General features: G+C 41.1%; 1 protein-coding gene and 1 long non-coding RNA gene across 3 annotated transcripts; one reads left to right on the forward strand and one right to left on the reverse strand.

Annotated features, from left to right (window-relative positions):
• Positions 1 to 15,424: 15,424 nt before the first annotated feature.
• Positions 15,425 to 21,778, reverse strand: LOC122564550 (uncharacterized). Its single transcript, XR_015752775.1, has 4 exons — positions 21,676 to 21,778; positions 20,324 to 20,377; positions 16,886 to 17,034; positions 15,425 to 15,503 (listed from the first exon to the last, which is right to left on the reverse strand). It is a non-coding gene; the product is annotated as an uncharacterized LOC122564550 (long non-coding RNA).
• Positions 21,779 to 38,594: 16,816 nt separating this feature from the next.
• zcchc2 (zinc finger, CCHC domain containing 2) lies at positions 38,595 to 104,541 on the forward strand. 2 transcript variants are annotated; one of them, XM_043719603.2, is made up of 14 exons: positions 38,595 to 39,398; positions 56,501 to 56,606; positions 58,412 to 58,482; positions 68,302 to 68,373; positions 70,034 to 70,146; positions 74,461 to 74,555; positions 79,261 to 79,344; positions 80,051 to 80,105; positions 80,817 to 80,949; positions 85,163 to 85,230; positions 86,406 to 86,509; positions 95,432 to 95,557; positions 98,277 to 99,683; positions 102,372 to 104,541. In XM_043719603.2, the coding sequence occupies exons 1-14, from the start codon at positions 38,787 to 38,789 to the stop codon at positions 102,422 to 102,424; spliced, it is 3,099 nt and encodes a 1,032-aa protein (XP_043575538.2). In that variant the 5' UTR covers positions 38,595 to 38,786; the 3' UTR covers positions 102,425 to 104,541. The 2 variants fall into 2 exon arrangements, with proteins under 2 accessions (XP_043575538.2, XP_087834605.1); XM_087978479.1 differs by lacking the exon at positions 79,261 to 79,344.
• Positions 104,542 to 121,896: the final 17,355 nt, after the last annotated feature.

Consider the following 121,896-nt stretch of genomic DNA (forward strand, 5'->3'; position numbering starts at 1 on the left):
CAATAAAAATATGATATAGCCCAATGGTGACCATGTAACACTGTTGATTGTTACTTGAAAACAAAACAAACCCATCTGGTGCACGAATGTCCTTTAGGAAAGGAAATCTGCCATCCTTACCTGGCCTTTTCTACTTGTGGCTCCAGAGCCACAGCAATGTGATTGACTCTTAGCTACCCTCTGGCCAATAAATACCCAAATCCCATGAAACAAATAAATAAAACATTTTAGAGTATGTTCTCATAACTTATTCCAGGGATGAAGGGCTTATTTTATGAAGTAAGATTGGGCCTATACCCATTGGGTTTTAGAATAAGCAGTAATCTTATCAAAACATATAAGATTCTGAGTGAACTTGACTGGAAGGATATTTCCGCTTGTGGGGAGTCTAGAAATATGAGACACAGTTCTGAGTTCATTGTTCCTTTGAGAGTTTTTGTGGGGAAACTAGACAAAACTGATTACTTAAAAGGGAAGAGGCACATGTATTTATATTAGGGAAGAGGAAGCATGCATTCAGGAAAAGTAAACAAGTTCAGTATTAATCTGGTAATTCATTGTGCTTTGTCTAAAATGCTAATAAAATGATGTGTGGTGAACATTTTCTGTGATGACAAAACAACATCACCTGTTTGATACAGATTTCCTTAGTTCCTGGTACATTTTTACTTTGTTCCAGTCATCTCCTCTGAGATAAATTGAGATAGTTTGCTGTTAGGTCATTTCACCTACAGATGCAGACAATGCTTACAATTTGAATTTGTTGTTTCCCACGATCTGTTCCCATTTTACTACAGAGAACAATGTGATGTGCACTGAGTCTCCAGGCTGAAAGAAATATTTGTCTCTCCTGTTATTTCATAACACTGGCATTTTAATCAAAATGTCATGTTACATTATGGTATAATTATCTCCTCAAAAACAATGTATTTCTTAATGAGTTGCCAACTTTTAACTGATTCTTTTGCTACTTATAGGTAGAAATGTTATTGTGTGTCAAAAGCTCAAATGATTTTCACAGTTCAAACTTGTGGGCTGTTGGTCAGAATCTTATTATCATGTTTTACCCTGCTGAAATGCTCTCTTTTATTTCAGCAGTCCAACATGATGAGTTTGCATATCATCATGAAGACATGGGTGAGCGATGTTTTGGCCAGTCTTTGTTTAGTCCAGGAACACCCAATTCGGTGAGCTAAAATCGTTCAACATCGCATATGTACAAACTTGAGAAGCAGAAATGACAAATACTGTATAGTTCAACACAAATATCACCAAATGTTTTACTTTTCAGCTTAAAGGTACAGTAACTTTTTGATGATTTGAATGAATTGAATTAAATTTTATGAAGTTTCTTTGATGCTACACTCAGTCAAATACTGCCTGGTGTCAATGGCAGAGACAAAAAAAACTGCAGATGCTGGAATCTAAGGTAGATAAGCAGGAGGCTGGAAGAACGCAGCAAGCCAGGCAGCATCAGGAGGTGGAGAAGCCAAAGTTTCAGGTGCAACCCTTCTTCAGGTTTGGGGGGGGGGGGTGTAAGGGGAGCTGCAGATAAAGGGGATGATGCGAGGGGAAGGATGTTGGGTGGGGAAAAAAGCAGCGGGGCAAGGTAGTGATGGGTGAATACAGGTAGAGGGTACTGCCTGGTTGGTCAATGGGAGGAATGAATCCAGTTGGTAGCTAGAAGGAAAGGACTGGAAGAGAGAGGGGTATGGACTGGAAAAGGAATCGGGCAATGGGTGGAAAGGTTATTTGAAATGGGAGAACTCAATGTTGAGTCCTGTAGGCTGCCCAGGTGAGACGTTCCTCCAATTTGTGGTTTGATTCACTGTGGCAATGAAGGAGGCCAAGGATGGTCATGTCAGAAAGGGGAATTAAAATGGGCAGTGACTGGGAGGTCAGGTCAGCCCCTCAGACCTGGCTGAGATGCTTGGTGAAATGTGCCCTTAGTTTACGTTTGGTCTTACCGATGTAAAGAAGGCCACATCGAGAACACCGGATACTGCAAACTAGGTTGGAGGAGAGGCAGGTGAACCTCCGTCTCACCTGGAAGAACTGTTTGGAGTCCTAGATGGAAGTGAGTGGGGTAGTGTGGCAACAGATCTTTGCATCTTTGTAACTGTACCGAGGGGGTGGGTTTGGGTGGGTGTGGTGTTGGGTTATGGTACAGGGGATTGGTGGGGAGAGTGATGCTAACCAAGGTTTGGCGAAGGGATCAGTCCTTGCAGAAGACAGAGAGGGGCAGAGAAGGGGCGATGTTCTTGATGGTCAGTTGGAATGGCAGTGGCAGTCAATCACACCTTGCCATTGGAATTTAACCCTTTTGCCCATGTTCAGACCAAGGCTGTAATGAGGTTTGAAGTTGAGTGATGTTATCATCTAATAAGGTCTGGGAGGGATGGCTGAAGCCTTCTGTATTTAAGGAACAGTTGATGGAAGTACAGTTATTAAGGTTAACCAGACCTGGCAGAAAGCAATCAGAGCATCAGGGCACAGGCTATAGGTGAGCAAGTGCTCATTATTGGCACTGTCAATGGCATCTTCTGTCACTGGACTGGATTGCTGTTGCTTTTTGTATACAGGACATATCTCGACCTTTCTATTTGTCAGACATTATCAATGCTGTAGTTATACTAAACACATTGGCTGGAGATACAGCTACTTATAGAGCACAATTTTTCAGCTGTACAGCAAAGTTATTCTCAGACCAATACAGTATTCAGTGTATTTAACAATTCCTTAATATGGCACAGAGTGAATTGGATTGGCTGAAAACTGCTTCTGCAGTGGTGGTGACTTCAGGAGAAAATTGAGATGGATCATACACTTGGCTCTTCAGGCTGAAGATGGTTGAAAATACTTCAGCAATGTCTTTTCAACCAATGTGCTGGGTCCCATCACTGAGGTTGTTCATTGAGCCTTTTACACCTGTTAGTCTTGGATTATCCACAACCAATTACAACCGGCTATAGCAGAAACACAAAGTCTTGTTAAGATCTGTTGCTTGTGGGATTGCTCCACTTCCATTTATAGCAGTATTTATCAGTTCCATTATTTATTTTGTATCTAGTCCTTCCTTGTAGGTCCACCACACTGCCAATTCATGTTAGGGTTAGGAGCTTTTCCTAGCATGCACGTCTATATTTGCTAAGTTAGATCTGATGTCCCAACATAATGGTAATGATAGAATGAGGAATGCACTGAGCCAAGAGGTTACGGATTGTGTTACAAATCTACTCCTGATGATTCAAGGTACCTTGTCACTGTCAATTTTCAGATGATAAATCTGCTCTGAGTCAACTTCATTTAGCATGGTGACAATGTCACACACTACAGGATGCCCTCAGAGCAAAACTATGACTTTGACTCCACAAGGATTGTGCAGTGCTCACTCTTACCAATAATGTCATGGAATAATGCAACTGTTACAGGTAGGTTGGTTGGAGTGGCATCAAGCATGCTTTTCTATGTTGTTGGTTCTCACATCAGTCTCACAAGATGTAGCAATAATTCTACCAAGCCCCTCTTAAAGATGGACACTGACTTACCTCCGCAGTTCTGCGTCCTTGCTAATCTTAATGTTTCTTCCGAGTGTTATTCACCCTTGAGGAGGACTAATTGACCAGCTAGGGAGAGCAGGATGTGATTAACATTCTTCTCATTCTACACTGCTTTGTGACCAGGGCCTCAGTCCAACAATGTCCATCTTCTAAATCATTCACCTTCATTAAAGTAAAACATGCATTTATATAGCTGCTTTCACAACTTTGGAATGCCCCATAGAACTTTGTAGTGAATTAAACTCCTTATATAATCATATTAATGACGTGTTTCTGAAGTCAAATATTTATCCATAAAGCCAGTGATTAGTTTCTGCACCAGTAATGTGTTTGAGGAGTTGAAATCCATTCTTTCCCATCACCTTGCTACATCACCCTTTAATGTGTGATGAAGTCCATTTCCAGCATTCTATGAGATTATAACATTCAGAGAGCAGAACATTCCAAAAGATTTGGGTAGCAACATTTAGTTCTGCCTTGTGATAGGCCAGGGCTTATTGTAAGGGCTTCAATAGGACAAAAAGGACAGTATGCAGGTCACATAAAAGCAGTTCCAGACACAGAGAAGGAGAGACAGAAACAATCAGAACATCTTTGTTCAGTAGATCTGCTAGAAGTTGGATTGCTAAGGTGTCGAGTAGTAGAATATTTCTGTGTTTTCAAAACTAATTCAGGACGAAGTTCTAGGAATTAATAACCAACCAAGAGTTGGAGTTGAGATTCAGAAGAAGTGTTGAGGAGCTGAGAATGTGGGAAGATTGCTGACTCCATATTGGAGCAAGAAGAGAGGGCCATGGACGAAACCTGTGAGTATTAATATTTCAGTGCTGCTGAAATAGTAGGGATCGAAAACCTGATGAAGGGCTTTTGCCGAAACGTTGATTTTCCAGCTCCTCAGATGCAGCCTGACCTGCTGTGCTTTTCCAGTACCACTCTAATCTTGACTCTAATCTCCAGCATCTGCAGTACCCACCTCTGCCCAGTATCTACTTGGTAAAACTGAGCAAAGTTAGAGTTCAGGGAATACTCAGGGATAGTTGTTAACTTGGTAAAGGTGGCTGTCATTGAAATGCTGGAGTTGTGCCTGTGACTAATCACTGGAGTGCAGTTCCAGAGAAGGAAATATAAACCCAGAACAGTAAGGTGATTGATGAGAAACAACTAATTGTTGAGACATTTGTGATGGAATGGCTCTTGAGAGAGAGCTTCGAGGCCATATCAGCAAAGTGAAGAGTTGTAATCTCTTGTGAACTTTATGTAGATTTGAGATTATAATCTTGGTGGAGAGGGGGGGAGGGAGAAATGTTGTTGAAAAACTCATGGAATCTGTCCTGATTGCATTCGATATTTGATATGTGCTGTGGAGTCTTCCATCACAGTCCATTACCCATGTTTACTACATTCATTTAGGGCATTAGAAATAAGGAGTGAACAAATTGTCAATTGTATTATTGTTCTAACTTGTATAGAAAGGTTATTTTAAAAAAACTTCATTTATTGCAGGACCAGCATCTATTGCCCATCTCTCACTGCCTTCAATCTGATTGGCTTACTAAGAGTGCATGTGAGAGTCAACCTCATTGCTGTTGGTCTAGAATAACATGAAGGCCAGTCCTAAGGACAGAAGATTTACTTTAAGATTGGCCTTATTCTCTTACTAAATTCCCTAGATCTCACCTACTGTGTCCTTTAATGAAAAAGGTTCCTAACCAGATTGTAATGTAATTTAGTGATCTTAACCAGAATCATATCATAAAGTTGCAGATGTTTCTGGGATCATATTGTGTGGTACATCAGATGATCACAGAATTCCAGGTCCAATCTCCTGTCAACCTAAATATGTCGCAAAGGAGCCAAAAATTATTTTATTATTTGTACAAAATAAAAGTGCCTTGGAGTCAGCCATTAATTTACTTATTCATGGACTACCTACAGATTGTGTGATTTTTGATCAAAATCTGTAGGTGGTCAGTCCATGTGACATTTTATAAATAGAAATAGAACCGGTCTGACTCTAGGTTGGAATACAGACAGGATCTAAGCTCACACCTTTAATGCATTGTCTAAGCTGAGATGTCACCTTTATTTATAAAACCTTAAGTTATCTTGGAATGTGACTTGAATGAAGTTCTAGGAATTAAATATTAATGAATCAAAACCTGGAACCAGTTCTGAGTGATTAAAAACTTAACAGCAATCTAGGTTTGTTCAATACATCACATCAGTTGTATGACACTTTGATCTTTTACTATAAATGCTGTGACCTAGGATCCTGCTCCACTAACTACCTGACGAAGGAGCAGTGTTCCGAAAGCTTCTACTTCCAAATAAACTTGTTAGACTATAGCCTGATGGTCTGTGATTTTTAACTATATCCTAGAATAGAAGACTTTTTCTCAATATATGCCTTGATGGGCACTCCAAATTTTCCCCAACTATGTTTTGAAGATGTCTTCATCATTAGTCAGTTATAGAGATGTACAGCATGGAAACAGACCCTTCGGTCCAACCTGTCCATGCCGACCAGATATCCCAAGCCAATCTAGTCCCACCTGCCAGCACCCGGCCCATATCCTTACAAACCCTTTCTATTCATATACCCATCCAAATGCCTCTTAAATGTTGCAATTGTACCAGCCTCCACCACTTCCTCTGGCAGCTCATTCCATACACGTACCACCCTCTGCGTGAAAACGTTGCCCGTAGGTCTCTTTTATATCTTTCCACTCTCACCCTAAACTTATGCCCCCTAGTTCTGGACTCCCCGACCCAGGGAAAAGACTTTTGTCTATTTGTCCTATCCATGCCCCTCATAATTTTGTAAACCTCTATAAGGTCACCCCTCAGCCTCCAACGCTCCAAGGAAAACAGCCCCAGCCTGTTCAGCCTCTCCCTATAGCTCAAATCCTTCAATCCTGGCAACATACTTGTAAATCTTTTCTGAACCCTTTCAAGTTTCACAACATCTTTCCGATAGGAAGGAGACCAGAATTGCACGCGATATTCCAACAGTGGCCTAACCAATGTCCTGTACAGCTGCAACATGACCTCCCAACTCCTGTACTCAATACTCTGACGAATAAAGGAAAGCATATCAAACGCCTTCTTCACTATCCTTTCTGCGACTCCACTTTCAAGGAGCTATGAACCTGTACTCCAGGGTTTCTTTGTTCAGCAACACTCACTAGGACCTTACCATTAAGGTATGTAAGTCCTGCTAAGATTTGCTTTCCCAAAATGCAGCACCTCACATTTATCTGAATTAAACTCCATCTGCCCCACTTCTCAGCCCATTGGCCCATCTGATCAAGATCCTGTTGTAATCTTCGCTGTCCACTACACCTCCAATTTTGGTGTCATCTGCAAACTTACGTCTCTGTGACAAAACCAGATTAACCATATTGCAATCAGAAAACAATAAATAAATTATCATGAATATGTTATAATGAATATGGATGACTACCCCTCTTGTAAATTGTTTTGCAAGGATATTTTCTTGAATATTACCATCAGTTTAAACATTCCCTGTTGTCCAAGCATGACAAATAATGGGAAATCAACTCTTGTCTTCACTAACACTGATTTTTCTGCAATCTTGCTCACCATTTGAGTGGGGCTGGCATTCAAATTCTTTTTTCTCAGTTTGGTACTATAGTTAACTCCTTTTGTTAATCAGAGTCTGTATATCCCCTTTCTAGAATCCTTCCTCCTTGCTGCAAGTTATGAACTATTTTAAACATCTGCCATTGTTCTTCAGCTGTTATTTCTATTGAACTCCTTTCCTGGTCCACTGTCCCCTCATCTCTATGTAATTAATCTTATTTAAGTCCAGCTCAGTTGTTTCTGACTCAAGTTTCTCACTCTCAAAGTGCATGCTAAATTCACTATGTTATGGTCACAGTTCCTGAGGGGACCTTCTACTTTGAGATTATTTTTAAACCTCTCTCATTACTCACCACCAGATCAAAAATCGCTTGATTGGATCCATAACAGAGTGAACTACAAAAATGTCCTGAGTACACTTCATGAATTGTTCCGTGTGGCTACCTTTGCAAATTTTATTTTTCTAATCTCTGTGATGATTACATCACCCATGCAAATGTGCAACCTTTTTTTAACATACCATCATTATATCCTGATTTATTCTCTTTAACACAGAACAGCTTCTGTTAGACAGCCTATAGACTACTCCCACCTTCTGTTACTTCTTTGGTTGCCTATATTGATTCTGCAACATTCAATCCTCAATACTTTCTTCCAATTGCGCTTATTCCATCTCATACTAACAAAACTACCCTGCCATCTCTCCCTTCCATCTTTCCCTTCCTGTCTATTCTTTCAAAATGTAATTTATGCTTCATTATTTCGTTCCCAACTTTGATCTCCTTGTAATCCTATCTCCCTAATGGCTAGAAGATTATACCAATTAACCTCTATTTGTGCCATTATTATTATTGTGTCATCTGGATGGCTACACGAATAGGAAGGATTTAGAGGGATAGGGGCTTATGCCTATGCTGTTAAATGGGACTAGGTTAATTTAGGATATCTGGTCGGCATGGACAAGATTGACTGAAGAAGTTTGTTTCCGTGCTGCACAACTCTATGACTCTATTAGTAAAGATGTTAGAGCAGGGTACTGGAAAATTCAAGGTAACTAAACAGGGTCAATGCAGTTTTGTGAAAGGGAATTTATATATAACCAGTAGAATTTTTGAGGAAGTAACATGAGCTGAGAACAGAACAGAACCAGCAGATATACAGCTTTCTGATTTCCAAAACATGTTTGATGGGGTGTCACTTCAAACGTTAGTGCAAAAAGTAAAAAAAACTCATGGTGTAGTGGATCACATGTTTGCACAGATTAAATAATGACAAGCAAATGGGAACAGAGAATAGGCAATAAATGGGCCTGCTAGTTGGTAAGATATAATGGGTGGTTTACCATACATATCAATGTTAAGGCCTTTAGCCTTTCTCACTTATGTAGAAAGGAATAAAGTGAAAAATGTAGGCTGCAAAGTAAATTGTTAAGAGGACATAATGAGGCTACAAAAAATATATAGATCGGCCAAGTGAGTTGGCACAAGTCTGGTTAATGGAGCTTAATGTTGGAAAATGTAGAATTATCAGTTTGACAGAAACAATAAAATAAAGCATATTATCTAAATGGTGAAAGATTCCAGAGCTTTGAGATAGAATGGGATCTGGGATTCATAGAGCTTAACTCACTGAAAATTAATGTTCATACACAGCAAGTAGTTAGGAAAGTGAATACAGAAACATCAGTTATTACAAGGGAACCTGAATACAAAAGGAGGGAGGCTAAAGAAATGAAGAAACAGAGAAAAAGAGCAAGTGCAGGTAATTTGGCCGATTGGGCCTGCTCCACCATTCATTGCTTTTACTCTATCTCAAAACCTTATTCCAACTCTCCACCCAGGTCCTTTGATACTTTTAGTGTCTAGAAAAATAGTGTTTTCTTTGTTAAATATATTTAATGATTTCTCCCAATGCCTTATGTGAGTATCCCACAGGATCATTACCTGCTGAATGAAGAAATATCTCTTCATCTCAGTCCTGAGACTGTGACCTCTTTGTTCTACAAATCCCAGCCAAGGGAACATCATTCCTGCATCCAGTCTGTCCAGCCCTGTCAAAGTTTTGTGTGTTATACTTCAGTTTTACAGGGTATTGGTGAAACCACATCTTGAATAATATATACAGTATTAGTTGCTTTATTTAGATAGGGATGTGAATGCATTGGTAGCAGTTCAGAGGAGGTTTACTACACTTCTACCTGGAATGGTTGGATTGTCTTATGGGGAAAGACTAGGCTTGCATCCACTGGAGTTTAGAAAAATAAGAGGGACTTGATTGAAATGTATAAGATCCTGAGGGGTCTTGGCAGGATGAATGTGGAAAGGATTCTCTTATTGGAGAATCTAAAACCAGGGATCACTGTTTCAAATAAGGCTCATCCATTTGAGACAGAATTAGGGAGCGATCTATTTTCACAGAGAGTGATGAATCTTTGGGACTTTCTTCCTCCAAAAGGTAGTGAGACAGAACCTTCAAATATTGTTAAGACAGAGGTCAGTAGATTCTTGATAAGATAGGGGGTGAAAGACAGAAATGTGGAGTAATCGGATCAGCTATAATCATTTTGAATGGCACGGCTGGCTTGAGGTGCTGAGAGGCCTGTACCTTTTCCTAATCCATATGTATGTATGCAGAACCTTCTCAACTGGATGGTGTACATTCACCAGTATTATCTTCCTGTAATAGAAACAGCTGCATAAGCATATTCACAGTTTCTGCATCCTGCCTCTGACTTATTTAGCCTGCCTGTACTGCACCATTGGATTAATCGATGGTACAGCTGGGCTCCAATGCCCCTGCATGCCTTCACGCCTCAAACAGCTTCAGTCCATCCGTACAGTTAAGTTTTCAAATCTCAGGTTTTGTTTTTGCTTCCTTATACACTAGAAGGGCCAGTTTCCTTTCCCAGTTTCCTTTTGCCTTTTCAGTTTCTTTGAGGGCCTGCCTCAAAACATGTCAATCAGATTCACTCACAACATTATGGACATGTGATGCAATTTCCAGTTACCACTGCAGATTTAACAACCAAACTATGGAACGGGGGCCAATAAATCTAAGCTAAATTGTTCAAATTTATTTGCATGCAGAAAACAGACTTTTGGGCTAAGACATTGAAGGGCTTTTGTTCACGTGGAATTGTATTCCATTAGGAGTTGGTAGTTTCAGCAGAGAAAGGAATCTGGAAAGTAAAGCAGAGGATGTTTTTAGACTAGGAGAAAGTGAGGACTGCAGATGGGAGATCAGAGTTGAAGAGTGTGGTGCTGGAAAAGCACAGCTGGTCAGGCAGCATCCGAGGGGCAGGAGAGTCGACGCTTCGGGCATAAGCCCTTCATCAGGGATGTTTTAAGACTGTTCTGTTCTAGAAACTGAAAAGTGATGACACCACTTTAAGGAATCAGTGGAGAAATATGAAAGGGTGCTGAGAGCCAATGTGGACAGAAACATGCTGGAAGAATTGAAAGTAAGACAAAAAAGAAAACATTTGATATATTAAGTGAAACAAGCTAACCAAATTGAAATGCTAATGTGCTTGGAACTGGGTGTGAATGCAATTCTAATCCCCATTTTATGGTGAAAGATTTTTGTACAGCTTCAGTCATTTGTTCAGCATTGGGAAATACCAGGAAATGCCTGTGTTGCCCATTCAGAACCAGTGAGCAGCATAATTGTTAAAACACAGATGTTGAATATTACTTATTGGCTCAGTTTTCTCGTGAAAGGTAGAATTTCATATTTTACCCACAACAGAAGAAGACTGTATTATCTTTCTCTACTGGGAATCTCGCTGGAGGAACTTGCAGATTACATTAGCAGTGTGAAAAAAGCTGTTTGAATGTGACCTTCCAGCTCTTTCAACGTGACCTGCTGATCCTTTGGGAGTTCTTGTGTATTTGTGTGAAAGTAATTTTTGGGAAAAGGCTGCTTCCTGAAGGGTCTGCTTAGCAACGTTCAGCAGCAGCCAAGAGCAAATAAATGAAAGACTAGTCAAGCAGTCCAAAGAAAATACAGGAGCATGGCGCTATTAGGCTAGGGAGAGCTTAAACTATGCGTGAGGCAAAATTCTGTGTGTGTATGTGTGTGTGTGTGTATGTGTGTGTTTATCTCTGCATGTGTTGTGTGTGTCTGAATTTGTATCTGTTTGTGTGTGTATTTGTATGTGTGGCTTTGTATGTGTACCTGTGTGTATGTGTGTTTCGGAGAAATAATCCATTTTAAGTATTCAATCACTGTTGGTCTTTGGTTTTTAATCTGTTTTAATCCATGAATCAACCATGTGGATCTGGTTCCAGTTCTAAAAAGAATTGTGGATTGTGGACTACATGAACAGGATGTTCAGGGATTTGGAGCTGGCCAGCATTCTCAGATTAGATCAGATGGAGAGACCAAAAATCTGTTAGCAACTCTACTTCCAACAATTTCCAACGTCCGAGGTAAATACCTAAATCTCAGTCATCTGAAGTGCCACAATAGCTGGGTGTTGGTCTTCTAAAGGTGGGGGGACATGGAGGAAGGGATGAGAAATAAAGACTGGGCAGTCATGTGTGAGCCTTGCAGCAGGCTTTTTATTTCACATGTACATCATTGTAGGCATCACCATCGAGGGCAGCATTTATTGGCCATCCCTAATTGTTCTCAGAGACAGTGGTGACGTGCCTTCGTGAAAACCTCTGCCAGTCCTTGAGGTGTAGGGGTACCCACAGTGCTTTTAGGAAGGAAGGTCCAAGATTTTGTCCCAGTGACAGTGAAGGAATGATGATGTAGTTTCAGGTTAGAATGGAGTGTGGTTTGTCCAGGAACTTGCAAGTGTAGGTGTTTGCATGGACCTGCTGTCCTTGTCCTTTTTTCAAACAATAGCAGTTGTGGGTTGGGAATATGCTGTTCAAGAAGCCTTGATGAATGGCTGCAATGCATCTTCTAGATGGTACACACTGCTGACACTGAAATGCTCCTCAACCACCTCTCAGAAACAAAGCAGTAGGTGTAGCTATCTTCAGCCTTGATGATTCCCACCTCAGCCCACCCAGGCAGGACTCAAGCCCAGACCTTTATCAAGTTTTTCTGTGTTGAAAGCCAACAAGCATGATTGAAGACCACTTGGCATAACCTAGACAAAAATGAAAGAATTTTCTTACCTAAGAATTTGCCCCCAGTGTCCAGCTCTTGCTAATGCAGAGGACTATGTCAGGCTGGGCATTGGTTGTGGCCAAAAGAAACCCAGTGGAAACTTGGAAGCCCATAAATCCAGGCATATCTGCACCATAATGCCAATCACTGATGCTCTCTGCCACACTCTTGACAGATATATTTTAAGATTGTAAGTTTAAAAAAATCACAAAACAACATTAGTTTATAGTCCAACAGGTTTATTTGTAAGTACAAGCTTTCGCAGTGCTGTTCCTTCATCAGGTGGAACTTTAACCTGTTGGACTATAACCTGGTGTTGTGTGGTTTTTAACTTTGTCCACCCCAGTCCAACACCAGCACCTCCGCATAATTAAGATTGTAAGACTAACAGCACAGATAGTCCATTTCCATACTTCTATATGTTTTCTTTCTTTGCAAAATTACTACTAGGCTGCCAAAACTACACCCCTGTGTTTGGAAGACCTGAGTTAGCTTGGACTGGCAGCTAAGGTTATATTGTATAATTTGTCTCAAAAGTAAAAAGATATTTAAGTACATAAATAAGCAGAACATTTAAACCACTACAGTGTGATATGATTCACAATTTACAACTCAGACTAAGCAACTGGGATTATACAATTCACTGCAAAGGCTATGAAAATTGAAACAAGCCAGTATCTGGAGACTTAGGTGCAAAACTGAAGGTAGGATTCTTGTGCATTACTGAAGGCGTGCCAAACTGGTGGAGTGCTGTCTTTTAGATTAAATGTTAAAGGGTTCCATCTGCTCTCACAGGAGAATGTAAAATATCTCATGACAAAATTTGTGAAGTTATCCTTATCCTAGCTAATAATGATCCCTCAACCAGATTGCTAAAAACAAATTGATCGTTATCATATTGCTCTTTATGGGAACTTGCTGTTGTATTTTCTAAATTACAGCTGTGACTACACTTCAAAAGTACTTCATGGCTCCTTTTATGTGACAAGAGCAAAGTGCCAGGATAATGTCTTCAGTTGAACCTTCACTGAGGCAATAAATTGAAAGATTCTTACATAGTATTTTCGAGTATTACTGAAAAAAGAAGTTTGCTAAAGCTTTTTGTTTTGCACTCATCAGGACAATTTGCTAGAAAACCAATTTGAGAAAAAAAATCAGCATATTGCGTGAGAGGAGAACGCTGATTGATTAGCAAGTGCACTTTGATTGGTGAATGTGTTGCCATGGATGATGCACTAATAAATGGTAATTAACAGTTAACTGTCATACTTAGTTTACATTTCAAATGTAGACTAAGGCATGTTGTTTCTGATTAGTCAGGGAATCGTCTTGAGGCTGAACCTGGTTTCAGTGTATGTAGCTTCAGCACATGCAAGTGTATTACCTGCTTGGTCTGAAGGTGTAACAGCTCACTAAGATGAATCATCAACAGATCTTGCTGCATCTCCATGCCAACTATGAGCCAACCAATTTGCACCTCTTCACATGTTGTATAAATTGTTCTTTCCTCTCCTCTCTAAAGTTGATTTTGTTGTGTTTCAGTCTAGATCAATGTAAAAAGAAAAGATTCAACTCTTTTTTTCCAATATTAAATTTTGTACTACCGAGCAATATTATATCTCTCTTGCCAATCAATCTGGTCATTAATTTTATCTTGAATATAATAGTTAAGAGTGTTGAACTACTCACCTTTCAGAGTGCAAGAGAATTTGATGAACTTCTTACATTATCTCTCAATGCATCGTGCCATAGTAAAAGAGGAACTGGTATTCTCATGTCAAGCTAGCTCCTGTACAATACCTATTAGGATACAGCTTCCATTTCCCAGGAGACTGGCAATACCAATAAAAACTGTCTGCCTGAGGTGAACACGTGATAAAGGATTACAATATTCTGAGGTGGAAAAAACATACAGTGAACATATTAGGGTGAGAACTGAATGCTTCAGTAGGTCAGAGGACGTTTTACAGTATGCTTCTGGATTCGTTAGAAAATTTGTGGTAGCCTGCTGCAAGTTATAGTACTGTAAAGGAGAGAAGCAGTCTAGTTAATAAGGTATCACACTTAGAGCTTGACAGAGGGGAGGAAGATGGTGAAAAGAAATCAGATGCAAATGGTTATTTGGCATAGGAAAGAAGCCATGTTTGTTAATTTTGTTGCTCATTTAATTATATGTTTTCAATAATAGGGCAAGTTTGAGAAGCAGCAAGCCATAGTATGTATTTCTAGTAAAGTATTTCCAAAGACATGGCATTGGGCTTGTAATGAAACACAGGCACCAGGACAAAAAGACTCATTTTGCAAAGACTTCTCCACAACCTACAAAACCAGATGGATATCCATGCACTATTCTGAAAAATATACGGAGCCAATAGATAGGAGTGTATGTTTTTTAAACAAAGACTGACAGTAAGTTTGCTTTTGTCAAAGCAGCTGAACAACAAAAATGTCAGCAGACAAAAATGGCAAAAGTGCCCTAAAATGAGTGGAAACAAACAACGTAGCGATTGTGAGCTAAGTTTCCTTGTCAGAGCAATGCTTCTCAAGCAGTGCTTGTTTTCTGCAGAGAATCTAGGACAAGGCTTCTCAAAGTGGGGGCCTCGATCCCATGAGCTGAACTTTTGGGGTCATGAGCTCAGAGACAGAAATGGCTGCCATGGAGTGCACCCCTAACACCCCCACCCCACCCCCACCTATCACTCTCTCAGATCTCCTTTCTCCTACAATTGCTCTTATAGTACACACACACACCATTGTTCCAAATACATGATAGAACTTTTCCTTAAGATGCCTAGTTCACAGCTTAGTATACAAACAAAATGGTCAGCTTTTGTACTCCTCCCTAATTCAAATTAGAATTCCTATAGTGTGGAAATAGGCCCTTCAGCCCAACAAGTCCACACCAACCCTCCAAAGGGTAACCCACCCAGACCCATTCCCCTAATCAATTATCCTATATTTACCCGAACTAATGCACCTAACCTACACATCTTTGGATTATGGGAGGAAACCGGAGCAATGACACAGGGGAGAACATGCAAACTCCACATTGACAGTTACCCAAGGCTGGAATCAAACCCTGGTCCTGATGCTGTTAGGTAGCAGTGCTAACCACTGAGCTACTGTGCCACCCCTAATTAGTCTGGTAGCTTCCACACTCACCACAATTCTGAAATGTCCTTATATTTCACATTCTTCCTACTTCTTCAAGTATACCTTAGAAATAAAGCAATTAATTTAAGTTCAGCATCCTTCCTGATCAAATCAAACCTTTACTTAATGTTTACTTCTCATAAGATACACGAGGCACTAATTCTATCTCTAACAGTGTGTATGATACAAAGGCCATGTGTGGTGAAGGAATCCTAAGAGCAATTTAATGATTCATTTTCTCTTTACACATGTCAGCATTGTCTTTCCCATGTGTATCATACTATGTGATGTTGTTGATTTGCTACAACTAAAGTAGGTTTAATTCTAATACTGTTGGAGTATTTCTTAAAACCGTTCAATATGCTGATGATAACAAGAGGTCATGCTTTCAAGGCGAGAGGTAGAAAGTTTAAGGGGGATACATGCGGCAAGTACTTCACACAGAGGGTCGTGGGCATTTGGAATGTTTTGCCAGCAGAGGTGGTAGAGGCAGGCACGTTAGATTGATTTAAGATGTGTCTGGACAGATGCATGAGTAGGTGGGGAGCAGAGGGATACAAATGCTTAGGAATTGACTGACAGGTTTAGACAGTACATTTGGATCGGCTCAGGCTTGGAGGGCCGAAGGGCCTGTTCCTGAGCTGTAAATTTTCTTTGTTCTCTTTGTTCTTTATGATTTATAAAAGGCTCATAAATTTAATATACATGTGCCACCACTATTGATTTGTCCTGGAACTAACTGTGATAATTTGATGGTGGTAGATAAGTTCTTCCTTACTTTTTCTGGAAGCAACTTGTCCTGAACATATTAGTTACTTTGTTTTGCAACCATGCTTGGCAAGTTATGTTCAGCTCTTTGAGTTATCCCCATGAGCCAAATATTTGTGATGCTGCATCCTGTGAATAATAATAATGCCTGCTGGAAATCAGCCTCTGTCTTTTTTTAGATACTTTCCTTATTTGTGTTATTACTACATCACAATACAGCATTCTGTGCAAACTAACTTCAGCTTACATTAATTAATTGGTTATTAATGTTTTTAAATCAATTATAATCTTAAGAGCTGCAGTTTTCCATGGCTTCTTGGGTTTGAATGAGAGATCCTGAAATGAATAGTGTATTACTCGGTGTATTATTAAGAAGAAAATTATTAAGGTACAAGTGTTAAGAATAATCTTGGGACAATACTTTGTTTGTGCATCTAATCCATTAACAGAGAATAGTGGATTGTGAAGGCTGGAGCACTCTTGGGTGTTCACCAGTCTGGTATTTTCCAACCTTTACTTTGCTAAACTCACGCACTAGCCCAGATGTAAACATTTTGTTTTGGTTTGTAAAATCATCATTTTTGACTTTGGAGCATTACTTTACAACTCATCCTAATTTTTCTAAGAATTACTTGAAATATCACATTGTCTTTATTAGAATGACATACAATGCTCACCATTAATTCTAATTGATTGCTATGTGAGTTCTCTTTAGATCCAAATATGAATATTCTTATTTTCAAGCCTCCTTCATTTACCACTTCAGGAAATGATCATAGCCTGTCATTCTCTTTCCCAATTGATGGTCCATTTTAAATTTTACACACTGCAACAGATTAGAAATCAAATTTATAATCTACATAACATGCATCTGTGTAACAGAAACCATATTCCATCAGGCTGTTTAATCATTGCCCCCAATAAGAACATATACATCTTAGAGTAGAGTACAGCAGCCTTAATTGTCCTTTCTACCATATGCAGCTGGCAGATTAAAAACGAGACAGTGTTCCTCTAGGACTAAGGTGCTATATGAACACACAGACTACACGAGAGTACAGTCATACACAGGGCAGCATAAAGTGCATTGAAAAGTGTAAACATGCAAGACAGTACAGTAATTCCTGACAAGACAACAGGGAGAGTGGTGGACAAATTACAATGTAACAATGACTGATCATTAATAAAACATTGTTTTAGCAACAATTTAAAATGGAATTGAGCCTAATGGCATAGGGGAAGAAACTATTGCACAGTCTGGCCGTGAGACACCAAAAGCTCCGGTATCTTCTGCCAAATGGCAGGAGGGAGAAGAATTTCAATGAAGAATGTGTGGAGTTGTCCAGAATGCTGTTAGCCTTTCGGATACAGCATGTGGTGTAAATGTCTGTAATGGTGGGAAGAGAGATCCCGATGATCTTCTCAGCTGTTCTCACTATCCGTGGGGTCTTATGATCTGAGATGGTGCAATTCCTGAACCAGGCAGTGATGCAGCAGCTCAGGGTACTCTCAATAAACCCTCTGTAGAATGTGGTGAGGGTGGGGGACGGGAGGTGGGCTTTCCTCAACCTACGCAGAAAGTAGAGACGCTGCTGGGCTTTCTTGGCTGTGGAGCTGGTGAGATTCTCTGCCAGGTATACGCCAAGAAATTGGGTGCTCTTCACAATCTCCACGAGGGAGCCATCGATGTCCAGTGGAGAGTGATCGCTCCGTGCCTTCCTGAAGTCAACAACTTCTTTAACCCATTTTAAGACAGGAAACTCTGCCAAAGTGCTTTAACTGCTGTTTTTAGTTTTGTCATTGTTAAGTTCCCTCATTGTCAATCACATGAGTTTCTTCTCTAAGCAAAAACTGAAACTAAAACTCATGTCAATATCATGCCTAGAAGAATATTGCAGAGGTATTATGTGACTTTGTTTGAGTGACTCACCACTTGACCATTCCAAGTCCTTCCACCAGCTATGAAGCTTGTCAGGAGTGATGTGGTTTTTGGTATATAATATGATCTCAGTGTTCTTAAAATATTAGCTTTTGTAACTGATACCACGAAGACTGGGCTCTTGTTGAGAGAGAGAGACGTCTTGAGGTTTATTAACAACACTATTTCCGCTTATGTAAGATTTCAGGCACACTAATCTGGGGTCTGTGTTTATTGACTACAATGGGCAAAAACATAATAATGCTGTTTTGGGCATGAGCCCTTCATCAGGAATGTGGGGGCAGTGGGATGGGAAGGAGGCTGAGAGATAAATAGGAGAGTGGGTGTGGGGCTGAGGGAAGATAGCTGGGAAGGTGATAGGTATATGCAGGTGGGGGTGATGGTGATAGGTCAGAGGGGAGAGTAGAGTATATAAATGGGAAGGAAGATGGACAGGTAGGACAATTCAAGAGGGCAGTGCAGTGCCGAGTTGGAGGGTTGGATCTGGGATGAGGTGGGGAGAGGGGAAATGAGGAAACTGGTGAAATCGACATTGATGCCATGTGATTGGCGTCAATTTCAACAAACGTAGTGACTACATAACCATTACTACAGCTGTGAAAGATAAGTTGGATACCTCTTTATACATCACATATCCTGTCATCATCTACATGCCTGTCTGGTCTGGATCCATGGAATGAAAAAAAGGAGGAGGATGAAATACTCACTGTTTATTTCGATATAGATACTACTGCTTCAAGGTACAAGACGTTAGACAGCATTTAGATAAAGCAGTAGGTGTGACCATCACCTTGTCACTGGATTCAGATATCCTCCCATCTACCACTGGCACACTGTAGCAGTTTTTTTTATAGTCATTTACAGGAAATGGACATAACTGGCTGGGCCACTATTGCCCATCCCTAGTTGTGCTCAAGAAAGTGGTGGTGATTTGGGTGTCAGTAGCTGGCAAGCAATTAGTGCCCATTCCTAGTTGTTCTTGGGAGGGTGGTGGTGGGTTGTCTTCTTGAGCTGCTGCAGTCCATGTGGCTTAGGTGGAACTGCAGTGCCATTTTGGAGGGAATTGCTGTATTTTGTCCCAGGATTATTTAGGAAATGGTGGTATGTTTCCAGGTCGGGATATTGAGTGGCCTGGAGGGGAACATCCAGATGGCGGCATTCCCATGTATCTGCCGCCCTTCTCATGGATGAAAATGATTGAATTTGGAAGGTGATGTTGAGGGAGCCTTTGTGAATTTTTGCAGTGCTATAGTGTGGATCGTGCACATTACTGCTACTGAGTGTCAGTGGTTGAGCGAACGGATAGTTGTGGATATGGTGCTAATCAAGGGGGCTGTTTTGTCCTGGATGGTGCTGGAGATTGTCTTGGAGAGCTGCATTCAAACAGATAGGTGGGGATTTCATCACACTCTTGAGTTGTGCCTTGTAGATGGTGGGCAGAGTGTGGGAGTCAGGAAGTGAGTTACTCAGTGCAGGATCCTTAGAGTCTGAGCTGTTCTTCTAGCCGTTTTATTTCTATAGCTGGTCCAAACCGGTTTCTGGTCAATAGTAACCCTCATGATGTTGATAGTTGTTCAACATGATTTGAATTTTATAGTGGCCCAGCAATGGCTTGTTGATCTAAGGATATGATGCCCGCTTAGCACCTTGTATAATGTCGAGGTGCGAGAGGTCCCGGGTTCAATTCCCAGACGAGCCCTCATATCTAGGGCAGCATGGTGGTTCAGTGGCCAGCACTGCTGTCTCACCATGCCAGGGACCAGGGTTTGGTTCCAACCTCCAGCGACTGTCTGTGTGGAATTTGCACATTCTCTCCGGTGCTCCGGTTTCTGTCAGGTGCTCCGGTTTCATTCCACAATCCAAAGATGTGCAAGCGAGGTGGATTGGCCATCTAACTTGCCCATAGTGTCCAGGGATATGAGGGTCTGGGTGGGATGCCCTTCAAAAGGTCGGTGTGGACTTGTTGGGCTGAATAATCTATTTCCACACTGTAGGGATTCTATGATTCTATAACTATCTTACCTACATTTACATTATTGCCATTCTTAGCAACAAGGTAGTTCAGAGCAGTGAATGAATTTAGAGTTTGTTGCTCCATGTCACAGATATCAGAAACAATAAGCTGCAGCTTCATACACAGAGTTCTCATTGTTTTTTCTCGTGCTCTGTAACATACCTGCTTCTCTCTTCCAATTTCACGTTCATTTCCAAATCGCCAGTTGCTGCAGAACTGTTGGAGGAATGAGTTTTGCTTTAATTTTTGTTCTCTCTCAGATTGTCAGGCAGGACTGAGAATTGTAAATATCTGTGATATTCAGATCTATATACATGTAGGCCTGCAAATGCTGTCAGGGGATAGGTACAGATTGGGCCAGCCCAATGATGAAGAATCAATCCCACACATCGGTCCTCTGTGTCCCTCCAGGTTAAAGTGGAGCCAGCTCTCAGTTATGTACACTGGCAGCCCATACCCATTGGGAGCACAACCAGTAGATTTCTCCTCTCTGATACCAATCAAAATACCATACAGATACAAAATACCTTCTATTTCAGACTCTACCACCTGAGGATCTGGTTGGCAGGCATTTGAAGGGAAGTGCAGTTAATCCTTCTTTTGTTTTATTACTTGGAACTCATCTACAAAAGTCCCAAATTTAAATAACAGTGAAACCTCTGGAGATGGCTTTCACACAACTGCTTATGTTTTAATGTAACTACTAACATCTTTTCTCCACACCCTACACCTGCTACCCACACCACCACCCCCCCCCCCCACACCCCCAAACTATAACATAAATGCTGACACTCCACACTTCACTTCAGCCCTGATGAAGCGTCATCTCGACTCAAAACGTTAGTTTGCTCTCTCTCCGTGGATGCTGCCTGACCCGCTGTGATCTCCAGCCTTTGTTGTTTTCAATACAGATTCCAGCGTCTGTAGTAATTTGTTCCTACATTTTGCCTTTGTTCGGTGTTGCTGCAGATTACTGAATCAGCAGTGAGATAACTGAGGTGAACTCAGAAAACAGGCCATGTATCATGCGCAAAATTTGACACAATTGCATTGGCCAAGTTCCTTAAAGGAGCTGAAGATATCACCCATCTCATGCTCCCAGAACTGAGCTGCATTCATGGGACACACACATCAGAGATTTCCTAGTGACACTAGCTCTCAATGTGTGCTCTCTTTGAGGTCAATGATGGGAATACAGAATTGATCCTTTTGTTTACAAAAGCTACATAAAAAGTCGCCATGCAACATCAAACTTTTGTAACTTTCAATGTACAAATGACAGAAGAAAACTATAGGTAATATGCAACAGCTTAATTGTTAACTTTTAAAATATTTAATGACGCTGAAACTAATTGAAAATGACTGTAGAAGAACAGGTGAGCAGTAGGGAATTCAGATTTAAAAATTAGCCCCAAAACATTGTCCTTTAATTGTGGCCTAGAAATTTAAACTGCATTGTGTTAAAACGGTATGATTTAAACTTTCACATACGATATGACTGTAATGGTATTTACCTTTAAGGAAGAGGTCCTCTGTGCTGTTTCTCTTGCAGAGAGGTGTTGCAGAGATTTTTCCTTCAGACAGGCAATTGGTTAACAGTTTTTGAGGTCTCCCTGGGTGTTTTTCTTAAATTAGGCAAAAGAAGCATCAATGTGGCAGGGTCAGGCCCACACAGAACCAAGGAGATTGGACTTTGCTTTCAGTTTGATTTTGAGTTAGCTGGCTGCTGGAGTTAATCAACAGAGCTCCCTCACTCTCCCTCTCTGCTACTAGCGAAGACTTAGACAGAAGATTTTGCCTCTTAGAAATAAAAGAGGCAGGATGTTTTTGTTTTCAGGATTTCTTTCAGCTGGACTGGAGAAAGACAGCATGTGAGAATAAAACTGTTTTGCTAAATTGCCTTGCCAAGGGGGTGTTTATGGGATGCTGCTCATATTGGAACAGTTGATGATTAGTGGTTAAATCACATATTAGCTTGTTAAGTATTTCAATAGAGTTAAAGTTATGCCAGTTTTGTTTTCCTTTCGTATTTTAACTGTGTCATAAGAAGAATGCGTGTTTTGCTTAAAGCCTAGTGGTGGACATTCAAATTACATCTGGAACACAGCGCCTTGCACTTGCCTTTAAATAAATATAAAAGTTAAGGTCTAGGTAGCCTTTTTACTATGTTTTGGCAGGGCGTCTAGTCTGGTCTATAATGATGACTATAAGACACTGGAGTAGAAGTAGGCCATTCAACACGAATCTACTCCACCATTCAATAAGATTATAGCTGATGTGATAATCATGTTAATATGCTATTTACAATTTGTTTCTACTTGATGTACTTACTAAATTATTAAAGTCTAATATCAAACAAGGATTTTATTTGCACAATATATTAATGACAAGACTGTGGATTTTCTTTAGAGATAACACTGCTTTGCCAAACCGTAATGTCAATTGTCATTTATTTTGCAGCATCTTCTCCTGGTATGATTTATTATTGCTGAATATTTCTTAGAAAACAGTGGAATGTTAACCTGAAAGCAAGAAAGGCAGATTCGCAGGTGAGTGAGAATGTGGAGGTGGTTCATACAGCATTTCCACTAATTTCTGAACTTGAAGTGCCACTGAACCTTATAAGAGACATGGAAAAGCAAGCAAAAGGGAATGTCCATCTATTACTTTAGACAGCTCTTGACCTCAATCCAAATCATGACAATGGAGTCACTTGAAAATTTGGGAGAAGTGCAGAACAGATTTATCCACCCAAATGAAAAGGTGGAAATCGGCATGGCATCATACTATCCTGAAAAGATGCACCTGAGGCCCACAGTTCTCAAAATTCTTTAAAAGATCTCTAGTGGGAGAATCCTGAACTATAGGATATAGTTACAGAAGAAGGGGGCACTCATTTAGATCTGAGATGGAAAAGAATTTCTTCTTTAGTGGAAGTAAGTATCTGGAATTCCTTACCCCTTAGTTGTGGAGGCTAGATCACAAATATTTATTGAGGAGGTGGATAGAGTTTTGAAATATCGAGTTGGGAACTATGAGGAGCTGGCACAAAAGAGGAGTTGACGCCTGGGGCAGACGAACCATGAACAGTGGGACAGAGGCAGGCTTAAGGGGCTGAATGGCTTACTTCTGCTCCTATTTCATATGCCTTTATGTTCTCCACTCATCAAGGAGCAGAGTGTTGGATTACCAGCTCCTTAGAGTCCCACTGGGTTATTAAGAGTAATCTGGGTAGAATTTCAATATAGCCAGGAATACTACTACAGATCTTTCTATAAAAGAATTTTATTGAGATTTGAAAATAAAATTGTAGTTTTTCAAGTTTTATGTGACCTGGAGATAACCCGCCTATCAGCAACAGAATGCTCTCTATATGACCATAAGATGTAGGAGCAGAAGTGACCATTCAGACCATTGAGTCTACTTTGCCATTCAATGAAATCATGGCTGATCTGATAATCCTCAACTCGACTCTTCTGCCTTTTCCCTATAGCCCTTGATTCAATTCTTGATTAAAAATCTGTCTATCACAGCCGTGTAAGCTCTTAATGTCCTACTCACTATCCTCCGAGAGAAGAAATTCCTCTTCATCTCAGTCTTAAATGTGGGAGCCCTTATTCTGAGATTATGCTCTTTCGTCCCAGACTCTCACACAAGGGGAAATAACCTCTCTGTAGCTATACTGTCAAGTCCCTCAGAATCCTGTATGTTTCAAGAAGGTTGCCTTTCATTCTTCTAATCTCTGATAAGTACAGTCTCAACATCTCCCTTATAAGAAAATCCCTCCAGGCTGGAATCAATCTAGTGAGCCTTCTCTGCACTGCCTCTAATGTCAATTTATCTTTCCTTAGATAAGGTACAAAAACTGTATACAGGATTCCAATTGTGGTCTGACCAGTGCCAAATATAGTTTTAGTAAAACTTCACTGTTTTAATACTCCATTCCTTTGAAATAATGGCCAACATTGCATTTGCTTTCCCTATTAACTATTGAATTTGGATGCTACCTTTTTGTGATTCATGGATGAGGACCCACAAATCCCTCTTTTCTGTAGTTTTCTGCATTCTTTCTCCATTTAAATAACATTCAGCTCTTCTAATCTTTCTACCAAAATGCATAATCTCACATTTTCCTGTATTATATTCTATCTTTAGATTTAGATTTTATTGTCAGATGTACAAAATACTGAGATACAGGAGTACAGTGAAAAGTGTATAATGTCACCATAATATGGTGCCATCTTAGATACAAAGTAACCTAGGTACCAAAAACATAGGTACAAAGTAGTAAGAGAAACAAAGTTAAAAACATCTTACTTGACCTTTGTGTTTTTCACATCACTAGCCTTCCCACCTATTTTTATGTCATCTGTAAACTTAGCAATAGTGCATTCGCTTCTGTCATCCATTAATATATATTGAATAGAACTGTGGCCCCAACACTGATCCCTATGGTACTCTACTAGTGTCTGGTTGCCATCCAGTAAATACCCCATTGATCCCAATTCTTTACCTTCTATTAATTAGCCAATTCTCTATATATGTGAATATACTACCTCTAACACCATGCATTCTTAGGCTTATCTTACCTGTCAAAAACCTTCTGGAACTTAAAATATATAATGTCAACTGTTCTCCTTTATCTGTCCTGCATGTTACATCCTCAATGAATTTTAATAAATTTGTCAGCCATGATTTCCCCTTCATGAAGTCACAATAATGCTGAGATCATATTATGTAGTTCTAAATGCTCTGCTGTTATATCCTTTTAATAGAATCTAACATTTTCCCAAGAACAGATGTTAAACTGATTGGTCTATAATTACCTTTTTCTTTATCCCTCTCCCTTTTTGAATAACTTTTCTGATAGTCTGGAACTTCAGATAGGGTTGACCGTGAGAACCTTTTTCCACGTATGGAGTCAGCTATTACGAGAGGGCATAGCTTTAAATTAAGGGGTGGTAGGTATAGGACAGATGTTAGGGGTAGGTTCTTTACTCAGCGAGTCGTGAGTTCATGGAATGCCCTGCCAGTAGCAGTGGTGGACTCTTCCTCTTTATGGGCATTTAAGCGGGCATTGGATAGGCATATGTAGGTTAGGTGGGCTTGTATCGGCGCAACATCGAGGGCCAAAGGGCCTGTACTGCGCTGTATTCTTCTATGTTCTATAACTTCATCCTGAATCTGTGGATCCTAGGAGGTTAACTGTCTCTGTATCAACTTCCTTTAGTATCCTAGAACACAACCAATGTTCCCACTGAGCTGTGTGGCCACACACAGTGTTTGATGTACTGATGCATTGAGTTCCTGTTTTGGAAGTAACTGGTACACACAGACCTCAGACTAGCTTGTATCCATTGTTTCTTTATGGGGTCCAGGGAATTTATTGGGCCTTAGCCCCATTACTTTCCATAGACCTTTTTTTGTGATAATTATTGCATTCATTTCCTCCCACCTTTTGTCCCTTGATTTTTTTTTTTATTTTTGGGAAGCTATTAATTTCCTCCACCATGACAATTACAGAAATTATTTATTCAACTCCACTGCCATTTCCTGGTCCCTTATTCTTTATTGTCTAGAGTTCTCTATGTTCAATTTACTTAATAAAGCTTTTCTTATTCTCTAAAGCTTTTAATTCTAGTGACATTGAGTATATTAGCTCTCAGCTATGCCACAGTGTCAGGATTTATCTAAATGATTGTCCTTTATTCTGTGCCTGTGCCCTGTATTCTAGATTCCCCAACAAGTAGAAACTCCAGAGAATAAAGGCCCAGTTTTACTCAGTCTGTCATCATAGGACTACCCTCTTATCTCAGGGATCAATCTAATAAACATTTGCTATATATATATACTTTATTAAATATGGAGATCAAAAATACGCACAATACTCCAGGTATCATTTCACCAAAACCTTCTACAATTGTGGCAAGAGTTATTTATTCCTGTATTCCAATCCTCAGCAAGAAAGGCCAACTTGCTATTTGCCTTTCCAATTTTTATTTGTACTTGCATGTCAACTTTGAGTTCCTCATACCAGCACACCCAACTGTCTATAAACATCAAGATTTACAAGTTTCCCACCTAGTAACAAGTATTGTTGTCCTTTGCTATTCTTTCAATTACATCATAATCCATTATACTCATTATACATTATTATACACATTATACTCCATTTGCACTTTGTTGCCCATTCACTTAATCTCTTGTATTTCTTTACAGTTTCTGTGTCCCCTTTGCAGTTCCAATTTAGGTTTGTATCATCCACAAACCAAGATACTTTGAGCCAGATATTCCAACGCCAGATAGTCATCAGAACAGAGCAAAATGGAGTTATGTGTTGAGAGCATGTGGAATTCTAGTTCCAGTCAACTCTTGGAATTGCCTGGAAATCTCTGGGACACTCGTCCTGACGCTGAACACTTTAACTCCCCCTCCCAAGGAAATGCAGGTGCTGGGCCTCCTCCATTGCTAAACCCTAACCAGCTGACGCCTGGAGGAAGAACGCCTCACCTTCCGCCTTGGGACCCTCCAACCCACGGGATCAATGTGGATTTCACCAGTTTTCCTACTTCCCTTCCCCCCCCACACACATTATCCCAGTCCCAACCTTCCAACTTGGCACCACCCTCTTGAGTGATCCTACCTGTCCATCTTCCTTCCCACCTATCTGCTCCACCCTCCTCTCTGACCTAACACTTCCACCCCTACCTATCGCATTCCCAGCCACCTTCCCCCAGCCCCACCCCCTCCCATTTATCTGTCCGCCCCCTTGGCCCACAAGACTCATTCCTGCTGAAGGGCTTCTGCCCTAAATGTCGATTCTCCTGGTCCTCGGATGCGGCTGTGCTTTTCCAGCACCGCACTCTTTGACTGGGAAAATGAAAATTCTGATGGGCAATTCCACTGTGTGGAATTCGCTGAATAAACCACCTAAATTTAGGGAATTTGTAAGGGTTCCATTTCTGTTAAGTTAATAGCTATTCAGGAGTTGATCTAGGTGTTCAATCATCTCACTTTTCTTGGATATTAAACAGACTCCCCAATTTAGCACACACCACCCAGCAACAACACCTCCAAAACCCCACTACCCTGGCAACCACACATTCAGAATCCTCCTCCTAACCAACAAGTTTCCAGCCCCTACCCAACACCTGCCAGCCCCACATCCCCTTGCTCCATTGCTGCTGGCTCCAACACCACTCACATCTCCCAACCCACCAACCTCAACACCCCCATGCTGTCCCTGAAATTTTATTCCCCTCCACCACGGTGTTATACTTTTAAAGTCCAATTCTTGTTTCTGTAAGACATGTGTTATAGCAATTATCACTTCAGTTGCCTTAAGGATGGGGAAATTGACCTAGCTAGGTTAGAGGGAATTAACTATTCAATTATTTAAAAATAAAATGAAAAAATGTAATTCAAAGATATATAATGAGTGAAAGCAAATAAAAAAGTATATAAAATATATATTTTAATTAAAATCAGATATATTATGAATGGGATATAAATTATATTGAATATTTTATCAGGTCAGGTCAGCTCACTTAGAGTCGTAGAGTTATACAGAATGGAAACAGGCCCTTCAGCCCAAGTTAACTGTGCGACCAGGTCTTCTAAACTGAATTAGTCCCATTTGCCCCCATTTGGGCCATATCCCTTTAAACCTTTGTTCTCCATGTACCTGTCCAAATGCCTTTTAAAAAATCTACCTCTACCACTTCCTCTGGTAGCTTGTTCCACATAGGCACCACCCTCCATGTGAAAATGCTGCTCCTCAGGTCCCTTTTAAAACTTTCCCCTCTCACTTTAAATCTATGTCTTCTAGTTCTGGACTCCACTACCCTGGGAAAAAGACCTTTATATACTCTATCTATGCCCCTCAGGATGATAAAAACACCACAAAGTGATTTGCTCATACTGAAAGCTGATGCAAACACAATGGGATGGATGTCATCCTTCTGCATTGTAAGGACTCTGTGATTTTAGAGTGAAGAAAACACTGACACAACTGCCTCTGAGAACAGTACAATTGTTTTTAATTAACAAACAGCCTGGCATCAGAAATTATGCAAAGGTGGCCAAATTTGCAGAGGGAATCAAATTAGGAGAGGCAGTGGAATGCAATGTTAAAAAACAACAGAATGCATAGGGCAGTCAGAACAATGACAAATAAAGTTTTAATGTAGTTCTATTTAAAACTTTACACACAGGAAGAACATTTGATGACACATTACTTCATGAATGGTGTCAAACATCTAATATGAAACTGAAAGTGACTGATTCATGAACTCAATGGTTAACCTGGTCAGATAATATTGTCAACAAAGCCAATTGGACCTTGAATTACAGAGCCAAAATGATAGAACAGAAATGAAACTTACTAGGTAACTCTAGTCAGGATTAACAAGAAATTGGAGAAATATACAAAAGTTGGAAGGAAGTACGCTCTTTAAGATCAATGTTTCAGAAGGGAGACCTTTAGGCCTTTCAGTCTGGAAAACAGCTATCTGAGAGGTGCTAAGAAAGCCCCATACAAAATTGTTCAGGATATAGAGAATTTTAATCTGGCATATTACTTGAATCTAAACCATGACAGCAGATTTAGGAAGCAAGGCTCGAACTAGAAAAGGAAAATGTTAAGACTGATATTTGGGAATTCTTTATTCTGCTTTAATCTTTTGGAATAATTTTTCACATTAAGTACATATAAACTTATAAATTAGCTACTCAGTCCCAGAGCCTTTTCAACCATTCCTTAACATTATAACTGATCTGTTTGTGGCTTCTCCTCCACTTTCCTGTCTAACCACATACCCTTGTCAATAAGAATCTATGTAACACTGCCTTAAAAATATTCAGTGACTCTACCTCAAGTACTCCTTGGGGAAAACAGTTCTGCAAATTCATCTCTGGGAATAAAAAAAACTCTCCACCTTCGTAAATGGAAGACTCCTGATTTTTAAACCTTTCCTCATAATGTTTCCTCATAAAATAACCCCTCCTCCCAGGAATTAGGCGAGCGAATCTTCTCTCAACTGTTTCCAAAGCAATTATGTTCTTCCTTAAAGTTGGAAAACAAAACTGTATGCAGAACTCTAGAAGTAATCTCACTAATGCCCTGTACAACTGTAGCAAAAACTCTTAACTTTTCTGAAAAAGAATCAAAGAAATACAGATGCTGGAAATCAGAAACAAAAACAGAAATTGCTGGAAAATCTCAGCAGGTCTAGCAGCATTTGTGGAGATGAAGCAGAGTTAACATTTTGGGTCTAGTGATGCTCTTCAGAACATCTTCAGAACAGTTCTAAAGAATTAACTCTGTTTTCTCCCCATGAATGCTGCCAGAACTATTGAGTCTTACCAGCAATTTATGTTTTTCTCTCTACTTTTATATTTTGTTTCCCCTTCCGATAACTGACTTATCTTCCTAATTACTTGTCCATACTGACCTTTTATGATTTTTGTGCTGAAACACCCAGATCCATCTTATTTTGGGATATGGCAATACTTCTCAGTTTAAGCAACATTATGTTTTTTTAGTTAAAATTCGGTACCCATGGGGATGGCCTCAACCTTGGGTTCATGTCACACTACGGGTGACCCCGCTACACACACTCTCTTTCATACACTCACACATATGCTCCCACACTCACAGGCACACATGCACCCTCTCACAGACTTATACCCCTTTACACTCACACTCACACATATACACACACTCTCTCCCAGACACTCATAACCACTTTCCCCCACCCCTCCCGACACACACACATGCACACACACACAGGTTTGTGGGGTGAATTTGTACTTGCAGAATTCCATATTATTTTGCTCAAAAACTGCATGAATCCATGTAAGATTCTGTAAATCTGTTTTTTAGATTAGAATCAGTCTGAACATTATGGCACAGACAGTCTCACATAGGGCACCACACACCTTCAATGCATTACTTGGGCCAACATGACACCACTGATTGTTAAAGTTCACTTGAGAATGTAACTTTATAAATGTTCTGTGACTTACATATGAAAGAACTGAAACCAACATGTTCATTCTAAAAGATGAGACTTAACAAACAATCCAGGTCTTTTCAATAATAATTTCAGTTACATCACACTGTAAACTTTTGCTATAAATTCTGTGTCTTACAATCTTATACTCCACAACCACCTGATGAAGGAGCAGCACTCAAAAAGCTAGTGCTTCCAAACAAACTTGTTGGACTATAACCTAGTGTTGTGTGATTTTTAACTTTGTACACCCCAATTCAACAGCGGCATCTCCAAATCATTTTTTTTTAATTATCCTGCCTAAATGGACAAGTTCACATTTTCCCATGTTATACTTCATCTGCCGAATGTTTGGTCACTCACTTGACCTTCTGTTTCCCTTTTCAGATTCCTATGTCCTTTTCACATCTTATATTACAATCTATCACTTCTCCCCATACTCACTTACCCTCTACATTATAAGCTCGAAATCTGTGTAGCCAAAATTGAAGTTTAAACCTGATAACAATGCTTGAGGAGGATGTAAGGATTCCTTTGGAGCGTTAAAGTGAATAGACTATATGGTCTTCCTAATTCATAATTATTGTGCGTTAAGACCATAATAAATAAGAACAGGATGTTCAGTGCTCCTTCAGCTTGCTTGGCAATTCAGTAGGATCATGACTGATCTGACATTCCTCATGTCCACCTCCTTGTCCTTTTTCCATAGCCCCTGACTCCCTATTGATCAAGAATCTATCTGTCTCAGCCTCAAATATATACAAGGACTCTGCCCTCACAGCTCTCTGTGGCAAGGAGTTCCAAATACTCAACCATTTGAGAGAAGAAATTCCTCCTCATCTCTGTCTTAAATTGATGCCCCTGTATTCTGAGATTATGCACTCTCCCATGAGGGGAAACATCCTCTCAGCATTTACCCTGTCAAATCCCTTAAGAATCCTATATGTTTCGATGCGATCGCCCCTCATTCTTCTAAACTCCAGTGAGTAGAGTTCCAAACGGTTTAGCCATTGCTCAGAAGACAATCCCTCCGTACCAGTGATCATCCTAGTCAACCTTCTCTGAACTGCCCCTAATGAAATGATATATTTCCTTAAATAAGGGTACCAAAACTGCTCACAGTACTCCAGATGTGGTCTCACCAGCATCTTGTACAAGTGCAGTAAGACTTCCCTACTCTTATGCTCCAACTGTTTCCTGAAGAAGGGCTTATGCCCGAAACGTCGATTCTCCTGTTCCCTGGATGCTGCCTGACCTGCTGCACTTTTCCAGCAACACATTTCCAGCTCTTATACTCCAACTGCCTTGAAATAAGAATCAACATTCCATTAGCCTTCCTGATTATCTGCCACACCTGTGTGCTAACTTTCTATGCTTTTCCTGCACAAATACCCCCAAGTCCCTTTGTGTTGCAGGTTTCTGCAGTTTCTCTCCATTTACATAATATTTCATTGTTTTGTTCTCCCTTCCAAAATTAACAAATTCATATTTTCCTACATTATACCCCTTTTGTCAACATTTTGCCCATTTGTTTAACCTAGGAGAAAGTGAGGACTGCAGATGCTGGAGATCAGAGCTGAGAAATGTGTTGCTGGAAAAGCGCAGCAGGTCAGGCAGCATCCAAGGAGCAGAAGGGCTTATGCCCGAAACGTCGATTCTCCTGCTCCTTGGATGCTGCCTAACCTGCTGTGCTTTTCCAGCAACACATTTTTCAGCAGTTGTTTAACCTGTCAATATTGTTTTGTAAATTATTGTTCCCTCTCATAACCTGCCTTTCCACCTATTTTAGTGTTGCCTGCAAATGTAGCTATAGTACATTCACTTCTTTCCTCCAAATTGTTAATATATATTGTAAACAACATTGAACCCTGTGGAATCCCACTGGTCAGATTGCCCAACCTGAAAAAGAACCCCTTAGCTCCATGTTTCCTCCCCATGAGCCAATTCTTTATCCATGCCAATATAACACCTAGATTACTGTGGGCTTTTGTCTTATGACTAAACTTTTTGTGAGGTGCCTTGTCGAATACCTTCTGGAAGTCCAATTGCAACACATTTACTGGTTTCCCTTCTATCCACTCTGGTTGAGGTTCCCTTTCATGAAGCCATGTTGACTCTGCTTGATTAGATTGTGACTTTCCAAATGTTTTGTAATTGTTTCCTGAATAATTCATTCCAATATCTTTTCCAACAATACAAGTCATGATTTGGAGATGCCGGTGTTGGACTGGGGTGTACAAAGTTAAAAATCACACAACACCAGGTTATAGTCCAACAGGTTTAATTGGAAGCACTAGCTTTCGGACCGCCGCTCCTTTCTCAGGTGATTCGAAAGCTAGTGTGCTTCCAATTAAACCTGTTGGACTATAACCTGGTGTTGTGTGATTTTTAACTTCCAACAATAGAGTTAGGCTAATTAACCTATGGTTACCCGCATTTTGCCACCTCTCCTTTTTGAAATTTCAGCATCACCTTAGCAATTTTCCAATCCTTACTGTGACTCAGTTCATTGAGCATGTCCACCAAACATGAATGACATGTAATGGAAATAACCATGACGAATACTCCTTGTGTTCAAGGAATATTTTACATTTAAAAACTTCTGACAATGGTAAAAGATCAATGCAATTCATTGTACCAGTAGCAGAAGCTGAGGCTCTGTGGGCTCCAGAAGTCATTGCTCGACATTGGGCTTGAGGGTAGGGTTTGGGGAGTTGAAAATCGCAGATTGATTGAGTGGTGAGAGGCCAATTATGACAGGTTAGCTTGTGGAGTGAAGTGGAAGGTGGGGAGAAACCCCACCGTCCTCAAGTCTTGCTTTCTTTTAGCTGTCAGATTTGCAAAGTTCTCCCAGCAACTGATCCAAGTTGATTAAAATCTGAGGCATGTGAGTCTTATTAACATACTAAAATTACTGAATCTTTGCTGTCTGGCTTAATAGCAGAATAGGCTTACATTTCAGATTTTGCAGAATTTATCCTACCTCCCACCAGCCTGGGAGGCAGAATTCCTACCTGTGTGATGCCATGAAAAACTGTGTTTTTGCCTTTGCTGATCTCTTATCAGTTGTTTGTCCCAGTCTTTGCTTTCACAGGAAATGAAACTGAAACTTACATTTCCAGCCTTCCAAACAAGATTGTTCAACAAGCAAAAGCAAAACTTTACTAGAAGGAATTATTTCTTTCCTTGCACTATTAAATTCCAACTCATTGTGTTAACGGCAAGAATAGGCACCCTTCCACACCTCATCGACTACAGCTAAATGAGAGGTGCCTTTCCCCATTCTATTGTATTAAAGATAAATTGCAAGTGCCCTTTCCCCACATGCTGAGAATAAACTATAGTGTCCTACAATCACATTATACAAAGCAAACAGCTGATCATAGAGTCTCTGACAGTTTGGAAACAGGCCATTTGGCACATTGAGTCCACACCAACCCTCCAAAGAGCATCACACCCAGACACATCCATCCTATCCCTGTAACTCTGCATTTCCCAAGCCCAATCCACTTAACATGCATATCTTTGGAATATGGGAGGAAAGCAGAGCACCCAGAGAAAACCCACGCAGCCACCAGGAGAATTTGCAAACTCCACACAGACAGTCGCCCTAGGGTGGAATCAAACCTGGGTCCCTGGCACTGTGAGAGAAGCAGTGCTAACCACTGAGCCACCATGCTGCCCACAATAGATATTAACAATTCTTTTGTTGAAAATAAATAATGGAATGTGGGAAGCTTTGATGTAATATGGAAAAAGTTGGGATTTCAGATTCACAAGCAGAGCCTCAGGTGGCTTGATCACTTAAAAGTTAATGGAATGCAGGATTTAGTGTGAAAAACAATGCATTGTAAAATTGAAGAGCCAAGTTAGAATACTGTACAGTTTTGAGTTTCATATAGAAAAGATGTTGAGAAAGTAAAGAGAGAGAGGGTACAGATTCATTAGGTTGCAAACAGGTGTAAAGAACACAGAGACATTTGAAAAATTGGGCTGTTAGGAAATTGCTTGGTGATTTGTGGTCAGTCATTGGAGTTACCAAAGGATAATCATTCTACATCGACAGTGAGTGAGAGGTCTAGAATAGAGATGCCATAGATTTACGATTAAAGCTAACATCTAGGACAGAAAATACAAGGTAGCTTTTTAACGGTCAAGTTAGGAAATGGCGTCAATTTGTGTTGGAACATTTTTTCAAGAGGGCTATTTACTTTAGCCGACCAAATGGCTATGTTGTGGTTCAGAGCAACTTTAAATGTGCGTTCAATACCTATGCTGTCAGAAGTAGTTCTTGGTGCATGCCCCAAAGTGATGTCATGACGTAACCATGATTAGAAATCCTCAGGCAACAAGGATAGTATAGGGAGAGAGGGATGAAACTTCTAACATTCTTCTATACCCCGTTGCATTATAATTTAGCCATTTATCTTTTGTATGAAAAGGACCTTTTTGGCCCTTCAAATTACTTAGTTTCAAAGGGTATAGTTATTTTCTCCCATGCTGACTGAATTTTGATGGTAGAAAAACGCAGAAAGATTAAATGCACAGAAGGAGCTAATTCTGTCCATTGTGTCAGTAGCAGGTGAAGAAGGTCTCTCAGCTAAATCCCAAATCTTCCAGCCCTTGGTCCATATTCCCATGGTACACCTTAAGTGCACACCTGGTCATTCTATGAATTTGGCCAGAATTTCTCCCTCAAGTACTCTTTCAGGTGGTGAATTCCATATCTCTGACATCCATTGAATGAAAAAAACACTTTTCTAATTCTCCTCCCTACACCAAAGTTTACAAGGGTTAGGAGAGGTGTGTGTGGACCTTGAAAATATGCTGGGCGAAACAATCACACAGTGCTGGATTGACAGTAGGATGGTGGAGTTTGGTTTAGTGGTAGGTGCAGACATCCAGACATCCTTGTGATCCGAATCAAATTGGGTGACTTTCATTGAGGACTTTCATAGACAGTGAAGAGAAGGGGTCTGGTCAGAGTGTTCCGATTCAAGGGATGGATAGTTGATAGGAGAGGCAGGGGATCTTGAGTGAATTGACAGAAGTGTCAGGTTTTGGAGTCTGTTGATTGATAGGTGAGATGTGGTTTGGAAGCTGATGATTGAGAGATAGGGTGGGGTCTGGAGTTTATGATCATTTGCAGGGTGCAGTTTAGTGTGAGTAATTCACAGGTGGGGCAGGGTTTAGTTGACAGGAGGCAAGGTATGATTGACTGGAAGAAAACATTTGGTACACTTCCCTTTATTGGTCAATGGAATGAGTATAGGAGTTGGGAGGTCATGTTTCAGCTGTATGGGACATTGGTTTGACCACTTTTGGAGTACTGTGTTCATTTCTGACTCCCATGCTGTAGGAAATATGTTGTTAAAGGGTTCAGCAAAGATTTAAAAGGGTGTTATCAGGATTGGAGGGTTTGAGTGAATAGGCTGGGGTTGTTTTCCCTGGAGCGTTAGAGGCTGAGGGGTGAGTTCACAGACATTTATGAAAGCATGAGAAGCATGGTGAATAGTCTTTTTCCCACGCATCAATGAATTTAATACACGCCGTGACGTCGAACACTTCTTCCGCTGCCTCCGCCTCCGAGCTTACTTTCACAATCAGGATTCCCGCCCACCTTCCGAGGACCCCTTTGCCCGTCTCCAACACACTGCATCCACCTGGACACCCCGCGCTGGCCTATTACCCGCCCTCGACCTCTTCATTTCCAACTGCCACCGGGACATTAACCGCCTCAACCTGTCTACCCCCCTCCCCCACTCCAACCTCTCACCCTCACAACGCGCTGCCCTCTACTCCAATCCTGACCTCACCATCAAGCCAGCAGATAAAGGGGGCACAATGTAGTCCTGAGCATTGACCTCTACACTGCTGAAGCCAGATGCCAACTTGAGGACACCTCCTCCTACTGCCCCCTCGACCATGACCCGACCCCCCCATCACCAAACCATCATCTCCCAGACCATACAGAACCTCATCACCTCAGGAGATCTCCCACCCACAGCTTCCAACCTCACAGTCCGGGAACTCCACATGCCCGGTTGTACCTCCTTCTCAAGATCCACAAGCCTGACCACCATGGTTGACCACATCTCAGCATGCTCCTGCCCCACTGAACTCATCTCTACCTACCTCAACACTGTCCTATCCCCCCTAGTCCAGGAACTCCCCACATACGTTCCAGACACCACCCATGCCCTCCACCCCCACCAAGCCTTCCGTTTCCCCGGCCCCCAACGCCTCATCTTCACCATGGATATCCAGTTCCTCTACACCTCCATCCGCCATGACCAGGGCCTCCAAGCCCTCCGTTTCTTCCTCTCCCGACGTCCCCAACAGTACCCTTCCATCGACACACTCATTCGTTTGGCCGAACTGGTGCTCACCCTTAACAATTTCTCCTTTGAATCCTCCCACCACCTCCAGACCAAAGGGGTAGCCATGGACACCTGTATGGGCCCCAGCTATGCCTGTCTCTTTGTTGGCTACGTAGAACAGTCGATCTTCCATAATTACACTGGCACCACTCCCCATCTCTTCCTCCGCTACACTGATGACTGCATTGGCGCCATTTCACGCTCCAGCGAGGACGTTGAGCAATTCATCAACTTCACCAACACATTCCACCCTGACCTTTAATTTACCTAGTCCATCTCTGACACCTCCCTCCCCTTCCTGGACTCTCCATCTCCATTAATGACGACCGACTTGACACTGACATTTTTTACAAACTCACCGTCTCCCACAGCTACCTGGATTACATCTCTTCCCACCCTTGCTCCTGCAAAAATGCCATCCTGTATTCCCAATTCCTCTGTCTCCGCCGAATCTGCTCCCAGGAGGACCAGTTCCACCACAGAATACACCAGATGGCCTCATTTCCCCTTCCCCCATCTCACCCGAGTTCCAAACTTCCAGCTCATCACTGTCCCCATGATTTGTCCTACCTGCCTATCTTCTTTTCCACCTATCCACTCCACCCTCCTCTCTGACCTATCACTTTCATCCCACCCCATCCATCCATTGTACTCTTTGCTACCTTCCCCCACCCTCATCCCTGAGCTATCACCTTCATCCCACCCCCACTCACCTATTGTAGTCTATGCTACTTTCTCCCCACCCTCACCCTCCTCTCATTTATCTCTCCACCCTTCAGGCACTCTGCCTGTATTCCTGATGAAGGGCTTTTGCCTGAAATGTCGATTTTACTGCTCCTCGGATGCTGCCTGAACTGCTGTGTTTTTCCAGCACCACTAATCCAGAATCTGGTTTCCAGCATCTGCAGTCATTATTTTTACCTTTTTCCCCAGGGTACAGAGTCCAAAACTAGAGGGCATGGGTTTAAGGTGAGAGGGGAGAGTTTTAAAAGGGACCTAAGGAACAACTTTTTCAAGCAGAAGGTGGTGCACGTATGGAATGAGCTGCCAGAGGAAGTTGGTACAACTACAACATTGGGAGAAAGTGAGGACTGCAGATGCTGGAGATCAGAGCTTAAAAATGTGTTGCTGGAAAAGCGCAGCAGGTCAGGCAGCATCAAAGGAGAAGGAGAATCGATGTTTCGGGCATAAGCCCTTCTTCCTGAAGGGCAAAATTCCCACGACACCAGGTTATAGTCCAACAGGTTTATTTGAAATTAGAAGCTTTCAGGGCGCTGCTCCTTTGTCAGGTGAAGTCAGGGTACATAAACAGGAAGGGTTTACAGGGATGTGGGCCAAATGCTGGCAAAAGGGATTAGATGAATTTAGGATATCACGAACAGAAGGGTCTGTTTCTGTGCTGTACATCTCTCTGACCCTAAGAGGGTATAGAAAAACAGACGAGGGGGTGGTTCAGTGAGTGATGGGGTTGGGCGTATAGTGAGTGACATAAAGGTCTGGGGTACGGTGAGTGAGTGTATGACATAAAGGGGCGGGCCATAGTGAAGAATGGACATGAAGGGGCGAAGTATGGTGAGTGATTGACATGAGGGGCGGGGTTTAGTATGTGAATGACATGGGGATTGGAGTTTTATGAGTGGTGGCCATGAGGTGGGCGGGGTTTCATGGGTGATTGACATGTGGGGGCGGGGTTTAGCATGTGAATGACACGGGGATTGGGGTTTCGTGAGTGGTGGCCATGAGGTGGTCGGGGTATGACGTATATTTGACATGGGGAGCGTATGCTGCCTGAACTGCTGTGCTCTTCCAGCACCACTAATCCAGAATGGGGAGCGGAGTACCGCTTGACATGAGAGGCGGGGTTCAGCGAATGATTGACATGAGGAGGGGCGGTGTACAGCGAGCGTTGGGCATGGGGGCGGAGCTCAGTGCCTGATTGACATGCGGTGGGACGGTGTACAGTGAGCATTTGCCATTGGAGGCGGGGTTTGGTGTCTGATTGACATGAAGGGGGCGGGTGAGAGAGGCGGAGACTTTAAATCGAGTCGGCTCACCGCTGCCATTCTGAAGCTGAGATAAACTGAGAGGGAAAAAAAAACCCAACGGAACGAAATCACCGGCGGGGTCTAAAAATGTATGAGGAGATGTCGGCCCATTTCCAACTGATTAATTAATTATTTTGTGTGTTTTTCATCCTCCCCGCTGGGGTTGTGCGTTATTCGCATTAACTTGATGACGATGAAGATGAAGGTGCTGATGAAGCTGCCTGACCCCGAACCCGAGGAGGAGGAGGAGGACGAAGAGGAGGAGGACCCGAGGAAAGCGGCTCCTGCCATGCCACCGCCGCTCTCCGAGCTCTGGAAGGAGGGGGTGTACGAGTGGTTCGGCTCGGTGCTGACCTCGGCCCAGCGCCTGGAGTTCTGCTGCGGCCTGCTCGACCTGTGCCACCCGCTGGAGCTGCGCTTCCTGGGCTCCTGCCTGGAGGACCTGGCCCGCAAGGACTACCACTCGCTGCGCGACTCGGAGATCCGCGCCAACAGCGTCGCCGACCTGGCCGGCGTCGGCGACCCGCGGGACGAGGTGACCCGCAGCAAGCTGGTGGTCTCCCTGGCGCTGCTGGGCTCCGAGAACCGCGAGGCGGCCGCCGTGCTGGCCCGCGCCCTCACCCGCGGCCCGCTGCCCCTCTCCGAGCGCGGCGTCCAGGAGTTCCTGCTGCTGCTCACCATGGCGTCCAACCACCCGGCCTTCTCCTTCCACCAGAAGGAGACGCTCCGAAGGCAGCTCGCCGAGCTGCAGCGCAGGCCCGGCAGCGGGGGCCGAACCTCCCAGAGCTCCGGCTGCAAGGTAACCGGGGGGGGGGCGGGTATTGGGGGAGGGGCGGGGGGGGTAACGGTGAGGGACAAAAGGGAAGCAGGAGGGGAGGGGAGAGAAAGATCAGGGTTGGGGGGGGGGTTACTGACGGGTTGGATCGTCAGTGGGCGGGAAGATGATGGGGGGATTGGGTTTTTTGTGGGGGGGGAGAAGAGATGACGGTTGGGGGTGGAGGCGGGAAGATGGTGGAGGTTTACGGGGGGCACGAAGGTAGGGGGGGGGGGAGGGGAGGGAGGGTTGGGGCATGTTGTCGATGGGGGTAACGGGGCCGGGAAGATGAGGGTTCGGGGTGGGGGGGGGGGGGTTATAGGGGCGCTGGGAAATGGGTGGGCGGGGATGTTGGGGGTGGGGGTTTCAGGCGGGGTTAGAGGGGACGCAAGAACAACGTGAGGATGAAACTGAAGTGAAGGTGGGGGGGGTCAACATCGGATTGGAGATGGGGGGCGGGGAAGAGGGTGTGGGGGCAGGGGGAGAGAGAGAAGGAAATGAGGGAGCTCATGACCAGCCTTTGCTGTTCAGAAAATGAAGCCCTTCTCTATTGAGTGTTGTATCTCCTTTGAATAACGACACCTCAAACAAACGTTTGATTTTTAAATTGAAATAGCGGTAGTTCGGTCCTCCGGCCGCCATGGGGCAGGATACTCGCTATCGCCCAGGGCTACCCTGGGCTAGGTCTGGCTGGAGGGCTGGGCGCAGGCCCATTAATGTTCCCCTCCTACTTGTGCCTGTGGGCGGGGGCGGGGGAGGGCTGGGGAATTTGTGGTCTTCCGTGTCTCTCTTTTTGAATGGGCCGTTGGCGCTTGAAGCAACCAATGAGGTGCTACACTCGGGTCGGAAGCAGGGAGGGGAACGTTGCAGGATTTGGATTACTTGTGCTCTGTTTGCATGTGTTTCATCAGTAATCTCACCCAATCGTTATAGGGACTCCCTTTTACCCACCAGTTTGAGTAAATAAACTCCTCTCCTGCGTTCTAAACGGACTGTCCCTTAAACTGTTCCGCATATACTCTGTCGAGCCCTGGAAGAATTTTAAGTTTGAGAGCGACCGTCTCTTATTCTGCTAATGAATCTAGGCCAAATCTGTTTAACCTTTCCTCATGGGACAACCTCCTCTATCCACGAGTTAGGTTGGTGACCCATTGTTGCTCTACTTCTAGGGCAAGTGTTTTTCTTTTAGCAAGCGGACTAAAACTGCATATAATATTCTAAGTATGATCTCACTATAGGTCTGTGTAATTGTAGTCAAGCATCTATACTCAATGTCTTATGTAACATGTCTGCAGTCGTGTTTGGGCAGGCCCTCTGAGGGGGTAATTCACCCATTGCCATGCTTCCTAATATTTTCTCACCATAGTCCTGCGCGTTCTTCCTTTTCATATAATGATCCACTGCTCCATTAAATGCTTCCATTGAGTCTCCCTCCGCTATCAGGCAATAGGTTTCATACTAAAATGGTGCGTTGTGTGAAGGAGGCTTCCCTTCTGTCAGCATCGTGAACGCAAGGCGTGTGATGCAGGGGGATCCAATTTATGAATGTCCGATTTGCAAATGCTTGATCTTGTGACTACAATCCCAGATGTGGGTGTAATTTTTAAAGACGCATATATAGACAGTGTTTCGACTTGTATTCAAATCAGCTCCAGACCCTGGAGGCTTTCTGCCTCTATTCCTGATGAAGGGCTTTTGCCTGAAACATCGATTTTCCTGCTCCTCTGATGCTGCCTGACCTGTGCTTTTCCAGCACCACACTGATGAAACTATTGTCAATTGTTGGGAAAAATCCATCTGGTACACAAATGTCCTTTTGAGAAGGACACTGCCATCCTTGATCTGGCCTACATGTGATCCCGATCCACCGCAATGTGGTTGACTCTAACTTCCTTGTAGGTTGGACAATAAGCATTGAACTAGTCAGTTGTCTCCCTCATCCTGTAAAGATTTTTATTTTAAAGACTCCTTCCCTTTTGGGAAGAAAGTGAGGTCTGCAGATGCTGGAGATCAAAGTTGAAACTTTATTGCTGGAACAGCACAGCAGGTCAGGCAGCATCCAGGGAACAGGAGATTCGACGTTTCGGGCACAGGCCCTTCTTCAGGAATGAGCAGAGAGTGTTCAGCAGGAGAAGATAAAAGGTAGGGAGGAGGGGCGTTGGAAATGTGATAGGTGGAAAGAGGTCAAGGTGAGGGTGATAGGTCGGAGTAGGATGGAGGCGGAGAGGTCAAGAAGAAGACTGCAGGTCAGGAAGGCGGTGCCGGGCTGGAGGGATTCGGCTGAGACAAGGTGGGGGGAGGGGGGATGAAGAAACTGGTGAAGTCCAAGTTCATCCCCTGCGGTTGGAGGGTTCCCAGTCGGAAGATAAGACGCTCCTCCTCCGACCGTCGCGTTGTTGTGGTTTGGCGGTGGATGAGTCCAATGACCTGCATATCCTCGGTGGAGTGGGAGGGGGAGTTGAAATGCTGTGCTACAGGGTGGTTGGGTTGGTTCGTCCGGGATGGCCCAGAGGTGCTCTCTGAATCGTTCCGCAAGTAGGCGGCCTGTCTCCCCAATATAGAGGAGGCCGCAGCGGATGCAGTAGATGATGTGGGTGGAGGTGCAGGTGAATCTGTGGCGGATATGGAAGTTTCCTTTGGGGCCTTGGAGAGAAGTGAGGGGGGAGGTGTGGGCGCAAGTGTTGCACCTCCTGCGGTTGCAAGGGAAGGTGCCGGGAGTGGAGGTTGGGTCGGTGGGGGGTGTGGATCTGACAAGGGAGTCGCGGAGGGAGTGGTCTCTACGGAAAGCTGATAGGGGAGGGGAGGGAAATATATCCTTGGTGCTGGGGTCTGTTTGGAGGTGGCGGAAGTGACGGCGGATGATGCGCTGTACATGGAGATTGGTGGGGTGGTAGGTGAGGACCAGTGGGGTTCTGTCCTGGTGGCGGTTGGAGGGGCGGGGCTCAAGGGCGGAGGAGCGGGAAGTGGAGGAGATGCGGTGGAAGGCACCGTCGACCACGTTGGGGGGGAAATTGCGGTCCTTGAAGAAGGAGGCCATCTGTGTTGTACGTATTTTGAACTGGTCCTCCTGGGAGCAGATGCGGCGGAGACGAAGGAATTGGGAGAATGGGATGGCGTTTTTACAGGGGGCAGGATGGGAGGAGGTGTAGTCCAGGTAGCTGTGGGAGTCGGTTGGTTTGTAGTAGATGTCCGTGTTGATTCGGTCGCCTGAGATGGAAACAGAAAGGTCTAGGAAGGGGAGGGAGGAGTCCGAGACTGTCCAGGTGAATTTGAGGTCGGGGTGGAAGGTGTTAGTGTAGTGGATGAACTGTTCAACCTCCTCGTGGGAGCACGAGGTAGCGCCGATACAGTCATCAATGTAGCGAAGGAAAAGATGTGGGGTGGGGCCAGTGTAGTTGCGGAAGATGGATTGTTCCACATACCCTACGAAGAGGCAGGCATAGCTGGGGCCCATGCGGGTGCCCATGGCTACTCCTTTTGTTTGGAGAAAGTGGGAGGATTTGGCCAAGCAAGGAAAAGTCTGCTGTAATTGTATCTGAGAAAAAGGGAATGTTATTTGGATGATATAGTTGTGATGGTTGGCCTAAAGCCTTTTACTGAATTTAAAATACAGAACAAAAACAGAAATTGCAGGAGAACCTCCACAGGTCTGGCAGCATCTGTGTAGAAAAAGCAGGTTGTTTTGAGTCCAGTTACCTTTCTGCACAACTCTTAAATGGGAGCATTAACTCTGTTTTCCCTCTGCAGACACCCAAGTTTCTTCATCGATTTATTGTTTTTTGTTTCTGATCCGCACTGCACTGTCATACAAGAGACTAAATGGAGTCTGTCTGTCCCCGACTTGGATGCGCGTGTAAAACTTTGGGTTCAAGTCCGAAGTGGAGTGAGAATATTGTATATTGGGAGACAATGCTCTGGTGGTACTATTGTTGAACTCTTCATCCAGACCCTTGGGTAAAATTCTGGGGACCTGGATTTGAATCTCTCCACGGCAGATGGAATTTGAATTCAATAAATATCTGAAGTTAACAGTCTAATGATGACCATGAATCCATTGTTGATTGTCAGGGAAAAACCCATCTGGTTCACCAATGTCCTTTAGGGAAGCAAAACTGACATCCTTGTCTGGTCTGGCTTACATGTGACTCCAGACCCACAGCAAAGTGGTTGACGGTCAACTGCCTTCTAGGCAATTAGGAATAAGCAATAAATGTTGGTCCAGCCAGTAACTCCCTTGTCCCAGGAACTTAAAAAAATCTAGTCAATATTCTCAGTTGTCGTCATAAAGCAGATGGTGTAATTGTTATGTAACTGTTTGCTGTGTGCTTTAGCACAGTTAACTACATTTATAAGAATTTCATTTCATTTAAAGCACTTTGGGTCTCTCGTAATTTTCAAAAGCCTGATATATCTGCAAGTCTTCATCTATTTTGGAGCAGAGTGCGATTTGCCTCTTGAGAATCCCCATCAACTGCAACTCGTTGTGGTTTGGTGTAATTTTGGGAATTTCAGACCATGTGTATCCTATACCAGATGTTTGCCTTTGCAAGTTTTACTATTGTCCCCATTTGCAACCTGAAATTGCAATTTCTTGTTTAATGACTGCAAATCCCCAGAGCTTTCACTTGTTGAGATTATGATTAGTCTGTCAGTTAGCCTGTAGAGGGACATTCCTTGTTTATGTGCAACATTGTATTTCTTCACAAATCCATTAGGGGGTTTATATTAAGGGTTCCAACAGTAAAAGTTGGTGGTGTGCAGGTACTCTGGCTTCTTCTGAACCAATTTTAAATGGATGGCTCTTACTAAGGTTATTCAAAGACTGCTCATTGAGAGATGGAGTTTATCGCAGGGAAATTGGTGACTTCCCAATGCTTCATGTTCCTTAATCCAAAGGTTGTAGTCTGGTAGATCTTTGAGGAAAATTGCTCCATATGGGAGACCATGGTGAAAGATGTGCAGTTTGTGGCTTCAGCAGGTCAGCATGGAAAGGAGAAATGATGCACCACATGAATGATTTTAACAAGCTTTTATGGGCTTTCTCTCAGTTGGTAAACATGTGGGGAAGTGATATTTGAGTGGCTTTCACAGCAGTGTTGCTTTTAATGTGGACACTGTCTCTGTCTGACGCAACACAATTCCTTAAGTTATTTAATGTTTGCTGCTGCAATGTTCTCTAATTACCAGTAGTTTTCAGGGTATGGTTGAGGTAGACTGGTTAGCAAGGTTAGATCACATGGAATTCAGGGTCAACTATTCATTTGGATACAGATTTGGTTTGAAGGTAGAAGGCAGAGGGTGGTGGGAGGTTGCTTTTCAGACTGGAGGGCTGTGACCAGTGATGTCACAAGGATTGATGCTGAGTCCACTGTTCCTCGTTACATAAATAAACGACTTCGTATGTGAACCTAGGAGGTATAGTTAGTAAGCTTGTAGATGACACCAAAATTGGACGTGTATTAGACAGTGAAGAAGGTTACCTCAGAACAAGACCTTGATCAGATGGGCGAATGGGCTGAGGAGTGGCAGTTGAAGTTTAATTTAGATAACTGTAAGGTGCTGCATTTTGGAAAGGTAAATCAGGATGGGATTTTATGCTTAATGGTAAGGTCCTGGGGAGTGTTGCTGAACGGACTGTTAAAGTGGAGATTTGAGACGGCCCAGGGAATCCCTTGTGTATTGGACAATGAAGAAGGTTACCTCAGAACAAGACCTTGATCAGATGGGCGAATGGGCTGTAAGCCCCTCTCTTGGTTCGTCCCGGAAATCGTACTCTTTGGAAATCTGGAATAAAAACCTCTTACAGACAGTTCAATTTAATTTTAGTCATCACCTTTATTCACTAGTAGCATCAGTGTTACAACATCACACTGATACTTTTAAGTGAAACTACTAGGTTCTAATAACCTAGGAGAGTAAGGAACCAGCTCTTCAAATGCCCCATCAGGCTTCTCCAATGTACTGATACAAAGTGGCTTCCTTTACACAAAAGTTTGAAAAAAAATTGATGTTCTTAATTAGACAGATAACAGTGAAAGACAAAAATTCATAAGGAAGAAAAGTTAATTGACAGGTCTGTGTACACTTGACTAAACACCCCTACAGGCCCTAAGCCATTCATCAGGTGGGAAAAACATACCCAACCTATTAGCGAGATAAGGTTCTACAATAGAGGTACCAGTCTGAGCTAATTGGAGAGTCCATAAAGTAACCTTGCACAGCTATCTTGACTGATACAATTGTTTTACGAAATGGCTTCTTAGCAAGGAGGGCAAACTTTTGACCATAAAATGGCTTCCCGACAGATTGTGTCCGAATCTCTTCAATATTAGATTTAGAATAATTTTAATCTGGGAGCAGATTCCCGCTGCTTATCTTTAGCACAGAATCACTCTGTACCTGAGGCTGAAATGTTACTGCAAGATTGTATTTAAAATGATTGATTAATCTCGAATTAAACATGCCTCCTTTTCAAGTTTGTGATTCAAATTCAAATAAGACATAAGATCTGACTAGTTAGAATTGACAGTGGGGCAGTCATGGTCTGTAAAAATAGCAAATAAGTTAAAGCCTTATCAATGTTACCTTTTACAGAGTTTGCGTTTCATAACCAGTAATGGCTACTCAAAATTATCAAAAACTCTCAAAATGCAATTAAATTCAATCCATGGCAGATAAGTACTAAGTTAATTTTCCGCTGGATTCAACAGTCTCAGCACTAAAATGACCTCTGTCTCTAGTGTCCTTTTGAACTCTCAAGTCAGCGAAGATTTTTTTTTCCTGTCTGTCCCGCTTGCAAGGGGTAATAAGAATCCATTATAATTGGCAGCATCTGACCGTTAATTATAAAGTTTTTGATAGTACTGAGTTTCATTTCAGGGTCAGAATTGAACACTCATTAATTTCACAAGGGAACGGTTGCGACTGTTATCGCTTGGTGTCCTGTTCACTCAGATTCACCAATACTAAGGCAAGTGTTCTTAATTGCCTTACAGCGTCCTGTTATCACTTGATGAGCATAGGTGTCCTTATCTCTTGCATTCTTTAAGTTCCCCCTTTTTCTGAGCCTTCCTGCCTATTTGTTTTGTGTAGTAAATGTGTTCTATAATTCAGCATTACATTTTAGTCTAAATGTTTAAAAACTTTCTCATTCCCTCCTTTTGTCATTTCATGACAACTACTTGGTTTACACAAGTATAATTAGTCCATTCAGTTGATTTGTATTCTTAATAAGTCAAGTGTCCCCTCTGGCGAGTCATCATCCGGAGGAGCAGAATCTGAAAAATATTGGATTTCAGCTTGGAAGTTTGAGCATGGAGGTAAAGGGGGAGACATGGGTGGATTAATCAGATTCCTCTTTGGCTTAGGTGAAAAGCATATACCCAGAACTAGAGGGCATAGATTTGGGATGAGGGGGGAAACATTTAAGTTTTTCACGTAAAGGTGGTGTGTGTATGGAATGAGCTGCCACAGGTCGTGGAGGAAGCTGGTACAATTGCAGCATTTAAACCCATCTGGATGGATATATGATTAGGAACGGTTTAGAGGGATATGGGCCAAGTACTAACTAGATTAGTTTAGGATATCTGGTTGGCATGAACAAGTTGGACTGAAGGGTCTGTTTCCGTGCTGTACGTTTCTATGACTCAAAGTATAATTTTTTAAAATGTGAAGCTGCACCATAATGATGGTGAGATATTTAACCGCTGATCGTCACAGCCAAATTCCATTCTCTTTGCAATGATGTGATGGCGATTGGGAGCAAGAAGTATCAGTATATGACTAAAAAAGCCACCTTCTGTACAATGTAAATGTCCAGTAACTTCACTTTCCAGGAAGTGTTGATTCTGTTGTGATTTTGAACAGATTGTCAGACTGAACAATCTACTTCTCTACTTTCCAATGGTTTATACTGAAGCTTTGAATTCAGGCCTAGTTTATTGAAATGCTCTGAGCTTGTATCTGTGTGAGCACAAAAATTAATTCTGATGGGCAGATGGTTTCAAAGTATTTACACTATTGAATGTGCATTTACACTATTGTGTGACCGATACTTCAATATAAAGAATAAAATGTTGTGTTAATGTTTATTAGGGTAATCTTTCTAACTTTAACTAAAAGGTTACAGAGTCATAGTCACAGATGTACAGCAGAAACAGACCCTTCGGTCCAACTTGTCCATGCTGACCAGATATCCTAACCCAATCTAGTCCTGTTTGCCAATACTTGGGCCATATCCCTCTAATCCCTTCCTCTTCATATACCCATCCAGATGCCTTTTACATGCTGTACTTGTATAAGCTTCCACTACTTCCTGTGGCAGCTCATTCCATACATGTATCACCCTCTGCGTGAAAACGTTGCCCCTTAGGTCCCTTTTATATCTTTCCCCTCTCAATTTAAACCTATGCTGTCTAGTTCTGCACTCCCCCACACCAGGGAAAAGACTTTCTCTATTTATCCTATCCATGCCCCTCATGACCTTAAACCTTTATAACCCTCAGCCTCTGACGCTCCAAGGAAAACAGCCCTACCTTATTCAGCCTCTCCTTATAGGTCAAACCCTCCAACCCTGACAACATCCTTGTAAATCTTTTCTGAACCCTTTTAATTTTCCCAACATTCTTCAGTTAGGAAGAGACCAGAAATACATACACTATTCCAGAACTGGCCTAACCAATGTCCTGTACTGCTACAACATGACCTCCCAGCTCCTATACTCAATACTCTGACCAATAAATGAAAGCATACCAAATGCCTCTTTCACTATCCTCTCTACCTGTGACTCCACAGGAAGCATGAACCTGTACTCCATGATCTCTTTGCTCAGCAACACTCCCTATGGCCTTACCATTAAGTGTATTAGTCCTGCTAAAATTTGCTTTTCCAAAATGCAGCATCTTACGTTTATGTAAATTAGACTCCACCTGCCACTCCTCAGCCCATTGGCCCATCTGATCATTTTCCTGGTGTACTGAAGTAACCTTGTTTGCTGTCCACTACACCTCCAGTTTTGGTGTAATCTGCAAACTTACTAACTATACCTCTTATGCTCACATCCAGATCATTTATATAAATGACAAAAAGTAGTGGATCCAGCACAGGTACTTGTGGCACTCAACTTGGTCACAGGCCTCCAGTCTGAAAAGCAACTCTCCAGCACTACCCTCTGTCTTATACCTTTGAAGGCAGTTCTGCTTCCAAATGGCTAGACCTTGTATTCCATGTGAGCTGACCTTGCTAACCAGTCTCCCATGCGAAATCTTGTCAAGCACCTTACTGAAATCCATATAGGTCACGTCCACTGCTCTGCTCTCATCAATCCTCTTTTATCCTTCAAAAAACTCAATCAAGTTTGCTATATTTTTGGGCCTCTTTCAAGTCTGGTGTGAAGTTGAGCAGAAAGGACTTTTAGACTACAGGCACTTGTAATGTTCGAACAAAAATAGTGGAAACATTATGTAAAAGTGTCCAGTATGACTCAGATGCAGAGAACCTGGGCCTTTTCTAGCACTTAAGTTAATGCTGGAAATCTGAAACAAAAACTAATTTTGCTTCAAGACCTGATACTGCTTTGCTGTATAATTTATTTATACAAAAAAGTTTCAGCCGTAATAGCATGAGGCTGTTCTTGCTGCAGTAACCATTCTGTAGTGCTAGTTGGGTGAAAGATGTTAGGCAGGGCAGGTTTAGCCAACTATTCATCAGTCTCAAATATATAGAATCAAGACAATGGAGAGACAGCTGGGAAACTTATAGTTTGTATATCTGCACTGATTTTTTTTTTTGCTCTAAAGTCAGTGATCAATACACTATCTGAAGTTTTAAGTTCTGCATGAAAGTAAGGTTTAATTGCAATTTTAAAATTACTGTCATTATTGTGGCAACGCAAACAATGTGATTCATCTAACACGTTAGATGCTGCAGCATTTCAAATTGCATGGCTCAGCGAGAGCTTCCTGCTTTTCATAACCAATTGCTTGTGCTTTAATGGTTTGCATTTAAATTGGTTGACAAGATTTGAGAGCATGAGGCCTGATAATGTAGGATGGGTACAGTTATTGACTTTGTGCTGATAAATCCACGGAGCTGTGCTTATGGAGCTTCTGATTGAAATACGTTATGACACGTTTAAATGGTCATATCGTCTGCTCTTATGCATTTAATTAAGATTAACTGATTCTACAGCTATGAAATAAACTGAATAATGTCCCAAAATGCTTTACAGTCAATGAAGCACTTTGTGAAGTATAGTTACTATTGTAATGTAGGCAATCTGACCACTAATTTGCAAGCTCCCCCAAATGGCAATAACCAATCCAATAATCTATTGTAGTTACATTTAGGTATAAACAACAATCAGGTTACTGACACAGATTTCTTGCTTTCCATTTGAAATGATACAGCATCACTACTGATTTTGCAGCTTTCACTTTAGCCATTTTAATGTTTGTTTGGCGTCTATGCCAGAATATAGAACATAAAACAATATAGCGCCGAACAGGCTCTTCGGCCCTTGATGTTGCGCTGACCCGTGAACTAATCTAAGCTCATTCCCCCTACACTGTCCCATCATCCGTGTGCTTACCCAAGGATTGTTTAAATCTCCCTAATGTGGCTGAGTTAACTACATTGGCAGGCAGGGCATTCCACACCCTTACCACTCTGAGTAAAGAACCTGCCTCTGACATCTGTCTTAAATCTATCACCCCTCATTTTGTAGCTATGCCCCCTTGTACAAGCTGACGTCATCATCTAGGAAAAAGTCTTTCACTGTCTACCCTATCTAATCATCTGATCATCTTGTATGTCTCTATCAAATCCCCTCTTAGCTGCCTCCTTTCCAATGAGAACAGACCCAAGTGTCTCAGCCTTTCCTCATAAGAACTTCCCTCCAGACCAGGCAACATCCTGGTAAATCTCCTCTGCACCTTTTCCAAAATTCCAAATCCTCCCTGTAATGGGGCAACCAGAACTGTACACAGTATTCCTAGTGCAGCTGCACTGACGTTTTATATAGTTTCAGCATGACATTACAGCTCCAGAAGTCAATCTCTCTACCAATAAAATCTAACGCACGGTATGCCTTAACAGCACCCATCAACCTGGATGGCAACTTTCAGGGGTCTATTTACATGGACTCCAAGATCCCTCTGCACATCCACACTACCAAGAGTCTTTCCATTGACCCAGTATTGTTATTTCCAAAGTGAATCCCCTCACATTTATCTGCATTGAACTTCATTTGCCACCCCTCAGCCCAATTCTGCAGTTTATCCTGGCCAATTGCAAGTATTCTAATGTAAATTGAATTTCAGTAATCTTATTCCGGAGTCTGTGTGGCACTGAATTGCCCCATTTCAACTTGCTACAATAAATTGGCTCTGCTTGGATGCTACAAATGCTGGAGGAGAAGTGATCCCATTGATGGAGAAGGTGGCGTTATAGAATTTTGGTTAAATAATATTTAAAATGTTTCATCTGTATCTGAATACCAAAACTAAACTATACTTCAGTGAAGTAACTTTATTCTTGTGTAAAATATGTTTCACATTTAGAAGGAATTTTAAAGCTTTTGATTAAAGTTGAAAATGTGACTGCAGGGCTCATTACATTGGGGAAATAGAATTATTTGGAGGCTTTGTGGTGTTTATCACGTTTTCTTCCGAGCATGTCTCAAAGTCTGGCAAATTTTCAAATGTGGTAGCACTTCATGAAGAAAGGGTACATACAAAACAATTCACAATCCTAATGTAAATGCAATAGACAATAGGTGCAGGAGTAGGCCATTCAGCCCTTCGAGCCTGCACCGCCATTCAATATGATCATGGCTGATCATTCCTAATCAATATCCTGTTCCTGCCTTATCTCCATAACCCTTGATTCCACTATCTTTGAGAGCTCTATCCAACTCTTTCTTAAATGAATCCAGAGACTGGGCCTCCACTGCCCTCTGGGGCAGAGCATTCCACACAGCCACCACTCTCTGAGTGAAGAAGTTTCTCCTCATCTCTGTCCTAAATGGTCTACCCCGTATTTTTAAGCTGTGTCCTCTGGTTTGGCACTCACCCATCAGCGGAAACATGTTTCTTGCTACCAGAGTGTCCAATCCTTTCATAATCTTATACGTCTCAATCAGATACCCTCTCAGTCTTCTAAACTCAAGGATATACAAGCCCAGTCGCTTCAGTCTTTCAGTGTAAGGTAATCCCGCCATTTCAGGAATTGACCTCGTGAACCTACACTGCGCTCCCTCAATAGCCAGAATGTCTTTCCTCAAATTTGGAGACCAGAACTGCACACAGTACTCCAGGTGTGGTCTCACCAGGGCCCTGCACAGCTGCAGAAGCACCTCTTTGCTTCTATACTCAATTCCTCTTGTTATGAAGGCCAGCATGCTATTAGCCGCCTTCACTACCTGCTGTACCTGCATGCTTGCCTTCATTGACTGGTGTACAAGAACACCCAGATCTCTCTCTACTGCCCCTTTACCTAAATTGATTCCATTGAGGTAGTAATCTGCCTTTCTGTTCTTGCCACCAAAGTGGATAACCATACATTTATCCACATTAAACTGCATCTGCCATGCATCTGCCCACTCACCTAACTTGTCCAGGTCACCCTGTAATCTCCTAACATCCTCATCACATTTCACCCTGCCACCCAGCTTTGTATCATCAGCAAATTTGCTAATGTTATTCCTGATACCATCTTCTATATCATTCACATATATTGTAAAAAGCTGCGGTCCCAGCACTGATCCCTGCGGTACCCCACTGGTCACTGCCTGCTATTCCGAAATGGAGCCGTTTATCACTACCCTTTGTTTCCTATCAGCCAACCAATTTTCAATCCAATTTAGTACTTTGCCCCCAATACCATGCGCCCTAATTTTACTCACTAACCTCCTGTGTGGGACTTTTATCAAAAGCTTTCTGAAAGTCCAGGTACACTACATCTATTGGATTTCCCTCGTCCAACTTCAGAGTTACATCCTCAAAAAATTCAAGAAGATTAGTCAAGCATGATTTCCCCTTCATAAATCCATGCTGACTCTGTCCTATCCTGTTACTGCTATCCAGATATGCCGTAATTTCATCCTTTATTATAGACTCCAGCATCTTTCCCATCACTGAGGTCAGACCAACTGGTCTATAATTTCCTGCTTTCTCTCTCCCATCTTTCTTAAAAAGTGGTATAACATTAGCCACCCTCTAATCCTCAGGAACCGACCCCGAATCTATCGAACTCTGGAAAAAAATCACCAACGCATCCACGATTTCCCGAGCCACCTCCTTCAGTACCCTGGGATGCAGACCATCAGGCCCCGGAGACTTATCAACCTTCAGACCTAACAGTCTCTCCAACACCAAATCCTGGCAAATATAAATTCCCTTCAGTTCAGGTTCTTCAGCCACTGTTACCTCAGGGAGATTGCTTGTGTCTTCCCCAGTGAACACAGATCTGAAGTACCCATTTAATTCCTCTGCTATTTCTTTGTTCCCCGTAATATATTCCCCTGTTTCTGTCTTCAAGGGCCCAATTTTTGTCCTAACAATTTTTTTGCCTTGCACATACCTAAAAAAGCTTTTACTATCCTCCTTTATATACTTGGCCAGTTTACCTTCGTACCTCATTTTTCCTCTGCGTATTTCCTTCTTAGTAATCCTCTGTTGTTCTTTAAAAGCTTCCCAGTCCTCAGTTTTCCCACTTATCTTAGCTATGTTATACTTTTTCTCTTTTAACTTTATATGTTTCTTTACTTCCCTCGTCAGCCACGGCCGCCCATGCCTCCTCCTGGGATCTTTCTTCCTTTTAGGAATGAACTGATCCTGCAACTTCTGCATTATACACAGAAATATCGGCCATTGTTCCTCCACGGTCATCCCTGCTAAGGTTTTGCACCATTGAACTTTGGCCAGCTCCTCCCTCATATCTAGCCACGCAAAGTAAATTTTGTTTTCTATCAGGTTGGTGGCTTGTAAAATATTGGTCTGTCACAACTACCCCTAGTGGCTAGTTGGATTCACTTGATCAAGATTCTGTAACTGCAGGAATTTCAAGAACACATTTACTGAGGTTCTTGGCTCCTCTTGAAAAGGAGGTATGATTTATGTTGGTGTAGGCATTTTAAAATGAGAAGTGAAAAATTACTATGTATAAAAGATAAATAACAGAATTCAGTGGATGCTGTGAGAAAAATAGATGTTTGATACACCTGGAGCAGGTTGAACCTGACTCTGGGTCTTCTGGCCCAACAGTAGGGACATTGCCACTGCTCTATAAGTGTCCCTACTAATTACTTTCTAGATTCATCACCAAATGAGAATTGTGGATATTATTATTCAGCTAGTCTGTTACTATTTTGGCTCAAATCCATCCACAATTCCTGCCCCTTTCCATCTTTTGAACTTCCTCTAGTTATACAATCTTCAGAGAGCTATATACTGGCCATTTGTTGCCCCTTTCTCTTTAAGGTGTTCTTGCCTCTTTTTACCCAAGGATTAGTCTTTTTTTTCTCTGATAGCTGCCAAGTTAAAATGCAACTTCTTGATGTACCATTTCAAACATTCTCAATTTTTAACCCTACCTGATTTTTTTATTAATCCTCTTATGAGCAGGTTTATTATGTTGTTCTCCTAAATTTATTATTGCTAGATAACACATACTTTGCATATTTTCATTATATAAAGCAATAAAAATGAGTTTGAGTAGTTTCACTTCCTATCTGTTGAGTAGGGCAAGTTGGATTCAGTAATCAGTAAACTTCAGATGTGCAGATTAGTTTTAGAATGCATACCATGTGATTGACATGCTGGCTGGTAAATAGCTTGTAATCCAGTCGATAGTAGACTTTTATTTTTTGCCCCTTGTTCACACAGATGGTGTTTTTTATTTACATTACCATCTTTGACTTTTAGTTAACTTTAACATTTACAGATTTTGTGGAAGAAGTTCTTTTTTTTTAAAAGATGAATACTATATTGGCTAAAATGGAAAATAAAGGTTTAATGTGCATTTCTCCACCATTATAGAATTGCAATGCTTGCTTTAAAGTTTTAATGTATTTTTAGATTAGATTCCCTACAGTATGGGAGCAGGCCCTTTGGCTCAACACGTCCACATCAACCCTCCGAAGAGTAACCCATTCCCCTACATTTACCCCTGACTAATGCACCTAACACCGTGGGCTAATTAGCATGGCCAATTCACCAGACCTATGTGCAAGCTCCGCGCAGGCATGGAGGATTGTACAAGCTCCGCGCAGACAGTCGCCCAAGGTGGGAATTGAACCCGACTCCCTGGTGCTGAGAGGCAGTGGTGCTAACCACTGAGCCACCATGTTGCCCTCAAATGAAAGTTAGTGATGGAAGCAATTTGGTCAGTATGCCAAAGGAACACTAGTGTCGTGATAGTGTTCCTGGGTTAGCAATGCCGAGGCCTGTGCTCATACTGGGGGAATATGGGTTCAAGTGCCACTGGAAGTTGGAAGAATTTGAATTCAAAAACATAAGAAATTAACTTTATTTTAATTTTTAAAATTCTGTAAATTAACACTAGTACAATTAAATGATTGATATCATCATAAAACCCCATCTGGTTCTCTCATGTCCTGGTGTGGCCTTTTTGCGATTCCAGATCCACAGCAGTATGGTCAATTCTGAACTGGCCTCTACAGTGTTGCTCAATTTAGAGGCAGTTAGGTATCGACAACAAAGATGCTACTAATCTAAAAGCGCTAACCAGTTGAGTAGATTAGGATGCAAGTATTAAACATTTTTGTCCTTTTGTGGAGCTTGAAGGGCCAGTAAAGAGAACCTGAATGTTCTAAGTTGATAGGATAGCATCATGTCAGTGATTGAAAAGAGGCCAGGCATTAAAAGTTTTGATCAGAATTTTGGCAAAGCTTCACAGGTCAAGTGAATGTTGAAAGTTCTGGTTTTTGCTATGCAACTGTTGTGGTTGTAAGCAGTGGTGGAGAGGCTTAGATCTGGGTATTGTGTATGTGGAAGCTGACTCCATGCTTGATGCAGATTATCATACCATGGGGCTGCTTGTGGACAAAAGGGAATCCGACTTTGTGGATACCCAGGAGGATACATGCTGGCTAATGGAATGGATGAAAGACTACTAGAATTAAGCTGGTACTGTAGAAGTGGAACTTGAAAGAAAAATATTGAACGCTTCAATAGTCAAAGAAAATACAATAGTTGCAATCAAAGATTGGCTATTATCAGAATAGTTGACCAGTGACAAACTGGGAATCAGAAGAAATTGTCCCAGGCAAATGTGAAATTATGGTGGCAAGTATTCCAGAATTTTCTAGAAAAGTGGGAAGGGTAAGTGGAACAGTTGGCAAAGTGGGAAAGATAGAAATACTGTGACAACCTGGAAAAGTATTATTGACAATGTCAACAGAAAAAGATGATTACGCAAAATTAAAAAGGTGAGCAAGCACAAAGAGGAGTTACTAAATGATGTGGCATGTTTTATTTGCAAGATTAGATTGTTTAAAAACTGCAATTATCTTTGAAAGTTGTGCATTGTCATCTCCCTAAAGGCAAAAATATATTGCCATTAAAATTCAATTGTTCGACAAATTTGCCATTAGATGGTTCAATGGAATTGTGACCATCATACTGTCCTTTTGGATCTTGTTTTCAACTTGTGGTGCTCAATATTTTGGGTAAAAAGTTTACTTTCCTCATTCCTGAAGAAGGACTCATGCCCGAAATGTCGATTCTCCTGCTCCTTGGATGCTGCCTGATCTGCGCTTTTCCAGCAACACATTTTCAGCTCTAACCTCCAGCATCTGCAGTCCTCACTTTCTCCTAAAAGGTTTACTAAAGCAAGTTCTTAAAACCAAAAGCTGCTCGAAGAAAACCAATAAACCTGTTTTAAAAAAAAATTGTCATTCCTGGAAATTGTTGGCATACAGCTTTTAAAGTTAATTTTCATTATTTAGTATTAAACATTAATCCAATATTTAGGGATACTTTTTAGGGAAGGAATTTGCGAAAATTGGCTTTAGTGGTTGCTTCACTTTTTAAAAACAAATTTTTGTATTTTCCTTTTTTTTTTGAAAGGATCGATTAGCCAGGAAAAATTATTCCTTGGGGATGGAGAGTAACTACTATGAAAGAACTCCCCCATCATCTTGTGAAGAGGCTGCAGCAATCGCTCAACGACCAGGTAAAATTTAACCTACTTGAAACTATTGCATTGGCAAGAATATCAATCAATCAATTCCTAACATACAAAATTGTTCAACATGTTCATTAATTGCCATTCAAAAGATTGAGACATTTTCCAGAGTATAATTGTATGCTTGAATGCTAGCAAGAGGGCTCCAAGTGTTCCTCAATTTTGTCAACCGTACCCCTATCTAATCCCCCAGCACATGCAGAATTTTTCCTGGTGTTCAGTTTGGAAAAGCTGTCGCACACATGGGCAGGGAAATCACCCAACAGAACAAATTTTAAATAAACACATCTGATAAGTGTACTATCTCATCATTTTACGTGATCTTGACTTAAGTTTGTCAGGATGCTACCTGTTTTTTATTTGTCAGCACTAGACTGGAAGTAGACCATTTATAATAGTAACTTTATAGGTTAGGTAGGATTGTAGCTTATAACTTGACCAGTACTGCACTGGCTTAAACATTATTTTTATTCTCCACAACAATCCAGATTGGATCTCAGAAATAGCCAACAAACTTGTGCGAATGTCATACCAATGTCTTGCTAGGTTGGAGGTCACCTTGTGTAAGAAATTATCCAATTAACATCTTTCAAGACCATTGTGATCTTGGGAATTGATTTTGATCTTATAACTGTTAAGCAAGGAATTTTTGAGGCGCTCTCTGCCCCAGTTGACCAGTGATTCTGTGTGCACTTAGACTCGTCCAAGGTGAAAAAGCTGCCCCTCAGATCCCTTTTATAGCTTTCCCCTCTCACCCTAAAGCCATGCCCTCTAGTTTGGATTCCCCCATCCCCGAGAAAAGATCTTGTCCCCTCGTGATTTTGTAAACTTCTACAAAGGTCACCCGTCAGCCTCCGATACTCCAGGGAAAACAGTCCTTGACTATTCAGCCTCTCCCTATAGCTTAAACCTTCCAACCCTGGCAACATCTTGTAAATGTTTTCTGAACCCTTTCAAGTTTCACAACATCTTTCCATGAGGAGGGAGACCAGAATTACACACAATATTCTATAAGTTTAATGATTATATGATTGTAGCATTTACTTTTTTTTAGTTAACTGCCTTTCAGGAGTGAATAGAGTTCTGAATTTTACAAACAAAAAAAAAATCACAATTTCAGGGGTAGTATTGAAATGTGCATTGCAATGATGTGACAATTGCTAGACTAATGTAGTGTAGAATCTGGAGGAAATGAGAAGCCTTTTTTTAAACTCTTTACTCCAGTTTGGTGGTGTACCCTATGTCTTGGCTCCCATCTTGAGATGTGAGGAACCTGAATTGAAGTGAATTCAGATGTTTTAAGCTCAAGGCAAAATTCTCCAATATTCAGTCCATCATTGTTTACTTTTTAAAATTCTATTTACACTTTAAGTTCAATATTAGAGGGCAACTAATTTCCACTTTAGATATGTGTTGAGTTTGTTGAAATAGTGCAGTTTGGATCCAGCCTCACTCCATAGTGGGAAGGGAAAGTGAGAGGTGCAATAGTAACACAGCACTTGTAGCATTATAACACTAAATCTGGGGTGGGTTCACACATGGCTTATAGACTGTTTTGGACCTACTGATTTGTAACCCATAACTGTAAAGTAAAAGGCCCTCTAAGTCTTAAGATTCCAGAATTTTTGTAAATTTGGTTTCCTGAAACACAAGCACAAACATAAGGTTTATCCAATAGTCTTGCAACTAAAGTAGTTAATAACATAAGCTGACTGTGCGCTTGTTTCAATGTATTCTAGTGAACAAAAGTTATTTTCAACTGATCTTTTTTGTAAATATGGTTTCATTTTCAGGTGCACAGATTGAGAACATTATATTCAAACCTCTATCAAAAAAGAGAGCTGACATCTACTGGGAGTTTGATGTGAGTAATAGATGATCTTCAATTTGATCTGTATTAGTAAAAATAAAAACCTGGAAATCTGAAGTTAAATACAAAAGTGTTGCTGCAGTTTAACTGCTGTTAATGATAGCAAAATAAGTAGTTCAGATTTCAGGTGAAGAGCCTCATTTAGTCTTTTGATTTTGGTTAAAAACTGCGTGGTTTATGGAGATTATAAATGGATAAAGACTTAGGATTTCTAAAGTAAAAGCTGCAATGAACGACACTTCATTAATATCAAGTTTAACCTCTTTTGATATGGCTTGATAATATTGCATTCACCATTAGTTTTTGTAGCAGTGCGGAAACTGTTAGCTTTCTTATCTAGGAAGGTCTAATAATTAGCACGTTTGAAAAATGACATTGGTGCATCCAGTGCTTGTTTCATTTTAATCTACTCATGCATTACATCCTGCATTGGAGGAATAAATTGGAGCACACTGTTATCAAATGATTTATCATTCCTGGAAAAAGAATATCCTGATAATGACTTTACTTAACCACCTCTGATACGTAGTTTTTATACAGAAAGGAGATTTCAAACAATCCAATAATTTGAATTAAGCATCAAAACTGATCAAAGGGAAGTTTAATATTAGATATTTAATCGTAATATCAGTTCAAATACTAGATGAATTGCCATAATCTTTAGGTTCTGAACATTTTTAGAAGCTGTACTATAGTGGAGGATAAGGATGTGGACGAACCAGATTTGTACATATTTAAATTATTCTTAAAGTGAAAAATCATAAGAGCATAAAAACTAGGAGCTGGAGTAGGCCATCTGGCCCTTTGAAGCTGCTCCGCCATTCAGTAAGATCATTGCTGATCTTTTTGTGGCCTCTGTTTAACTTACCCATCCCCTCACCGTAACCTTTAACTCCTTCATTGTTTAAATAAAGTCTATTTTAGCTTCAAAAACATTTACTGAAGTAGCATCAACTACTTCACTGGGCAGAGAATTCCATAGACTTTCAACCCTCTGGGTGAAGAATTCCTTCTCGATTCAGTCCTAAATCGGCTCCCTCTAATTTTGAGGCTATGTCCTCATGTCCTAGTTTCACTGCAAGTGGAAACATCCTCTCTACTTCTATCTTATCTATTCCCTTTATTATTTCTTATCTTTCTATAAGATTCCCCCTCATTCTTCTAAATTCTAATGAATATAATCTGAGTCTACTGTTTCTCCTCATAAGCCTAAACTTTGGAATAAACTTCATGAATCTCCTCTGCACCCTCTCTTGTGTCAGTAAATCCAGTAAATCCTTTCTCAAGGAGGGAGACCAAAACTGTGCACAGTACTCCAGGTGTGGCCTCACCAGCACCCTGTACAGCTACAACATAAACTCCTTGCTTTTAAACTCAACCCCTTTAGCAATGAAGGACAAAATTCCATTTGCCTTCCTAATTACCTCTTGCACCTGCAGACCAACCTTCTGTGTTTCAGGCATAAGGACACCCAGGTCCCTCTGCATGCTGCAACTTTTTACCATTCAAGTAATGGTCCTTTTTACTGTTACTCCTACAAAAATGGATGACTTCACATTTATTAATATTGTATTCCCTCTGCCAGACCTTTGCCCACTCATTTAAAGTATCTATGTTCCTCTGCAAAGTTTCACAGTCCTCTGCACATTTCATTCATCTTAGTGTCATCTGCAAATTTTGACACTTTGCACGTGGTTCCCAACTCCAAACCATCTAAATAAATTGTAAATAATTGTGGTCCCAACACTGATCCCTGAGGCACACAACTAGTTACTGATTGCCAGCCAGAATAGCACTCATTTGTCCCCACTCTTTGCTTTTTGTTAGTCATCCAATCCTCTATCTGTTTACTTTACCCATAATGCCATGCATCTTTAGCTTATGCAGCAACCTCTTGTGCGACACCTTGTTGAAGGCCTTTTGGAAATCTAGATACACCATGTCTACTGGGTCCCCGCTGTCCACCATGATTGTAATGTCTTCATAAATTTCCAAAACTTAGTTAAGCATGACTTGCCCTTCATGAACCCATTCTGCGTCTGCCCAAAAGCACAATTTCTATCTAGATGCCTTGCTATTTCTTCCTTGATAATAGACTCAAGCATATTCCCCACTATAGAAGTTAAGCCAACAGGTCTATAGTTCCCCATCTCTTGTCTACCACCCTTTCTAAACAGTGATGTTACTTTTGTTTTCCATTCTGCTGGAACTGCCCTAGAGTCCAGTGTATTTTGGGAAAATTACCACAAGTGCACTTGTTATTTCTCCTTCCATCTTTTAGTATCCAGGGCCAGGAGACTTGTCTATCCTTAGCTCCATTAGCTTGCCCAACACTACCTCCACCTCTTCCACGATAATGATTGTTTCCAGGTCCTCACTTACCTTCGTCTCTGTCAGTTAATAACATGCTATTAGTGTCCTCCACTGTGAAGACTGACACAAAATACTTATTCAATGCCTCGGCCATTTCATCATATCCCATGACTAAATTCCAGTTCTCATCCTCTAAACGATCAGCATTTATTTTAGACAAACTCTTGCTATGTGTTTTTATATTCTGCGCTAGTTTTTTCTCACTCATCTTTTCTTTATAGCTCTTTTTGTGGCTTTCTGTTGACTTTAAAGCTTTTGCAGTCTTCTAGTTTCCTGCTGATTGCCCACTTTGTATGCCTCCTCTTTCAATTTGATAGCCTCCCTTATTTCCTTAGACATCCATGGCAGATTACCACTTTCACTGGAAAAAGTGCAGAACACTTGGAAAAATTGCTTTGAAAGTTCTCCACTTATCGCCATAAAGTCTGTTTCCGGTCTGTTAGCCCAGATTGCCCTCATTCTATTGTAGTCTCCCTTGTTTAAGCACAGGACCCTGGTATTGGATTTTATTTTCACACACTCCATCTGTATTCTAAATTCAACCACACTATGATCGCTCCTTCCAAGAGGATCCCTAACTGAAATCATTAATTATTTTTGTCTCATTACACAGGGCCAGACTTAGGATAGCTTGCTCCTTCATCAGTTCCATTACATCCTGTTCAAGAAAACTATCGGGGATGCACGCAATGAATTCCTCCACAAGGCCACCTTGAATGGTTGAACCAGCTCAACATGTAGATTAAAATCTCCCATGATAATCACCATACCATTTTTTTACAGGCATTAGTTTTTTTTAATTGCCTGTGCCAACGCGATATTATTTGGTGCTCTATAGACTACACCCATCAGTGACTTTTTCTTAGAATTTCAAATTTCCACCCAAATGAATTCAATCTTATTCTCCATTAGAACCTATATCATCTCTCAGCACTGCCCTGATGTCATTCTTGAATATCACAGCTACACCACCACCTCACTTTGCTGTTTGTCCTTCCGAATAGTCTGATATCCCTGAATATTTAACTCCCAGCTGTGACCATCCTGTAACCATGTCTCTGTAATGGCTATCAAATCATATTCATTTGTGATTTGTGCTGTTAATTCATCGACCTTGTTATGAATGCTACAAGCATTCAGGTAAACTAGTCTTATGCTAGTTTTCATACCCTCATGATTTCCAACATCTAGAACATAGAACGTTACAGCGCAATACAGGTCCTTTGGCTCTCAATGTTGTGCTGATCTGAAAAAATTTGATGTCCATACAACCTACATTTCCGGAACTTATGCACTAGGACACAGATCTTTGTTCATCTGCATTACCAAGACTTTTACCATTAGCCCAGTACTCTGCATTCCTGTTACTTCTCCCAAAGAGAACTACATCTCACATTTCTGCATTAAACTCCATTTGCTGCTTCTCCATCCAGCTCTGCATCTTGTCAATGTCCTTCTGTAACTCAACATCCTTCGGCACTATCCACAAATCTGCCTACCTTGGTGTCATCTGCAAATTTACTAACCCATCTTTCTACGCCCACATCCAGATTATTTCTAAAAATGACAAACCGCTGTGGCCTCAAAACAGATCCTTGCGGCATACCACTGGTAACTGAGCTCCCATCAACCACCACCACTGTCTTCTTTCAGCTAGCCAATTTCTGATCCAAACCGCTAAATCATCTTCAATCCTGAAACTTTGTATTTTGTGCGATAGCTTACCATGGGGAACCTTATCAAATCCTTATGATGCACCACATTAATTGCTTTACCTTCATCCACCTGTTTTGTCACCTTCTCGAAGGTGGTTAGTGAGGCACGACCTACCCTTCAAAACTGTTGACTGTCCCTAATCAACTTATTCCTTTTTCAGATGATTATAAATCCCATCTCCAACACCTTACCCACAAGCAAACTAAGGCTCACTGGCCTATAATTACCAGGGCTGTCCCGACTCCCTTTCTTGAACAACATTTGCTGTTCTCCAGTCTTCTGGCACTATTCCTGTAGACAATAATGACATAAAGATCAAAGCCAAAGGTTCTGCAATCTCTTCCATGGCTTTCCAGAGAATCAAAGGATAAATCCCATCCAGCCCAGGGGTTGTATCTATTTTCAGATCTTGCAAAATTACTAAGACCTCGTCTTTGTTAACCTCAAACCCATATAATCTTGTAGCTTGTATTTCCGTATTCTCACTAACATTGCCCTTTTCCAATGTGAATACTGACGAAAAGTCTTCATTGAGTGCTTCCCATGTCCTCCGATTCCACACAACTTTCCACTACTGTCTTTGGCCCTAATCTTTAGTCATTCTTTTATTCCTGATCTCCCTATAAAAGGCCTTAGGGTTTTCCTTGATCCTATCTGCCAACTATTCCCATGTCCCCTCTTGGCTCCTCTGAGCCTTCTCTTTAGATCTTTTCATGCCTCATTCTCACATAACCCTTCTTTCTCTTGACAAGAGCTTCAACTTCTTCAGTAAACCATGGCTCCCTCTCTCGACAACTACCTCCTTGCCTGATAGGTATATACTTATCCAGGACCCGCAGTAGCTGTTCCTTGAATGAGCTCCACATTTAAAGTGTGTCCATCCCCCACAGTTTTCTTCCCCATCCTATGCATTCTAAATCTTGCCTAATCGCATCATTTCCTTTCCCTCAGTTATGTCTCTTTCCCTGTGGTATATACCTATCCCTGTCCATTGCTATTGAAAACATAACCGAATTATTGCCAATGTGCTTCCCTACCTCCAAACCTAACACCTGACTGGGTTAATTCCCAATTACCAAATCCAATATGGCATCTCCCCTTGTCCGACTGTCAGAAAACACTCCTGCACACATTGAACAAAAACTGACCCACCTAAACTACTTGACGTATAGTATTCCCAGTCAATATTGGGGGAAGTTGAAGACCCCCAAAACAATTACCCTGTTACTCTTGCTTCTATTGAGAATCATCTTTGCTATCTTTCCTCTACATCTGTGGAACAATTCTTCTGAGGCCTACAGAAAACTCCCAACAGGGTGACCTCTCCTTTCCTGTTTCTAACCTCAGCCCAAACTACCTCAGTGGGGGGAGTCCTCAAACATTCTCTCAGCTGCTGTAATGCTATTGTTGATTAACAATGCCACACCTCCCCCTCTTACCGTTTTCCCTGTTCTTACTGAAAGATCTAAATCCTGGAATCTGCAACAACCATTCCTGGCCCCCCCTCTAGTCATGTTTCTGAAATGGCCTCAATATCAAAATCCCAGGTACCAACCCATGTTACAAGTTCACCTACCTTACTCTGGATGCTCCTGGCAATGAAGTACACACATTTCAAACTAACGTAGTGGTTTCTGGTGCCTTCTCACGACCTTGTAAACCTATCCCTGAGCTCACTACCTTCCTGTACACTGAAACGGCAATTCAGGTTCCCATCCCCCTGCTGCATTAGTTTTAAACACCATGACCTTCACCGAAGAGCATTAGCAAATACCTGCCAACCCCACCCCTTGGATATTGATACCCCTCTGGTTCAGGTGAACACTGTTTGTAGAGGTCCCACCTTGCCCAGAAAGAGCTCCAATTATCCAAAACTCTTCCCACCTGCACAACCCCTGCAGCCACGTTCAGCTCCGCTATCTCTCTATTCCTTGTTTCACTAGCACGTGGCATGGGCAACAAACCTGTTTGTTTTAGCTCTAAGCTTCCAACCTAGCTCCCTGAATTTCTGCCATAGATCCCCACCTTTTTACCTATGTCGTTGGTGCATACGCTGACCACAACTTGGTGCTGCTTCCCCTCAAGGATTCTGACAGTGCTATCAGAGACATCCAAACCCTGGCACCTGGGAGGCAACAAGCCTATCATGAGTTTCTCATTCCCACAAAACCACCTATCTGTCCCCCTGACTATGGAGTCCTCAGTGACTAAAGCCCTGCTTCTTTACCCCTTCCCCTCTGAGCAGCAGGGACAGACTGTGTGCGCCAGATACCTCTGCCCCATTGCTTATCCCTGGTAAGTTTACCCCCCCCCCCCCACCAACAACAGTATCCAAAACTGTTGAGGGGAACCACCACAGGAGATCCCTGCACTGCCTGACAGTTCCCTTTCCTACCCTGACAGCAACCCATCTACCTTCTTCACGTGGATGTGGAGTAACTTCCTTCCTGTAGCTCCTCTCAATAACCCCCACCACCTCCCAAATGATCCAGTTCCCTAACATGGTTCTTGAGGAACTGGAGTTGGGTGCAATTCCACAAATGAAGTCAGCAGGGACACCAGAGGTGACCCTTATTTCCCACATACTGCAGGAGGAACGTTCAACTGACTTAACCTCCATTTCCACTATTCTAATATCTCCTGACCTATCCTTCCTTCCTTTTTCACTATTTTCACATTTCCCACCTCTTTTCTCCACCCGCCCGCCAACCCACCAAACTCTCTAGTTTTAAAGTCCTACTGACCACCCTATTTTTTTTGCTAGAACACTGGTTATGGATCAGTTCAGGTGGAGACTGTCCCACTGGTACAGATCCCTCCTGTTCCAATGATGCCAATGCCCTGTGAAATGGAACCCCTCTTTCCCGCACCACTCCCTTAGCCACATTTACTTCCCTAATTTTCTTATCCTTAAGCCAATTTGCACGGTAGTAATCTTGCGGACCTGTTTCTTAATTTTGTTCCTAGTGCTTGATGATCCCCAAACAGGTCCTTCCTCCTCACCTTGCCTATGTTTTTTGTCCGAGTGGACTGCAACAACTGGATCCTCCCCTTCCCACTCTAATATCCTTTCAAGCCAGTCAGAAATGTCCTGCACCCTGGCACAGGGCAGGCAATACACCATGTGGAACTCTCAATCAGGCTTGCAAAGGATACTATCTATCCCCTAATTCTAGAATTGCCTATAATCACCACTTGTCTTTTTGCTTTCCCCTGTTAATTGGCCTATAGCGCTATGGTGTCATGGTCAACTGCCTCATCCTTCCCGTAGCCCTTTTCCTCATCTACACAGCGAGCAAGTACCTCATACCTGTTGGACAAGGTCAAGAGTTGAGGTTCCTCTGTTCTTGAACTCAGCATCACCCTACTGCCTCACTTATAATCACTCCCTGCTGTCTGTGTCTGTCTATTACTTAATACACCAGGTGTGACCGTCTCCTGAAACAAAGTGTCCAGGTAACTCTTTCCCCCTCCAGGATGTGCTGTGGTGTTTGAAGCTCAGATTTCAGTTCATTAATTCTGAGCTGAAATTTCTCCAGCAACCAATGCTTGCTGCAGATGTGATCGTTGCAGTTCGCAATACGATCAGCCAGCTCCCACATCATACAGCTACAGCGCATCACCTGTCCAGCCATCTCTACTTAAGTTTTATAAATTAAAAGTAACTGAGTTAATTAATTTCTAATACTTCTCTGCCATGCTCTTTTTCAAACTCACTGCAGTCAATCAGCCAATCATGTCACAGCTTCCCTGTGATGTCTCCAGTATTTTTTGCAACAAGTTTGATACTCACTCCATGTTACTGCTGCTGCTCTGCCTTCTGACTGCTCCCTGCAGACTAGGCTATGCTCCCTGAGCTCAGTGAGATTTTTTTTCATTCTCACTCCGTGCTGGATTAATGGTGCAATATGATCAGTGTTTGAGATGGACCAAAGTGGATCATTAATTAAATTATCTTAATCTGAAAATAATAAATTTCCAGACGTTGCGTTACCCTACTAGGTTATATCTTCAGTGGGCCTCATGCAAAGCAATGCTGAATATTCCTGCTTTCTATTTGTTTGGGTTTCTTTGGGTTGATGTTATTTCCTGTGGTGAAGTCACTTCTGTTCCATTTCTCAGGGGGTGGTAGATGGGGTCTAACTTGATTAGAGTTCCGGTTGGAATGCCATACTTCTGGGAATTCTTGTGCATATCTTTGTTTGGCTTGTCCTAGCATGGATGTGTTGTCCCAAAGTGGTGTCCTTCCTCATCTGTATGTGAGGATACTAGTGAGGGGGTCATGTCTTTTTGTGGCTAGTTGATGTTCATGTATCCTGGTGGCTAGGTTTCTCCCTGTTTGTCCAATGTAGTGTTTGTTACAGTCCTTACATGGTAGTTTGTAGATGACGTTAGGTTTTCTCATTCTGTATAGGGTCTTTCAAGTTCATTAGCTGCTGTTTTAGTGTGTTGGTGGGTTTGTGGGCTACCATGATGCCAAAGAGTCTGAGTAGTCTGGCAGTCATTTCCAAGATGTCTTTGATGTAGGGCAGAGTGGCTAGGGTTTCTGGACATGTTTTGTCTGCTTGTTTGGGTTTGTTGCTGAGAAATCGGTGGACTGTGTTCATTGGGTACCCGTTCTTTTGGAATACACTGTATAGGTGATTTTCCTCTGCCCTGCGTTGCGTGTGTTGCCTCATTGAAATAATGTTCTGATGCAGCTTTGTTTGTGGATGTTGGGATGATTGCTTCTGAAGTTCAACATTTGGTCTGTATGTGTTGTTTTTCTGTAGACGCTGGTTTGAAGTTCCCCATTGGCTGTTCGCTCTACTGTGACATCTAGGAATGGCCATTTGTTGTTGTTTTCCTCTTTAGTGAATTTTATACCAGTAAGGGTATTATTGATGGCCTTGAAGGTTTCCTCTAACTTGTTTCGTTTAGTGATAAAGGTGTCATCCACATAGCAGAACCAGAGTTTGGGTTGGATGGTTGGCAGAGCTGTTTGCTCAAGCCTCTGCATTACTGCCTCTGCTATTCATGGCATTCCAACCGGAACTCTATCAACAAACACTTCGAGTTAGACCCTATCTATCACCCCCTGAGAAATGGAACATAAAACGACTTCACCAATCCAAAGAAACCAAACATATAAATAGAAAGCAGGAATTTACAGCATTGCTTCTCATGAGGCCCACTGAAGATGTTACCTAGTAGGGTAACGAAACGTCTGGAAATGAACCCAGCGAGCAAACCTACATCCAAAACCTCAACCTGAGCTACAAATCTTAAAACTTGCTGAAAATAATTAAATTAAATCACATGATAGTTATGGACAAAGAAAGCTCTTCATTCAGCTTAAAGGCCAGCCTTACTGTATGTTATCATTTTTGTTACTGTATCAGAAAGTTTGTGCATTCAAGCCACTGAAACTTGTAATCTAAGCTAACACTCCCTGTTAGCTTAGTGTTGGAGTGTTACCGTTGGTCTGAGGTGCCATCTTTATAAGAGATATAAAACCTTTTTATGCAATAGATAATTGAATGTGGAAGTTTTCATCACAATCTGTTGAAGTTGAGTAATTAACACTTTTTATTTTAGGTATTTAAGGCAATGGGGTGCAAGGGAATGAGATTAGCCTGGAAAGAGAGAGATTAGTGTAAATTCTAGTTGATTGCTTTGTGCTGTAAATGTGATCTTTATTGTATCTGTCCCATCATTCACAACATCTGTAAAATTGCATTTAAGGTCACATGGACTAATCTCTCGATGTGCACTGTGAGAAAGACTGATCAAGAGATTCATGAGTTTTTGACTAAAGTAAGTTTTTGCTCACTCTCTAAAATTTGAAATAATATTGAAGATGTGAAGAAATAAGATGTGTAGATGACAGATTAGTTTAGGTTGGGATAGTTTAGCTTGGAGGAGGCAATTTGTTACCTCAATTTTACATGGAGAATCTGCTCTTGGAATTGAAACCAAAGTAGAACCTAATAATCATTAATAATTTGGATGTGTTATGCTGGTTAGTTCTTTGCTGTGCTTGAGAATAGAACCACTTTTCTGAGGGTAGGAAGGACAGGATTGTGGCTGGATCTTAACTGTTCATCCTAATGACAGATAAAATGCAACAGCTCCGTACATTTCTGGCATTGTCTTCTCAGTCGTCCAGCTTAATTGGATGTCACCTTGAATTTCTGTGTAAAGTAAGTTTCATGGTATACAAAGTGATTTTGTCTTTTTATTAATCCCATTAAATTGGTCAGATTTTTCACTCTATTTTGTATGGCTATTCCAAAAAACAATAAGTAGAACGCAAGATGATTCAAAGTACCATCTGTTGAGATCTATTCTTTTGTATTCTAATTTTTAAAAAATAAGTGGTCTTTAGAATACAACAGCAATTCATTCAGTTAAAGGTTTCATTGATCAAGGGATGCTCTGCAATTTGTTTCTTTGCACAACAAAGACTGAAAAGTATTCATTAGGGTAATTTAGTTTAATGCAGCAACCTTATTTGATCAAGTGGGCTCGAGTGCTTGTGCACTTGCTACTTTGATTTTTGTCTTTCGTTTTTTCTTCTGTCCTTGTTCTGAACGGAAAATTCGGTCACGGGATGTAACACTCCAACTATCATGTGATGTTGTCCAGGTCAGTATTTTGTCCATCCCTAGTTGCTCTCGAGCAGATGAAGGTAAATCTGGTGATTTATATAGCTGAGGATTATGCAGCCACAAAGATCTACACTTAGCAGTTGTCAGTCTAGAACTGAAATTGACATGTTGGTAGAAGGATGATTGTTCTGCCCGTACCAATGTTAAGGTAGTATTTTAAGAGATGCATTTTCTGAAATTGGTATTGCTGTAAAGGACTGGAGTACAATTTTGTTTTTGTTTGTTCATAGTTGTCATATAAACTAGTTAACTTAGAGCAGTCTACCTTCCAAGGTAACTTTTTTTTCCTTACCAGCGTTTGGTCTTTGGTAATGTATGCTTCTGTGAAGTGTGATGGAAGCAAAATGGCCACAGATATGACTGTCCGATTCCAACCACAAGCTTTTGGCCATCACACTCCTATCAATCAGATGCTGTTTGGTTGAGTGTAAATCTGTTTTCTACTGAACTCGCTTAATTTTTCTATTTGTCCAATTCCTGAATGATTGTGAAGTTATATTGCCAATAATTGAACAAAAATGGCTATAGAATGTTTTTGTTTTTCAACTGGTAAATCTGTGTATATTTATCACTTTTTGACTTTAAATGAAAACTGCTAGTTGTTTTTTTATTATTCATTTAAAGGTGATTTCATTGGTTTGGCCAACATTGCCATCCCTAAATGATTGAGGTGATGGTGAGCCACCTAATTATGATTTTTAAGGGGAGTTGTTTTCATTGATTGATTTGATTGGTTTTGGGTCATGCACAATTAATGCAATCTTCCTATTGAGAGATTTGAAAGCACTATTATTTTTTCTATACAGCTGCCTAAGGAGCTTTCTATTGATGCTTCTGGCAAGACTACATTATGGTCATCAAATCACAGCTCGCAGACAAGAGAAGACAGGCGTCATTTCAATTTGGAGTCCACCATAAGGTAACTAATGGACACATTAATGAAATTAGTGTTAATTTTTCTTGTTTTGTACATGTATTTGTAAAACATACTGATTGCAGTATTCATTGTACTGTGCTTATCTAGCTAAAGCCAGAGTTCATTCAGTTTAATCTACGTCAGTGTAGTACTTTTGAGAATAAGGTTTTTATTGGCAGCTCAAAGTGAAAGTTTCCAGAAAGGAAATGTTGTGCAATTAGAAAGCTTGCAACTTCAAATTTCAGTAAGATTTAGTATTGCTGTTCATCAAAAAGTGCTTGTTGCCACTTTTTTGTCTCTTGTCCCCTCCTTTAAATCCTTTCCACCCTGTGAAATTTGCGAATAGCCATATACATCACTTTTTGCAATTCTTGTATTCTTGTCGTTCACCACAATCGCAGCAATTCAGTCCACCTACCTAATTCATTTATATTTAACATTTTGTGAATTTACACTGCTCAGATTCTTTTATTTTGATGTCTGAATAAACGTGTGGTGTTTTTAGCTTATCAAGGGGGAAATGATAGCCTAGTGATATTATTGCAGGACTGTTGATCCAGAGACCCAGATAATGTTCTGGGACCCAAGTTTGAATTCTACCATGACAGGTGGTGGAGTTTGAGTTCAATAAAAAGCTGGAATTTAAGAGTCTACGGGTGACTTTGAATCCATTGTCAATTGTTGCGAAAAACCCATTTGGTTCACTGTCCTTTTTGGGGAAGGAAACTGCTATTCCTACCTGGTCTACATGTGACTCCAGACCCACAGCAATGTGGTTGACTCTTAACTGCCCTCTGGGCAATTGAGGATGGGCAGTAAATTAGGGATGGGTCGTGCTAGTGACAACCACATCCTACAAATGAATAAAGAAAAAGTATTATCATGAAATAATAAATCTAATTTGTAAAAGTTTCTTTACCCTTGTTCATCTGTATCTTTAACCTTTTTTGACTCTGCGTAGTTAAGTTTAAAGTTTCATTTCTTTGCTCATTCTGACTTTTAGCAACAACATTTCAAGTATTCTACTTTCAGCAATGATCTTTTTGTGTTCTTAGTCACTATTTTTCAACAGCATAAGGTAAAACAATTGATTGTAGTCACGTCCCTTTTAGCTGTTTTGTATTCCATTTTTGTCCAAAACATTTGCCAAGGTAATTTTTAGCAAATTTTTGTTTTTTGGCCCGATTTTCCTACATGGTCTTTGCCCCAGAGAAGATTCTGCAGTTCTGGATCGACCAGATCCTGACTGAGTGTCTTCCAGTCCTGTACATCATCTTTAGAGACTAAATAAGTTTTTCCATTAATTATCCAGTTAAGAATACTACTTAAATTCATCAACCCAATAGGAGTGCTGACCAATTACGTCATCCTTGCATGTAGCTACTGCCAGGACATGAGTAAGGAATCCCTGACATCTTTCATACAGCCCAAGCAAACCAATAAACAGAGCGTAACTACAAATGGATGACTGTATTTTCACAGATGGAAAATGTGATGTGCTACTGAGAGCTTGTAAACTACTTTTCATACTGAGCTGTCTGACAGCCTTCTCTACTTTAGTAAGAAACACCAATAACTGTATTTTGTGTCTCAACATTGTACGGAAAACTCAAGCTCTTTTTTTTGAAAGGAGTGGAAAGATTTAAAGCTGTTTTCACAATTATATTTCAAGTTCAAGAACCCCTCCCTCGTCCCGCCTCTTTCCCTCCCTCCTCCCCACCACTACTTTTGGTTGTATAATATCTACAAACAAAATGAAAGGCACTAATTTTTAACTGTCCATTTTGGCAATGTACAATTGTCAATCTGTGGTAAACTTTTAATAGAATAAAGTTCATTTCATTTGTCTGTTTGCTGGTTATGCTTATCATGGGAGTTCTAAATGTTCTGGTGTTATTAGTTAAGGCCTTAATCTTTAAATATAGTTCTATAAACTTCCTGTATGAAAGTTGGACATGACTCCAGAACAAAGGACCAATTGATAATGATTGAAATTTAACTCCATTGGATTCATGAAATGTTTAGTCATTGCAAGATGGACTAAAATTCGAACCATAGAATTAGAGTGGGAAAAGACCATCAGCTGAACTACTGGCCCTACAGCCTGCTGTGCATAAGTTAGCACCTCTTTTCAAGCCTCATCTGATCGATGATACTGCCATCTTGGCTAGGGAAAGAACACATCTTCTGAAGTCACTCCACTTTCTAGTGTTAGTCAAATAAGACTTGTCACCAGAAGACTGGATTGTCTAATGTATTCTTGATAGTATATTCATTTACTCATACTATTGTAGGTTATTTGTATTGCTCTTTTCAGGTAATAAGAGTCAGAATCTTACAGCACGGTAACGCATCCTGCTCCTGGACCAATTCCACCCAAACCTTTCCTATTTAAATGTCTGTTAAACATTGTAATTGTACCAGCATCCACTACTTTCCATTTGCCATCTCTCTCCTTAATGTGCCCCCAGTCTTGAAATTTCCCCCATCCTAGGGTAAAGACAGCTACCATTAACTCTATCTATACCTTTCATTATTTTATAAAATAATCAGGTTGCCTCAACCATCTATGCTCCAGGGGGAAAAAAGTCCCAACCTCTCCAGCCTTTTTTATAACTCAAACTTCCATACCTGCCAACATCCTGGTAAATCTCTTTTCAACCCTGTCCAGCTTGATAATATCCTTTCTATAAATGGGCGACCAAAACTAGGTACAGTATTCCACAACTGGCCTCATTAATGTCCTGTACAACCTCAACTTCCCAACTCCTATACTCAAAAGAATAAGCAATGAAGGCAAGTGTGCCAAGTACCTTTTTTAACCATCCTGTCTGTGATGCAAGCTTTAAAGAATTATGTACCTGTACCCCTAGGTCCTTCTAATCTACAACACTACCCAAGATCCTACCATTAATTACATAGGCCCGACCCTTGTTTGTTGTACCAAAATTCAATACCTGGCATTCATCCAGATTGACCTCCATCTGCCATTTTTTCAGTCCATTGACCCATTTGATCAAGATCCCCTTGTAAACTTAGGAAACCATCTGCACTGTCTACCACTTGCTCAACATTCCTTCTATATTCTCATCTAAATCCATTATATAAATGACAAATGAAAGAGGACCCAGAACCAATACTTGTGGAATAGGCCTCCAGTCTAAAAAGCAACTCTCCACTATTAATCTGTCCCTGCCGTTAAGCCAATTATGTATCCAATTGGCAAACTTAGTCCCTAATGTGTTTGTAAAATCTCTCTGGCAGGTAAGGTTAAGGATAATCCAGTGCTATCTCCGATCCCCTCTGTCTTCCTGATTTCTCTCTCAATGCCCCCACACTCCTTAGTTGATTAAGAGATTCAATTGAACCCAAGTTAATATATTATAAAATAAGCTCTCTTTTGATTTTGACTAGAACCTCAATATCTTTATTCATCCATTGTTTCTTAATCTTATCAACCTTACCCTTCACTCGCACAGGAACAAAATGCTTCTAAACACTCATCATACTATTGAATGCCTCCCACTTGTCAGATGTCCTTTTATCTGCAAACAGTCTACTCCAGTCAACTTCTGAAAATCCTTCCCTTTCTGTTTTGATACTGAGCCTTTCTAAGTTGCCTGCTTTAAATATATATGCTATGCAGCTTAGTTGTTTCTTGACATTTGCGTGTTTTGGACAAATTTAAGTTTTAATTTCCAACTTTCTATATTCCCCCCCCCCCCCCATTTACTTCCATTTTAAGAATCTGGTATTAGTCACCTTTTGCAACCTAGCACGATGTCTTAAATATATGAACCTTTCCCTCCCCACTCAAGCATCTTTCCTAATCCTGCTTTTGATGTCCAGTTCAATGTGCATGAATTGATAGGATTTTAAAAGAATATTACAGTAATCTTCCGTTCTGAATGGGAAGGGCAAATTGTGCTGTGATTCTGTTCAATCAAAGCAAAAATGTGTATCCTGACGGCAAGCTCCATATTATGAAATGCACATTGATCAAGCCTGCCAGTCATTCTCAGCATGTGCTATACTTCTACAAAAAAATGCAGTTCTTAGTTTGTAAAACTGCAGCAAGTGAAATAGACTTCATCTAGGGATTTGTTCCTAGTCTTATATCTGAGTAGTTGATCAGAAAAGAACTGATGAGCCTTTGTTAATACAAGCATGAGAACTAGTGCTGTGACCACATAACAAATGAAACAATAACCAGATCAGATAGAGTGCTCATTTTAATTCTAATTTATTTGTTACTGGTGTGGGATGTTGCCCAAGTCTGCCAAGAGCATTAGGTGATTGCTTGTTTTTATTCATTAGGCAAATGTTTTCATCTCCATCTCAAGCTTTCTTAAAAAGTGAATATGTTCGTGAATTCTTCTTTGGGAAATTATCTGACTGCAGTCAACATCACAGTAAGTGACAATTATGCAGAATTGCTTTGTATTCTTTTAATGAAATAAAGGTATGGAGGATTATGCATATCTTTGTTTCCTTGGAGGAACATTGAATAATACAAGGGGAATAAGTCTGGTAAATGCAAGGGAGAAAGTGAGGACTGTAGGTGCTAGAAATCAGAGTTAAGAGTGTGGCCTGGAAAAGCACAGGCAGTCAGGCAGCATTCGAGGAGCAGGAGCATTGATGTTTCGAGCATAAGCTCCTCTTCAGGAAGGGCTGATGAGCTTATGCTTAAAACGTCAATTCTCTTGCTCCTTGGATGCTGCCTGTCTGCCTGTGCTTTTCTAGCACCACACTCAAATTCTGGTAAGTGCAACTGCAAGCGTGGGTTATCTTCTGCCTAGACTGCATTTTGTAACCACCTTCCCATTATTCTTTGATCCCTTAAGGGATCAGGAATCTACTACAGCCTTGAGAATACTGCAAGTTATGGAGTATTAAGGAAAGCCAAGTCTGCTGCATGGATAAGGTGAAGAGTAGAGGCCTTTTCCTCAAGGGAGGGGAGTCCAAAACTAGGGTACGTAGGTTTAAGGTAAGAGGGGAAAATTATAAAAGGGACCTGAGGAGCAGCTTTTTCATGCAGCGGGTGATATACATATGAAATGAGCTGTCAGAGGAAGTGTGGAGACTGGTACGAATACAACTTTCATAAAAAATACCTGGATAAGTATGTAAATAGGAAGGATTTAGAGGGATATGGGTCAAATGCAGGCAAATGGGACTGGATCAGTTTAGGGTATCTGGTCAGCATAGACATGTTGGACCAAAGGGTTTCCATGCTGTATAACTCTGACTCTAACTAGACTCTAATTTTGTTGTCTTAAAATCATCAGCTGGCTTTGATTTTGGCATGGTGACCAAAATGCTTGTGGAAGAGTTGAACTCCGAGCATGGTTTTTAATGAGGATAGGCAGTAGATGATGTATAAGTTTTAGGGATGGCATTCCCAAGCAGTGGGGCTAAATTTGGTGAATGCTTGTTGCCAGCAATGGGGTGAAGGAAGAATGGGTGTCTTGAGATTAGTGTATGTTAGATGGCAAATGAGACTTGAGTGTGGGATATACAGGAGAAAGTTGGAATAGGGGAAAGTGAGGACTGCAGGCGGAGATCAGTCGGGAGTGTGGTGCTGGAAAAGCATAGCGGAGCAGGAGAATAGATGTTTTGGGCACAAGCCCTTCATCAGGAATGGGAATTGGAATAGTCAGGTCTGCTTGTGATAAAGCAGTAATCAATGTTTTGCTCCTAGATGAGCTGAGGCAAGTGTTGGAGTTTATATCCTGTTTCTACTTGAGGGAGCAATTGTAGAGTATGCAGAACATGCAGTTCAAGCAAAAGAAGTCTGCACTTTGGAAAAGGAGAGAGCTGACACATGGGAGCACCTTGAAATATGTTCACAACAGGAAATTTTATGGATGACAAAAATAGGTGGGGCATGCACGTGGTGAGGCTGACCTTCTGCAGAGGGATATAGACAGGTTCTGAGTGGGCAAAAAACCTGGTAGGTGGTACACAACATGGGGAAGTGTGAGGTTTTATGCACTTTGGCAGGAAGAATGGAGCAATTGAATATTATTTAACTACAGAAAGTGACCAGATTAGAGGGGTTTGGGGGGTCTTTGTCCATGAATTATAACAAACTAGCTTTCAAGCTGAGCAGGTAATACAGAAAGGAAAGTAGTATAAAATAGGGAAGTTCTACTAAAAAAAAAATACAAGTCAGATCACAGCTGAAATACTGTGAACAGTTCTGAGCCCCTTACCCAAGGCAAGATACACTGGTATCCAAAATAATTCAGACAAGGTTTACTAGACCGATACCAGATATGGGTCGACTTTTGAGGAGAGGTCCGTTGATTTGGCCTATACTGGGTGTAGATGAATGAGGCCAATCTTAGTGAAACATACAGGCTTCTGAGGACTTGACAGAAAGGTTTTCCCTTGTGGGAGACCATAGGACCATGGCATAATCTCAGAATAAGGGAATGGCTAGTTATGACAGATGAGAAGGGATTTATGAGGGCAGAAAAGCAGAGTCCACAAAAACAAACTGGCAATTGAGCTTCTAGGATTGATTATTAGAGATGTAGTAACAAACATTTTAAGGGGATATTCTGGAAAGTGCAGAATTAAATACATTCCAGCAAAAAGATTTTCAGGTAGTGGTCCACCATCTCTGGTTAACTTTAAAAAGTCAAGAATAGTATCAAACTCCAAGAAAAGCCTTAATTATGCAAAGATAGGTGGCAAGTCTGAAGATAGGACAGAATATTTAAAAATTCTTAAAGATTAATAGGGAAAAATTAGTGAGGACATTAGCCCACAACATAAACACAAAGTTTGGCCCCATAGCAAATGAGAGTTGGAGAATTACATATGGAGGATAAAGTGAAAGATAAACAGAGATTGTATCCTCTCTGGAGAAGACTGATGCACAAACAGCATCCTGGAACTAGCTGTAAGTCAGGAATCGAAAGTGAGTGAGGAACTCAAGAAAACTGCAATTACCAAGGAAGCAGTACTGAATAAATTTTTGCCCATGAGTTAACAAGTCTGTGCCATGATTTCATCGTAACATCTGAATACTTGTATCTAGTGAGATAGTTGTGGTGGTTTTCATTTTGCAAAGACTGACTGACAGATGTAGAAAAGGTTCCTGTTTGGTTAGAAAATAGCCAAAAAGAGAGAGGCAGAACGCAGGAAACTAAGCCAGTTGGCTTAAAATCTGCAATCGTGAAAAAATTAGAAGCAATAATTACAAATTACTTAGTGTGGAAACAGGCCCTTCAGCCCAACAAGTCCACACGGACCCTCCAAAGAGCAACCCACCCAGACCGATTCCCTACATTTACTCCTTCACCTAACACTACAGGCAACTTAGCATGGCCAATTCACGTAACCTGCACATTCTTGGACTGTGGGAGGAAACCGGAGCACCCAGAGGAAACCCACGCAGACACTGGAAGAATGTGCAAACTCAACACACAGTTGCCTGAGGTGGGGATTGAACCCAGGTCTCTGGCGCTGTGAGGCAGCAGTGCAAACCACTGAGCTACTGTGCCACCAAATTAATGATGTTCTAACGTGGCACTTGGATAAATTCAAGGTGATCTGGTAGAGCCAACATAAACGTTATTTTCCTTAAAATAAATTAACTAATTTATTGTATTCCTTTGAAAAAGTAAGAGAACTAGATATTTTTAGATTTCCGTCGAGTGTCACATCAAAGATTTCAGAAAATAATATCTCATGGTGGGACTAACATCCTGTCATTGATAAAAGATTGGCTTACTGACAGGAAGCAGAGGTTAGGAGCAAGTGGGTTGTTTTCAGAATGGCGGGAAGTTGCAAGTCCTGGACCAGCTGGTGTTAGGGTCTCTATTTTTTTTTTGCAATTTATATAAATGATATGTTTGAAGGGATCAAAGGTATGGTAGCTAAATTTCCTGGTAAGATAGGAAGGAAAATGAGTTGTGAAGAGGACATAAGGTGCCTACAGGGGAATATAAGATACATGAGTGGGCAAAGATCTGGCAAATAGAGTACAATGTGGAAAGGTCTGAAGTTGTCCATTTTTGTCCATTTTAAAAAGAACATATTATTTGAATGATAAGAGGATGCAGAAAGATTTTGGTGACCTAGCCAGTGAATCATAAAGTTAGTATACAGTTAAAGCAAGTAATCATGAGAATTAATAGAATTTTGCAAGGGGAATTGAATGCAAGATGGAGGTACTGCTTCAGTTACAGAAGGCATTGGTGAGACCACGTTGGGAGTAGTAATGTATATGGTATTAGTCACGATATTTATGGAAGGATGTTAATCGTTGGTAGCACTTCAGGAGTTTTAAAAGACTAATACCTAGAATGGACAGATTGCTGCATGAAGAAAGACTTGGCAATTAAGTTGTCTGTATCCTTGAGTTTAGGAGAATTGGAGATTACTTGCTTGAAACATATAAATCCTGAGGGGACATGACTACGTGGATGTTGAGAGGATGTTTCCTCTTGTGGGAGATTCTAACTAGGAGTCAAAGCTTACAAAAAAGGGGTGCCCATTTGAGAGATGGGATACTTTTGGAGGATTGAGTGTCGTTGGTATTCCCTTCAAAAGGAATGGATGTAGAATCCTGAAAATTTTTTAAGGATGACATGAGTTCTTGATTCGACACTATTGGATGAAACACTATTGGGGCATGCAGGCATGTAGACTTAAGGTTTAAAATCAGATCAGCTATGATCTTGTACGATAGAGCAGGCTTGAAGGGTCAAGTGGTCTACTGTTCATTATTTGTATGCACTTAAGTGTTGTGAATCTATGGAGTCCTTTTCTACAGAGGGCTGTCATGGCTGAGATAGACAAGTTTGTAATCACTAAGGGAAATGAGGGTTGTGGAAGAAAGGGCAGGAAAGTGGAGTTGAGGACTATCAGAATAGCAGAACAGCAGAACATGCTCTCATTGAATAGCAGAACAGATTGGATGGAGTGATTGGTCTGCTCTGCTTTAACATCTTGTCTTAAGTCAGACCTTTCTTACAGTACAGACCTCCAATTAGTTTGAATTTGCCTAACTGGCAAATATATAATATAATATTTATTCACTTAAATATTATAAATGCAGTAAGATGTTAGTTAATTTTTTTAAATTGCTTCCAATTTCTTCAGCAAATTTAGAGCCAGCGTTAAAGTTGTCTAAATCTCTAGAACGCTTCAAAGAAGACAGTTCTGAGGCTTCCAGCCAGGAAGAAGGTACATGACTTTACACCTTGCGCTCAATGTGCTTCTTAATCCTTAGAGTGCACTTTGTTTAGGAAAATATAAAATGCAGAATTACTGGAATTTGTGTAGACACTTTTCAGTGTACTGAAAGGATTACCTAACATGGGGAACTTAATGTCTCCAAACGATTGTGACAACGCTAACCTTGTTCATGGTGAATAATTTAGGGGAGAAGCTCAGCAAAGCTGACAGCTCTTCTCTCAATTGGGTTGTCCAGCCCTTGGCATGAAAAACAATATTGGGTATGAGCACAGCTACCTGAAATGTTAATTTTTCAGTTAATTAGTATTTGTTTCTATAATATATAAAAAAATCACTTTATAAAAGCCTTTTCAAAGAACTGAAACGTAGACCTGAACTTGAGACAAGAGAAGCTCTTTATCTACTCTTTCCTCATCCATTACCATGTCCTCACTGCCAATCCTCAATGTTTCAGTTAATATGGGTGCTTCACTTAGAAATTTCAAAAAGAATTAAATGCATGCATTTAGCTACATGGGGGTTGTCAGGCAAGTTAACAGGGTACTTCATTAATAGGCGGCAGTGTTGTTGTATGCAGGTCACTGGAACATGCTTTTCAAACTGGGGGAAAAGAGAGGTGCAAATTGGCCTTAAGGGCTGCTTTTATGATGGTATGATGGATACTTTATAACAATGACTCTTGATGTGTTTCCAGATGGACAACAGTTGATTCATCAGAAGAAAAATATGGGGAAATCAATAGGCTGCAGGCAAGTCTGTCTAGATTTTCTTCTGATGTTGACTTAGAAGAATGTTTATGCTTAAGAATGATCTCCATTCTGGTTGCTGAGCAATTCTGAAGTTTTGAGAAGTCTTTTTGAAAGTGTGCATTGGATTTTGGTTTAATTTAGCAATACTAAAATTTACGTTATCACTTCACGCCTCAGGATGAAATTGCTTGCAAAATTGATCTTTGGCATTTACTGTTTGTGAATTTAAATTCTATGACTAAGCTCAGCTGAGTGAAGCCTTGCTTCCAAGTATTACAACCCGCTGGGTCTTTTCGGATGTATTCAAATGGCTCCCAGGAGAGTCAGTGTTTTCTTTTTAGTTTCATTAATTCAGTAGAAATTCAATACAAAGGGAAGAATAACTTGAGGTCTAATTTTTAAAGTCAGACTCTATTCTTCATTTATGGTTTGTACCTCCACTGTCCAGTGCACTGTATTAAAGGTTTTACCATCGCAACATTTAAGGGATATTTAGGTGATTACTTGAAATGCCACTACATAAAAGGCAGTTGGCCAGGTGAGGAAAATGGGGCTAGGGTAAATTGGTGCCTGATGACTGGCAAGGGCACGATGGGTAGAAGGGTTTCTTTCCAAGCTGTAAAAGTCTGACACAACCCTGACGGTAGACCATATTTACAAATCAGTTAATTTTTTGTTTTGCTTTCCTGAACACTCTGCTTCTCTTTACAGTGGCTCTGGTACAAAATCTCAAGGGATTGGTGTGAGCTTACAGCACTCTGAACAGAATGGTATACTGGACTGGAAGAAAAGGAACTATAGTACAAAGCACAGTACCGACCACTGTACAGCTGTGATGGCACATGTGGGTGTGAAATGTTGCCTTAACATATATTAGTAGTTGTTCGAACGCGTGCAAAACTCTAGAAAGCCAGCCTTGTATCATCTTAACTCCACAATTTACTGTTGAACAGTTTTGAAGTTTTTTTTTCCTATAGTGATGAGATTAATAAAGCCAGCACTTATTTCCCAATCTAATATGCAGTCAATAAGATGGTGGTGAGCTCTTGCCCTAAACTGCTGAAACCCATGTGGTGTGTATGTAGCATAATGCTATTAGAAAGGGAATTCTAGGATTTTGGCCAGCTGAAAAAATTGCAATATATTTGCAGTCCAGGCTAGTGAGAGACTCTGAGGGGATCTTCAAGGTGAATGCATTTCCTTGTGCTTGATGCCCTTGTCTTTAAATACTGGAGGTGGCAGCCATTGAACTGTTTTTAAAGCAGCCTTGAAGCATTGCATTCCATACGTAGTATACATTGCGGAGGAGACAAAAGAGTGAATTTCTGAAGCGATTGTCTAAGTAGGTTGTTTTGTCTTGTGTATTGCTGACAATGGAAGTATGCCATTGCACTTCTGATTTGTATATGGTGGACAGGCTTTGTGAAGTTAGGTTCGCAGTTGAAGTGCTTTTGTCTCCCCTGAGGAGAACAGTTATTTGAGCTCTAGAGTCAAAGTGCGGGTTGGTTGACATGAGCTGCAGAAGTCATCATTGAGTAACTTGTGACTTTAGTCTTCTAATGTCCCACCTTGGCGACCTAATCAGACAAAGTTAAGAAAGAGTACTTATTGAATTAACTCCTCATCTGCAGCACAAAGACTTTCTGACAAATCACCATATTTGTACAAGTTTGGAATTATGTTGCCGTTCCTTTTGCTGAATCAACATCCTAATATATGCTACCTATCACATTGTGGGTGTACCTACACCAAATGGACTGCAATGGTTCAAGAAGGCAGCTCCCCACTATCTCAAGGGCAACTAATGATAGGGAATGAATGTTGGCCCAGCTAGTGATCCCCATGTCCTGTGAGTGAATGTTTTTTAATAAAACCTTCCCTTGAAGCAGTTTGGTTGCAATGGTTTGAATTTTGGTTGATTGGAAATATCAAACTTGTACTGTGACTTGTCTTAAATAAATTTCTTAACTTCCCTTGTCTCTTGTGCCACCTTGCAAGCTTGTTTGAGGTTGGGCCAAGTTTATTTGAATGTATAGTTTTCACCCTCCGACAAACTGTTCTGCCTCCCTTAACATAAGGTGTAGGAACTGAAACAGACCATCCAGCCCATTGAGTATGCAGCATCTGCTCTACTTTTAATTGAGATCTTGGCTGATTCTTGTTTTCTCCCAATAAACCTTGATTTTCTTACTGATTTTAAAGAAGTCTGTTTGTATCCACTTGATTTCCTGTCCTCAGCAGCTTTCTGTGGTAAAGAATGCCACAGATTTGCAACCCTCTAAAGAAAATCCTCTTCATCTCTGAACCAACTGGGCAACTCTTTCACTCTTGAAGATGCCCTCTGGTCCTAAACTCTACCACAAAGGAAAACAGCCTCCCCAACTATACCCTATCAAGTCCCTAAGAACTTTTAAAAATTTTTTTTTTAAATTCAGTGATGAGATGTAGTTGTCAACTGACTCAACCTCTCTTCCTAAAATCACTCCTTACCCAGGTTCAATTAGCAAGCCCTCTCTGAACTGCCTCCAATGCCAGTAAATCTTTCCTTAGTTAAGGGACCCAAAACTTAATACTATTCCAGTACAGTCTTACTAGTGCCTTGTATAATCTTGGCAGAATGTTTCTATTTTACACCCGATTGGCTCTGATTTCGATAAGTTGTAGGCGAACGCTTAGTGACTTGAGCTCAAAGATTCCCAAATCCCTCTTGTAGCTTTATTTTTCTCCATTTAAATAATATTCAGCTCCTCTATTCTTCTTGTCAAAGTGTATAATCTCTCATTTTCTCACAATGTATTCCAGGTGCCAGGTTTTTGCTTACTCAACCTGGTTCTTTTGCACTCTGGATTCTGTCATCTCAACTACCTGCTTTCCCACTTATTTTTGTCTTCTGCAAATTTAGCTATAGTACATTTACTTTCTCCTCTCTCAATACATTATATAAACTGCTTTCAATTAGTTGGCTAATTCTCTGCCCATGCTAACATACTACCTGTAATAGTGTGTTCTTGTCTTGAGTTGACCTAAATGCTGTACCTTCTCAAAAGCCTTCTGGAAATCCAAATATATTACATCATCTTATTTATCCTGCTTATCACCTCAAAGAATTCTAACAAACTTGGCATGATTGCTCCTTAAGTCGTGCTGACCCTGCTTGAGTATGTGCTGTGTTTCTAAATGTTCCAACATTACATTCTTTTATAATCTGATATTATCCGAATAACAGGTGCTAAGCTAAGTAGCCTAGAATTAGTCTTATACTGCCTTTTATTTGAGTAAAGATGTTACATCTAGCAGTTTTCCCAATCCTTAGGCACTTTTCCACATTCTAAGGGTTAGTGGATAATTGCTAGCAGTATACCTGGCTGTGCAGCTTCTAATGTATACAATCATCAGGTCCAGGGGACTTATTGGTCTTCACTCTATTTGTTTCCTGATTGTATTTTCTCTAGTGATAGTTATTTCATTTGTTTTCATCCCCCACACCCCCTCTTTTTGCGGCTCGATTGCTTCTTTTGGAATACTGTTAGTGTCTTCTGACCATGTCATGCTGTGGTTTATGACATCACACTGCCACTGGCTTCATTGCAGATGGGCCTTTCAGCCCCTGATGTTTTTTCCCCTTCCCACTCCTCTCTTTCTGGTGTGTTTCCTCTTTGTGCTGTGGTTCCCCTTGGCATTGAATTCCCACTTAAATTTTCAGTTTGTTTAATTGACCCTTCTCTCTCTCTCAGCTGATGTTTCCTTCACACTCTGCACCTTACAATGTGTGCAAAAAATCCTCCTTACCAATGCTGATATTTCAGGCACTATCCAGTGCTGCCAATAATGATGGGAAATATAGCTTGTAATTACACTTTTTTAATCTTGTCTAAGATCATCCATCACATGTGAACAGGTACTTCTGGTTTCCAGTGGCACTTTCATCCTGAAACATTCACTGCACAAAAATGTGTGGGCATTTGCTACAACTGTATCCAGAGCAGGTTCTCCTAGCATCTGTACCACTGCTGCTTAAAGGCTTAAATCGGTAAAGGGCAATACTATATCTCAAGCTGTATAATAGTGAAGCTGGCCTCTCTGCCTGAGGCTTAAATGCAAGTATGCTGCTGCTATTTATTTTTCACTTGAAGGCACCGGTTGTCACCCTTTAAAAGGGACAATCATGTGTTCCTACTGAATATCTTGTGCACAAACAAATCTGGTCTGGACTTATTTTGGGGCATATATGAGCATTAATGTTGCACTTCAAACATAGAACTAAATTTATTAGTGTTGATAGGGTCAAAAGCGAGAACTGAAAATTTGACTTTCTTGAATGCTGAAAACTGTACCCAGAAATTTAAATGAATAAATTTGGTGAGTATTGCCTCAATCTCTGCCTTGAATAGGTTGCAACATGGAACTTGTTGAAGCTGTTTTTTTCATTCCTCCAGTTTATATTGCTTACTGCTGACCAGTAAAATAACTGAGTGATGGTTTCGCTTGAGTGATGGTTCAATAATAGAAGTGATAGTCATGTTGGCACTGAGTGAGAAATCTTCAAGAATTTAACAGTCTAGAACCTTGATTGTTACAACATGTCTTTGATAGGTGAGAAATGTCCTCAAACTGTGAACCAGGATTTTATATTAGTTTACCAAAAGTGATGATTCATGTCTGTCTTGTGAAGAAAAGCCTAAAGAGGGAATCTGAAAACCCCAGTTTTGAAGTTAAGTAGGTGCAATCAATAAGTGTTTACGCATAAAGCCCCAGGTGCCTCTGCACTGGCTTTTATATTGTCATTTAGTTAATCATCCTGCTGTTCTACATTGCATTAAATAATGCAATGGCTTCATCAAACTGTTATCTATGGAATGTTTGATAACTTCTGTAAATTTGAATGGCATCCATTATTTAGTCTAAACCGATGCCAGCTTGGAATAATAGAAAATGGAGTACATTGAATTTCAATTAGATCATCTTGTGCCTCAGTTGTTGCTACTGATATTGTACTTGCCATGTTTCCAGATGTTCAAATGGATTCTGATCATACATTTCCCCTCAATTAATTGTAGTGTTTATCAGAAGATAAAAGAAGTACTTCATCATCTGGGAGTAAGAAGCTGAACACTCAGTCAGACATGTATGTATTATGGAAAGGGTAAAGTTTTTTTTTGTGTAAAGTAACTGTAAGGAAGGTAAAGCATTGAAATTCCTGAACATGAATAAGTTGGGATAAGAAGTAAGTCTTTGAGAGAGGATGGGAAGGCAAGCAGTAGATGCGAGAACTGGCATTGGTGCCCTTTGGAGGGTGAAATTATTATTTATTTCCAGTTATTCATTTAACCTGATAGAGTTGGAACAATGAATCAACCTTGCCTGCGCTACCCAAAATATTCATAAACGACTTCTAATGCACTCACTGTTGTTTATACTTCGTGTCCAATAATTGATGAGGTTCCATCATTGGATGGCATTTGTGAAATAATCCTGAATGTAAGAATTATGCTGACAATCAATTTAAGATTCAGTGAAACTCCTCTATGGTGGCATGATTGCATGTACTGTAAGCTACACGTTACTATGCAAGGCCTTGTCTCTTTAATCTTTAATTCTTACACTTGATTATTTCATGAGTACCGTCCAATCATGGGACTAAATCAATTATTGGACAGTATAAGCACAAAGGTGGGTGAATTAGAAGCTGTTTTCAAATACTTTTGGGTAGTGCAGGCAAGTTTCATTCAATCGCTGTCCCAACTCTTATCAAACTGGATGAATAACCATGGTTTCTTGGGGTATTTTTACTCTCCAACCGAGGGACACCAGTCAGTTCTTGCAACCCCATCTACTGTATACCTTTCCAATATGCTGAACTAAAGAACATGTACACATTGCACTTTTTTCAACTTAACACAATAGAGGATACATAGTGTCTCATTCATTACTCCTGGTCAAGGCATTGCTCTGAGAAATCAGCCTGCCCAATTTAAATCTAAACAAAGCTTAGCAGTAAGCTATCTGCCTCTAACTGGCGCATTTGCCTTGCAATACCTCTGATTCAGCATTTGCTTGCCAACTAGTTGGTGCTTTCATCCAATACAGTCTGCAATGATACACCCCTTGAGATGCCCAAGAATACCAAATGTTGTGATGAATGTTGGATGAGAAACTTTGAAATATATTTTTATGTTGTCATTGAATACATTCTTTGGACTTCCTGTTATACACAGGCAAAAACTAAGATTTGAGTTGGAAGAAAAAGGAATAATTAACGTTTGTGATCCATCCCTAATTGTTTTACTTTCTCTTATTTAGCAACAACAAAAACAAGGTTGATCGAGGGAGTCATAGGGCTCCTGTCGGCAATGGTATCCTTAGAATTCCACCTGTACAGCATGTGTGGGCTGTGCCAGGGAAAGGTAAGGACTTTTATCTTTTTGCATCATTTCCTAAATAGCATATGGCTATTAATGTGCTATTACTAGTCCATTTCTACCAAGAATAGAGATTGTGGTCGGTGTTAAAAATCATAGGTGAGGGGATTGCAACATTTTGCTGGCAGTTTTTTTTAAAACCAGAAAAGTGCTTTAAAGAGTATAGGTTAGATTGGTGGCATTGTCGGTGAGCGAGTGAGGTGGGGGAACGCCTAGTTGAGTGACCAAGTCAGGGGGCCTGTGGCAGCTTCATTCTTCACTTCAGAATCATAATCGGAAATTGTTTGGGATATAATTGTAGGCTAATACAAACTTTAGAGAGCTGAACTGTCATCAATAATATTGCACTCCACCTTCATTACGTGATGTCAAGTAGCCTCAGAAGACCTATGTTGTGCTTTACAACAAGCAATATGGGGAGAGATTGTCCCTTAACTGTGTCAATGGAACAGAAATGTATTTTTCAGTACCATGACTTAGGATTGAGAGGAGTATGTGCTGAGGGTGGGGCATATGTCCTAGGTTTTATGTTGACAATAGATAGGGAGGGTGTTGGCAAAATGCAATTCCGTCGTACGTGACTGGAAAGTAGAAGGAAGTTATACTGTTAGATTTTGAGGGAAGTTGACTTGGAGACAAGAATAGTAAAAATGGGGGTCAGTCTTAATTTGTACATATATACTTAGGGGAGAAAAGAGTATTCTTTGTGATTTCATAGAGGAGAGGTATGTTGCATGCTAATTTAGAATCACCTGAAAATGTTTTGAAATTAAACAATGTTTTAGCATGATAGCTAAATAGTTATAAGGCATGATACTGCATGCCTTATAGGGAAGTCTCTTGATCAAGATGACTTTCTTGGGCAAGATATTTCTACAAGTCAGAGGATATTACTATTTTTTTCAAAGCATTTTGGGTAACTGTTAGCTTAGAATGAATTTTAGCCGATATAGAGATGTGATCAAGGGGCAGCGTTTCCATTTCTAAAAGTATGGAAACCAAGTGTCATTATTGCTGGAAAGCTGAAATAGGAAATTTTACTCTGCTCAAACTGCAAGGTATGGTGCCTAAACTGAATATTTATGGTACTGTTCTGTTTTGTTTCTAATGAATATTTACGTGGAGATCATGTTTGGAACATTAATCCAAAGTTCTTCACTGCCATTATACAGGTTTGGAAATGTGTGCTGATGTTGGTCACGTTCACCTGTAGAGATTTGCTTTGGTTGTGCACTGAATTCCTTGAGCACAAAATAATGAGTCTTCCAAAAGAATCTTTTGTTATTCTGCATGAGGTGAAAGAATTTTCAGACAAATTAGGCTCATTTTTTTTCCCCTTCTAAGGAAGTAAAAGTTGACAATTATTTTGGAACCCATAAATATCAGAAGTGCTTCACAGGAGCATAATTTGATAAATTCATAACCCTGTAGTTTCATTAAAATTCGTTACTTGAGAAACTAGTAGGAATTCACTTTTAAGCTATTGACAAGGTGGTTGCATGGGTTTTAGTTTGCCCAAAATCCTGTTGATTCAGGGACTGTTCTGTTGGTTTGGGATATAACAAATGTAACTTTTTTACTTACAATGGGAGGGCTCCTGAAAGCTGGAAACTTTAGATCTGTTGGATTTGAAGTGGTAATGTTCTGTGGATCATGGGGAACTGCCAAGTGTATTTGGATTTCCAGAGGCTTTTGATAAGATTGGTGAAGGGAACCAGTACTGGGATTGGTACTGGATCTCAACTGTTTAAAACTTGTACAACAATGAAAGATTTGGTGGCTAAAAGGTAGATAGGAAAATAAGTTGTGAAGAGGACATGAGGCTACAAAGGAAAATAGATTAGTTAATTGAGTGAGTGAGCAAAGATCTGGCAAACAGATTATGTGGGGAAGTGTGGAATCGACCATTCTGGAAGGACAGAAAAAACTATCTGATAAAACTTTGCAGACCTCCTTGAGATGCACAGGAATCTGTGTCCGTGTATGTGAATTCAAAATAGTTATTATGCATGTTTCACAAGTAATTAGGAAAGCTAATTGAATGTTAGAATTTTTTCCTGAGAGGATTGAATATAAAAATGGGGAGATTAAGTTGATGGTGGGGTATTCAGTGGTGGTCATTTGAAGCAGCTGAAGATAGTCGATCATAGGACAGTAGTCTGGGGAGTTCCTGTAGAGATGTCCTGGAGCTTAAATGACTGGCCACCAACAACCATGACATCTTCCCATGTGCCACGTGTAACTCCAAACAATGGAGACTTTTCCTCCTGATTCCCTTGATTTCAGTTTTGCTAGGACTCCTTGATGCCACACTGGATTGAATGCAGCTTTGATGTTAAGGCCTGTCACACTCTCCTCACCTCACCTTTGGAATTTAGCTCTTTTGTCCATATTTTGAACCAAGGCTGTAATGAGGTCAGCAGCTGAGTGGCTGTGGTGGAACTCAAGCTGGGCATCATCCCGCAGGTGCTGCTTGATAGTATTATTGATTACACTTTGTATCACTTTAGTGATTTAAGTAAACTGATGCGGCAGTAATTGACTGGGTTGGATTTGTCTTGTTTTTCAGCTGCAGGACTTAACAGGGCAATTTTCCACATTGTCAGGTTGATGCCTGCGCTAAAACTACTAAAATATCTTGGTGAGTGGAGGGGCAAGTTCTGGAACCCATGCCTTGAATGCTATTGGCAGTCTCGTCAGGACCTGTAGCCTTCACAGTATCTATTGTCTCCAAATGTCTTTTGATATGATGTGGAGTGAATTGAATTAGCTGAAGACTGTTATCTGTAATACCCGTGACCACTGGAGGAGTCAGAGTCATAGACCCGTCCAACCTGTCCATACCGACCAGACATCCCAAACCAATCTAGTCCCACCTGCCAGCACCCAGCCCATACCCATCCAAATGCCTCTTAAATGTTGCAATTGTACCAGCCTCCACCACTTCCTCTGGCAGTTGGTATTTCTGGCTGAAGATTGCTGCAAATACTTCAGTCTTATCTTTTGCACTGATGTGGTGGGCTCTTCGATCATTGTGGATGGGGATATTTATGGGGCCACCTCCGGTGAGTTGTTTAATCGACCACCATCATTCGCGAGTGGCTGTGGCAGGACTGCAGAGCTTGAATCTGATCTGTTGGATATGGGCTTACTTAACTGTATCACTTGCTGCTCATGCTGTTTGGTATGCAGCTAGTCCAGTTTGGTAGCTTCACCAGGTTGACACTTCATCTTTAGGGATTAGATTAGATTCCCTACAGGTGCTTCAGCCCAGCAAGTCCACACCGATCCTCCAAAGAGTAACCCACTTACCCTGACTAATGCACCTAATGCTATGGGTAATTTAGCTTGGCCAATCCACCTGACCTGCACATCTTTGGACTGTGGGAGGAAACCGGAACACCCGGAGGAAACCCACGCGCAGACGAGGAGAATGTGCAAACTCCACACAGATAGTTACCCAAGGCTGGAATCGAACCGGGTCCCTGGTGCTGAGAGGCTGCAGTGCTAGCCATGCTGCTACTTCTGGCATGTCCTTCTGCATACTCCATTGAACCAGGGTTGATCCCCTGGCTTGATAGTGATTGAGTGGGAGATGAGCTGGGCTATGAGTTAGCAGAATCTCACACCTTTACAATCTGCAGTTGATGGCCCGTATTGCCTCATGGATGCCCAGACTTGAGTTGCTAGATCTGGTTGAAGTCTGCCCCGTTTAAAATGGTAATAAACCACGCAACATAATGGAGGTTACTGTCCATATGAAGGCAGGACTTTGTCTCCAAGAGCTGCAGTCTTAACAATGCTGTCATGATCAGCTGCATCTGCTGACTGTGGATGAGAACAGGTATGTCTTTCCCTCTTGTTGGCTTCCTCATTACCTGCTGACCTTATATTGAAATCTCCCCAAGTACAATACATTTTGGTGGCCTTGCCATCCTCAGTGTTTCCTCCAAGTGTTGCTCAACATGGAGTGCAATACATCAACCAAGGGAGGACTGTACGTGGTAATCAACAGGAGGCTTCCTTGCCCATGTTTAACCTGAATCCACAAAACTTCACGTGGTCTAGAGTCAGGACTCCCATGGCAATTCCCTCCTGGTGCACCACCACCTCTGGTCTGTCCTTTCAGTGAGACAGGACATATCCACGGATGGTGTGTAAGATATTAAGATATGGTTCTGAGAGTAGGACTGTAAGGCTGTTGGGTGACTGGTCTGTGAGACAGCTCCCTCATTTTCCCTCTTTTTTTTTTTTTTCCCCCCTTCCTTTTCCCTCCCCAAAAGATGTCAGTGTTGACAGGGAAGAATTAACAAACTTATTCACTTTTATTTAAAGAAAGCTTGAGACTGAGATGCAAACATCTGCCTGATGATTGACTTCAAGAGAAAGATCTGAATTTTTGTTCCCTTGCTATTCCCTATGTGTTCATTTGGCTTGGCTAAATTAATTAATTAGCTTCTCTGGTTTGAGATTACATTGGATTGTTGGTCAGAAGGTGGTATGTAATCACTGACTGGTGAGGGGTGGTGCTGGAAACAGAGCAGGGTCACAAGGGTGATGATGTGAGATTGGTTGATCTTTGTTCTGGAAGAAGAGATCTGTACTGATTTTATACAGTGCTGCAAAGGCTTATGGAACCAGCCCTTTTTGTCTCTTGCATGTCCAGTTTCCTAGCGTTTAAAGTAGAACATTGAATATACAGCACAGGAATGTGCCTTTCGGCCCATGATGTGCTGAACATGATGCCAAATTAAACGAATACCTTCTGCATGCCCTTGGTCCATATCCCTCCATTCCTTCATATTCATGAGCTTATTTAAAAGTCCCTTAAACAACCTATCGTATCTGCCTCCACCATCATGCCTGGCAGCATGTTCTAGGCTCCTGCGACACTTTTTTTAAAAAAAAAAAACCTCACCTTCATCTCCTTTGAACTTTCCCCTCACCTTAAATGTGTGTCCCCTAGTACTAAATATTTCAACTCTTGGAGGGGCGGGGAGTGTGACTGTCAAATCTATCTATGCATCTCAAAGTTTTATAGACATGTATCAAGGCTCCCCCAGTCTCTGCTACTCCAGAGGAAAAACCTGGGTTTTTCTTACCTTCCTTTTTAGCTCCTACCTGCTAATCCAGGCAGCATGCTGGTAAACTTCTTCTGTGCCCTCTCCAAAGCATCCACATCTTCCTGTAATGTAGTGACCAGAATTGAACGCAGTATTGTGTGACCTAACCAAGATCTTAAAAAGCTGCAACTTGTCATCCGGACACTTGTACTCGGTTCCCCAAGTCCCCATGTCATATGCTGCCTTTCCCTCCCTATCTACTTGAGTGGCTGCTTTCCGGCAGCTATGGATTGAACCCCAAGATCCCTTTGTACATCAGTGCTATTCAGGATCCTGCCATTAACTGTATACTTTCCTTTAACATTTGATCTCCCAAAGTGCAACACATCACAATTGCCCAGATTAAACTCCTCCTATTTCTCTGCCCACATCTGTTCCTGTATCCTTTGGCAATCTTCACTGTCTACATCTCCACTGATGTTTTGTATCATCTGCAAACTTACTAACCTATCCATCTATGTTTTTATCCAAGTCATTTAAATATATTACAAACAGAGGTCCCCGTGCAGAACACCACTAATCTCAGACCTCCAGCCAGAAAAGCGCCCTTCTGCCACTACCCTTTGTCTTCTATAGGCAAGCCAGTTCTGAATCCTAGTGACTGTGGATCCCATGTATCTTAATCTTCTGGATGAGCTTACCATGAGGGACCTTATTGAAAGCCTTACTAAAATCCTTGGAGACGACATACACCGTTCTAAACTCATCGATCACCTTTTTTCCCTCCAAATTCAATCAAGTTAGTAAGACATGACCTGCCCCCACACAGCCATGCTGACTGTCCCTAATTAGGCCATGCTTTTCCAAATGCCCATAAATCCTATTCCTATAATTCTCTCCAATGGCTTCCCAACTACTGAGACTCACCAGTCTATGGATTCCTGGATTATCCCTGTTTCCCTTCTTGAACAGAGGAACCATTTGAGCTACTCGCCAGTCCCCCAGGATCCCCCTCCATTGGCTGGGGTTACAAAGATTTTGGTCAAGGCCTCAAATCATCTGTTTTGCCCACTCAAATAACCAGGGGCAGATACTATCGGGCCCTGGGGACTTATCCTTGTTAATGTTCCTCAAGAGACCCAACACCACTTACTTCTCTATCTCAATGCCCCACCATATTAGCGTGCTCCACACAAATCTCACTATCCTCCATATCCTCCTCCTGGGTGAATACAGATGCAAAGTTTTTTTAAAAATATAGGGATATACAGCCTCTTTAACCTTTAAATTACTGACTTGTCTCATGAATGGATTAGTTGCCTGTTACAACCCTATTAAACCAAAAGTGGGCTGATTTGAGTTCAGTTTGAATTTGTTCTGAAAATTTAAACTTTAACGAGAACCACACTTTTTAAGGGCTAAATTTGCACTGATTAAGTTCTGCAGTTGACTTGGTAGGGACATCTGCCAAAATCAATTCAAGGGTGAAGTTTAAAATTTCCCAGCAATATATCTTTGGGGTCTACAACATAATGTACTTCTTCTATTTGGCGAAAGTGAGAACTGCAGATGCTGGAGATCAGAGACTAGATTAGAGTGGTGCTGGAAAAGCACAGCAGGTCAGGCAGCATCCGAGGAGCAGGAAAATTGATGTTTTGGGCAAAAGCCCTTCATCAGGAATGAAGCAGGGAGCCTCTGGGGTGGAGAGATAAATGGGAGGGGGGGGGGGGGTAGGGCTGGGGAGAAGGTAGCCAAGAGTACACGAGGTGGGGATGAAGGTGATAGGTCGGAGTGAGGGTAGAAAGGATAGGTGGGAAGGGAAATGGGCAGGTAGGACAGGTCATGAGGATGGTGCTGAGCTGGCAGGTTGGAACTGGGGTAAGGTGGGGTAGGGGAAATGAAGAAATTGGTGAAGTCCACATTGATGCCCTGGCATTGAAGTGTTCTGAGGTGGAAGATGAGGCGTTCTTCCTCCAGGTGTCGGGTAGTGAGGGAGTGGAGGTGGAGGAGGCCCAGGACTTGTATGTCCTCGAGTGGAAGGGGGTGTTGAAAGGTTCAGCCACGGGGCGGTGGGGTTGATTGGTGCGGGTGTTCCAGAGATGTTCCCTAATGTGCTTCTATTTGGCTTACTTTGAGAAGCAGGTCAGGATTATAGTGCTTGGTAACAAATTACTTGGCAATTAGTGCAGAGATTTCTTCAGTCACACTCTATATTCTTCTAAGTGCAATGTTTTGCTTTTTCAAAAAGATGTTTTTGTCCCCTAGTGAAAGAACTTTGAAATGAGCCAATTCATTTTCCTCTGGTTATTTCTTTGCATCGTGTCTTTAACACAGCCTGCTTCAATACCTTGCTAACTTTCATCTCAAGTTTAACATTCCAGTCTAGCAAACAGAGTCCAATTAATTTCAAAAGTTGTTTTGTTGCTTGTCCGTTTTGATGTGATTGTAAATAACTTCACTGACAGCAATATTGATGTGACATTCAGATCACTTTTATACACCGTATTTAGAGACTAAGTATACAAAGGTAGTGATTTTACTTGTATAGTGATTTAGGAAGAATCTATCTACAAAAACACAAGTCAGAATTGAATAAGTCATCGAGCTGGAAGTGTTGGTCCTTCCAAAGGCAATATGACAAAAATCAGAGTGATTAAAAGCTTGATTTGTCAGTAGTGGAAAAGATGCCAATTGTAGCTGGAAACTGAGGCAAGAAAGATTTATTAAAGAGTTGCACTTAGCTTGCAAAATATTCCATACTGAGGGGATGACCCAGAGAACTGGATCTTTCCAGCAAGTTGCAAACTGATTTCTAATCTTCTTGGAAGCATCATTCACGGAATAACTTGCGGCTTTAATATTTAATTTAAGACCCTTTTAATTGGGTCTTTTCCTATTCTAAATTTGCAGTTGATTTGTCACAGTAAAGATTATAAAGTATAGTATTATGGTTCATGTGCTTGGAAAGTTGACTGCAGCCCCAATAAACTTGTGCAAAATATTCTGTATCAGAATTGAAACTGGATATAGCTGTACTGTAACTGCCATCAATTGATCATTCAGATCTTTAATAAAGAATAACTACTGTTGTCCCTCCTGTGTTTTTTCACAATCTTTAGATTTTCATAATAATTGCATGAACCTTTAGAAAGTCTATTGTTTCTTGTAACCCTGTGAGGTTTGTGTAGAGCCAGGGAAGCAGGAGAAGAAATGCTTAGCATCAGCTTAGTATTCGCTTTGATGAAGCGAAGTCCAGTAACTCAATGTGGGAGTATTGGCTGTGAATATGTCTATGGTGCCTTACAGTCAATGAGCAAGTCTGCCAGTCATAGATACACAAATTTCATTTTGAAGTTTTAACACCACCTAGTGGTTAAAACCGAAGTATGTCACTAATGTTATTCCAACCTTTGTATTGGTGTTGGACAAAAGGGAATTTCTCAATGTTATTTGTTTATATCTGATCCAGTCCACTTGCAGATTGAGTATTTTTCAGTTTGAAAATGTCATTCATTTGTGCTTTTGCCATTTAGAAGTTGTATTTTGTTTGCATATTTTGCAAAATTGTGGTGTTGCAATTAAGGTTCATAATAGTTGGATGTCTCATGACAAGAAATGAACAGGATGCTGTAATGTTGTGGATTGTCATTAGTGGCAATGCAAATGTAGTCCAAATTCTGCAGTGCACTTGCCTAAAGGACAGGGATAAGAGTAAGTGCAAACAAAGTATTTTACAAAATAATGCAATGAACTACATGGCCTGTAATTGTGCATCGTGCTACAGACTAAAGAGTTGTTTGGCTTTATTTTTATCATTCAAATGTACCTACCTGATTTGTTCTAGAATTAAGGGATGTTGGCTCTGGATTGGAGGCATGTGGAGACAGCTCTTCGGAAAGCTACAGTTCTCCCTCCAGCCCAAGACATGATGGAAAAGAGAGTTGTGAAAGTGAAGATGAAAAAGACAAAGGTGAGTTATTTTGAATTACTAAAATCCTTCTAAATAGTTTATAACATGCAATTATAAGAGACTATTTGACAGCACGTGGATACTGGACTAGCTTCACTGCAGGTGCCTGTATTTTATCTTGAAACATTCAGTGAAGTTAGTAATAATGTGTCAAATGATTAGATCTCAAGTGGGTGTTTGAAAAGTATTCAGAAAAGGTATCAAAAAAGATTTTGGAACCAGTTTTAAATATTCATGCTCCTGAAGATGAAATCCCAATTTAGAAAACAATTCTAAATGAAATATGGAAGGACTTTTGTATGGGAACTGTAAATTTTGTTGTGTAATGTGTAACAAACTACTAGAAAGTAATCACCAATTTTTAATTCTTTAATCATGTATTCCAGTATAAATTTGGAGTATCAGCTTATTGAGAGCATTTTAAATGTAGCTCAAATGTGGACCAAAAATGTTTTAACATTAGAGGAAGTTAGTTTCATTAGTCGTGGCTACAAAATCAATAATTTTTGTCAAAAATCAATCTCGTGTTCTCACGCTGTTTTGGAACCAAACCTGCCTCATCGCCTGAACTGTTCTACTTGTGACTCCAATGTACTGTTGTGTGATTTGGCTCTTAACCCTCTGAAATGGCTTAACAAACCACTGTTCAAGGGCAATAGAGACAGGCAATAAATGCCTAATCTTGTCAGCAATACTGACATCCACGAAAGAATATTTTTACAAAAACCGTGATTCCTGTAGCTTTCAGCTAAGCTTGACAATGTGTGTTTCTACCCCACTTTCCTTGCTGATAAAACCTACAGTCTCTTTAGTATCAGGTCCTTTACTGGTACTTGAATTTTCACACTAATATGTTCATTTAGTGATTTGGTAATCTAAAGATCAAGTCACATGAACAGTTAAGTCTGTATCAATGTGGACTCCTCCAGAACCCCCTCTTCTGGCTTGCTTGCCATATTTTATTTTGCTCCAGTGACAGCTATTCCTTCACCCTTCACTCATTTGCTTTTGGGAAACTTCCAGCCCAAAACTTATTTTCTTACTACCTTTCCTGTAATTGCTTTTAACTTCAGGACACTTTGACAGTCTGTCAACTTGACCCTTCAGTCTCGATGCAAGAGTTGTTATTAAACAAAGTCGAATATGTCATGAATTGACTGCATTAATTTTGTTAACTTTGTGTGGTTATATACAGCTCAGAAATGACCTATTCAACCCAACCAGTCCATGCTCCACTTGGTTGTCTCTCCTTTTGAAAAGAAAGGGATGTGTCAATTTTAGTTTGTATACATTTGTATTTTGGGTATTTCTTCTTTGCCTTCCAGTTTTTCTAGCCTTTTTGATAATATGGCCACCAGATTGCAGGCAGTATTTTAACAGTGATTCGCCTAAGGTTCAATAAATTTGGCAAAACTTCTCTCCTTTTCAATTTTGTTCTTCTAAAATTGGAGCCTAGAGCTTGCTTTTACTTATGACCTTGCTAATCCATATTGCAACTTCTAGTAATAAAGCTGGTGTTCACCTGTTAGCAGTGAAGTCTGTAGTTCCACATGTTAAGCTAGTTAGTCTTTCAACTATTGACTAGATTTCAAGTGAACTCTAATTTACAGTGCAATATTCTGAATGTACAGAAATGCTTTGTGGAAATTAGTTTGGAAGTGAAGTCAATGTCACACAAAAATGTGATAGCAAGTTTGTGTATTCAAACCGGAATGAGATGTATCTCCAGTTAAGCAGGTTTTGGGGTTGGCTATGAAGTTTGGTCAGAATTTAAGAAAGGGAACTCTGCCAAGGGAACTAGGCATGTAGGACCTGCTTCTGTTAGGCAGACAAGGTTTCAGTTCGATACCCATTTTGAAAAATGTTATTGCTCACAAACTTCTATTGCATGTTGTGTTAGCCTGCATTATATGCCCATAGTCTGAAATGAAGCCACTACCTTCTCAAATGCATGTGTTATTGTTGCACTTGGGGTACGACTAGTGTAGTATCATTTTAGATGAATGTTTTAATTACCTTCTCAATGTCTTGCTGTTGTATCAAATATTCCAATCTCTATCTAGTTGATAGTATACTGGTGATTTTGTATTTTCCTATAAGAATATTTGGAGAGGTTTTTGAGCATGTGCAGTTCCACACAATTTGGAACTTGGATTTAGGTGTCATTCTTAAATACAGGTATTAGAAGTGCTTCTTGCAGTCAAATGTTCTCTTCCTAACACTACTCATTTTATGATAGTAAATAAAATATTTAAAACGCTGATCCTCAAAGCACTAGTTTTGTCAGGCAGTAATTTGAACAAATCTTCAAGTCTGAATTTTAAATCGTGTAATGAGTATCAAAAGTAGATGGATCAAGGGCAAATAAATGTGTTGGGATACAGGTCAGCGATGATCTTTTGATGGGTAGCATGCACACGAAAGTCTGAGTGGCTTGCTTTTGTATTCCTTGAGCATAATCCTGCTAGATCACTTTTTGAAAATTTAGTTGTTCGTTCATGGCAAACGTGAACTTTTCCACAGTCTTTTTTTTTTACTGCGATAACCAAAGTATAAGCTGTAAATACCACAATTTTCCTCCTTTTACTGATTCACTGAGCATTAATTAACATCTAGCATATTTGTGTATAAATATAAACTTTAGCTAGATTTGTAATTGCCTTTTTGTTTTGTTTCTTTTGAAATTAACATGTTACATGCTTCTTTTCTTTTCGATTAGATTCTGATAGCACTTCAGAGGATTCTGGGAAAGATAAGCACCAGGAGAGGCCCCCCTGTAATCTGGCTCGTGGAAGTACTTCGCGGCCAACCGCTCAGGTTGCTCCAGTGCAGAGCGAGAATTGTACTCCTCCAGGGAACCCGCCTATCCCTTTTCTTCCTCGCATTCCTTTAATGCCTCCTATGCCCTATGTGATGCAAAATGGTGGAAAGAAGCCAGACTGCATTGCTCCTGTAGACAAAACTGTTGGGATGATTGTGACTGTCCCTCCTGCTGCCACCTCTCTTCGAGAATCTTCACAGGTAGCACCACTTGGTGCTGCTGAAGCTGGGAAGCGAGTGGACATGATTCCCTCCCACCTTTCAGTAGCGACACCTTTCCTTCTACAGACTGCTAACCCTGCCCTGCATCCCATGACGCACAGACATAAAATGACAGCGTCACAAATGAACTTTGAGAACTGCCATGTTCTAGGACCCCAGACACCAGCAGGCACAGTGAATATTGGATCAGCCAACACAGCTTTCATCCCAGTTCACAGCCACTCTCCATCTGGGAAGCTATCAACACCTTCCGTTTTGGATCCCACGACTAAAACTTCACAGAACATCGTAGGACTGAATGCTTTGTTGCCTCAAGCTGATGGAAATATAGGCACTGTACCAGAATCTGCCAGTTTAAAAGTGATGCTTCCTGCAGCTGGCCTGCTACCACCACCTGGCTCATACAATCTAAGTGGAACTCCAAACAGTGTTTTGCCTTTGCAGGGTTCAGCAACCCCTCCATCTCCTGTAGGTCAAATCCAGTCTACTGGATCCTCAGTCCCCACCCACACCCCAGGCCCTGTGCCAAGCCTCAATACAGCATTAACTCATAGCACAGCTCAGAGTGACAGCACCTCTTATATCAACACAATAGGAAATACTAGTACTAATGGGACCATTCAACCAAACCAGCAGCTTGGCTGTGGAGCTTGTAGTTCCTGCGGATGCCGAGGTAGCTGTGGGACCAATAGTAACCCTCATCTAAACTACTACTACCCTAGCACAATACCTAGCCATCTTATCAGAGTTCCTTTTATCCCTTTCAGTGGGGTAACCTCTCTTTGTAATGGTAGCTACCTCAACCAAGCACATCAAAACAATGGAACACAGATGCCCTTTTATCAGAACCCTTATACTAGTGGATTAATGCATGATCCTATGGCAAATCAGACTAACTACGGGATGCAACAAATGCCTGGATTTTTCAGAGGATTTCCATTGATGTATCAAGTGGCCAACATGGTCACCAGTGTAAATGGTATGGGACCTAAAAAGAATGGAAATGCATCCTGTTATAATTGTGGTGTAGGTGGACACTATGCACAGGATTGTAAACAGCCATCTATGGAGGCCAGTCAGCCAGGTAAGCAGAATGTGTTCAAGATTCAAACAGGAATCTGCTTCAAACATTTTAGTTTAGTTTGCTCCCAGAATCTTGAAATGACAGTTTCAAACTCAGTAGTGGTTAAGCTATGCCATGGCCTCGCTTCTGTTTACAAAGCTATTTTGAGATTTGCTGCCCTGTCAAGTATAATCATATGATTTCTGATTTAACTATTGAACTCTGTTAAAGACATTTGAGTGGATCTGATAATCTAATCCGCAGGTTACTGAGTGACCAGTGAAATTATTGCATTGTTAAATATTAATGTGCTGCATATTCTGAGGAAAAGCTTAAATTTGTAATTGGCAGAATTTGTCCTGTATCCTGTAATTGTGAATATACAGCTTGTACTTCAGTGCACTGATTTGAAAAGGGAAGGTAAGATATCTTTGATCTTGTTCCTATTGCTTTTGTTCAATACATTGAATGCCCAGGCTGGAGGTGCATCTGAAACCTCCATGTGGTATTTTCAACATTAGCTTTTTTTTTAAAGCTTTCAAAATTACTTACATTTTCCTCTTCTCTATACTGATGGCATTGCTGGAATTTGTCATATTGTGTCTCGGACTAGAATAGAGATTTGTAAACTAATTTGATCAAATTTATTATTAACTCAAAGACAGTCATGTGCACTTGTTCAGAGATGGTTGGAGCTAATTGTGTCCCTTTGCACTGAGATGGGGACAGACTGAAAGAATCATGAAGATGATCGAGCAGTAAGTAGCAAAATTACTCCCCAGACTAAACAAGCGCAACTCTGATTGTCTTACTGACACTGTAAAGTCTTGCAGCAACCGAGAATGCTATTTTCAGTTCTGATCACCAGCATGCTGGAGAAACACCAAGTGATGGTTGGAGAGAACAGCATTGATTCCGGAGGCCTTGGTTTACATGTGGGAGCATTCATTAAAAAAAAACTCTAAGCAAGTTCCCAGTAGTTTTGTCAGTAAGATGTGTTCCATGTGGCTTTTCACTTTATTTGTTGCCAGGCTCCACTGCAGGAGTCCAGTTAGAATTGTACCTTCTTTATTTGTAGTATGAAAAGATGTTGGTGAAGACTCTTGACTGATAACTTCAGTATTTTGGTATAAGGATACTGGTGCCTGTGCTTGTAAGTAATGCAGAAATGACCATCTGAGTTGTGTGGGAGGCACAAACTGTAGATCATTTAAAATACAATGGGAGGGAAGTGATGATCTCCATTGTCTTTATGAAGTGATACATTTAAAGTTCAAGTGACAAGTGGAGCAGCCTGCACACTTATTGCAAAAACACATACCCGCTCGAGTTTAATACAAAAGTAAAACAATTTTTTTCTGTGGGCTCAACATTCAAACATTCCCTTACAGTTTAGGGATGAAGGAACTAGTGATTGTACAGAACCGTTTCTATTTGGGATTGCTAGGCACATGAATGGCTGTACAAAAGTTAAATTTTAACTCCTTTAGAGTTCAAGGCATAATAATGAGAAAACAAATGGAAATGTATTATCTTTCTAAAAGTACTCTGATCAGCTTATAAATGAAACTTTAATCTACCAACTGACTAGCTTATCATGGCTCAGCAGCCCTATCCTGTAGGTAACTTACTCTTTGGACCACAGAAGTTAAGTCCTTGTTTGTCTTGGACTTCACCTCTTATAAATTGTGTTTTAAAGTTCACAGAGCCAATGCTTTCTGATTACTGTCATGTTTGCTTTATGTACTCTGTCTTTGTCTTTGTCTTTGTAATGAATTGCAACTCTGCTCCCTGTTTTACTTGAAGCAAAGCTGTGTGTAATTGAAAACGTCTGTGTGCTATTAACTGGAACACAATGATGAGCAGAAGCAGCTTTTTTTTGTTTCTAAATGCCATCACTCCTCATCACTGCTCAAGAATAAGTTTTTAAAATAGTAGAATGAAGGTAGTGTTGAACTTGCAGCTGCTTCCGGTGATTCATCCTTCTTTCTAAATATGCTTCTAGATTTCAGTAGTATAAGATTTTTATTTAAGTCCTCTTGCAGTCTTCCCCATGAAAGTTAACAATGATTGCACAATGGAGACTCGGACCAGTTGTAGTCATACAGCATGAAACAGACCCTTTGGTCCAACTAGTGTGTGCCAACCACTTTCCAAAACCAAACTAGTCCCACTTACCTGCATTTAGCCCATACCCCTCCAAACCTTTCCAATTCTTGAACTTGTCTAAATGTCTTTCAAAAGTTGTAAATGTACCTGTATGTGCCATTTCCTATGGCACATGAGCAACTGTTATTTACAAAAAGCCCCTCATGTCTTAATTATATTTCTGAAATATTTAAAAATTCCTGTAGGTGGGATTAAAATTATCACAAGACTCTTCTGTACTTTGACCAGGCCAAAGTGATTTTCAAAAAGGATTTTTTTTTCTCAGCATGAAAGAATCCTATTTAACCCCTTTGTTTTCAACTTCCAAACGGTGACATCTTCTATCAAAACAATCCTTTGGCAGGATCTGCACTGCATTTGGCCAAAGTAGTCTTTTGTGGTCTTCTACCTTATTGCAATATAATGTGTAAACTACACCAAAACATAATTGACAATGAAAATTTTCTCCATGAAGTAAACGTGTCTTTTACAGTGATCGTGTAATGTTTTGAAATACTGCAGTGGGCTTTTTAATAAAATTAATTTTCTTCTCACTTTCAGGTGCCTTCAAATTAAAGTTTGCGCCATCTCATGATTTGGATTCAGCTGACTAAGCTAGAAGGGTTATATCAACTTAGAAATGAGCCTGAATATATAGGTGTGACCCGAACAACACACTTAATGCTCTGTTAGTCCAGCACAAATGCTTTCTCCATTAGATTGGAATTAGCACATGGTCACTGAAGCCTGGGTTTTCTTGAACTTGTGGCATTTTTTCAGTGTATGGACATATCTTGACCTATTTTGGCTGCGGTGTTCATGAAGCAAACAGAGCAGTCGACCTAGAAATATATAATATTGACCTCTCGATTTGCACTGATGAATGTATTATACCAAGAGGCACGTGCAATGTTCGCTGTTATATTTTATGGCAGTGTTTGAGAACTGACTTGTCCGACAAAGACACTGGGCTGGATTGAGCAGACTGCTGCCGGTTAAAATGCCAGGTCACATCTTGCATCATGGTACATCTTCTGTCTGCGTCAAATTGTCTTCAAATTACAAGTCTCTCCCTTTTTCTGTTTTTTTTTTAGTTTCAGTTGATGTAGAAATCACTCTGCTTTCAAAAGGTAGATACATGAATTTAAATACTTCTGTTTGGAATAGTGGGTAAGAGTAAAAATACAGATTGATATGGGTAATGTTTTTTATTGTTTTTTGAAGAAAAGCTTTTGAGTGCCTGTATTAATCCAGATAAAAATAACAGGAAACACAATTTTCAGAATACTGCCTGTTTAGACTTTTAGGCTTTAAAAAAAATTGAAAGCATTTTTTGAATAGCTGATTATCTTCATTACTTTACTTTTTGATATTTATGATGACTCTTTAAATTTGACAGAAGTGTGAATGTGTTTTTAAATTTCTTTAGATCAAACCATTGAATATCCAGAACCATTTTGTGAATCCCGTCTTTATACTGTACCATAAGTGTGCATCGGGTGTTACTTGATTTTCTTTTTTAAAAAAAGGCTCTAAATGAGATTGCTAATGGGGAGATGGTGTTTACTTGGATTTTAGAATGTAAAACAAATTTTATTTTACTCCTAGCTCTACACAAAGGTTACACTGCTCCATGATGAAAAACAAAAACCACTGTTAGATATTTATTATAGAGTGGTGTGATCTCTGCAGATTTGACGTGGTAGTGATTTCACCATTTCACTTGCATTTACCACTACTATAATGTGAAGATGGATGCTTGATATTTGTAAATGGTATTAATCATGTCAGCTTGTCAGTAATTATTGCTGCTTTTTTAGGAAGAGAGGTAAAAGCCAGTATGCACTATTCTGCTTCCAGGTTTGTTTAAGTGCACTGAGGTGATTTGCAAGATGATGGCAGTTTTGAGGGTTGCTGCATCTTACAGCAACAGGTTGAATTAGTGCTGTCCAAGCTTGACAGTTGACATTCCTTAACATTAATGGGAATATATGGAGTTGTGATATTGGCATGCAGCAGTCTGCTTTTTGTAAATGTATAGAGTCTTACTCTTTTTTTTTGTGGATTGATGTATGTTGACTTGAAAAATGAGTGAGTGTCATAGGAGTTGAATGTGCTTTTTGTCTGTAGGCTCTTAAGGAGCCTTTGTCTCGTCTTTAAGGCCCATGTCAACAAAAAGCTGTCATCAAAGAGTATTTTTTTAAGGGAAAGAAAAATTGCAGTTGACTTGATCTGTCCATACTTTAGTCAAGCTGCTTTGACCCAAACTACTTGCATGTAAGAAATAACCAGTTGACATTTGAGCCTTTAATGCCACTCATGTGAATCAGTTAATAATTGTTTCTAGATCTCTAGAGGATGACGTGTGGCATTTATTTTCCTTAAATGTGTTTTACTAACTTTGGATGACCAATTGAAAACAAAACCATTATCTTGCTGCAACTGTGCTGTTGAATTCTATAATAGATTTAAAAAAAAGGTAAGCCACGTGAACTTGTAAGACGATATGTTGTAAATAACTTGGCTATATTGAAACTAATTTTATGGTTTAAAAACTGTACTGTATATAGGAGGTATGCTGCTACCTTCAGTTCATTCATATGTTTACTGTATTCTTTGATATTCAAAATGTTATGTACTGGAAAGGTCACTTATATTTCTAGAACAAATTTTTGGATTTTATGCAACTTTTTTCCCTGAATTAACAGCAATAAAAATTATACAAATCTTTTATTACAGTTTCCTCTCATTTTAAACACTGTTCTTACGTTCACAGATCCAAGAACCAGATTTGTTTTGCTATTATCATTTACAGTAATTCATTAAGAAAATGTTGGTCTACACAAGAGGAATAGTGTTTGAATCCCAACCTTTGTAGCTATACTTTGCCCAAATGGTAGCTTTGCTAATTGGAATGTGGTTATCAGTCGGCAGCAGAAATGGCTTCAGGGGCTAGGTTCATCTCTCGCATTCATGTACAGTTGCTGTGATAGAACCATGACAAGACTACAGTCTTTAAAAAAAGTAAAACCTGTTTTGCACATCTGGAATGCTTTTCCATAACATCAATATTTTGATCACGATGCTTGTTTTCATGGTGAGATCATACTGATGTCTTTTAACTTTTGTCACTTTCTTGGTCCCCGTACCCCTCAATTAGTAGCAAGAATTGTTTAGGGAATACGATCTGCTTCGCTTTTAAGGCCCATTGTTTGTGTTTGCTACTTAACTACACCACTAACTACTGAGCCTGGGGTGATAAGCAATTAATTTAGTAACCACCCTGTTTTTCAAATTTGCATTTTACTGGTGTGCTAAGATCCACCAGAAAGTGAAGAGTTTGCCTTCATGAATGGTGATGCTATCTTGACTAATCTGGCCATTGAGACTGACATCTGAGACCTATAAAATCCTAGCAGGAAGGATAGTCCTGGTAACAGTGGCGTTCAGTATCAGGGTTGCAGTCTGAGGATACAGGGTGAACCATTTAGGACTGAGATGCAAAATGTCTTCACGAGAGTGTGGTAAACCTATGAAATTTGGTACCATAGAAAGCAGTCGAGGCCAAAACATTGTGTAATTTCAAACCAAAAAAAACGTTGGGTGTAGTACTTAACACCAAAGGGATCAAAGGATGAAGGGAGAAAGTTGGGAGTAGGGCATATTAGCAACATGCAGCAACTTGCCAAAATTAAAAACTGCTAAAGTTAGATGGCAAATGATTTGGCTCTGCTAAGTAGTCAGATAACTATAATTTAGTGTCTTCAAAATCACTTTGTCTTGTAAGCTACATGACTCCTTGTTAACACGTCACTTCTATTTTTGACCAAACTGATCTTAATCCCGTTTGCAGATGTTTGCTGTTATGTCCAATTCGTGACCTAAACCAATCTGGCACATTGATAAGTGGGAAAACATTTGTTTAATGCAGGAATCCATTTTCCCAGTTGGATTTTCATGTTGAATAGCTTTGCATGGTGCACTTTATAAAAGTTGTAAAGGCTTGATTCATTTTATTGGCAGACATTGTCAATTATTTTCAGCTGCCAGATAATGTGGCCAATGCATTTTTCTTCAACTGTGATTTACTGTTTTACGCCTACAAAATGTGCCAATTAGGTACAAACTGTTTGTTAATTTGCTGCCACGAATGTGATCACTGACGGTCACAATTGACAAACAACTGGCTTCCCTGTTCTTCCATAATAAGTCAAAGTTCACAGTTTGAATGCAGAGCTGGTATGAACATGCATGTGGCTACTGGACAGACTTAGAAATAATTCACAGTGCCAAGTGTTCCATGATTGATCCCTGGACAATGAGGCAGTTAGGATATTTGTATAAGCTGGACCTGTACGAGGTTTGTTTTCCCATGGTGTGGCTTAATGGATCAGAGGTTATGCAATCACAAGGAGATACAGTTATATGGTAGTAGCAAGCAGTGAATATATTTGGCAGAATTGTAAAGGTGGAATCGTAGCTGCCTTGTCTCCTGTCTTAGTCTTTGTTTTGTTTCACTTCTTAAAATAATCATTCTTTTCTGTCCCATTCCACGTCAAAACGTTAAGACTAAAGGAAAAGCTACCTGAATTGTTGTTGCAATTCTAAGAATAAAGGTTTTACTGATTACATAAAATATACTTGTATTGAATATGTAGCGGAGTTTGCACATTCTCTGACTGTGTGGGTTTCCTCCCACAATCTAAAGATGTGCAGGTAGATGAATTGGCCATGCTAAATTGCCCAGTGTTCAGGGATATGTAGGTTAGATGCATTATTCAAGGGTAAATATAGGGTAGGGGAATGATCTGGATAGGTTACTTTTCTAAGGGTCAGTGTGGACTTATTGGGCCAAATGACCTGTTTCCATCCTGTAGGAATTCTATGAAACGGACTATTTAGCCCCCAACAGTCCATGGCATTTATCATGTGTTTGAGCCTTCTCCCATCCTTCCATTGTTATCACTGTGCATAAACACTTCCTTCCTCATGAACTTGGCTGTCTTCCTCTTAAAAAGCATCAGTATCATTCACCTCAATCTCTCATTACTTGGTAGAGTTCCATATTCCCACCATTCCATCTGCAGAATTTTCTTATGACCCTTTTTAATCCCTTGGTGACTATTCAATGTCGCCGACCTCCAGTTATACCCTTTAAGTTTTAAAACCTATTTTGTTCCATTATTTGTTTTGAAGACCATTTTGGATGAGCTCTCGGCTTTCTCTTTGAGGAAAGAAATGCACCCTGGCTAATCATACAGTTCTGGTATCGTTCTTGTAAATTCTTTTGGCAATCTACAGGTAGGAAATGATGTAAATGCATTTTCACAAATACTCTCCAAGTTCCGCACAAGCAAATTTTGAAATGCTTAAAATTGTAAGAACAGATGTTTGCAATTTGAGGTTCAACAGTGATGTCCCTGTGAAAGATACATGACTAAATTCCTGGGCTTCTCAAAAGGACAGGCCTCTAATGCAAAACAAAATGCTTTCAGGCATTTAGAATCTGTAAAATATTCTATAGGATTAGCTTTGTAATGTAAAAGATTCATGTAAAAGGACACCCTGAATAAATCCATCTGGTACAGTAAGAAATTATGAAAAAACTTTTTATGATGGTTGGAGTACAAGACCAGCAATGCCTTATTACATTTATATATTGTTTTTTATTAAAAAAAAGGTTTCCTTTAATTCTCCTTTCAAAGTTTGGTTTTATGCCCCCAATCCTAACGAATGCTAATTTAAAATTTGTGTAGGGCCTTGAGACTCAGCGTGGTGCCCTGTCATTTTGTTTTCACTGCCTGAGAGAGAATATACTTTGAGAGTGCAATTAAAGATTCAACTACACAAGCTGAGTGTTTCTGTAAGAGAATGCCTTCACTCCAGGAACTAGTGATGCTTGGAAAGGTGAGAAGAAATGTATGAAACTGGACTCTGTAAGGGAAGGCACATGGGAATCCGTGCTCAGTAAGGGCTTATGCCCGAAATGTTGATTCTCATTCTTGGATGCTGTCTGACCTGCTGCGCTTTTCCAGCAACACATTTTTAAGTAGCATTTTATTGCTTACCTTCAATTGCCCTCCATCAGGACCATTGTATTCTGTGTTGGGCGTGGGTTGTATTCTCTGGGTTTCATATAGCAGATGGATAATCTGAGTTGAGATATTTATTTGGATAGAGAGTTGATGGAGAAGTTGTTCTGTTTCATTGAGGAATCCAGCAGAATCTCCAGGCTATGGAGTCTAGAATTTAAATATAAAACTTCAAAAATTTGGAATTTACTACCACCATCCCTCTGTTGTGAATTCGAAGTCCAATAAAGCTTTCAAGTTTAAGGTGAATAGATAAGAGAATCAAACAGTATGGAAAAAATGGGTAAAGACCGGTACAAATCAACCAAAACTATTTAACAAGTTGGAAGGACTAGATGACCACTAGTCATCTAGTGACGAGGGAGCCTTTTATAAATCATAAAGAACAAAGAAAATTTACAATCCAGGAACAGGCCCTTCGGCTCTCCAAGCCTAAGCCAATCCAAATGTACTGTCTAAACCTGTCAGTCAATTCCTAAGCATCTGTATCCCTTTGCTCCCCACCTACTCATGCATCTATCCAGATGCATCTTAAATGAATCTACCATGCCTGCCTCTACCACCTCTGCTGGCAATGCGTTCCAAACGCCCACCACCCTCTAGGTGAAGTACTTGCTGCGTGTATCCCCCTTAAACTTTCCACCTCTCACCTTGAAAGAGTGACCTCTTGTTATGGAGATCCAAGATGGTGATCCAATTAGTCTGCTCTGCTGAGCTCTGCACCAGAACCCAGACAAAGTGGTGCATTTACCCTCCCTTTCCTACCCATTGTGGTAAAAATTGGTAGTTTTTGATCTCCAGGATGCTGTATGTCAGTTTAAGTGAGTAAGGAAAATCTCTAAGGGAAGAGGAGCACAAGGATTGCAACCAGCAGTGCACTCCCCTGCAGCAATGGACACCTCCACGGCTGTGGTGTTCGCTTCTGCAATCGCCCCAGGGGACTTACCTAGGGAGCAGCCTAGTCTCTAAGTTCATGAAACTCCGAGAGAAGATCGATTCAGCAATGGAGGAGACCCGAACCAGGCGGAAACTGATCTCTGCCATGCTGCAGAAGCATGACTGGAAGATCCAGTGTCTCGGGCAGCGTATCGTAGAAGTGGAGCAGTGGACCGCGGCTTCCGAAAACATGGTTGAATCCTCGGTGGATTGGGTCCAGGCCCTGGAATGGCAGGTACGGGCCTTGGTAGAGCAGGTCGACAGCCTCAAATCGAGGCCGTTGGAAGCACATCCGCCTGGTCAGGTTGCCGGAATGGGAAGAGGGAGGCCAGCTTGTCAGCTTGGAGCAATAGCTCCACAGTTTTTGAAGCTGGAAGTTGGGTCGGGCTGGGTGTGGGTCGAGTGGGCCCACCGGGTCGCAGTGCGCAGGCCCAGATCGGACCAGTGTCCTAGTGTGATTCCAGCACTACAGAGATAACCAAATGGTGCTGGAAGCTTCTAGAGCACTGGGGAAAGATGCACAGGCCCTGATGTACAAAGAGTCATGAGTTATGTTTTCCAAGACTTTTTTGCGGCTGCAATCCACAAAAGGAAGACCTTTTTAAGTAAAAAGGAGGCTGAGGGACTTGATTACTCAGTACTCTGTAAAATATCCGGCAATATTATGTTTCAGCCATGGAGTGTCTGTGTTCAATTTTGATTCGCTGGAAAAGGCAAAGGAGTTCCTGGACACCTTTTTAAAATAGACTGGCTGGCTCAAATAATATGGACAATAGTGTTCTTTCTGTTTTTCTCTGTAGTTTGCCTGGTTTACCTGGTTTTTCGAGGGGGTGGGGGGGCGGTCACAGCCTGTTTTGGGCAGCTATGGCTAATCGTTCGTTTAAATGGTGCACCTGAAATGTTCAGGGGAGTCATTCACCAATTGAGAGAAAAGCTGCTTTCAAACCTTAAAGGTTCGATGTAGCCTTCCTGCACAAAACACATCTAACTGACAAGGAGCACTTGAAGTTACAGCAGGGAGGGTTTGGCCAGGTGTTTTTCTCATCCTTTAATTCAAAAAGTAGAGGAGTTGCTATACTCATCCAGAAGAATCTCCCATTTTAGCTGTTAGACCAAATTAAGGATAAATATGGGTGGTTTATGATTTTTAAAGCTTTAATGCATGGAGAGGAGTATGGAATTTTGAATGTATGTTGCACCCCCACCCTCTGCACATCCCCTCAAATTTTTAACTGATGAGTTTTCCAAGTTGATGGCTCTTGGGGCACATAATACAATTATAGGGAGAGACTTTAACCAACATATGGACCCTGAAGTGGACAGGATGCCTAGGGGCCTTGCAGGTATGTCCCTGCAATCCAGGCAGTTGGTTGACTTGAACAGGGAGCTGGGGTTGGTGGATGTGTGGAGATGTCTTCATCCTGAGGGTAGAGATTTCACCTTTTTCTCTAACCCCCATAATTGGTATACTAGGATTGACATGTTTTTTGCCCCATCGGCCTTTTTGAATTCTGTGGTGAGGCAGCTCCAGTGTGGTAAACCGTCTAGCCCAGACAGATTTCAGTGAGGTTTGTGAACATGCTGGCTGGGCCAATGTTGGATATCTACAATACTCATACAGCCAGCCAGGATTGCCTCCCATCCTCTGAGAAAAGCAAATATTTCTTTTATTCTCAAGAAAGGGAAAGCCCCAGAGGATTGTACTTCATACAGGCCCATATCGTTATTAAGCGTGGACTTTAATATTTTGTCAAATGCTAGTGTTGTTTGGGGAAGGTTTTGCCCTTCATCATAAAGGAGGACCAGACAAGTTTTATTAGGGCCGCAAGTCTTTAATAATGGAGTACTAAATATGGTTCAGGTATGCCAGAACAGGTCGATTCCGGGCTTGGTAACCTCCCTGGATGCAGAGAAAGTATTTGACCAGGTTGAGTATCCGTACCTCTTTCATGTCCTGGAACTGTTTGGTCATGGAGGGTTCTTTGCCTGGTGGGTGGCAGTGTTATATGTGGACCCTAAAGTGGTGGTTCTCACTAATGGTATATGGTCTAACAATTTTAGCATTGGTAGAGGCAGCTGACAACGGTGCGCCCTTTCACTGTTACTGTTTACATTGGTGATTGAGCCATTGGCAGAGGCCATCCAGAGGGACCCCAATATAATTGCCCCACAGGACATAAGATCACTCTTTATGCAGATGGTGATGTTCTCTTTCTAACTGACCCAATGATATCTATACATTTCAGTCTGTAAAAATGTAGTAATTGTTTTATATTCCCTCTTGTAGGAGTATTGGCAACTTTAATGTTTTGCACTCTCCTTTAACACCCTGCATTCTTAAGCCCTTCATGATTGAGCTTAATGAAGCAACAAAAAGCTTTGTCTTGCACTCATCAGAGCGAGGTTGGTGTATTAGTGATTCAGGCACGCCACTCACCAGTTAACTACAATGCAACAAAACATCTCCAAGTAATCATTAAGTCTTATCCCACACCTACACTCTCATTCAAATTTTACTGAATCATTTGTGCTTTAAGCCTATAAAGTAGCTGCTAGTGAAGAATTTCATTGTGTTTTTTCAAAGTAGAAGCATATATGTTTATGGGACATTTTACTTGGTATGCTACTTCTAGAGATGTGATTTTCTGCATACTTCAGAGTTTAAATGCGGAAATAAATTATGCCAATGAGGAATTTTCAAATGAATACCTTCATGATCTTCTAAACAAATTTTTGATCTTTCTTCACACACAATTGCTTTTTGCATGTTTTGTTTTAAGTAAGGCAATTGAGAAAGTAAAGTTGAATTAATGAACCAAGCATTAAATATGTATTTGGGAAAATAAACCATTATCTCAAATAGCAGCAAATGTTCAGAACTACAGATTCTATTTGTGGATATAGAAGAAATATTTAGACTTCCAAGAATGTATTTCTAGCTGTCTATTTTGTTGTGTAGTTGAGGTTTCTGATACTACCTTCTGCTACCAGGGATCAGAATTAACAAAAAGATTGCAAAATCTGATGGTCTTGAACAAGGGATTTTGCAATCCTTTTGGGGGAATCTGCTGGAGGTATATGTGAGCATGCTTCTGGCTGGTTAGATGTATGAATCCATGAGGAAAAGTATCATTACCCTCATTGACAAGTGGAAGAGGAAAGGAATACAATTAGGATTTGGTGACCAATCTCACTGCTAAATGTAGACCATCCAAGGCAATGTTCCCAATAAGCTGCGTTGCTGCTCTGATATCCCATGTACAGTGATCAGTGTGCCAATCTGCATGACAGCATTGACTTCTAGTTCTGGAGGTTCTGGACTTTAGAGGTTCACCCGGAAGGAGAGAAACATTAAGGTTAACACTGGTTCAAAGTTGTCACCAACCAGACCAGGTCAGCTCTGGGATCGGTGATTCACCTTGACCAGACCTGTGATGTATTAGAAAGGAAAATCTGTGGTTTATAATCCTCCTGATAAGATCATTGTCATGGAGGGTAGGGTTGGACGTGCAGGCCTTTCAGAACGACACAAACTTACATGAAGGATATGTTGTCTAAAATTGCTTTTTTTTTCCTTTTTTATATTTTTATTAGAAATTTAACATTTTTACAAGTTTACAAAAATAAACAAAACTCTCAGATATAAACATTGATATACAATTAGCTCAAATATACAATAGCCAAAATTTAACAAAAACAAAACAACAAAAAAAAACGAAAAGAAAAAAAACAAAAAACTCAACTATCTACTAATCTAAGCTACAACTAACCAGAGTGTATATTTAAGTCTCTTACATGCTCGGGATGTGTTAGCATCAGATATAATAAAACCCGTATTCGTGCGGGATTCCTCCCCCGAGGGGCCGCGGACCAGCCAGGTTTGTAATCTCAATTAAATAAAAGCCCTTGTTAGGATAGCCGAAATATCTGTATTTATGTAACTCAAAAAGGGCTGCCATATTTTATAAAATAATTCGGTCTTTCGGTGCACCATGTTGGTAAGGAAGTCAAGGGGAATACATTCCATAATTAGTCTGTGCCAATTTGAAAGTCCAGGGGGGCCCCCAGCCGCCCAGTTCACCAAAATATTTTTCCTTGCACAGAAAGAAAGAATATAAAATAGTCTCTTCCCGTACGTGTCCAGGGAGGGAAAGTTCAAAGCCCAAGAGGAGAGATACAAGGTCCACTTTAATTTCCGTTCCTAAAATTTCTGTCAGGGTACTTGCTACTTTAGTCCAATATCTACGGATCTTATGACAGGTCCATAAGCAATGTACAAGAGTGCCCACCTCTATTTTGCATTTAGGACACATTGGAGATGCTCCTGCCTTAAATTTTGCCAATCGAACGGGTGCTATTTGGGCCCTATGAAGTATCTTCAGCTGGATAGCCTGGGTTCTGTTACAAATAGTAATTCTTCTAGCATTTTCCCAAATATCATTCCACGTTTCTGTGGAGATTTCTAGTCCCAGATCCTGATCCCATGTTTTAAGCAGATTATCCATATCTCCTGATACTTCATCATGTAGTAAATGATAAATAGTACTGATGGAAGATACCCCCACTGGTCGTAGGACACTACATTCTCTATCGGATTTATAAAGACTATCTAATAACGTAGTCTTCTTCTGTATATAATCTCGAATTTGGAAGTATCGAAAGAGGTCTCCATTGGGTAATCCGAATTTCTGACGCAGCTGTTCGAAAGACATCGGGACCCCATCTTTAAATAGATCCCCTAGGCATGAGATACCCCTGGATCTCCAGAGTTTAAAAGTGGCATCTGTTAACCCCGGTTGGAATCCCCATGCTCCCACTATCGGTGCATAGGGGGATGTTTTATGTGAATTGCCCTCATTTTGTCGCATTATATTCCAAGCCTTGATTGTATTTAGTATTATAGGGTTTTTACAGTGATCTGTAGTAATTTTCCTCTTGTCTGAGAATAAAAGGTTAATAAGTGGGTATTTTACTTGAGAAGCCTCGATGTCCAACCAGATTGATTGTGGATCAGACAAGACCCAATCAGCTATGTAACTTAATAGGGAACTTAACTGATATTTCCTAAAGTCTGGGAAGTCCAATCCACCCCTTGCCTGTGGAAGCTGTAGCTTCTTCAGCTTAATGAGGGGCCGCCTATGATTCCAGATAAAGGAACTCAGCCAGCCATATAATTTACATAAAGCCGTCCTCGGCAGCATCACCGGAAGCATTCTCATAGGATATAGGAGACGGGGCAGGACATTCATTTTGATTAATGCTATTCTACCCAACCAGGAAATTGGTAGGTCTCCCCATCGCTGGAGGTCCTGCCTTATCCTTTCCAATAAATACACAAAATTAGCCTTATACAACTGACCAAATACTGGAGTAATAAAAATGCCTAAGTATAAGAAGCCCTCCAGGGACCAGTGAAAGGGAAAAAGGGATCCGTCCGCTCAGCGGGTATCATAGCAAGGCCACCCATTGGCATAGCCTCCGATTTTGAAAAATTAATTTTATAGCCTGAGAATGCACTAAATGTATTAATAACTTGGATTAAGTGAGGTATGGACATCAAAGGGTTACTGAGGAATAGAAGAACATCATCTGCATAAAGGGTAATTTTATGTTTACCTGTACCAATCCTTGGGGCCACTATATTAGGATCAGCTCGTATAGCTTCTGCTAGTGGTTCAATTATTAGCGTGAATAACAATGGCGAGAGGGGACATCCCTGACGGCAGCCCCTACCCACATTGAAGCTATCCGAACCTAATCCATTGGTAACCACAACTGCTTTGGGATTCCAAAATTGCTTTTAACAGGGGAATCTGAGGATTTGTCTGCTGAACACAAATGTAAATGGTACATCAACCAGGGGGTAGGAATCTTAACTTCCTGATGAAATCCAGAGTCATGCAGGGCTGCCATTTCTGTTTCTGCCTTTCTTGTATTGCTGAGTCCATTCGATAGGATGCTGTCTTAAGAGGGGTGATGGTATATGGGCAATGTTGCAATCTTCTAAAATTTATTGTCACGGTGCTGACTTTGCCTTAGGAACCAAACTAAATCAGGGCAAGAGTGAGTTAATTTTTTAAGGAACTGAGCTGACCCAACCTTTGTTCCCTTCACTGTCTAGTCAGATTACTATATGCTGGGCATATGATTTGGAAGAACCCAGACATGCTTCCAAAACTCAGGAGCATAACACCAAGGTGAGGCAGAAACTGGGCAGGTTGGAGTGCTGCTCTTCCTGAGCTGATGACCAGGCTTTTCCCTCTATTGAATTGTGTTGCTGTATCTGGCCTGTTCCCTGACCCTACACAACAGCAGGCACCTGAGCATAATCTACTTCATTTAGAACCATGGCCACCTTTTTATATCTGACTGTGTCAGTCTGCACACAGACCCATAGTACATAAGTGGCACTACATGCTGCAGTTCTACCTGGGTTCCTTCTTATGAAGGATAGGTCTGGCCACCTTGTTGCAGAACCTTCCAAGTCCAGGTATTTGTACTGTACTGTATCTTAAGGAAAATTTTGTCCACCAAAAAGTCTTTGACCAAAATTCATTAGGCAGTGGTCAGTACGTGATGTCTGTGAAGCCCTAACGGGAAACGAGAAGGTCAGTCCTTGTTTGGTTCCCTTTCAAAGCTATTTGGCAAAAGCCTTAGCGTAAGAACTTTGTAACCAGCATGAAGGCACAGCTTCATCAGTTCTGCCAGGCTACTTTTCAGATTGTTAATGTATGACTGGAAGATCGATTAGCGTCCATTACTACACAATGGATCTCCGTACAGACATTGAAACTGACAATGACCACATGAGACTGACAGACTGTAACAAAACTATCAACGATTCTGTAATGACTGCCATAAACAAACCATGTAACAAAGACAATCTCATCACTGACCTATTGTATCACAAGATGTATAAAAGTTTCTTGACGTGCTCTGGGTCGAGAGAAGACTTTCAGCTGACCACTGTGCTGTTGGTGTCTTTCTCTCACGGCGCTCCAGTATTTCCTTGTACAATAAACTCAGTCAGAATCTGGGTTAAATGACAGACTGGTTGTTTTTCCCCACAACAATTGGCGCTGCAAGCAGGGTCCCTTTTTTTTAACTGTTGCCCTGGTCGAACGCCATGATCGGGGGACCACGGTAAGAACCAATTTGTACCTGCAAACGGGAAGAGTCAGACTGGGCCAAGGACACAGTTTAAAAGGTGTATTGTTTCTGGATGTAGGTTTGCTCGCTTAGCTGGAAGGTTCATTTTCAGATGTTTCACCACCATTCCAGGCAACATCTTCAGATCTTCTGATGTTACCTAGTATGCTGACAAAATGTCTGAAAATGAACCTTCCAGCTCAGCGAGCGAACCTCAACCTGAGCTACAAATCTTGTCAAAACTCCTGTATATGGAGTGTGATGTTAATTTGCTACAGTACTGAGTTTAAAATTTTTAAAGTGCATGTCTGTGGAGAAATAAGTGTTTAACTGTATTAACTGCTGTAAGAATCTGCAGCTTGTGCTGAAACAGCCAGAGGACAAGGTAGTGCCTGTCTTAACTCTTTTTCTCCCCACAACTCCCACCACCACCCACCCACATGAAGGTTGGGATTTAAAATGATTTGGAGATGCCGGTATTGGGTGTACAAAGTTTAAAAATCACATAACACCAGCTTATAGTCCAACAGGTTTAATTGGAAGCACACTAGCTTTCGGAGCAACGCTCCTTTGCAAAGGCTATGACAACAGATGAATGGACATCGCACAACAATCAACAGAAAGGAGGGTTCCCTCCCAGTTGGGGTACACTTCAGTGGTCCAGGACATTCAGCCTCGGACCTTTGGGTGACCATCCTCCAAGGTGGACTTCGGGACAGGTAGCAGAGGAAAGTGGCCGAGCAGAGGCTGATGGCTAAGTTCGGTACCCATAGGGAGGGCCTCAACCGGGACCTTGGGTTCATGTCACATTACAGGTGATCATTGCACAACACGCGTGTGCGCACGCACACATATTCCTGCACTCTGACATGCACCCCCTCACAGACTTGAGACACTCTGCACTCACTTTATATATACACACACACACACACACAGACAGACAAAGACCCACGCACACAGACAGACAAAGACCCACGCACACAGACAGACAAAGACCCACGCACACAGACAGACAAAGACCCACGCACACAGACAGACAAAGACCCACGCACACATATATTTTTTGGGGTGAATTTGTACTTGCAGGGTTACATTGCACTTTGCTCAAAAACTGCATACATTCATGTCGAACTCTGAGCTCAAAAATTGCATGAATTTATGTAAAACTCTGACTCTAGTCTAAAATGTGAGATAACAATCTAAACATCAGGTCATAGAGAACACAGGGGGCTAACACTTTCAACATATTGTCTAGCTATCACCATTGGCAACAGCTAACCCGAGAATGCAACTTTTTTAAAAAAAGGTTTTGTGATTTACACATGAAATAAGTGAAACTATCATTGTATTCTAACAGATGAAAGGCTTAACAGACAATCAATTTTTCAAAATATAATTTCTGTTATATCACACTGCAAATTTTTGCTATAAATTCTGTTACGATTGAGCCCTCCACTATCACCTGATGAAGGAGCGTCGCTCCGAAAGCTAGTGTGCTTCCAATTAAACCTGTTGGACTACAACCTGGTGTTGTGGGATTTAAAATGGGAATTGAGGCACCAAGGGTGCTAGGAGCAAGTGGCAAAGTCTGATAACATTGGACTCTATCAGGGTGAACAATAAGTCCACTCAGAGTTTAAGGTTAAAGTTAGGTGCTGTCTGTACTTGCAACTTCCAATGTGGTGAGGAAGAGGAGCTGATCACTCTGCACAAGAGCCAAACCTCAGTGGAGTACATGTATCCAAGGTGGGGAGTGTGGACACTGAGTAACCGTCATACCCTGTCAGTCTGTAGCAGAATGACCGAGCTGGTGCAGTGGCGGGGAGGCTAAGCAGTCCCACTTGTAGAGAGCGTACCCTAGAGATAGGTACGCTCTCTACAAGTGGCTAGGTTTCTGGGCCTCCCAGGTGTGTTAGGTCAATAATGAAGCAACAAAAGCTAAAGCGTCCCACCGGTAGAGAGCGTACCCTAGAGATAGGTACCAACTAGTAGTGGTGGCCACTAACCACAACCCTCCAACCACAAGGGATGAAGACAGATTTCTCCAGCTTCCTCATTTCCCCTTCCCCCCCCCCCCCCCCATTTTTTTTCTCAGTCCCAACCCTCAGACTCAGCACTGCCTTCTTGACCTGCAATCTTCTTCCAGACCCCTCCGCCCCCACCCCCTCTCCGGCCTATCGCCCTCACCTTAACCTCCTTCCACCTATCGCATTCCCAACGCCCCTCCCCCAAGTCCCTCCTCCCTACCTTTTATCTTAGCCCGCTTGGCACACCCTCCTCATTCCTGAAGAAGGGTTTATGCCCGAAACGTTGATTCTCCTTCTCCTTTGATGCTGCCTGACCTGCTGCGCTTTTCCAGCAACACATTTTTAAGCTCTGATGCCCAGCATCTGCAGTCCTCACTTTCTCCTACTTGATTACCCTGAACCCACCATTCCATGTAGCAATCTCATTCAATTAATTTTATCTCTGTGATCACATCATCTTATTTTTTTCACATGCTGTGCATATTCAGATGAAGATCCTTAAGATTTGACTTTGGGTTCTAATTTCAGCTGGACTTTCTGCATATTTTGTCTACTCCCTATCGTATTTAGATTTTTTTTAAACCTCATCACTACACTGCACCTCTACTCTCTCATTGTCTTTGATTTTTGTTTTAAATGTGCTTTCAATTGAATACCTCCCCACACTTAGTGTTGGCTGTTATGGATTTATTTAAGGTGGTAGTTTTGTACAGTTATACATGAAACAAGTGACTCATTCTGTATGATTATTAGAATGAGATTTTAAAAACATGCTGTTCAAGATGTTACATGTTTTGAGATTGCTCAAGATTGTGAAGCAATGCACAACTCTACATGAACTTATCGCACTGACAGAAATAACTCCATGAGAGAAACTGAAATTTGTGGTTGCAACATCACTTTGAAATGACTGTTGATTTTAACATCTATACAGATAGAGAAAGTATCATATAATGGGAATAGTACAATTTTGAGTACCATCCTGTTTACAACATTCTTATCCTACGTTTTCTGAAACATCAATTTTGTTGGCAAGAGAATAGTGATCTAATGGATCTCCTTCCTTGCTAATGTGCAATCATAAAATTATTCATAATTGCCAGAACAACACACTGGGCCATTCTGAAGTCGGTGTTTGATTTAGAGTCCTCTGAAGGACAAGATCACAAAGAAAGGTGTGCCACTAGACCCCTCTGTGTGAACATCTATCCCTCTGGGGCACAGCTTTGGATTTGATCGCCATAGTAGGTGACTTCATTATTTGATCAAATATACTTATCAACCTGTTAGTCTTTTGATGTACCCAATAGCTGGCAAAGAGTGAGCATGTTTCTTCATTAGTCATGCTGCAAAAGACTATGGAAAACTATTATTGGAGTATCTTACCAACCATAATCTTGTACCAACCATAATCATGTACTAACATCAATCCAATAGAAATCCATGGTTGCCAATGCTGCCTTGGGGCATGATACCCGAGAAAGAAGTTGGACCAACCCTCCATCCTTCATGTTTCAAATCTAAACCTTTTTTAAAATGAGAATGCATAAAGAAAACTTGATATGAATGTGCCTATTCACTCATTTGTACCAGTGATGGTTGACATTTCCCAGTACTGTTTTTTTTGTAGGCCATAGAGATTTTATATTCTTCCTTAAATTTGCAAAAATTCTTAGGTTTGTTATAGCTCCATTGTATTTTCTAGACAGTGTGATCTATTGATGAGCATGTTACAATGTTGGATCTCAATCACAATCACTTTTTAAAATAAATGTTTTTTACACTACATTGTTTTGGATGATTTTGTCTTTTTCATGCCCTGTTATTGTCCTTTTGCAGCTACGTATCGTATAATTTTCACACTACTATTAATAGTTTGAGGTCTAGAAAACTACATCAGGCACTGTTCCCCATGCTCTGCATGTGAGTTTCAGGCCAGGTGATTCCAATTGGTCATGACGTTACCAGCTACAGCACACAGAAAATGGATTTCACATTGATTTTGGTGAAAAGTTAAGGTCCAGTCATTGACTTAAGATTGTCTTGTATTCAGTTTATACTCCAAACAGAAAGTCGTGTCAGCCTGAGCACTGAATTGATGTACAGTAAAACATAATCAAATAGTAAAGTTTGAATTGCTCCTATTTACTGTGCACTTATTGTACTGAACTTTAAAAGAGTTGACCAATGCATGCATTCACAAAGTTTGTGAGCATCTATCTCTGTGTACTTATCCCTATATTTCAGGGAATTATCTTTCTTATTCCCTTCATTTTATCTATGAAAGAGTATGGTTCTGACAGATGTTCATTTATATAGCACTTTTCACAAACTTGGATGGTCAAAATGTCTTGGCAGGAATGAAAGCATTTTAAAAATCTGGGTATGGTTTATGTTTAGGATTATAAAGTAAACTAAGAACTGAAATTTCAATGTTGAGCGCCAAAGAATATGTGCATATAGATTTGAGTTTGTCCAGTGAGGACATGATGAACAAAGGTTGCATTTCCTAGCGGCAATCAGGGAAAAATTGGATGTCATAGCTGGGTTAATTGTCATCAGAGATGGAAATGTGTTGCTGGAAAAGCGCAGCAGGTCAGGCAGCATCTAGGGAACAGGAGAATCGACATTTCGGGCATTAGCCCTTCTTCAGGAATGAGGAAAGTTGGTCCAGCAGGCTAAGATAAAAGATAGGGAGGAGGTACTTGGGGGAGGGGCGTCGGAAATGTGATAGGTGGAAAGAGGTCAAGGTGAGGGTGATAGGTCAGACTGGGGTGGGGGCGGAGAGGTCGGGAAGAAGATTGCAGGTTAGGAAGGCGGTGCTGAATTTGATGGATTTGACTGAGACAGGCTGGGGGGAGGGGAAATGAGGAAACTGGTGAAATCCGAGTTCATCCCTTGTGGTTGGAGGGTTCCTAGCCGGAAGATGAGGCGTTCTTCCTCCAACCGTCGTTTCGCTGTGGTCTGACGATGGAGGAGTCCAAAGACCTGCATATCCTTGGTGGAGTGGGAGGGGGAATTGAAATGTTGAGCTACAGGGTGGTTGGGTTGGTTGGTCCGGGTGTCCCAGAGGTGTTCTCTGAAACGCTCCGCAAGTAGGCGGCCTGTCTCCCCAATATAGAGGAGGCCACATAGGGTGCAAAGGATGCAATAGATGATATGTGTGGAGGTACAGGTGAATCTGTGGCGGATATGGAAGTTTCCTTTGGGGCCTTGGAGGGAGGTGAGGGGGGAGGTGTGGGCGCAAGTCTTGCACCTCCTGCGGTTGCAGGGGAAGGTGCTGGGAGTGGAGGTTGGGTTGGTGGGGGGTGTGGATCTGACGAGGGAGTCACGGAGGGAGTGGTCTTTACGGAATGCTGATAGGGGAGGGGAGGGAAATATATCCTTGGTGGTGGGGTCCGTTTGGAGGTGGCGGAAATGGCGGCGGATGATGCGCTGTACATGGAGGTTAGTGGGGTGGTAGGTGAGGACCAGTGGGGTTCTGTCCTGGTGGCGGTTGGAGGGGCGGGGTTCAAGGGCGGAGGATCGGGAAGTGGAAGAGATGCGGTGGAGGGCATCGTCGACCACGTCGGGGGGGAAATTGCGGTCCTTGAAGAAGGAGGCCATCTGGGATGTGCGTTTTTGGAACTGGTCCTCCTGGGAGCAGATGCGGCGGAGTCGAAGGAATTGGGAGAATGGGATGGCGTTTTTACAGGGGGCAGGATGGGAGGAGGTGTAGTCCAGGTCATCAGATGCAGACTGATGCCAACACATGTTCAATTCCAGTACCAGCTGTGCTTACCATGAAGGTCTCTCTGCAACCTTTTCCCTTTGTGTGAGACATGATGACCCTTGGGTTAAACCTCACCAGTTATCTCTCGAATGAGTAGCCCTATGGTCTGA

This window comes from Chiloscyllium plagiosum, unplaced genomic scaffold (assembly GCF_037043375.1).
Source record: "Chiloscyllium plagiosum isolate Xiang-an unplaced genomic scaffold, Cpla_swu_hap1 HiC_scaffold_34, whole genome shotgun sequence".
NCBI lineage: Eukaryota > Metazoa > Chordata > Chondrichthyes > Orectolobiformes > Hemiscylliidae > Chiloscyllium > Chiloscyllium plagiosum.

Bases quoted from the DNA above. Each gene is read 5' to 3' on its own strand.
- zcchc2 (XM_043719603.2), top strand. From the start codon at position 38,787: ATGACGATGAAGATGAAGGTGCTGATGAAGCTGCCTGACCCCGAACCC. The intron at 68,374-70,033 runs GTAAGTTTTTGC...TTTTCTATACAG, and splicing joins TTCATGAGTTTTTGACTAAA to CTGCCTAAGGAGCTTTCTAT. The intron at 80,106-80,816 runs GCAAGTCTGTCT...TTCTCTTTACAG, and splicing joins GGGAAATCAATAGGCTGCAG to TGGCTCTGGTACAAAATCTC.